General features: G+C 47.5%; 2 protein-coding genes across 3 annotated transcripts; both read right to left on the bottom strand.

The window, feature by feature from the left end:
• Nucleotides 1-3516: 3516 nt before the first annotated feature.
• On the bottom strand, nucleotides 3517-95494 carry CHAT (choline O-acetyltransferase). 2 transcript variants are annotated; one of them, XM_061550718.1, is made up of 15 exons: nucleotides 95357-95494; nucleotides 43985-44088; nucleotides 41832-42023; nucleotides 36939-37057; nucleotides 35416-35469; nucleotides 34313-34493; nucleotides 28772-28949; nucleotides 27097-27266; nucleotides 25863-25963; nucleotides 22949-23080; nucleotides 22332-22454; nucleotides 16525-16696; nucleotides 12464-12526; nucleotides 11444-11581; nucleotides 3517-8561 (listed from the first exon to the last, which is right to left on the bottom strand). In XM_061550718.1, the coding sequence occupies exons 2-15, from the start codon at nucleotides 44033-44035 to the stop codon at nucleotides 8193-8195; spliced, it is 2043 nt and encodes a 680-aa protein (XP_061406702.1). In that variant the 5' UTR covers nucleotides 44036-44088; nucleotides 95357-95494; the 3' UTR covers nucleotides 3517-8192. The 2 variants fall into 2 exon arrangements, with proteins under 2 accessions (XP_061406702.1, XP_061406703.1); XM_061550719.1 differs by lacking the exons at nucleotides 41832-42023; nucleotides 43985-44088; nucleotides 95357-95494 and adding an exon at nucleotides 41000-41003.
• Nucleotides 70024-95492, bottom strand: SLC18A3 (solute carrier family 18 member A3). The gene is made up of 2 exons (XM_061550721.1): nucleotides 95357-95492; nucleotides 70024-72348 (listed from the first exon to the last, which is right to left on the bottom strand). Exon 2 carries the CDS (start codon nucleotides 71785-71787, stop codon nucleotides 70069-70071), a length of 1719 nt encoding a protein of 572 aa, XP_061406705.1. The 5' UTR covers nucleotides 71788-72348; nucleotides 95357-95492; the 3' UTR covers nucleotides 70024-70068.
• Nucleotides 95495-124483: the final 28989 nt, after the last annotated feature.

Here is a 124483-nt window from a genome sequence, read left to right on the forward strand (position 1 = left end):
TGGTTTGGCAGTACTGTGTGAGTTAATGGAGGTTTTATAAATTATTTTTAGAAATGTATGCATACATTACACTGCATGTTATCGATGGTAAAGTATACCCAGTGTGGAATGGTTATGTAGTTAAGTTACAATGTTGAGCATTCCTTTAACTACTAAATTGGAAATGCTGATGTCCTTTAACTTATCGTATGTTTTACTTTACACTTTGAAAACGTACCTTTTGGTTGATGAGTTTTTCAAAGCAGTGACCATGATTTGTAGTTTGATGTACACGCAATGTGTTGAGCTATAGATGTCCAGGAATATTAATGGTTTGAATTAAACAAGCTATAATTACATTACCCGTATGTTGCTCAACATTGTTTAACATTTTACTTACTACCTTTGAGTGACAATTATCAGCTAATCATTTGAAATTATATTCGATGAGTTTTTATTTTGAAGATGTTTTCAAATAAAAGTATGCTTAGGGAGATGCGATTGTTTTTAGCTGAATGTATCCTGCTCTCAGTGTGTTAATATGGAATGTGTTGTTTAGTGCTGCATCCAGTCTTCAGTGATTCTCTAATTACTGGGCTTGAAAATGTATTTTAAATATATGTTCCCATTTTTGAGCTGAACTAATCCATGATTGAATTATACATGATGCTGATGGTAATTAGTATTAGGTTGCTTAATTTAATAATTAAATGTGATTTAAATGACCATTAATAGTGTATTTACGAATATCACGTGCAAGCATTCATGATGCGATGATTTCTTTTTTATAAATAAAATTTATGGGGTGTAGGGAGCTCTGGGTAGAGGTTGTACCTTTGTTTTCTGGTAGCTGCACTCAATTTTTGAGTGGACGGAAACACTGGTCCTCATCCATCTCCTAAATCTCTGACGTCTGGCTCCTAGTGCCACACCCCGGTAAACCGCTTCAGCTGGCGGGCTAAACGACGCGAGGGGGTGATGTCAACACTGCATCACTGGGCGAATGAACTCCCACGACGGAGTCACCGGCCAGGGCGGAAGGGTCTCGTTAGGACCCAACGGCCAAGTGTTCGGGACTAAGGCGCGCCACTTCGTTACTGTGGACTGCGGCTGTGGCCTACCAGCTATGGTTTGAAATAGCAGGGAAGGTGGATCTCTTCAGCCTTGGAAGGCCGTCTACCTAGGAGAAGGAAACTCTGATGTAAAACCTACGGCCCGAGGACCTCGCTGTCACCGTCCCAGCTTGCTAGGCCATGGCAGACGAACCCCGGGTTTAGAGGGTGGGGTCAGTTCTGCGCACACTGCACTCCACTTGAAAGCTCCTTGCGCAGGCAAGAAGGAAATCTTCACGTCTACCCCCCCCCCCCCGGTCTCACTAAGTCCTGTAGCGATGGGAAAGGGGCGAACTCGGCAGGTGTAAGATGACACTGGCAGCCGCAGTCTCAATCCTGCATGCAGGCGGCTCAGACGCAAGTGGTCGTCTGATGATGACCTGGAAACGACATCATCACCCGGCAGCACCCTGAGCGACCAAGCAGCCTTTTCTAGGGACAGCACTGCTTGCTCCACACGGAGAGGGGCCTAGAAAAGGTGGCCTAAACAAAGCTCGTCTCCTCCTCCCTCAGTTGGCTTACCGCGGTCAACGGGCATCTTCATATGCGGTCGAATTACATCAAAGAATCGACGGCGCATCCCACTCGCCTTAAAAGGTGGGAAAGGACTCAAACTCGCATGCTGGAACATCAGAACCATGCTAGACTCAGCTGACAGCACTCGACCTGAGCGATGATCTGCTTTAATTGCACACGAACTCGCTCTGCTGGATGTTGACATCGCCGCCCTCAGCGAAATCCGCTTTTCAGAGGAAGGCAGTCTGAGGGAGCATGGCGCAGGTTACACTCTCTACTGGTCAGGTAAACCAGCGACAGAGAGACGCCGTTCAGGTGTCGGCTTCATGATCAGGGACTCTATCGCTACCAAGCTTGCAAGCCTGCCAACTGGCCACTCTGACCGCATCATCTCAATGCGTCTACCACTTCGTGACCAACAACACGCAACGCTGCTCAGTGTGTACGCTCCAACTCTCCAGGCAGATCCCGCTGATAAAGACAAGTTTTACTCCGACCTACGCAGCCTTCTGCAGGATATCCCAGCTGACGACAAGATTGTCATCCTTGGCGTACTTGGAAGGCACGGCGTGGGCAGCTGCAACGACAATGGACGCTTGTTACTTGAACTCTGTGCGGAACAGCAGCTTTCCATTGCCAACACCATCTTTCAGCAGAAAGACAGTCTGAAAACAACCTGGATGCACCCTCGGTCAAAACATTGGCATCTCATAGACTACATCCTTGTGCGCCAGCGTGACCTAAAAGATGTCTTTCACACCAGGGTAATGCCCAGCGCCGAGTGTCACACAGACCACCGTCTTGTCCGCTGCAAACTCAGCTTTCACTTTAAACCCAGACCAAGAAACGGTGGCGCCCCGAGGAAGAAGCTCAAAGTCTGCAGCCTTCAGTCTGCCGCGATCAAAGCAGCTTTCCGGAAAAGCTTACGATCTAGGCTAGAGGAACCGAGCTGCCTAGGAGACTCGCCTCCGATTCCTGAAGTGCTGTGGGACCGCATCAAAACTGTTGTTCTGCAAACATCTGAAGATACCCTCGGATTCTCCACGAAGAAAAACAGAGATTGGTTCGATGAGAACAACTTAGAAGTCCAGGAGCTGCTGTCAAAGAAGAGATCAGCACACCAGGCCCACCTCGCCCGACCATCCTGCCCGCACAAAAAAGCAGCCTTCCGCCTGGAATGCAGCACCATCCAGCGCAAGCTTCGAGAGATTCAGAACGAGTGGTGGACCAACCTCGCAGTAAAAACTCAGGTTTGCGCTGATACTGGCGACTACAGGGGATTCTACGAAGCCCTAAAAGCGGTATATGGCCCCTCGTACCAAATCCTGAGCCCCCTGCGGAGTGCAGATGGGAAAAAACTGCTCACTGAAAAGGAGGGTGGGCAGGGGCTGGGTGGGAAGGATGGGGAGGGGCTAGGTGGGGAGGGTGGAGAGGGGCTGGGTGGGGAGGGTAGGGCTGGGTGGGGGGGTGGGAGGGGTGGGGTTGGGTGGGGAGGGGCTGGTCACCCCGTGGTGCCCTTATAAAACTCAACGTTTAACCTACTCATGCCGGCTTGTGCCCGCCCTCACAGTCGGCCATATTTGCGGAATACACCACGCCGCCGTTGACCCTGGCCATTGACCGAGCAACCCAACGCTCCTACCAGCTCCCTCCACAGCAGGAATGTGTTTTGGCGCCACTGGCGCCACCATGGGATTGTGGATTGTTCACCACTGGAGGAGGTTAATCAAAGTCGGCTCGTGGTATTTGCATTGCGCCATGCAAACGAGGCCGTGCTTCTTTACAGAACCCAGTGTGCGACGCGCGATGATGAAAATGTCAGTTGAAATCAGAAAAGGCCAGTTAGATTCCTTTATTGTTTTAACCAGGTGACAGAGCGCAACTGCGATCAGCACGGTTGGCTGTGTACGGTGCGATAGAAGTTCAACATACATAGATTGAAACAACACGCCTTTTGAAATGGAATGCTAGGTTAATGTAGGTGAATTTAATCACTTGCCAACAAGACCTGAGGAACAATAGTTTACATAAATATGAGTTTTAGAACAGAAATATACAAGAGTAACATGACATTAATTAGGTACAAAAAACTAGCTTCATATGCAAGATGTAAACACATTTATATTAGTACAAATGATAACAGTTGAAATTAAATAAAACATACTTGAGGTAAATAAATAGAACTCTGCATCATTATAGTAAACTTTAAAGATCTGTATCATCCCTAAAACCACATTTTGGTCCATGGGTCAAAAGGTCGACCACTTCAATTTTTTTGCACTGGCACTTTTGTCATTTGGTGAATATTTATTCGTTTGATAAACAAAAAATCACCTCCATATTCCCTTGAGATGGAATATTTGCATGGGTGCCGAGGGTGCCAAGAGACCCATGGACAGAAATGGACCAAATCGTTTTTCCTGGTAATAAGCAGATCCTGGACCATCTTTTTGGTTCTTCACAATTCACCAAGACATGAAAAAAGAAAATTATTTGTGTATTTACAAATATTAACTTTGTGCAATAAAATAGATCAGCTGATAAGCGTGTACAGTGAATTACACACCAAATATTATCATGCTCATGAGACTTAACCACAGTTTGCAATGATGCGGGTTCCAGATGTGGACCTGTAGACAGAGCAACCTGCCATGGCAAAAATGACAGCAACTCGTTTTGAGAAAAAGAACTGACCTATGTCATTTCCTTTTAAAAACGATAAACATAAAAAAAGTTTTACCAAGTAAGCCCCACTGAATCGTATAATAGCTCTTTCTTCAGAAGCAACCGGGTGACGAATGATAGCTCAACGAAGTGGCTCATCGTGCAGAAATGTATAGCAGCCAAATACTCGGAACGCATGTTTCTAAGTGTGGCAGGAAACACTGGAGGACCATTTTCAATAGCCTACCAGAATAATTACAAACATCAAGGTCATTGTGGAAGGTGGGAATGAGTTTGCTCAACGATAAACTAATGCAGCATGGGAAATTGAATCGCAACTCATGTAAGGTTATTATTGGAGCTGTGCCCTAGTTTATAATGGCATGAATGTTGAATAATTGGTTTTGGAAGTGCAGGTTCATGACATTGGTAGTGAAGTTTTGGAGTGGGAATATTCCCATAAAGAGTTGAGCATGTATATTTCTATGTATATACACATGCATCTGTGATATATTGCACATCTAGTAGGTTAACGTGTTTGTATAATATATGTTTTATTTTTTATGTGTACATATACTTCTATAACATTTGACAATATAGTCATTTATATATATAAGATAGAGGTTTTCATTTACGTCATTTCTTTACCATCGCTATATTTATTTCTTATTCACAGTCTAAACCAGATGAAATATTGCAGTTCGTTAATACTGCCAACACTATTCGTGCATTGGTGGCATAATATTTTCAACACGCACATATAAGAACACACGCATGGAAAGTATAAGTACGTAAGTGCAGAAACAAACGTGACAGATTCACATTGGAATTCCACGCAGTGCTGCATGTTCCATGTGAAAGTTCTGGAAACGCAGTCAATCAACGGACTTTCAGGAAAGCTACTGCCATTGTTTTGTTCACTTTCGCCTTTTTCAGTTCATCCATGTCACTTCATGCCACTATGCATTAAACCCCAAGCAATGCCCAACCAAGAGGTCACCATTCTCTTGGCTCTTTAATGCTAAAAGCAGACACACACAATCTTGCTCTTTGTTACTGCGCACAATAATGTCTCTCAATAGAAGTTGAGTGTAGCCTTGGGCTGACTCAATGCTTTCTGTGTATTTGGAAATGCACAACACAAAGCACTTCATGCAAGCACTTGCATGAAAGCACAGCCAACTCTGCACATGGTGGAGAATCGCGTGGCAAACACCTTTCCAAATACACCTGGCTGAGCGGCAGGGTTGTTAGGCCATCACTGGTAAACCCACCATGCTCTACCCATCCTGCAATCAATGATAAATAATTCACAGTACAGGATTATTTGCTAGAGTCTGCATCATATAGCTCGAATGCGCAAAGCCATTAAGACCCTTTAATGTTCTTATGCAAGCGAGAGCTGAAGTCAATTTAAAATCTCAAATCAGCATGTGATGGTATCCATCTCTATCGGTGCCCCCAAGCTCGTGGTGTTAATTCCACATTACAATGCGAAGTATCAATCTCACCAAAGCACAACCACTGCCGACTTTCTACAAAGTGGTGTTCATGTTTTTGGCCAGGATTTGAACTGGCAACCTTCTGACGCAGCAGCACTTGGACAGATTAGACCTTACCAACTGGAGCAAAACTGTATATTCACTGATGCAGGAGATGACTGCCCTGATATTAAAAGTACAGGGCTGTAAAATGCACTTTGAGATATAAAAGAAACGAAAGCCCCAAAGCCTAATAAAATGCTGGTTTAATGGGACAAAATATCAAGATTGGATTTCCCGATGTATTAATTATGTAACACTGATGAGAATTAAATTATTTAAAGACAGATGCCTCACTCTTCATTCGTGAATATTTTCAATAAAAAAAACAAGATTTTGTTTGATTTTTAGGTGCCAGTGACAGTCCACATTGTAAATTTGACATTTGATAAACAAATCGTTCATGAACAATTTACAACTCCGTGGCATTCATCATGCCAGGTGGTGCTGTAGTGAGAGAAGCTTGACTCATTATTGGAAGGTTGTGAATTTAAGATTTTAAAAAAATGGACTCAATGTGTATCCGGCGGTTGCGAGAGACTACACTCGAAGTGGGGGGGGGGGGGGGTATTCTACAGGCTGTGTCCTTTGGGGCAGCGACTCTTTCTGTAAGGAGTGTACTCGTTTGGGAGTGGGGAGGGGGGGGGGGCATTTATACTCAAGTATGGGACGGGAGTAGAGGGAAGGAAGTAAAAAAGAAACAGGTGAGGGTGGGGGGGTCCAGGAGCGGCTGCCAGATGAGTGGAGGGGGGTGTTAGGGAACTACAGACCGAAGAGCTTTCCTCTCATTTTGAGGCCTTCTATTCGGGGGGTACAGTAGTCAACTACTTCCTTCTGTTTCAGAGCCTTCTAGGGGTTTCTGGGTGGGGGTGGGGGGGACTAGGTTGAGTGGACAGGAAGGTGGGTATGGTTCGGGAGATAGGGATATAATTCCATGTAGGAAGCGAAGTCGAGATATCCTGTAGGTGCGGTGGGGAATTCCTCTGGAAGAGAGTGGGGAGGGGGGGGAGGGATTATTTACACCTAGATATCTGATCTGGGTTGGCCACCATCTGAATGGCGAGAGTGCGTCTGGAGGCTTGGGAGAGACTGGGGAAAGTGGCATTAGTTCCGATGTCATTGAATTCAAATCACAGCCAGAGGTCGTGGGTTCGGATACGGTTGGCAGGATGTCGTCTGCGTCGAGATTGATTTTTTTTCTTTCATCGCCTTGCGTATTCCGAAAATGCCTAGACTGGATCTGAATTCCAGTGCAAAGAGAAAAGAGGTGGGGGGGGGGGATGCCTTGCCTCGTGCCTCGACTCAGTTGGAAGCTGTTGGGTTTGACTGTCGCAGGAGGGTTTGGAGTATAGCTGCTTGCAAGTGTCTATGAACCGAGTGGGGAATCCGAATTTTCCAATGGCCCTTGGCAGCTATGTCAATTGCATTTTATTAGAGTTCTGATGTCAAATCTCTGCTTCGATTAATCATGTTTGAGTTTCGCTGACTAGGCTCAAAAGAAAGGTGTCTCTGGTGTGGAGCAATCAGTTTCAAAGACAATGCATTTCTTATCAGAGTATGTTTTTTGTTTGCATTCTGGCCACAAGTATTGTGGTTAATGCAGACATGATTCCTTGTAAAAAGGTTTCAGTTTATTTTGTTGACAGAAAAAAGGGGAAAACCTATTCTCATTATCACGATAATGGAATTACATCACGGGACAGATGATCACATAATTTAACAATCATAATTTGGGCTTGTATAGTTTCTAAATGTCCTTGCGCAGGGTGTTAGAGGCCATTTCACCTCCGTGTTGAATACATCTGCGCTGTACTTATCGTCACATTGTTGTGGAACCGCCCATATGAATGCCTATACCGATACCTGCCAAGTAACATTCAGAATCAATCTGTAAACGCACGATCGAGTTCGTCATAGATCTGTCGAGACCCAGGTGTCGTCAACCTGCGGCTCCGGAGACGCACGCGACTCTTCAAGGACCGCTGCTTCGTGACGTTATTAAGGGCCACCATCTCGTATTTACCACGTGCATTGAGAGTCTTGAAATTTTTAGTTTTTTTTACCCCTGGTCTAGACCGACATACTGGTCATTCTAGTCCTATCAAAGACCAGTACATAGTAGTCTCTGTACATTCATATATAGTCTGTCCAGTCTGGCACCAACCTCATGCTATGGTGGACTAGTTTGTAAGTGAATGCCCTGTGTAAACACGCATATATCTGTACTGTGTAGCCCTATGGGTGATGAATACATAATCAGCATGTCCCATAATGCAAATGTCTCATTATCCGTATACCTGCCTAGTCCTGTTGATAACAACCTCTACATGACTTCTATCCCTGCTCAATCCTCGCCCCAAGTCGATGCTCTCAAACTTTCTCACTGTTTGGTCTTTGCGCCGGCAATTGCCGAAGATCCATTGCTGGCCACGGCGGAAGCCACGGCCGGAACTGTGCCACGATTTGTGGTGGTGGTGGTGGTGGCGGCCGTGGCGGGGGCAGTAGCGGGGGCCTTGGAAGGCGTCGTGGCAGGCCGCTGTGCGCGCTTGTTCTGCCTCTCGCACAGCGCCTGCATCTCATCGAGGCTGTCGTGCAGCGCGCGGGAGAAGTGCTCCGAGCCCGTGGTGGGGTCAGAGTGGAAGCTGGAGATGCAGAAGATGAAGTGGTTGTCCTTGGGGTTGTAGGAGACCCCGTAGCCATCCGGCACCACGGGGCCATAGCACATGAATGCGTCCATCGTGGTGGGGATCTGGGGTTCAGGGGATAGAGGGATGGCACTGATAAATCACACGCGCATTACTCCTGCATTAAATACATTTTCGTTTATTTTGGGCCTCCCTAAGCTGTGTCAGTCAGGGCTTCTTTCACCATATTTCATCATGCTGGTAAGTGCGGGCTGGTGAAAGGATGGCCTAGGGAGATGTCACTTGCCACCGATGTGAGCTGTGGCTGGGAATCAAATGTTTATCACCCAAGTCTCTAGTGTTCTGCAATAACCAAAGCGTTACCACCCGATCCTATGCAGAAATATACTCCTTTCTTTATACGAGAGTTGGAGGTGGCTGGGTATTGTAATGTGCGACTTCCGCTACACATCGTGTAGAGGGTACTTCTTTATTCACACACGGGCACAACACAGGCCAACCTTATCTTCTCATTCTGAGTACAACACTTAGATGTTAGCGCCTCTACTGGCTACACACACGGTCGATCACACGGCGTGGTTCCACCCGTCCACTCTCGGCTCTGTCGCTGGCTGGCGGCGTGCCGGGAAGGGTGATGGAACCCCGCAGGAGATCTTCCACGTGGCCGGACGATGGAGAGAGATCACGGCGAGTAGCGACGCAGTCCGGACCCAAGACTCCACACACGAACCCCGAGTCCTCCTCCGCCCACACTTATGTCACCGCAGGCGCGGCTAGGCTCTGCCTCTGGCCACGCCCTATCATGGAACCTTCGAGTGGGTTCCCGAAGCATCCCGGCAAGCCCCGCCCTTTACCTTTGGCCCAGATAGCTCTCCCTTTCGGATTGGATGCTGTTTTAGCATTGCCTGTAACCGTGCTTCCCTTTTCTAACCAGCAGGTATCATCATGTCATTACAATATTATGGGGCCACATATTGTGGGGGTCAAATGCGGCCATACACTCATTTCTTCGGTGTAGTGAGTGGATAGTTTCATCCAAGTATGTATGTATGTTGAACTTCTTTCGCACCAAGCGTAGCCAACTGTGCTAATTGGAGGTGCGGGGCAAGGGCAAGTCACCTATGACTGCATAAAAGCATTAAATTCAATTCACTTAATTCGGCATACTTCAGCTCTATTAATTAAATATGTAAATGGTATTGACATGCAATGGACACTGCAGAGTATACAAGAAGGGTTAACCCCGTCGGGGAAAAAGAGCTTATCGAATTGACTTGCGAACGTAGCTCTGTAATGTCAACTTCCACAGCCGTTATCTGAGACAAGCTGGTGAACTGCTCAATTCAATAGCTTCAAATTGAATAGGGATGTAATTGTGTAAGTATATTTTGGTAAATAAGTAAACAATGTGTATCTCTGCTCTTCCAATGTAGTTTAAATGGAGACCACAAAAAATATTAACTCTGAGCACAATACATCTCTTGCTTTCCTTCTGACAGGTGCATGCATTACTTCTATATCAGTCAAGAGAGCTTGACCTTAAGAAAGCAACATTAACCCTCTTGGCTTTGAATATCGATGCGTGCGGGAGGATGGTAAAATGTTAACTACCTCGCCTGGTATACAGGAGGTTGTGGGTTCTATCCCGACCCTGACACCGTACATTTGGAGTGTGCATGTTCTCCCCGTGGTGGCATGGATTTTTCTCCGGGTCCTCTGGTTTTTCCCTCCACATTTAGAAACATGCATTTAGAGTATTTGGCTGCTATAAAGTTCCACGTAACAAGCCAACTTCGTTGAGCTATCCTTTCTGGCCAGGTCGTTTCTGAAAAAGAGATGTACAGCTCAGTAGGCCTTACCTAGCAAAATAACAAAAATAGTTTAGTTATTTTCGTTTTAACAAACGTCACAAGAGTCGCATGACAGCGATGTACAGTAACTGGAAATCTGGGCAATCTTGAGGGTCCGGTGACAAATAATTCCCGGTGATATCACAGGTGGCTCAGCTGATCACAGTGCCGAAATCTGGCGACGCGAATTTAATTGAAAACGCCAAAACTTCGAATGTAAAAAACGTGCACATTTTCCAGTGTGCAATTAACAGCATAATATTGTAACAAAAATATTGTAAAAAAAATCCGATTTGCACACGTGGCAATTATTTTTACCGACTGTAAGGCAGAAATGATTTAAGATGGGCCGAGAATGATTAAGGAGCCAATTAAAATTCAATTAACACAGGTGCAGTGGTGAATGGCATGGGTCCCTCTTGATGCTACTCGGCTCTGGATGACCGCCATCGGCCCCGACTGGGGTTCCCCATGCCGCATAATAGATTATTGATCTCGGCTGTGTCATCGATAACTCGGAGTCGCGCGTATTGCGCCGCTGCCACTCGCTCCACCCACACGCACGCGGGAAGGTGCTCACAGAATGAATCGATTCAATTAGGCCCACATCGATGATCTGAATGTGTTTTCTTCAACCTGAGATTTAACCCCCAACAACAAGCATTTACATTTAAGGCAGGCACTAAGCCCAATAATGTTTGTTTTAAATGGAACTTAACCCAGTATCACATTTTTAGCTCTAAAACCTGGTTTAGATGTGTCCTGTAGCTTGCTCCGTTAATGAAGGAAGGCCTCACCACAGCTCTTCATTCTAATGATATTCTAAACACACGTTTCTAAATGTGGAAGGAAAAACCGGATGACCCGGAGAAACAATTCACGCGACCATGGGGAGAACATGCAAACTCCAAATATACAGGCGTCAGGGTCGGGATATAACCCACGACCTCCTGTATACCAGGTGAGGTAGCTAACATCTCGCCACTTTGGCGCCCATTGAGGTGCACAGACAAGAATTTACTTTGACTTCACGTTATATCTCCGACAGTGTGAAACCAAATCCCGAACCTGCACCCGCGTCTACAAACAAATCAATCAATAACACAAGTGATGCGGTGAGGAGGGGAAGCGCACACCTGGCTGGTGGACATAGCGAAGAGGTTGCTTTGGATGTAGGTGATGTCCTTAAACACCTCGGGCAGATCGTGGTCCAGCTCGCGCGCAATCTCCCGTAGCCCCAACATGTGACAGTCAATGGCCATTCCTGTTATAGCCTGAGACAACATCATCATCATCATCATCCGCGATCAACCTACTGCTGAATGAAGACTTCCCCAAACCGTCGCTATCTCTCGCTGCCCCACGATGTAACGTTGTACCTCTGCACACGAGCCGATTTCATTGCTACATCCGTGTGGTGTGCACCTCCTTGGCTGCAATTCCATCGTTAGTCTCAACCACCGGTCATCATCCCTTCTGGTGACATGTCCTGCTCAAGCCCGCTTGCTATTCGTAACAGCCAATGTCACATATTTCACGTGCGTATGCTCTTTAATCCATCTGTTCCTGCAATTATATGAGCATCTGACGCACCGACACAACCTCTCATTTCCGTGACCATTGTAACCCGTGCTGCCGGCACCGGACCAGCCCGGAGTTTTATGCCAGAGCCGCATGTCCCCACTGGCGAATCCACTTTGTGTGCCTGGCTCCCTAAGTGGGCCTGAGCGCTCCCTTTTCTAACCGTGTTACACGCGCAGAGGGGGTCAACAATGGGTTAACACGGAAACGAGATGCGCGCTGTGACATATCCCACGTGGTATCACCATTGGGGTCATGTCATTGTTACATCTACATGACAGAACGTTTTAAAACATGAAAACAATTGCTGTACTTAAACATAGCCTAATCCAGCAATGGCTTTCGGGGTGAAAATGTCAAGGATTTTGCCGCACCGCCCTCTTCTGCCCACAATGCCTATTGCACATGTCCTTTGCTCATGGTTATCACCCATCCAAACACCATCCAGACTGAATCCTGCCGAGCGTCCGAGATTGTACGTTGATCGGGTGCATTCATTTGTGATTTTGGTTATAGCCAATAAGATATTTGTGTATATATGCACATACACACACATACGGGATATAATCACTCACAAGTATGGTGTAATCCGTCTGTGCCTTTATCGCCTTCCACAGGAGCTCCATTCTCTCAGCATCCTGAACGGAGGAAATTGTGGTCACAAGGGGAGAGGAGAAGTCCCTTTATGAAAAGCTGAACAAAGTGGCAGGGAGGAGGGAGTGTAGGCAGTGGAGGGGTTACACTGGATCAAAAATGAGACTTAAGGCGAGCGGAGAGGAAAAGGCAGATATTGGGGGCAAGCTCGGCTTGGCGTTGAAAAATGATTAAACGCATTTCCTGGACTGTATATTTTTTGTATATATATGAAATGTTCTCCCTGGCGTTTGCTCCAGGGTAAGATCCTATTTCCAGTCGTTGGCCTTATTTGATACGAGTTAAAGAGCCCTGAATTCTTGCACGAGGGAGGGAGAGGCAGAGGGGGCAAGAAGGTTGCATGTATTTGGGAAATTACACAGGGTTTTATGGGTTTTTTTTGTTGGTGCCTTTTCAGAGGTAGTTCGCACGCTTTCGTGCTCATATGACAAAGCACTCTTGACCCACGCAGCTGTTTCCTCAATGTAATCATTTGCAGTGAAGTCGTAGGGGGTATGGAGAAATCATTGGACGGTTGAGTTATTTATTTACACTTTTTTTCCGGAACCCCAAGGAAGCCTCACCCCGGTAAGGGAGACTCCCAGGAGGGTCGTGCTCCGAATATTTGGTTCAGTTCCCCAGGGAGGCGTTTTTGTAATGGGATAAAATTAATATCTGGACGAAACCCACACCTGTGAGGGTATAGAACTTAAATCAATTTTAGTGGTTGAAGTATAATCATCAGCCGTCAAGTATGGGGCAGTGCCCTGATCAAATAATGGTTCTGATCAGTGGCAAAAATTCCACATTTTCATGGCAGGGGCTTGAATATGCATGGGACAAATTTTTACTTTTCACAGAAGTAGTACCTGTTTTTGTCATAGCTACCACTCTATTGGTACCTGTAACTGCTATGCCACGCAGAACTATCATCATTCTAAACGTGCGTTATACCACGTTTCTAATTAACTTTCTTAACTTGAAAAGTTGTAATTTACTTGGACAAGTTATTTTGTAATTCAATGGGGAGGTCGAACATGTAGACGTCCTTTCAATAAAGAAATCATTAAAACAATTTTATGATTACATTTTAGATGCAAAAAATTAGTTGGCATGTGAAATGAGCTACCTGTGATGGATTATGTCCCGTCACAGACAGTTTTAATCAGGAACAAACTCTAACACAAGGCTTAAATCACCATCGCATGACAGCGGTGATCGCAAATACAGAAAAACTGTATGGGTCAACGTATACTATTACATTTCTACTTCAATAAGTGGAATTATTTTTCCTACTTCTTATTGTAATGCCAATGTATGTAGAAATTATTACTGGTAGGAACCATCTGGTTCCACCAGCCCACAGGGGATTATTGTGTCCGTCCGTCCGTCCGTCCGTCGTGCATCCAAAAATAGGAGGGGTGGGGCTGGGTGGAGAGGGGAGGGTGGGGAGGGGCTGGGTGGGGAGGGGAGGGTGGGGAGGGGCTGGGTGGGGAGGGTGGGGCTGGGTGGGGAGGAGCTGGTCACCCCGTGGTGCCCTTATAAAACTCAACGTTTAACCTACTCATGCCGGATTGTGCCTGCCCTCAGTCGGCCATATTTGCGAAATACACCACGCCGCCGTTGACCCTGGCCATTGACCGAGCAACCCAACATTCCTACCAGCTCCTTCCACAGGAATGTGTTTTCCCTTTACACTGGGGTCAGACACACCCTTGAGAGATCTGATTATTCAGACGATGAGTGCCATCTTGCACAAAGTGAAGTCTCTCATCCCCGCCTGATCCACCATACCCCCACTTCCCAAGTCATAGTATTAGGGGCACAGTCAGAAAGGCACCATTATGAGCAGACCGGACGCTTGGCAATTTCATTGCAGCAGGAGGAGTCCGTCACCCCCCCACCCCCACCACGAGCCCTCCGTTTTTTCACTTAACGTCATACGCCGCGTGCTATTAAGAGACTTGCGCGAGACACCGATGTGACCCTCCCCCCCTCCCGGTACAGACGGGGTCATTTTCATCAGAAGGTCACGCTGTGTGTCGCTTTTTGAGTGATTTTCTGTTGTCGCTATATACGTGTGCGTCAGTTTAACACGTAGGCTGTTGCGACCGATATCATCCATAGTAGAGGGGTTTTTGGGGGGGGGGGGGGGTTAGATCGCGTGAATATAAATGTGTCGTTAAACCCGCCACCACCCGACACAGCCAATTAGTAAGGTTTGTCACGTAAACAAAACGTGTCGATTCGTTACTAATTCAGTACACCGGTTGTGTGTTGGAGTGTAAACCCACAACATTTACAATTCGAGTACGACATTTCGCCAGTAATTTCAACCAGCATCACCATGAATCCTCCTGTTTCGGTCTTAAATAGAGGGATACACTTGTGAGCCAATTTGGAGCGAAGGGTTAATGTATTCATGTGAATGACAATGGCTATATATTATTGGTTTGGTTATTCACAGTTATTCATGTGTGTGTGTGAACAATCTTATAACAGAGCCGTGTTATCCAATAGGCACAGTGCCTACGAAAACTAAAGGGTCTACGAAAGAAAACTTTGAGCACGTTTTTTATTCGTATGATAAAAAACATTTAACCAATTATATCTTCTTGAATAAATGTATCTATATAGCAAGGATATGCACAGCGTTTCAAGTGAGATCTGCTTATATGCGGCACACAGCGCGTTCCCATTGAATGAGGGCACAGACTAAATAATGAACATCTATCCAGCGGCTGGACAAAGTCCGCGTGAAACAAGCGAGTGACAGTGGCGGTCGTGGTCACATGGGACAGCAGCGGTACCAACTGTCGCGTTGTTATCACTCAGTCAGTGCCGGATTATCCCAGTAGCAAAAGTAGCTACAGATGATACGGGCCCCGCACTTTAAAGGGCCCCGCGCTAAATGCTTTCAAGCTATCAATTCCGGTTCAGTTATTCTGCACTTGCTCTATTACTATAATTCTATACCGCCTTCAACTTTTATGAACGACTGGGTGTTTAAGGTTAACGATTTTTCGTATTATCTGGCGTTATAGCAAATGAAAAAATATAATTACTTTACTATGCAAGCTAAAAATGTGTGTTTTAATATTTATGTTTTTATTTTATTTTATTTAGGGTCCCTTTATAACAGCTGAATCTGACACTGCACTCAAGGCCTACGAAACAGAAGCGCCTACGAAAGCTCTAATCTGGCCCTGTTTTGTACCGATCCCTTTGTGGCCCGATGCGACACTGCGCGGTTTTCAGCGGCTGACTCGCAACCAGAAAGCATGCGAGTTCAAATCCTAGCCGGGGGGGTGGGGGGAGGAGAGGATTTGACTCGTCAAATAAATAAAAAATCAGACCGCGTGATGCAAATGCAGGTTGATCCACAAATAATGACAATGTTTATTATACCCTTTGTTTCGGATATGAATGCAAATTTAACTCATGAGATTTCATTTTAAAAATTAAGGTAAACTTACCCTGATTGAACTACCCTAACCCTAAGATCTAAACGCCTTAACAAAAAAAAGTTAGCTGCGTTTAAAAATAAAAGTTTTTATGTTTCGATAATATGGACAATTTAGTATGAGTGGTATTGAGTGAGAAGTGAACGCGTTTCGTCACCAGGGGTGTGGGGTTTGGGTGTTTGCATCGGTTGAGTGGTCCGCGGGCCAAAGAAGTTTGAGAAACACTGCACTGGGTCATCATGAGACTCCAGTTCAGAATTAGCTGAGCGTGGCGTCTGGCCAAGCACCTGCCACTGCGATTATAGCGCTCAATTAATCATACGAAGACGGCAGGAGAGATGGTGAGAAGACGTCAAATAATTCGGAGGCCACGACTGAACACGTTTCTACTAAATAAATGAAGTGATTGAATAAAACGAGAGATACGTTTGGCCAGCAGTGAAAATGTACAGGCTCAGAACAACAACAACAGCAACATCGGAAATAAAATGAAGATCTCGACGTTTCGGCAGACTCCCCCTTCTCCACCGTGTACTCACGGACACGCCGGCTGCTGCCTCCCCGGCCTCGCCGAGGCTCGCCGACGACCTGCCCATGGCTCGCACGAAATCCCAGGCCTCCCTCGTGGCAGAGCGAATGTTGTCGACGCGACCCTCCTGGAAGCGGCGCAAGGAGGCGCTCTCGTACGTAGACACCAGCCGCCCGTGGCACCTGCAGAGGAAGGGCGGGGGGTGGGTAGCGGGCAGAGAGGCCTTGAGGAGGTGCGACTGAGAAACACTGTGGCAGGGAAGAGAGCTGATGACCGCGCGAGAGTGCCGTGGTGGCACCGTTTAAATATCGGGCAGCTTCCTCGTGTTAAACGACGTATGTATGTCGAACATATTTGCCCGAGCAGATCACCAGTTGAAACAGTGTCCAGTTATAAACTTTAGACGGACAAAAACATGTCTAGAATAAGTAACTACGATGTCATTTGTGACATCAAAATCCACGGATAGTATTTTTTGCATCGTGTTCAAACTTGACAATTATTTAACGAATTGTTTAGGCTTCGTGGATAGTGGTGTGGCTCACTGCATGTGCTTTCCTTCCATGATGCACAATAATTCGCTCTCGGACCTCAAACTAAATATCTCTGAGAATTTACATGTGAAGAGAAAAAAAAACCGTGATTTCATTGATAAGGAAGACACTTTGACTTTCAATGTGTATTTGAACACTGTGATTGATAGTACAAAAGATATGACGAGCAATACGTTAAATAATTTTCATTTCTCCATGTATGTACGTTGAACTTTTTTCGCACCGTACGTAGCCAACCGTGCTAATCGGAGTTGCGGGGGGAGAATAACAAACTAAACACGAAAATCAGTTCTCAAGAAATGAGTTTCTAATCGAAGCATAGCTCTAGTCGCTTTCTAATATCGGAAGGAAGAGCGTTCCAGACAGTCGCGGAAGCTCATCTAAAAGCGCGCGCTGCGGTGACCGTCTTTGTTCGATGGCCAGCCAAAAGCCGCTGCGAGAATGACCACCGGAGTTTTGCGAGACGTTTTTTGCTCCTTGACGAAGCTCGACACGCATGTCTACATAGATATATACATGCACAAGCCCCACATTTATCGTCCATTCATCCACATGATATGGCAGACATGTCCAGAAAATGAACATATCTACAGATAGGCACGAATTATTATAGCAACATTTGAATAAAGGGGCCAGATGCTGATGTCTGTGTCAGAACACTGAGCCACTAAGGATAAGAGATGGTTTAAATGATAGGGGGCTGCCTAATCTCAAATTGGTCATGTATAAGAGAAGGCAGACTTTAATCGAGGCACATGCTGTTTATAAATACACAGATTGCCAGGAGAATTAAGGTAAGAGACGTAAACTGTATACACAAGAGGTGCACTTGAAGATCAGCCATGTATAACACGAGATTAATGAATGTCGAGGCATAGATACCATCTATTGCGCTTCTATGTGACGGGACAAATATAATAAACTCGTGTAGTAATCACCCCTTTGTCTATGCACTCCTGGACAAAGGCTTTCCACGATAATTCAGTCGAAGGGAGTTGCTTTTATTCTACTTCACTATGTTGTATAGTGGAGGTTTGTGAAGATATTCTTTTGGTGTTTCGGTAAAGTCACGTCGATAGGTTCGAAACGTCGTAGTTTTGCGTGTTGCGATCGAAACGTCGTAGTTTTTTGTTATATTTTGTTATTTTCTTTGAACCTATCTACGTCACTTTACCGAAAGACCCAAAGAATATGAATTCCTGCAGTCGCGAAAGCTTTAAGTCAAGATGTGTTTGTGAAGATGTAAATCAATCACAGTGTTCAGACATAGACAAAGATCCCCCGTATAGCGGTAACAGACTGTTAGGGACAAGTGCTGTTAGAGAGCACACGAGTGGGTGGGTGGCCAAACATCGCGTCCATAGTCTCCCAAGTGGCGATGTTTACACATCACACACACCCTCATTACACACGTACACACACACACACTACTCATGTACACACACACACTACACATGTACACACACACACTACTCATGTACACACACACACCCACTACTCATGCACACACACACCAACTAATGTACACACACACCCACTACTTATGTACACACACACACCCACTACTCATGCACACACACACACTACTCATGTACACACACACACCCACTACTCATGCACACACACACCAACTAATGTACAGACACACCCACTACTTATGTACACACTCGCACATTCCCTTCCATACCCCAAAGATAAAAACAAAACTCAGCTTGCTGTTAGTGAGTACCTATAAAGGCCGGCACGGGACACGAGGGGGTGGGTGACCAGCACCACGCCCAGCCGCCTTAGTCTCCCTGGTGGCGATGTTTGCATACTGCAGCAGCTACTCATTTGAGGCTGAGTCGACCTAGGGGAGGCCCAGGACCGGTTCAAATAATCGTCACTGGTTTTGGCCGTGAACGGGAGTCGAACTCGGGAGGTCAGGTTCATAGGTTCGTAGCTCCAAGACCAAGACCCCCCGTAAAGCCTGAAGATACTGTTTGAGCAAGTGCTGTTAGCGAGTGGCACCTATGAAGGCCGGCACGACACGCGAAGGGGGTGATGTTGCCAGCAACACGTTCGGTCACCTTTGTCTTCCCAGTGCTTAGAACAATGACATCAGCTAGGGCCTCTTGATTGAAGTCTGAGTTGACCTAGGGAAGGCCCAGGACTGGGTCAGATTCTACTCACTACTTATATCGGACGTAGCCAGGATGAATGTCAGTTGTTCCCTGGATCATTCAGAGGATGATCAATCTGACAATAGTTTGACATCTATATAGGTTCTCGACCCATATAGGACTTCTATTGCTAGAAGCATTTCTCTTTGTTTGACTAGGTGCAAGTTCTAGTAAGCTTAATTAAATATTGAATCCAATCATATCCCAAGGACAGCTGTTATTTCACCATAGAAGAGTGCAGATGCTTTCATATTCCAGATTCGTGCTAAGACACTGGCACACAATGGCCTACTATTGCATACGATGATACCATAAAGAGCCCTTCAAGTCCACTTAGCGGCACCTTTTCTTTAGTTTCATAAATTCCGAGAATATCACCATATCAGGTGTCGAACTGTCACATCCATACAAAGTGGACCTATAAACTCTGAACTGTTTTTTAAATGATTATTTTAGCAGGTAAGGCCCATTGAGCTATATCACTCTTTTTCAGAGGCGACCTGGCCACAAATGATAGCTCAACAAAACGGCTTATCAGCGCAGCCACATACTCTAAAGTCTGAACGTGTGACGTTGATTCTAAATGTGAAGGGAAAAATCGGAGGACCCGGGGAAAAATCCACAAGACCACAGGGAGGGAGCGAGACACGCAAACTCCAAATATATAGCAGGCGTCAGGGTCGGGATCGAACCCACGACCTCCTGTATACCTGGCAAGGTAGATAACATCTCCGAGCCACCGCGGTTCATTAGGCTCTGTCAGAACTGGCCAAGCGTGGTGGCTAACGAACCGTCCGGCGCTGTGGTCAAAGCACAAACTCACCGAGGAAGATCACGAATGAAGATCGTTACGAGTTCAAAGGTTAACTCATCCCTCTGGAATAAAAAAAGCATTGGCCTATCCTTCACCCTTCCCCTTCTCTTAAATGGTTCAGTTGCGTTGGGATCATTTCTGTGAACTACGTCGCCTGCGTGAGTGAGCTATGCAACGCGCTGTAACGAGCTCGCATTTTGTAACAATAAAAAAATAATGCACCGTGGGCCACCACCGACACAGGAATGCCGACAGCGATGGGAACCGCCCCACGGGGTCGGTGGAGCAGAGAGACACTTTGACTCAACTATGCCCATTTGATTCCGCTCTAAACGGCGTCATAAAATGCACCAAAACAACACCAAAGTACTATTCGCTAATAAGATTGAACATTTTGGCAGCGCCTTTGACAACAGGGGTGCTATTTTTCAATAGTTTTTTCCATTTTGATTTTCCTTCTTTATTTAAAGCGATTGACTTTACCAAGCACTACACGACAAGAGAAGATCGATTTTGCACGCCAGCCGTTTCCTTCCGCAACTCTGATGTGCGGGCGTGGGCGAGTTTTTTTTGGCGAGGAAATGTTCGGTGGAGCTGCTGAGTGTATGGACATGCGATGTGCATGCATGCACGCATTGTGCATGTGGGTATTTATCCAGCGGAGGAGGCTGGTGAAGGACGCTGCTACTGGGCAGTTGGGGGCAATTGCCCTCCAGCAACAACGGTTGGCAGAGGAGCGACGCTCACAATGCGGAGCGCGGGGTGGATAAAATACAGGAAGCTGGTACCGTAAGGAGCACAGGTGGTCTACCAGTCATGTCAGTCAGTCAATACATAACAACTGGGTCTGTCCTGTGACCTCCTGCCAGCGAGCCTTCAACACTTTGTGAACTCAAAGTGTACCTAGCCTGACACAAGTGATGTGGCGACATCACCGTCACATAGTGGTGAAAGGCAGTTGTTATTATTTGGTGGAACGGTGGTTGCAGTGGTTCTTGCACTGTGCTCCGATCTGGGCTCAATTGCCTGCTCTGGCGAGTGATATCTAATTATGCCCTGGGTAGCCCCTTCACCAACCATCATGGAGCAGCGCAGTGAAGTCGAGTCATGTCGTGAAACTGTTACAATCCTCAAATCCGTTTCCGGTACCATTTTCCACAATTGCGTATCTCGTCATCGTTTGCGGTGAAATTCCGAAACCAGTAAACGTTATCTCACCTGAGTGTTGCGTGACGCGTCTTAGGAGGTGCACAAAACATGCTGTTGAATAATCTGAATATGATGAACCCACGACCGCGGCCTCGCCTCCGCCGTCTCAACGTGGCCCTTTCCCCTCTCCACCAGCCGTGCTCCTCGAAAGCAGCCGCCCTCCCTCCCTCCCCCAGGCCTCATTCGTCTCCCCTCCTCTCGCTCCAGAGCCACCCTCTCTCCCCTCCTCGTTCACGCCTCTCTCCTATATCGCCCCCCCACCCACCGCCGTCTTAATCTCCTGCCTTTGTTCCAGGTCTTTATTTTAGTTCGTCGCCTTTGAAGGGGCTCTAACGGGATATCCAGCAATGGGCTACGAGTTAGATGTGACGGGGCTGTTGAGTAACTGGGTTATTTCACCCCCATATACTGCTCTTGCATCGGTCGCGACAGTCACCAAAGCCCACGACTGATTGACGTGGAGTGGCAGTGGATTGACAAAGGGCAAATATTTGCATTGCATTCACAATTATTATAATGCGTATATTTGTTTAGGGCGGTGATGCAGTGGTGTGAGGCACTGCAGAAGGGGCCACTCAATCTGGTTGAAATTCCCGGCCTGGCACATCAGTGGCACATGGCATCCAATCACTCTTGCTGTGCCTTCTCAGCACGCATAGCTGCTTATTAACAGCAATTAATTTTATACACTGACACGGCATCATATATTTTCCTTTGTAAGCAAATATATGAACGTTCAGAGTAGCAAAAAAAAAAATCCAAAGTGTTTCCCCGCTCAGGGGTTTGAGCAGTGACGCAGTGCCTAACGCACTGGCGGAGTAAACCCCACAGACCTGAGTTCGATGTCCGGCCATGGCCAGCATCAGTGGTGAGTTGCATCTGAACTGGTCCTGGACAACCGCAAACTTCGCCGACCTGCACTGACCAGGGTGGATGAACTATGCTTCAATAATCCCCACGGCTGACAAAACGGTGTGGAGCGGGCCCTTCTTCCACCGTAACACTACGATTGTTATCATCGCCATCGACTAAGAGACACCGACCACAATGCAAGTGCGCGCGTGTGTGTGTCACCCACTTGTAGTGGGCCAGTTGCAGGGCCACCTGTACGTAGGCGTCGGGGCTCATGCGCTGCTGCTTGATGAACTCCTTCCCGTAGCCCGAAAAGCGGTCGATGAGGAGGTCGAGATTTTCCACCACCCTGCGGGCGGCACGCACGGCACTCACTCACTCCCCTCCCTCCGTGTCCTACAGCGGTTGTGCAGCGGTGGCATTACGCACATGCATTGCGATTATTTAGATGATATTGCTGCGATGCATTTTCATGTGATGAGCCACTTGGTTGAGCTATCGTGTGGCCGTGTCGCTTCTGAAACATAAGTCAATATCTCGGTGGGCTTTGTCTGGTAGGATGGGTGATGGTTTAGTGTTATCTGTATGTTTTTGGATGATTTGTTTTCCTATTCCTATACTTTGTACAAATTTCGTGTTTTTTGTATAGTTTGTCGTTTTATCGTCCTCACCCGTCCCTACTGGACATCTGCGAAAGAAGAGCTTCATAGCTCATCGGATTCCTCCGGTCTGAATATTCACATTCTGTGACCTCCTGCCAGCGGGCCTTCGTCACTTCACGTAACGGCCTCAAAGTGCACCTAGCACGGCACAAGCGTCGTTTGTTTGGTGTTGTTGGCTCACGAGTCGAGGTTCCGCGCCGCGAACGCCAAGTGCTCGTGAATCTCGGGGCTGAGCTTCCAGCGCAGGCGCCGCGGGGCCGGCAGCTCGCACACCGAGTCGGCGCGCAGCAGCTTCCTCTGGGACGTGTCCTTGCTGCGCACGCAGTGGCACACAACTTCATCAATCGCCACCGTGATTTACATACAACGGTTAATATTTATATAACATTGCTCACATGCCTCTTATTTGCAGAATCATGTCTGTTGGCAGGCCGGTGCTCTGTTACATCTTGTGCTGCACAGTGATAGCGGCCACTGTGGAGTCTCCTTGGCTGAAGTGCAGCAGAGCATTGGAACGGTTGAGATGAGATGTGAGAACTCGGCATTTAAGCAAGCGCGTTATTAATGTCAATCCTTATCCCTATGTAGCATCGAGGTGCAACCACATCTCAAGGTGGACCTTTCGATGAATGGAACGATGGATGCATCCATTCAGCAATGAAGATTGATTCTTACTTTGACTGTATATGAACCAATTAATTATTTTCACATTTATGTAAGTTATTTGTTGTTGATATGCTAATGTTATGTACTGTATTGCAAATCAATTGAAGAAAACTGCACACATGAGACAGAATAAAAATTACACAAATTTGGTGCAAAAAAAAAGATTATTCTTGAATTGAATCGTGACCCTGGATCGTGACATTTCATCAGAACGCTGAGGAGTAAACCATTCTCCGCGCCTAGAAACAGATTACAAGCATCAACACACTGAGACAGTTAAAATGAGTCCATATGACTGAAAAAGAGACATCTTGTCTCACTGGGCTGTTAGCTGGTTATTTAACAATAGTAATCTATTTATTGGTCTATCTGCGACACCAGAAAATGGGACACTGAGATATGAGACATTAGGCCATGGGAAACAATGCGATAACACTTTAAATTGTAATTGTCAAGTGCTGTATGGGATTTGTGCAATAGTATCACATAGAACAACGAAGGCACGTGGATATTGCTCTATGATCTTTAACATCTACTTCCCTGTTTAAAGGTATCCAGTACTTTTTATCTGCAGGTATTCATCAGTGACTGGCAGAACTGACCTATCAACGCATTGTATACCAGGTACTAACTAATTTTCAGGCGGAGTTAACCTCAGGGGAGGCCCAGGCCAGGTTAACATACCAATTGTCACCGATACAAATGTTGCCACAAATGCGGAGGTTAATTTATAATAGAAAACAACCGTTCCTGCGTGTCTTCCCACTAAATTATAAACTAGTTAAGAGGTGGCCCAATTGGCTCATGGGACTAATCACAGTGTTAGAGCACTGAGCGAGCACCGATGATTCCATCGGTCCCAATCCAGGTTTCAGCCGCCTGTGATTAAATCAAAACAAACATTAGCATTGACGTATAGAATATGAATAACAAATGACATAATTTGTTCTTTGTATTCTCCACAGCAACGCAGATAATTATTTTGAATTGCGTGCCATGTAATTTCGCTTCGAACTGGGATGCTAGATGGTAAGCGGAGGGCCCTGTAAGATCTGCAGGTCACCAGCATTGTCAATTTGAGCAAGCCTGACTCTGCTGATGGGACAATGAATGTCAAAACCGGTCCAGAGTTTGCTTGTTTAGAAACAACGCTGCTGAAATTACGCACTCCCCAGAAGGCCGTGCGGCTGACGAGTTGGTACGAAATTCTTGGTTTTTTGTACGTAGAGTGACGGATTACATGTAAAGGAGGATACGTTGTCTGTTTATTACTGAGTGATTCAATTAGGCTCTCATATGTAATAAGTTAACGGTCTGAGCCCAGTCACCCGGTGATTGTTTATTATGTAAAATAAGCTCCGGATACTTAAAACATCAATTACTCCACTAGCATGCAATGAGCAATCTTTACAGTGCTCGCAAGGGTGCACCACCTAGAGTCAGATAAGAGGTCAATTGAAGTGACTTCAGACGCGGTGAACATGGCATCATCTTCCCGAAGCCATTCACTCGCGCAAAATAATGCACTGGAACGTCATGCAGAGATTTCGTAAATCACAAAGAATGCCACCGTAAGAGTTCAGTGAGCACGCCACAATAAATAAAACATCTGCTCTCGAATCTTGGACGCAGAACAAAAGGCACGTGCGCGCTGAAGAACAAAAACCCCGCCTGCCTCCGCGCGCCCACTCCGAGCTCACAACAAACGCGCTCATCGATCTCCAGCTTTAATGTTTACAACTGCAGCCTCCGAGAGGTTAAAAGGTCAGAGGAGCAGATGGTTTGGCCCAAGGGATGGCTCCAGGTTCCGCTTTGACCAGGCTCTGCCTTGTGTTTTCCCCAGTTTTTAGGTAAATGGCACAGGTGGTCCAACATCTCATGGGATCCTAGGGCTGATTATATGAATGCATATTTTGTTGTAGGAAATGAATGATTATTGACCACCAGCAATCAGATGGATTTCCACGCATCATGGTCTGGTTTATTTCAACAATCAATAATGTTTGTCTTAAATTTCGATTTAAAGCTTTCGTGACTGCAGGGATTCATCTGCTTGGTTCTTTCGGTAAAGTCACGTAGAAGGGAAATATTAAAATTAAAAAAATAAAACATAATAAAATACAATTCTCACGACGTTTCGGCCACAACGCAAGCAAAGATGCATGATGACTTAATTTTGAGTATTATACCTTTAAATCTTACTTTATTAATAATGTCACCGTGAGACTGTCTTCCTCGAAACCCAATACACGGGTGCAACTAAAATAAAATAAATAGTTATAGGCTACGTATTATTGTATGCTGGTTAAAAACATCCGCAGCTATTTCAGTAAAAGCGAGTCTTAGGAGGGAGAGGGGAGGGAGGGCCCACAGTCGCATCCCGCATCGCCCCGGTTTGAAAGATGTCGTTGTGCCCCTGGGCGACTCACATGTAGGAGAGTAGATGCTCCACACATTGCACCACGGCAATGCCCTCCGCCGGTGAGTGTTCGTACACCAATCCGCACGCTCCATCCCGGCCCACGATGAACTGCCCACAAAACACACGCCGGCGATGATGTTCACATGCTGCAAGCAGGTGGAAATTAATTTAAGGCTGAGTCGACCTAGTGGAGGCCCAGAGCAGGCTCAGATGTCACTGTCAGCTGAGGTTGTGCACGATCATGTGTCATGTGTGCATGTATGAGAGAGCGAGCGAGAGAGAAAGCGTGAGAGGGTTGTGTGATTGAGCGGAGAGAGAGGGTGTGTAAGTGATTTTGAATGTGCCTGGAAGAAGGCACAGTCTATACGGGGGGTCTTGCACTGTGGTTCTTCATGCCTGGCAAGGGTTAAGTTTGATGTTTTATTACTTTATTTTAAAATTATATACCAGTCATTTGTAAAAAAAATTCAAACCTGTTCAAGAGTGGAAGGTCTGGGGGCTAAAACGTATCTCAGCTTTGAACATGTGAGTCGGCGGGAAAACGACGATCATATTCTTAGTTCTTTCGGTAAAGTCGGAAAGACAGCGTCTGAATTCAGACGCTGTCTTTCCTGTTCTTCACCTGAGGACGGCTGCTTGCGTTGTGGCCGAAACGTCGTGAGAATTGTATTTTATTATGTTTTACTTATATTATTTTATTATTTCCCTTCTACGTGACTTAATAGAAAGAACCAAGAAGATGAATCCCGGCAGTCACGAAAACTTTAAATCGAAATTCAACCCATCCCGCTGTGATATAAAAACTCGTGGTGTTCCGGCTAGAAAGTCACGCACTTTCATCACAATGAAACGGAGCCCCTACTTAATCGAGGGTAGCAGGAGTTGGAGCATCGTTTGTCGGCAAAAGACAAAGACACCCCGTATAGCCTTGAACAGACTGTTGGGGCAAGTGCCGTTAGCGAGCACCTCTGAATGCCGGCACCGCACACGAGGGGGTGGGTGGCCAGCACCACGCCCCGAGTGGCGATTTTCACACGCAACGCACCAGGTACTCATTTGAGGCTGAGTCGACCTAGAGGAGGCCCGGGACCGGTTCAGATATTCGTCACTGGCGTTGGCCGTGAGCGGGAATCGAACTCGGGCCGCCGGGGTTCGTAGCGCGGCGTAGCGCTAACCACTGTGGGGGGGGGGGGGGGGGGTGGCACCTGCATGGGTTGTCGACCTGCATGGGTTTGTCGAACCTGCATGGGTTTGTCGAACCAGCGGTTGCCGCTGTTGGCGCGCGCACCCCCTCCGTGCAGCATGTTCTCCGCCAGGGCCACGTCCGTGAGCGGGCGATTGATGGCGCCGTCCAGGCACAGGAGGAAGATGCAGCGCTCGATCGCGTCCAGCGAGTCTCGATTGGTCGAATCTGTCGGGTTTAAACAAAAAAACAAGAGCGGGGGGGGGGGGGGGGGGGGGAGATCACTGAACTATAATAGGGAACGGCAGTTGGTGTGGGGGGTTTGCCGGCGTTGTGCGACGAACCCGCTGACCCGAGTTCAATTTTGCGGCCATGGCTAATATCCATGGTGGGTAATATCGGAATTCGGTCTTCGCCTCCTCACGCTGACCAACACGGTGAAGTACGGTCAGAGTTACTGTAAAACGACTGACGCGTGTGTGGGGGAGGCCTTTATCCAGCTGTTGTGGATTGACAAAGAGCCGAACATCATTCGCTTCGACTCTAACAATCAATGTGAACGATGCCATCACACCTGGCAATCGCTGACTTCCTTCCGCCAGCTCCTGCAACTGTTGCGCAGTCAACACGTGGAGCGAGGACTGACCTCACCGTCATCCATCGCCACCCTTTAGGCCTGACCTTTGGCTGCTGACCTTTGGCTGCCACTGTGATGCCTGTCTCGATAACCTGCCCTCCTACATCCAGCGGGCGCGTTGTGCCCATCGCAGCCTCCGATTTAGCAATGCTCCACTCCATTCTGAACTTCTAAGTAGCTTGCCCTTTCCTTCCACGAAATCCCCGTAATCGTCCGCATGCACCGACAGTCAAAGCTCAGAAGGTTTACGCGAACACCTTTACAAATGGTGTTTGCGTCCGATGCCAATCAAGAGGCACGTACATGCCTCTGTGTCTTTGTCTTTCTCCATGTCAGCGTTCTCTATGTGTTCGATACCTGTCAACCAATACGATTTACCCGCATTCTTGTACAGGGAAATTGAGTGTTCAGGTCCATACGGCGTACAGCCGTTTCAATACGGGGCAAAAATATAAATGTGTCTATTTGTTTGTGTTTCTCCCTTGTAATGGGACTTTGTAGGGTGAACGTTGAGATTTATTTGGGCACTGGGTGACCAGTAAGGTCTGAATTGGTCTGTGATAAGGTAGGGCACTGACAATTGCTTGACAGGTTATGGTATTCCCTTGTCTCTGTCGCTTTGTCTCCCTGCATTGCTGCATCTCACCTGGCACAAGCGCCGGGCTGACGTCACCGACAATGAGTGTCGAACGTTGGTTCTGATTGCTGCATCTGTCTTTGTGTGTCTGCGTCTATCTCTGTCTTGCCCTGCGCCTCCGTCTGCATTTGTCTCTCTGTCTACACTCTGCAGCCGCACTCTGTATAGTGCCCCAGTTAGCGGCGAGACAGCTCTGTAGTTATATTGTCAGTGGGAGAGTTTATCATTCGAACCGGGTATATTTTTCAGACCAAAGCAACAGCGATACACTGCAATTGGGCCGTTTGTATATCTGCGTCTGTCTTTGTCTTTCCCTGCGTCTCCACCTGCATCCGTCCAGAATAATGCTGAATCTCTCTAATAACACACACACACACGTACGCAGTACTGAACGTGTACACTCATAAAAACACACACACGCACGCACAGCACAGGCGGTGTGGGCCGTGGCGCACGAACCTCTGACCAGGCATGTGCGCGCGGCAGCCCACGTGCTGCGCCCGTCGGTGGTGAGGAGGCCGATGGGAGGAGTTGGCACCTTGTCCGCCTCGGCCAGCTTCAAGATCTTCCCCAGCTGCGTGAAGAGGTCCGTCTCGCTCAGGCGTCGGAAGTTGATGACGACGTCCAGCACGAAGAACTGCGCGAGACATCGTGCGGGAAAGGGGGGTGATGACCTTCTCTGGCTCCCGGCCTCTTCTTTCTTTCTTTCTTCTCTTTTAGTCTCTGCTCTCTCGCTCCGTGGCTAATTCTCAGTGGCGTAGTGACGACATTGTCAGCTCAGCGGGTGCGGCAATCGGCCAGGTGGAGCCCCAATACTCGATTTGTCTCGCACGGTCGCACCCAGGCGATCATCTATCGCGGCTACTCTTGCCTCATCACGTCGTCGTCACGCTCACGGGCTCGAACACTTCGCGCTGTGGGGGCGCTCCGTCTCCACACAACGCAGCCACTACAGCTCTGCTTGTTTTACCTGGTTACCACTGTGGTGGTGACAACGAAGTAGAAACAAACATGCCAAGCGCAATGTGGAAAAGCCAAACGTTATCGCTCGATTTAATTTAAAGTAAAACGTGGTAACGTACGTGATAGTATTTTAATAAAAAGCACATTTAAATTGCGTTTTAAACAAGTTATTTTACACTGCCTCAACTCGTAGTTTTGGCCGGGGGGGGGGGCAAGGCACCCCCTGCCCCCACGCTCGTTACGCCGCTGCCAGTGTGAGATCTCCACCTCCGCGGAAACTCTCGGCCACGTAGCTCGACAGGGCTCGCGAAATGCCACGAGTCCAGAGCACTGCGATGGCACCGCTGACTTTCTGAGTCTGAATGTGGGTTTCAGCTGCCCATGATTGAATCCGTTTTAAGTGAGCACATAGCATCAGTCCTCTTATCTCTTTATTGGCTACCTGTCAAATTCGGAGTGGATTTTAAGATACTGATATTAACCTATAAGGCTTTAAAAGGGCTCACCACACATTACTTGCAGAAACGAATACATTTATATATTCCATCAAGATCCTTAAGATCTTTTGATCTACAACTGCTCAGCACTGCCAGGTGTAGGTTGCGCTCTTTTGAGGATCGGGCTTTTGTTAATGTGGAACCCAAGCTATGGAACGCCACTTGAAATCAGGCAATCAGTGTCGCCAGACATATTTGTCTGCTTTGAAACCCCATCTTTTTAAAGTGGCCTTCCCTCTTTAGTTTGGTCGGTTGCCTCTGGTTCTGTTTTTGTTTCCTGCTTTTCATGCATTGCGATCCTAGGATGGAATGCGCATGATATATTTGAATTATTATTAAATGCAGCGAGCTTATTGGTCATGGCCCAGTCTGCAATGACTGCACAAAACATCCCTGAATCACAATATGGTTTTTCACTGAAGTCAGCACATTCCAATTCCAACAAGTACACATTTTAGATTTCTCTTTGCGCGATGAACACTTTTTTTCAGCACATAAATGTTAAGCAATTTATAAATTACTTCAAACCTGCTGCCATATTAGAATGTCAGTTTAACACGTAGGCTTTTGCGATCAAAATTATTCATAATAAAGGTTCTTTCTAAATGTGTCGCAACCCTCCACCACCCGACATGGCCAATCAGTAAAAAATGTGTCACGTTGACAAAAGACATTTGTATATAAATTACGCGATCTAACCCAAAAACCAATGTTATGAATCTAAGAATGTATTTTTTCGTGCAATGAAACCATCAGCACATAAAAAAGCATTTCACTTCCCACCTTGACTATAAAAACGGCCACCCCTGGTATTATTAGCTGCTTACATCCAAATCAAGAGTCCATCATGGTAAATACCATCACGCAACTAACTACACCTTGTAATCACATTGCTCCTTCTGTCACATCACTGAGACCATTGGGCAACTGATACCCTGTCCGTCGATGTCTGCTCTTTCAGTCTTCTCTGCGTCACCGCCAGTCTGGCTTGAGGTCACCCCCTGGTTCAATGACATCTGGATGCCACTGCCAGGCCCTGTCCCGGTACTCTGCTGTCCAGCACGCGTGTCCCACCCATAACCTCTTCTTTTTACATTACATCTACAACAACGTCCTGCCACATTTTATTCCAAACCACGTGGTTGCGCTTACCCTGCAAACTATTTGCTATAAATTAACGGCTACGAATGAATCAATTACTTACAAAAAAGCTGAGAGTCACCTGATTTGCAATGTTTCGTTTTGTAAAAAAATACCCGGTATGACATTACAAGCACAATGTATTTTACTTGCAAACATTGTTGAAAATAATCACATTTAAAAATATTCTCTCACGCAACAAGATTGCTTCCACATATATCGTCCCACCAACCAGCACGCTCTCTCGCCAATATCCCTGCTCAAAGAGATGCACCTTGCATCACGGGTCAGTTACGAGGCTAGAGGCCTGGGGAAAAGAAAGAGCTGATAGCAACGAGACATATGCATCATCTTTGCGGGGTCGATGCAAACCCGCAACATTTGTTTCACGGAAATGTAGAAACGTTGGTCTGAATACAAAACATCCCCGCAAATGTTTGTGAATGGAGGCTTGAACGCTAATCTGCATCTGGTGCCTCCGTTAGGGTTTTTTTCTCGTAACACAGACGAGCCAAGCATGCATCCACTGAGTCAATAGACTCGGCCATTAGGTGATTAGTTCGCTTTCATGCGGGGCCCATTACGTTGATGAGCCCCTGGTTAGGGAATGCCCACAAAGGGCTATGGGGACAATGATTCATTCATTCAATTATTTAATTAAGCGGTCGATACGATGATCAATCCATCACGCGGTCTGATAATTATAATCAATCAGAGCAAATGTAACTTGCGTATGTAACACGGTGCGATGACGTCTTGTGGGAGGATTAGGGATGCGGTACTGAAGGGAGGTTGGGAGTGGGTGGATGCGATGGTGCGGGCTACCGAGTTTTGGCAGAACAAGAGGGAGGGGGTTTTTGGCCAGAACGAGACCTCTTTAATCATAAAATAAAAAAATCAGGACATTGTGCATTGTATTGCTGCCACATAGGATGTTTGTCCTGCAGTGCACGTGTTGTATGCGTTCACCCGCAACATGAATTGTATTTAACGATACCAAAGTGAAATTGAAACCAGTCCAGGGTTTTGAAAAACTAAGCAAATGATACTACAATACATTGACGTGGAAGGCAAAACACAAATGAAAAACAACTGGTAACACTGAGACAAGTTTACCTCCAAATGCTAAGCTTCTTCATTGCGAAATTATACATTTATTGGGTAAAAAGTTTGGATGCAGGCCGATGCTATCGTTCCCTGCAGAGACGTCAAATGAAGTTTGACGCTACACGAGAGAGTCCGAGTGGAACGTGGGAAGAGTGCAAAGACAAAGATCCGCCGTATAGCCCCAATAGACAGTTGGGGCAAAAGCTGTTAGCGAACACCTATGAAGACCGGCACTGTACACGAGGGGGTGGGTGACCAGCACCACGCCCGACCGCCTTTGTCTCCACAGTGGCGATGTTTGTACACACCTCACCAGGTACTCATTTGAGGCTGAGTCGACCTAGGGGCTGCCCAGGACCGGTTCAGATAACCGTCACAGGCGCAGCTCCTCACAGGAAGCGTGCTTTTCCCCCTGACACAAGCATGAGCTGAGTCATCTGCTCTTCCCGCAAAGTCAACTACAAGGTGAGGCAACCACGCAACTTCCACAATCATCACCCACAGCCACTGTAACAATGCCGAGTGACTCGATGCGTCGGTGCTTGTGAGCGATCTCCGTTCATAACGATGAGAGCCACGTGAACTTGCTGACATCACGGTGCGTGGGTTGAGCGGGCTCTCCATGTGAGTCTGCGTAGCCCAGCGCATAAGAATGGAATATTAACCCCAACACATTCCTGCGGAGGGAGCTGGTAGGAACGTTGGGTTGCTCGGTTAATGGTCAGGGTCAACGGCGGCGTGGTGTATTCCGCAAATATGCCCGACTGTGAGGGCGGGCACAAGCCGGCGTGAGTAGGTTAAACGTTGAGTTTTATAAGGGCACCACGGGGTGACCAGCCCCTCCCCTCCCCACCCAGCCCCTCCCTCCCTACCCAGCCCCTCCCTGCACGACGGACGGACGGACACAATAATCCCCTGTGGGCTGGTGGAACCAGTGGGTTCCTGCCAGTATAATGATGGCATGACTACACTCGAGCCAGGAGCCAGAGTTTGAGCTGGATGACAATTGTGTTCGATATATATATAAACTGCCAAATTGCAGTTGTTGCTTTGATATGCAAAAACGATACCCATTTTGAATGCTAAACTATCCCACTGACAATGTAAGGACAGAGCTGTCTCAACACCAAACTGGGGCACGATACAGAGTGGGGTGACAGGGAGACCATGGGGTTAGACAGAGAGACCCATACAGATGGAGGCGCAGGGCAAGACAGAGGTTGACGCAGATACACAAAAACAGATGCAGCAATCAGAACCGCCGTTCGCCACTCATTGTCAGTGACGTCCGGGGGCGCTTGTGCCAGGCTAGATGCAGCAATGCAGACAAATATAAGTACACTGAGAAACACTGACAGGGAGATAAACATGGGTAAACACAGAGGCGTGTATGTATGTTGAACTTCTTTCGCACCGTATGTAGCCAACCGTGCTCATCGGAGTTGCGAGGGAAGGACAACAAACTAATCACAATAAAGCACTTCTAAAGAAATACGTTTTCAATGTAGACCTAAAAGTGCATAGCTCAATGGCTTCCTAATATCGAAAGGAAGAGCGTTCCAGACGGCCGCAGAAACGCATCTGGAAACGGGCAATGTGGTGACCGACTTTGTTCGGTGGTCAGTCAAAATCCGCTGCTGCTGCGAGCATGGCCGGGGTTCGCGTGATGGTTTTGCTCTTCGACGAGATCAGCAGCAAGGTATTGTGGTTCATTTGTGGCAAGCACTTTGTGTGTGTGTGTGTAATAGAGCGCATGGACACAGACACAGACATAACAAGAGAGACGCGGAGACCCAGAGAGCGAAACAGATACAATGAGACGTGGACAAGCAGTGCCGGATTATCCTAGTAGCACAAGTAGCTACAGATGCTACGGGCTCCGCATTTTCAAGGGCCCCGCGCTAAATGCTTTCAAGCTATCAATTCCGTTTCAGTGATTCTGCACTTGCTCTATTACTACAGTTCTATACTGCCTTCAACTTTTATGAACGACTGGATATTTAAGGTTAGCGATTTGTCGTATTATCTGGCTGTATAGCAAATGATAACAATACAATTAGTTTACTATGCAAGTAAAATATTGTTTTAATATTTGTGTGTTTTTTGTTATTTAGGGCCCCTTTATAACAGATGCCACAGGCCCTGCGGGCACGAGCTTAACCCGGCTCTGCGGACAAGGATAATGTTGTGCACCCTACACAAGTGCGCGTCCACGTGCGCGTCCACGTGCGCGCTCTGCACACGGAGTTAGCAGTGAGCGCGTGCGTGGCCGCTGGCTGCGTGGGGTCATCACGTGGTTGTTGCAGGCCACGATGATGTGCTCTGGCTCCGGCATGACGGTGCTGCGTGGCGCGACCAGGGTGTCGCGCGGGTGCCCGGCCAAGCGGTACGACGAGAAGAGGCGGTAGTACTGCTCCATGCACAGCGGGTGGCCTGAGAGCTGGCCCCGCGCAAAGTCCTGCGGCAGCGCACGCCTGCGTGTACGTGTGTGTGCGAATAGGAAGCGGTGGTCGTTGTTGTTTTTTCAATGCACAACGCTCTTATTTTAGCAACCCACGTTCGATTTCTGGCCACAGATAGGGTTCGAACGGATCCTGGGTCCCCTATCCAGCTTTTCAACTCTGGTGTTCTTGTGCACGGATATGTGTTCAGGAGCTCAATGCCAGTGTGGAGGTCTGCGATCTTTGAGATAGCTTCAGAGGATATCCCTCTCGTGGCCGGACGACCTCGGCATTAGCCTTCAATGAGTAGCTGGTAAGGTGTGTGAACATAAGAAATGGGCAAACAACGGTGGTTGGGCGTGATTCTGGCCACACCAGCCCCATCGTATGTCGCGCTGGCCTTTATATGTCCTCGCGAACAACACTTGCACCAATGGTATATATGGCTGTTTGAGAGATATTTATATTGGTATGACATTTTAAATATATGTGCTGCATTAGGGTGTGTGTGAGCATATTTATGGGAGTGTGCGGTGTCTAAGGATATTGTAGTTGACTGTGCATGGGAGTATGAATGCGAGTATGGGCAGGACAGTGGATGTATGGGTATGAGAGTATGTTGCTGTGTATATGAGCTGTGGGATTGTGAGTCTGCGTTTGTGTGTATAGCCGATACTCTGATTCGTCTTCATGAGTGGTCTTGAGCCAATTGTCGAAATTCCACATTCCAGATTCAAAAGCCCACAATTCGTAATTTCGACAACCACTTGCCTACACTAAGTGATGGAGTGTTACTGGGTGGTACTTATTGATAAAGATGATGATAACAACGGTGATGATTCAACTCTGGTCAGGATTTTAACTTGATCTCATTACTGGGTGCCCTGCTGCTCCGATGACGAGCAATGTAAACCAAGACCATTGGAATCCAGCTTGGAGGTCGAGAATAACTCACGCATCAATCACCACCTTGTAGTCCAGGATTCCTGAGATGAGCCGAGCAGCAAATCTGGACAACACACACACATGGAGAAGGTACGGGGGCGAGCCACGTCGTCGTCAAGGGAACTCCTCCAATTACTGCATTGTACCTCTGTACCAGTTGGTATGAATGTTTAAATAACGAAGGGACATCTAATAAATCCACATCAGACTCAAGCCTCCCGTAATTCGCGTGACTTCTATGTGACCACTCCCACTCTGAATTCTTTCACTCGCCCTTCCCCCTGTGAAAACAATCGCTGCTTCGCGCAGCTCAGTTCAGCTCGCTACTTTCTTGTCTCTCTCTATCATCACCCCTCACCATCAACCCTCTCATCCCCAAGACGTTTTATTTTCCATCGGCTTTATTGTTGTGTTTGTAGTGTATCGTTGTCATATTTACAATCACATTGTACTGTTACTGTAATCGTGGTGCATGATAGTAATTAATCGTTACGTTAATCATTGACTATTACTTATTAAAGCAACGGTTAACATATACATACTCTTAGGTTTTTTCGGTAAAGTCACGTAGGTAAAAAATACAATTAAAAATTACTAAAAGTAATAATATAAATAAAATATTATTTCTTTTAGAAATTAGTTTAAAAAAATTACCTACGTGACTTTACCGAAAAAACCTAAGAGGATGAATCCTTGCAGTCACGAAAGCTTCAAATCTAGAATTAACATATACATGTTTTAAAATATATAATAACAACATTATTTTAGATGTAAGACATTGATTTAAAACAAAAATTAATACAAGTGTGAACTACTGTTGCTTACGTAAAATTTCACATGAATTAATGTGTTTATTTAATTACTGCAACCTTCCAGATCAATCAGCAGTGTAAATGTCAGTAGTTTCGGAATAGTAATACACATATAGCATCTATATTTCTATCCCCTTGATGCACACATCCCCTATACTGTAGGGATTCCTGCTACGTAGCTGTATTAAGATGGTATATAAACCCAACATGTATTGCTTAAAGTAGGAGTCATGCATGCATCATGGTGTATGAGGTAAGAGTGGAGTTTGCCGCAAAGCCAAAGCCATATCACTGACATCATGCAGAGGGGCTGTCCTTGGTACTGAATTCCTCAATCTGGATACATTATGCATGTATCTGTGTTTTGCATTGAAGTAAAACTCGGTTTGTAGATTTACATAAGTGTGCATGTGTTTGCTCCCAATTACATACAGATGTAAACTCGAACGTTCGTCCTGTTTACAGGCCTTGGTCAATGCACTGCTGAGGATAAAGGTACACCAGTGTGCAAACCACTGTACCACCAGGAAAGGAATAAATAGATAATTATATTCGGCACAAATATAGTTCACTCAATGTTGTTTATATTTCTAAATGTAAGGCCACGTGGAAAATCATTAACTCTGTATGCATTGTTTGTGTGTTTATACTGGGGGTGTGCTTGCCTGTGTATACATGCGTATATCTGTGATTGAAATGCAGTCTGTGTGCAGTTCCACACCGTAGTTGGTCAGCCTGGTCTCGGAAGAGCTGCCTTGGCAGAACCATTCCCGGGTTAGAGTTGACGGGCAATGGTACTCGATTGTCAAGATACATGTCGTTGAGCCACCACTCATACACCTGCACGCGCGCATGAAGACAAATATCCCGTTACAGCCTTAAACAGATTTTTGGGGCAAGTGATGTTAGCGAATACGGTACACGAGGGGGTGGGTGGCCAGCACCACGGCCGACCGCCTTTGTCTCCCCAGTGGTGATACTTACACACGATACCGGATACTCACTGAAGGCTTTAAATAGGTACCCAGATATAAAATTGTCAACAAATATTTTGTAAAAACAGGTGTGGGTGCTGGACCACCCAGCTGGAACACACGCTCGCTACGTGTCTCCACCAACACGTGAACTCAGATTCATATTCTTAGGTTTTTTCGGTAAAGTCACGTAGGTAAAACATTCTCGAGACGCTGGCCTTCCTCAAGAGATGCCGAGATAACAAGGTAATACCCATCGCTTTCACACTCACATCCGCTGCTGTGTCCTCACCGAACTCTAAACAGATCTTATTTCTCCATAATAATTAAGAGTGGGCCATTCCTGCCCCCCCCCCTCAACCATTATATATACGGAGTGGTATCTCCTGCAATCTCTCATTTACTTGATACAGCTGTCGGGCTGTGACGGTTCCACCTGAAGACGGAAGCTTGTGTTGCCTCCGAAACGTCGTGATTTTTATTTTATTTTACTTTTATTAATTTTAATGTTTTACCTACATGACTTTACCGAAAAAACCTAAGAATATGAATCCTTGCAGTCACGAAAGCTTCAAATCTCGAACGTGAACTCAGGATGAATAACAATTCTCTGAGTGTTGATTTTGGGAATTTTTTTTATTACTTTCACTTAATCAATCTGCGCGTGACTGCTGAAGTAGCAATTAATTACTGTGTACACACACACGTGACCTGCTTGCCCTGTTTATGGGGATTGACACGCAATCAATGTGATTAACACCGAGTTAATTGCAATTTAATGGGCATGCTAACAAGCGCAGTTCTGCTGACTAATTATGTTATGAGAGTCAAAGAGAGCGAATTATGGATATGGCAAAACAAAGCTAATGACGCAGGCTGCTTTCGTTAGTTATCATCTGTAGAATCACAATTGAATGGCCTTTTAAAAGAACATGAGGGACAATAAATAAGTGGCTATATTTGCGAAAAATATTCAAATTGTGAGATACTTTGTGTACATTCCTTAGTTTCAATGAGAAACCAAATTGTGTGTAATTGATCAAAGCTCGGTTTTAATCAATAGATAATTAATGAGTTACTAAAATTGTACAATTACTTTTATTTAAATCAACCACACGAGCTGAGAAAAACATCAATGCATTTCATGGAAAAGGGTAAACGAGCGGTACATGAATAAATCACGCACAGCAAGTATTTATCTTGGTAAATATAAATTGTAAATATTAAGCCGGGCGGTGGTGGCGCACGCCTGTAACTCAGCACTGTGGAGGCGACGGTTGGTAGATCACAGAAATGAAAACAATCTCTTTGCGTGGACGTCGAGGAGATGTATAGGACCGCAGAACTTGGAGGGGGGGAGAGGAATTTGGTGCCAACTCACTGCCTCGCTGCTTTCCTGATTGTCAGTGATCCTCACGCCTCTGAGTCGTCTCTCTTTGAGGAGTGAACGATTATTTGCGCGTTACAAGTTGAAATATTGTGACATTCGTTAACCCATGTGACAACTAGAGCCAATCATGGAAGTGTTGCAATTCATGATTTCCCATTTTAAAACTGAATTTGAACTATTTTGGTTATCCAAATGCACCTTATTTCAAGATTGTTCCAGATAACCCATGTTAAACAGAATTTCATACACTTAGTATAACCACTTTGTATAACTTCACACACCTTGCACGTGAGTGAAACTGATATCAACTCTGTTAAATTTGATACCTACCACCCTACAACTCCACACATCCTTTCCAGTATATTTAATATGACACGATACTCTCTGGAAACCTTCATATTTCCAGATGAAGACGAGTTGGTCGATACATTGCGATCTTCCTTTAAATTTCATTTACAGCAATACTCCATGCAATGCTTGCTTGGCATGTCATCCCGTGTATTGACTGAAGCAGTGGCTGCTTGACATTGCATTTACATAATGCCACGAGCAATATTTTCACGAATGTTGCACCGTTGATTTTCAGATGAAGGGCAGTTGTCCAGCTGCCCCACGGTGGCGAGATGTTAACTCATAATAAACGTTTTTGGGTTTAGATCGCGTTATTTATAAATGTGTCGTAACCCTCCACCACCCGACATGGCCAACTAGCAAAAAAGTGTCACGTTGAAAAAAGACAAATAGTTCACTACTTTAGCCCACCGGTGTGTTGAAGAGTGAAACCATAACATTTACAATTTTTGAGTACGACGTTTCGCTGGTAATTGCATCCAGCATCATCGGGCAATTCGCCAGAATGGTGAGGGGCTCTGCTCTTGCTCCCGGAGTGTTAACTACCTCATCTGGTATACAGAAGGTCGTGGGTTCGATCCCGACCCTGACACCTGTATATTCAGAATTTACATGTTCTCCCCGTGGTCGCATTGCTTCTTTCTCCCGGTCCTCTGGTTTCCGGACATTTAGAAACATGCGTTTAGAGTATTTGGTTGCTGTCAATTTCTACATAAACCACTTCGTGGAGCTATCATTTGTGGCCAGGTCGCTTCTGAAAAAGAGCTATACAGCTCAGTGGGCATTACCTGGTCAAATAAAAAAAACAGTAATAGTCGTAATACAATAACCACTGTTAACTTCCCACAAAAGTTGTATTCATTGTATGGACTCCCGAATGACGATAGACCAGGTCAACCCTGAGCCAAGATGTGAACTCGGAACATTCCAACTGTGATCGAATTGTGCTATCCACAGCCACCACCTGGCCAGATTCTTCTAGATTTGAAGTTTTCGTGACTGCAAGGGTCCATACTCTTTGGTTTATCGGTAAAGTCACGTAGGTAAAAAATAAAATAAAAATAAATGAAATCACGACGTTTCGGAGGCAACACAAGCTTCCGTCTTCAGGTGGCACCGTCACAACAAAATGACTGTATCAAGTGGAGAAAACTCTAAGAGACACGAGACTATATACAGGTTAAGGGGGGGTAGGAGCCATGATGGACCGTGGGGGAGGGTTACGTTAAGCCTCCTTTTGTTATGCTGCAGTAGTGCACGTGTGTTTTCAAGATTGCAATGCATGCATGTGAAACCTTGGTGATCGATGTGGCATGATAGCAGAAATCTTTGGAACCGTGGCGCTGGAGAAGATAATTATCACATATCAAGTGGATGGCAAGAAAGAAAAACCGAGAAAGTTGAACTGCGAGAGATTCATACGAATACATGGAAACTAAAGTATATTGGCCACATAGCTTACAGGTGTGATGAAAGAAACTTGGAGAAGCTGCTGGTGTGTCGTAAAGTGGAAGGAAAAAGAAACAGAAGTCGACAGAGACTAAGCTAGACAGATTAATCTTGTAAAATTAACCGGGAGGACAGTTGACAAGTGTTACAGCAAAGCACTAGTGGCGTCGTGGCTACATTATCAGCTCAGGGGGAGGCGTCAATCGGTCAGGTGGGGCCCCGATATTTGATTTGTCTCACACGGTCGCACCGAGGCTAAATATCGCCGCGAAATATAGCCCAATTGAATTAAAATAAAAAGTGGAACGTAAATGAAAGCATGTTCATACAAAAAAATGTAAACCGCGTTTGAAATACTTTTTTTAGTTTTCCACGTTTGTTGAAACATATCTCATGGTGCTTGTCAAGGGGGCCCCCAGCTCGTAGCTTTGACCACAAGGGATGGGGGATGGGGGGGGGCAAGGCACCCCCTGCCCCCCACGCTAGTTACGCTGCTGTAACGCACAACATCGGAGAGATCGGAACAGCTTCGTTATCGAGGTCACAAATACTCAGCGGTGAGAGGCGCACGCGCGCGCGCGTGTGCGTGGGTGCCTGTGTGTACGAGTCGACACCCACCCAGTTCGTGTGCTGCGTGCGTGGGTGCCTGTGTGTACGAGTCGACACCCACCCAGTTCGTGTGCTGCGTGCGTGGGTGCCTGTGTGTACGAGTCGACACCCACCCAGTTCGTGTGCTGCGTGCGTGGGTGCCTGTGTGTACGAGTGGACACCCACCCAGTTCGTGTGCTGCGTGCGTGGGTGCCTGTGTGTACGAGTGGACACCCACCCAGTTCGTGTGCTGCGTGCGTGGGTGCCTGTGTGTACGAGTCGACACCCACCCAGTTCGTGTGCTGCGTGCGTGGGTGCCTGTGTGTACGAGTCGACACCCACCCAGTTCGTGTGCTGCGTGCGTGGGTGCCTGTGTGTACGAGTCGACACCCACCCAGTTCGTGTGCTGCGTGCGTGGGTGCCTGTGTGTACGAGTGGACACCCACCCAGTTCGTGTGCTGCGTGCGTGGGTGCCTGTGTGTACGAGTGGACACCCACCCAGTTCGTGTGCTGCGTGCGTGGGTGCCTGTGTGTACGAGTCGACACCCACCCAGTTCGTGTGCTGCGTGCGTGGGTGCCTGTGTGTACGAGTCGACACCCACCCAGTTCGTGTGCTGCGTGCGTGGGTGCCTGTGTGTACGAGTCGACACCCACCCAGTTCGTGTGCTGCGTGCGTGGGTGCCTGTGTGTACGAGTCGACACCCACCCAGTTCGTGTGCTGCGTGCGTGGGTGCCTGTGTGTACGAGTCGACACCCACCCAGTTCGTGTGCTGCGTGCGTGGGTGCCTGTGTGTACGAGTCGACACCCACCCAGTTCGTGTGCTGCGTGCGTGGGTGCCTGTGTGTACGAGTCGACACCCACCCAGTTCGTGTGCTGCGTGCGTCGCTCCACGAGGGCCCTTTGCAGACGCTCCCCGTGTCCCCCCGGCGCCGCAAAGCGCTCCACCAGCACCTGCGTGCGCCGGAACTGCTCGGGGGCCACAAGGTGCCGCATGCAGTCCAGGTAGCGCCGCAGGGTGTCGGCCAGAGGTGGCACGGGCAGCAGTGGGATGGCCTGGCGTGGGAGGGTGGGTGGGGGGTGGAGAGGCGCGTTAGCAGACCTAACAGCGAATGACTTGACGATGACGTAAGATGTTCGTGCCAGAAAGACGTAGCACTCCTTGAGCGTCTTGGCACAGAGACAGAGGAAAGTGGAAACACACGACGACGTGTGCAGTGGACACCGGTGGGCTATCTGCCCATGGGTCGTGATGATGGTGATGACTATCAAGAGTTCAACGGTGTATCTGTCTCAGAGCCCATGTGCTGGAAGCGCCCACGTGCCAAGTTACGTACAGGAGGCCAAATTGTATATGCTACGACAGGGCCCATAACATCTCCACTATGCCACTGGCCTTATGCATGCCCCTCCCTCCAGCAATCCGTGCTGCCTACCCCGTGCACTTGTTGGGGTCCAGGATCAAGACATAACTCTTCTCTGCATACGACTTTCTCCTACCCATGAGATGTCTTATGTTTCTCAATGCAATTACATTCTATTTACATTTAGTGTGCATGTCCATATTTTGTGCAGTTCCTTTAGGTACAGCTTCATTAAGACACCGATACATTCAAATTGTGTTCATCAGGGGGGTTATGTAGATGGTAGAGGATGGATCGGAGAGCTCGTGGTCTAATTCTTATGGCCCAACATCTTCACCTGGAGTCTAGTGCCTTGAACGATCCTGACCTGTCACGTGGGATTCTTGTGACATGTCATTGTTTAGTCCCCTCCAAATTACCCACCTGCCCCTCCATTGCATATAATTCAATCAATGTCATTGTTATTCTAACACCGTGATTACATTACTCCGAGGCTCCATCTCTCCCGATGAGAATCCCGTGTCCTGCTCTGATGGGTCACAAAAACATAAAAAAATTAAATTATTATGACAATCATTTACTATATTCTTTGGGTCTTTCGGTAAAGTCACGTAGATAGGTTCAAAGAAAATAACAAAATAACAAAAATCTACGACGTTTCGATCGCAACACAAGCGGTCGTAATCAGGAACGTATACTTGTGTTGCGATTGAAACATCGTAGTTTTTTGTCATTTTATTTGAACCTATCTACGTGACTTTACCGAAAGACCCCAAAGAATATGAATTCCTGCAATCACGAAAGCTTTAAGTCAATAATATACTATGTTCATCCAGGATAGGCTCACTTAGTCTTCAGAATATTTTAAGGAGCATACTCACACTGAGATATCTGGCCAATCCCTTTAGGTGTGTTTGAAATGTGGAAGGAACCCTGAAGCCCCACAGACATGCCATTGACACGCTCATAACTATGTACAGATATAACAATTCACAGTGCATGATGAGATCATTTAATTAAATTATACACATCTACATGTACAGCAAAGCGCATTAAGTCCAAGCCAATTGACATTACAAGAAATGTATTTTCTTTAATATTGATTTTTCTTTGCACTGTATTTCCAACGCCTCCTGTAATGCCATAGTTATCGCTCTGATTATCCGTGTTCGTCATTGCTGTAATTTATATTAGTTTATTGTTTTTATAAGTTTGTTGACCAAGGTCACTCTTGCAAGTTAGACTATCTGGTCTGTCGACTTCTCACCTGGATAAAATAAAAATAAACTTCACTCTACTTAATATCATGTCAGTGCACTTAAAGAATATAATCGCAGCTTCCTGGATTCAAGCTTGGAACTTTAAGATTTGTGCCATGATTTCTGTAGGTCAAATGTCTTATATGTTCTTACATAAATCAAAGTACATTTTCAACTTCATCGTGAATTAATAGTGCAGCGGTATACTATACACAAATATTAAAACATTTACAGTATACGGTCCTTGAATATACAAATATTAATTTATACCAAGCTCATGGCAAATCTGAGCACTGATTTAGTTTGCCATGACCATGCTTGTTAGTAAACCTCCTGTGCGTACAGGAAATGCCACCTACTCTCTCCTCTGCTGCCCAACCTCCTCACCCTTTACCTGGCTGTCTCTCCTTCTGGCCTCCTTCGATGGCTTCTCGAGCACGGGCATGGTGTCTCCCACCACTGCAGCACCGCGTTATTGTATTCCGGGTTATTGTATTCCTGCAGCGGGCACATGGACACAAGCAACATCACACATCGATCATTAATACCCTCCGCTGGGAATTAGTTTGTTGTCCTTTACACGCGCCTCCGCTTAGCATGGTTGGCTACGTACGGTGCTAAAGAAGTACATGCATACAAACACGGGGGTCAATTATAGGTGGCCAACGTGCCCAACACTGAGCAGGCGTGCAATGAGAATCCATCCCACACTCGGGATAGCCAGCCACCTACTCATACCATAAAGTATTGCATTATATAATTGGTTCCTGCCATATAAAATAGGACATTTTTACCACTGGCCGCAGGCCATCAGTGGTGCTGATCACGACCCAACTTATTTCTCGCCTCGGGAGATGATTTGACCTCGTGATATACACAGTAAGTACAACATCTGTGGATAAAGACCCCCCCATTTAACCTATAAACTGCTAAAGAAAGTGATGTTAGTGAACTCCTACTAAGGCAGACATTGCCCATGATAGGGTGGTGAAGCTAGCACGAGGTCTGTGCCCACCTTTGTCTCCTCTAACATTTTCATATCAGGAAACGATTTTAGGCTGAGTCTACGTAGAAGAGGCGCAGTTCACGTTCATAAACCAAATTACCAGTATTGGCGTGGCACGGTCAGAAACAAACCCACGTGTCTGACATCAGAGGGAAATTTAAATAACGCTGACAATCGCACGCGCCCACGTATATTCATTGTCTAGGTGTACAGAATTGCAACACTCGTGTCGCGAACGGAACATACCCTCCCTCATTGCGTTGTTCTAATCCCTTGAGATGAAACACCAGTAATGATGCTATTAAGATAGTCCTTACTGAGCCAAGAGGCTTACAGCACATGTAGAATTTCCGTACTTGCTGGTGCGTTATATATATAACTTGATGCTACTGAATGCGCATTCATATACAGGTATATTCCTCGCACGTTTTGATAGCATGTAGAAACAGGCAGAAATATATTCGTGTTTGTGTTATGGTGTTACCTGCGTGTTATGTTCGTCCACGTGATGGCTCGTAATAGTGTGTGTGCGCTGGAGCCTGCGTGTAGTGGTGATTGCATCTTTGGGATATTTCCATGATATTGTGAAATCTAATCTTGTGAATAACAACAGGGGGATGGATTAGGAAAAAAACGAAGAGGCAGGACAGGCAATACGCTGAGCCTATCACATATAAAGTGTTAAAACCACAATTGTTAATATAAACTGCAAAATTTCGATTTAAAGCTTTCGTGACTGCAGGGATTCACCTTCTTGGTTCTTTTGGTAAAGTCACGTAGAAGGGAAATAATAAAATAATAAAAATAAAACATAATAAAATACAATTCTCATGACGTTTCGGCTGCAACGCAAGCAGCCGTCCTCAGGTGAAGAACAGGGCTGTCGGATAGACAGCGTCATTCACGTAGAAGGGAAATAATAAAATAATAAAAATAAAACAATAAAATACAATTCTCACGACGTTTCGGCCACAACGCAAGCAGCCGTCATCAGGTGAAGAACAGGGCTGTCGGATAGACAACGTTATTCACGTAGAAGGGAAATAATAAAATAATAAAAATAAAACATAATAAAATACAATTCTCACGACGTTTCGGCCACAATGCAAGCAGCCGTCCTCAGGTGAAGAACAAGGCTATTTTATTATGTTTTATTTGGTTTTTTTTTCCCCTTCTACGTGACTTTACCGAAAGAACCAAGAAGATAAACTGCTAAATAATACATTTCGGGAGATGGCACCATCCACTCTGGACTCCCTTGCCAATGACATACTGTATACATCTCGAGGGGTGATCCATATTAAATATTTTAATTTACGAAAGCCAAAGTCAAAACGGTCTACATGCTCATCTATGTGAGTAGCACTCTACCGGTGGTGGAAATTCGACATTCCTATGGTGGGAATAAGTCTCTCCATTGCGCCCACCACCGTGGATTTCCCACATCGTTGTTCTCATGCATTGACCTCTGCATGGATGAATGACTAAATTGACGTTCATCTACTGTCAAATGTATGATGGACCAACGTTTTATTTTATTGCAGTGAAACAGAAACAGATTCTTTCCAGTGTAATCATATTTTACCCAGAACCCACTACCATGGAACCAAATAAACGAGGTGATTCATGTATCGATACCCCCCACGAAAATAACTGGGATAAATGATAGAGAAAACAACATTTAATTCAAAGCCTCTACACGTGCACATGTATGTGTGTGTGAACGTGAGCTGAGTGGACTTGCCGATGATTGGTACCAGCGGTGTCAAGATCAGCCTCTATGAAGGTGGGTTGTGAAGGACGCTACTGGGCAGTCGCCCTCCAACAACAATGGAGGGACAGAGGAGCGATGCTCACAACAACGAACGGAGCGCCGGGCGGATAAAATACAGCAAGTTGGCACAGTAGGGGGCACAGCTGGTGGTTCTGCCAGTCATCTCCGTCAGTCAACCTATGGCACCTGGGTTTGTTCCATGACCTCCTGAGCCTTCGACACTTCACGTGGCTTCAGACTGCACATGGCTTGGCACAAGCGCCGTGGTGACGTGTGGTGCCACAGCGACGGGGCCGCTCTGCCGAGCCAGGGAGCCGCCCGGCTTCCCCCACCGCACTGCCCCCAATCACCCGCCCCACATAAGCACACACCCGCACGCATCCCCCCCCCCCCCATAGAGCTGGAAGGGAAGGTTACCTGATCGACCGGTTTTTATCCGAGAGACCCTTATCGGGATTAATTCTCACGGTTTCCGGCGATCAGGGAATTGGATGACCTCCCCCGTGCTACGTGGTACCGCGGCGCTGCTGCCGGCCTTAATATGGTGTGGTCGCGGCGTGGGGCATTCGGCCACCGCGGTTGAGGCGCATTTCCCCCCACACACACCCCCACGAGTCGACGGGGCAAGCAGGGGAGGCACGGGACAGCATGAATAGCGGGGTCACAGGGGCTGTTGCGCATAGTCATGGAGGGTTGGGATAATTGCGCTTGAGCGCGCAAGCCCCATTGGTAGGAAGGGTAAGGGAGTAATTAGGATTTACGCCTTGCACGCAGCACACTGATTAGCATATCAACAGCGCCTGGGGACTGCCGTGCGCGGGCTTGGGGTGCACGAGCCCATTGTTCAGCGCAGCATCCCCTTTGGGAGGTAGGGAGGATAAATAGAGGAGCGCAGAGGGGAAATCGCTCTCTTACTCCAGCGCCAGGCGACCAGACGCAGCTCGAGCCAGCGACCCGGACGTCCGTGCGACGCACCGAGGCACGCGGTTAACAGAAGGATCAGCGGACCGCCGTGGACACTTAACAGTGAGTAAGAAGGGGAATTAGAATCATAGCCGATAAATAGGGAATAGGTACAGGTTTAGTGGAATAGGCCAGCCTCGTCGACTCACTGATTCAACATCAATTCGCATGTGGCATATAATAAATCATTAATAGCGAAGCGTGGTCTCGCGTGATCTTGTCGTGCAGTGTGAGCGTGTGGGTGCGCTGTGTGCACAGTGGTTCGCCACGTGAGTGAGCGCTGCGCGGAGCTGAGCGCGCGGGTTGCGTGTGGGAACGCGTGTGGTACTGTGTGTGCGTAAGCTCGCGGCGTGCGTAATCGGCGTACCCCAGGTGCGCGATTGTAACGTGAGCGGCCAGCGCGGCGCAGAGAAGCGCAAGAGTGAGTGCCGTACAGAGCTGTGTGTGTGGGTGTGCGCGTACGTAATTAACCATGCCTGCTACGCGGACCCGCGGTGGAGTGGAACCCTCGGGCGACGGCTCCCACACCATGGGTGAGGAACTTAGCAGCGGTTCGCTTAGCAGCGGGGGGGCGATTGATGATGCTAGCCCGGCCGTTAGCATTATCGAGGGAGGGATTTCGGGGGCTAGCGACCCCCACAAATTGGTGTCAGAAGCGGTACGGACCCCCGCGTTACCTCACGCTAAAATAAGACTAATATTTACCGGCCGGGGGGCCCCTTCGTGGAAGGCATTCGCCCGCAATCTCTTAGGGGCCAAGGAAATTAATGGATGGACGGACGCGCAGGCAGTACGTCAACTTAATATGAATCTTGATGGGCGGGCAGCCGATTTTGTAGAAGCGTTACCCGCGAGCGCACAGACACAGCTAGAGGAGCTGATGCGCCGACTCGATCAGCGTTTTGGCACGCGTGACGAGGAGGAAGCAAAATCGGCCTTAGAGGCGCGCCGGCGCCAACCTGGCGAAGATCTACGTGATTATGCCGAGGATGTGCGTGAGTTAACAAAGATCGCACGCCCGGGGTACGCAACTGATGTTATTGAGGAACTGGCCGCCGAGAAAATCCAGCGGTACCTGTCTCGCACGGCGTGGTGGCAGCCAGACATGAGCTGCCCACGTCTTCCGTTTAACACCCTTGTCGAGCGCGCACGTAAGTGTGAAAGAATTCACAGCGAACGCGCGCAGCTCCGGGGGCTGGGACGAGAGCGCGCCATTGCGAGCCTGCTCTCGGAAGACGAGGAGGAGGGACAGGAGCTCGCGAGGACGGTAAGGGGCCGGGAAAGAGAGCCACAGAGACCCAACGAGACGACCCCGGGGTGGGTAGCCGGGTTACAGGCCGGCATGGGAGATATGATAACCCAAGTAGGTGAAAGGGTAACCCAGGTACGCGAGGAAGCAAATAAAAATATGACCAAACTGCAATCCTCCGTTGAGACCATCCGATCCGAAATGGGGGACCTACGCGCCACGGTGGGAGGGTTATCTGGGAGGGTAGCCCGACTAGAGGCGGAGGGTGGACAGCGGCGTAATGGGGGGGGAGGGAGCGGACAGGGGACCCGCTACGGAACCGCCCCCCCTCCCCGGGCATGTTATATGTGCGATCGCCGAGGGCATCTAGTGAGGGACTGTCCTGAAATCACCCGAGCGAGACAGACGCGGGGGGTTAAACTCCAACGCCCCCTAGAGAGCGGACCAACTAGGGGTGCAATCGACGCGGTCCCGATACAAATGGACGATAATGAGAATAATGGCGAGCGAGTGATCTCCACACAGGTTCCAGCAACAACGCCCACAGAAACGGTGACTCCTGGCGACTGGCTGCGGGAGCTGGTGGCGGGGATCACGGGGGCCACGTCGCTGGTGGAAGGGGAGGTAAACGGAGTGCGTACCCGAATCCTGCTGGACACGGGGGCGGTGGCCTCGCTCGTGAGCGCAGCGCACTGCAGCGCGATCGGGGTCGACGTGCGTCACCTGCAGGCACCGGACCGCGCGCTGCACACGGCGAGCGGAGCCGGAATGGGGCTGCTGGGGAGAGCCACCCTAGAGGTCCGCATAGGCAGTCAGGTGTGCACCCAGGAGTTCTACGTGTCGAGTGCGTTGTGTCACGAGTGTATCGCAGGTACCGACCTCTTAGAACGGCTGGGACTCAACGTGCAACCCCGCCAGCGATGCGCCACCATGGAGAGCAACGGCGAGCGGATACCGTTCCTGGGACGAGAACCGACGCGCCGCCGCTTTGCACCTGTGGCCGCTATCCTGACGACGGCAGTCACCATCGGCCCGCTCACCGAGATGCTGGTGCCGGTGGCAACATCCCCCACCGACCCCGCGCTCCGACCATCAGGGGAGGTAATGCTAACTCCTCACCCGGAGTTGGCAAAACGGTATGGGGTTGTGGGATCCGCCACGTTGGTAAACGCAGATGGGGACCGATTGTTTATGCGGATGTTTAACCCCCACAATACCCCCGCGATACTGCGACGGCGCACCCCAATAGCCACAGTACACCCCCTGCACGCACGCCACTCTAACGACTCGGTGTTCGCACTCTGGGCTGAGGACCCCGGTCGTCCTGCGGGTGAGCAGGACCTGGCCTGGCGAGTCGGCCCGACTCCCCGAGCCGAGGTCGTTCCCCTGCTCGACGCGTTACATGTACCATGGGCGGACTTACCTAAGGGAGAGGCCGATCGGCTGCGCGAGTTACTGCGGGAGTATGCCGACGTGTTCAGCGAACACGACTCGGACGTGGGTCGGACCGACCTTGTTAAGCATCAAATTGACACCGGTGCAGCCCGACCCATCAAACTCCCTGCGTACCGAGTGGGCGCACCCGAACGCGCCCAAATCAAAGAGGCAGTTGGGGACATGCTTCGCGATAACATAATTCAGCCCTCGGCGAGCCCCTGGTCAGCCCCGGTGGTACTAGTAACGAAAAAGGATGGGTCAACCCGATTCTGCGTCGATTACCGTAAACTAAACGCAGTCACGCTCGGCGATGCCTTCCCCATACCTCGCATCGACGACACCTTCGACAGTCTCGCAGGAGCGCGGTATTTTTCCACCCTCGATCTGGCGTCCGGTTACTGGCAGGTGGAGATGACGGAGGAGGATCGGCCAAAAACAGCATTCACCACCCCGATGGGCCTGTTTGAGTTTTGAGTGTTGCCGTTCGGACTCACTAACGCGCCCGCGACGTTCCAGCGGTTGATGGAGTTGGTGATGCGGGGCTTGCAGTGGGAACAGTGCCTGATTTACTTGGACGATGTGATAGTGTTCAGTAGATCTTTGTCTGAGCATTGGTCCAGGCTTCGAGAGGTGTTCCAGCGGCTGCGAGCGGCTCATCTCAAGCTCAAGCCACGTAAGTGTTACATCGCACAACGCGAGGTGGGGTACCTCGGGCATCGCGTCAGCGAGGCAGGCGTGCGCACCGATCCGGAGAAGGTACGCGCCGTAGTGGAGTGGCCACGGCCAAGGAATCTGACGGAGATCAGATCATTTTTGGGGCTCGCCACCTATTATCGTCGATTTGTAAAGGGATTCAGCGAGATTGCACGCCCCCTCACCCAACTCACCTCCCCTAAGCACCCCTACCAGTGGACGGGGGCCTGCCAGACGGCCTTCACCACTCTCAAAGACCACCTCACCCACGCCCCCACCCTCGCTTTCCCCGATTTTACCACCGATTTTATTTTGGACACCGACGCCTGCAGCAGCGGGCTGGGCGCGGTGTTGTCACAGGTACAGGATGGGGCGGAACGAGTCATCGCGTACGCCAGCCGGACCTTGAGTGGGGCCGAGCTGAACTATTGCGTGACCCGCCAAGAGTTGTACGCCGTGATTTTCGCATGCAAACAGTTCCGACCGTATTTGTACGGCAGGAGATGTCGCGTACGCACTGACCATTATGCTCTGCAGTTTCTTCTTACATTCAAGGAGCCACGGGGGCAGATGGCCCGGTGGTTGGCGCAGTTGCAGGAGTACAACCTGCAAATCGAGTATCGGGCTGGCCGGACGCATGCAAACGCGGACGCCTTATCGAGGCGACCCACGGTGTACGCCGAGACGAGGGCGGAGGAGGCCTGCCCGTGTTTCACGGGGGGACGCTGCCGGCAGGCAACGGACCCCCGAGAGGCCGCGGCCACTGACCCCCCCCCAGCGAGGGAGAGTGCAGTGTGCGCCACAGAAACCCTCACAGGTGGCACTGAGGATCCCGTCGACCGCCCGGCAAGCGCGGGACCCGCGGCTCGGGACCCGATCGGACGGATCCAGGAGGACGTCGGCTGCGCCTTCCCGGGCCTAAACGACGAGCAGCTGAGACAGACCCAGCAGCGAGATCCGGATCTGGCGGCAGTGGAGGCGGCACTGCGGGAGGAAAAGAGCGCCCTACCAGGACCCTGGAGCGGTTTGTATGCCCGGTTGTGTGTGCGGAACGGAGTGGTACGGGAGTTAACCGAGGCCGGCCAGCCGGGGGGCATCTGTGTTCCTGCCCAGGTGCGACCCCAGCTGCTACGGCTGGTGCATGACCACCCACTCGGGGGCCATGATGGGGAACGGCGCACCCGGGAGACCCTGCGTCGCCAGTATCTCTGGCCCAAATTGGCACAAGATGTGGCCGCCTGGGTGCAGGGCTGCCGGGCCTGTCAGCAGTGTGGGCAAAAGCCGGCGAGGTACCAGGTACCCGTGAGGCCGTTCCGAGTCAGTCGGACGAATCAGTTGGTCGGAATCGACCTGCAGGGGCCCTTTCCACGATCCCACCGGGGCAACCGATATATTCTCGTAGCGGTGGAATACTTCACCCGCTACCCCGTGGCGGTGGCTATCCCAGATAAAACAGCCCTTGTAGTGGCCCGGGCCTTCGTGGAAAACTATGTACTTAAGTGCGGGATCCCCGAACGAGTCATTACCGACCAGGGTAGTGAATTCGAGGCCGAATTATTTCAGGCGCTGTGCCGAGAGTTCGGGATCCAGAAGGACCGAACCACGGCGTATCACCCCCAGGCGAACGGGATGGTAGAGAGGATGAACCAGACTCTGGCCGGGAAGCTTAAACGCATGGCGGCCGCGAATCAACAGGACTGGGACGAACACCTTCCCTATGCCCTGTTCGCCTACACCACCGCCGTTCACACCTCTACAGGACAGACCCCGTTCCTAATGATGTTTGGTCGCGAGTCTCGCCTGCCCGCAGATCTGCTGTTCGGTGTTCCTCCGCCGCAACGGGAGGAAGGGAGCCACCCCGTGGAGCACTTGCTGGAGACCCTGCGAGGGGCCAGGGGCCGAGCCTGCCCGCACGGAGAGGCCGCGCACCAGCGGCAAGAGCAGGGCGCCCGACCCCGTATGGAGCCCCCCTTCTACACTGCGGGCTCCGAGGTGTGGCTGTACACTCCCCGCGTCGGTGCCGGACAGGTGGGGAAGCTGACCACCTACTGGCGAGGACCCTGGATTGTGAGACGGCAGATCTCACCATGGACGGTGCTGATTCAGGGAGGAGAGAGGGGCCGGGAGATGGTGGTCAACATCCGCCGACTGAAGCCGTGGCGACCAGCCCCCGAGGGGGGGAGCCCCGCCGTCCAAGTACCCCGAAACCCCGGGGTCCCCCCACCCCCCGTGCCCGGGGGCCTCGCGCAGTACATGGGCCCCACGGAGCCCCGGGCTCCGAGGGGCCCCGGGCGGGGCCGGGGGCGACGAGGACGGCGACCCTTAAACCCCACCGCCTCTGAGTTTGTTCCCCAGCCCGCAGGTGCCAGAGGCCGAGGGGAGCCGTTGGAATGGAGGAGGAGACCCCCGCCGGAGCCCCAGGAGACGGAGCCGCCACCCCCGAGGCCAACCACAAGGGCCGGGCGAATCCCGCGGACCCCGCGGCGATACCTCGTGGGGGCAACCCAGGCGAGGTGCTCAAGTCAACCCGGGACGGGGACTGGCACCCCGGGGGGCTATGTGGTGCCACAGCGACGGGGCCGCTCTGCCGAGCCAGGGAGCCGCCCGGCTTCCCCCACCGCACTGCCCCCAATCACCCGCCCCACATAAGCACACACCCGCACGCATCCCCCCCCCCCCATAGAGCTGGAAGGGAAGGTTACCTGATCGACCGGTTTTTATCCGAGAGACCCTTATCGGGATTAATTCTCACGGTTTCCGGCGATCAGGGAATTGGATGACCTCCCCCGTGCTACGTGGTACCGCGGCGCTGCTGCCGGCCTTAATATGGTGTGGTCGCGGCGTGGGGCATTCGGCCACCGCGGTTGAGGCGCATTTCCCCCCACACACACCCCCACGAGTCGACGGGGCAAGCAGGGGAGGCACGGGACAGCATGAATAGCGGGGTCACAGGGGCTGTTGCGCATAGTCATGGAGGGTTGGGATAATTGCGCTTGAGCGCGCAAGCCCCATTGGTAGGAAGGGTAAGGGAGTAATTAGGATTTACGCCTTGCACGCAGCACACTGATTAGCATATCAACAGCGCCTGGGGACTGCCGTGCGCGGGCTTGGGGTGCACGAGCCCATTGTTCAGCGCAGCATCCCCTTTGGGAGGTAGGGAGGATAAATAGAGGAGCGCAGAGGGGAAATCGCTCTCTTACTCCAGCGCCAGGCGACCAGACGCAGCTCGAGCCAGCGACCCGGACGTCCGTGCGACGCACCGAGGCACGCGGTTAACAGAAGGATCAGCGGACCGCCGTGGACACTTAACAGTGAGTAAGAAGGGGAATTAGAATCATAGCCGATAAATAGGGAATAGGTACAGGTTTAGTGGAATAGGCCAGCCTCGTCGACTCACTGATTCAACATCAATTCGCATGTGGCATATAATAAATCATTAATAGCGAAGCGTGGTCTCGCGTGATCTTGTCGTGCAGTGTGAGCGTGTGGGTGCGCTGTGTGCACAGTGGTTCGCCACGTGAGTGAGCGCTGCGCGGAGCTGAGCGCGCGGGTTGCGTGTGGGAACGCGTGTGGTACTGTGTGTGCGTAAGCTCGCGGCGTGCGTAATCGGCGTACCCCAGGTGCGCGATTGTAACGTGAGCGGCCAGCGCGGCGCAGAGAAGCGCAAGAGTGAGTGCCGTACAGAGCTGTGTGTGTGGGTGTGCGCGTACGTAATTAACCATGCCTGCTACGCGGACCCGCGGTGGAGTGGAACCCTCGGGCGACGGCTCCCACACCATGGGTGAGGAACTTAGCAGCGGTTCGCTTAGCAGCGGGGGGGCGATTGATGATGCTAGCCCGGCCGTTAGCATTATCGAGGGAGGGATTTCGGGGGCTAGCGACCCCCACAGACGTCACCGCGAGTGGCGACTGTTGTTGTTGAAGCGGTAGTGTCGTGGTTAGCGCTCTGTGCTGCAAACCCCGGCGACCGAGTTCGATTCCCGCTCACAGCCAACACCAGTGACGATTATTTTAACCGATCCTGGGCCTCCCCTAGGTTGACTCAGCCTAAAATTACATCGCCGCTTGGGAGACAAAGGCGGCCGGGGGTGGTACTGGCCATCCACCCCTCGTGTGCCGTTCCGCTGCTCACTAACAGCACTTGTCCCAACATTCTGTTAAGGCCATAAGGTGCGGGTCGTTTGTGTGTTTTTTCTATGTATGTGAATTTATGTTAAGTTTTAATCACGATGCAATATGTTTTACAGTGTTACATGCAAATGTACAATATTTATTTGTATTCATACGTTTAACAATGCTTCGCTTTTTTGTTGAACCTGAAACACATTTCATAACACTGACCGTATGGGTATTGAAATACAATGTATTCTTGTTTTACAACTAACGAACCGTTGGACTGACGAACGCGTCTCAGGAACGGAACCCGTTCGTAAGTCGAGGACTGCCAGAACGCTTGAAAACTGCACGACTGCAGTGTTTCAGGTCCTGCCAGTAGTAGGCAGCTGGAGGCACCCTGGCAGTGAAACATCGCTGCATGCAGGCGATGTGCAGGCTGAGCTCCTGAGCAGTAAAGCAGGACATAACGGAGTTAATCTTTTATTGATACTCTTTGGTTCATTCGGTAAAGTCACGTAGGTATCAAATAAAATAAATCACGACGTTTCGGGCGCAACACAAGCACCTGATGACGGACGCTTGTGTTGCGCCCGAAACCTCGTGATTTATTTGATATTTTATACCTACGTGACTTTACCGAAACGACCAAAGAGTATAGATTCCTGCAGTCACGAAAGCTTCAAATCAATATCTTGTATTGGTATAGGTAAGATAGTCACCCTAGCTAGTCATATATAACGTTCAACCGCCAGGGACATTTGTAAGCGTTATGATGGGTTCATGTAAAGGATAACTTATCTGTGGTGACGTGGGGGATCAATGTCGCCGATCATATTATGCACGGGCTTATCCACGAGGTTAAAGATTTGCGGATAATTGGATGGATTTGCCACGCGACTTGGAGCAAGAACAAGGATCCATAGCGAAACAAGTTGTGCCACATTTTCACAAGTGCCTTCCTTCATCGCTCGCGTTGCACGAATTGTTTAGAACGTTGAGAGGATGGACGCGACCTCGTCACAAGAATGCCACAGATGCAGGCGAACATCGCCCACATGTTGAGACTTGTCGAATAACATTTACCTTTGCATAGCCTGGAAGAGATCAGCACGGAGCAAAACATCAACCGATTGGAGTGTGTGGGAGTAACGGTTAATAATCCCCCTTGATCCCTCCTCCTCGTCTGCCGAGAACGGGGCCACTGCACGCCCATTAGTCCACGCGTGTCGTTTGTGCATGATGTAATTAGGAGCAACGGGGCCTTAATCCTGTAATTGAATCTGACCCATTCAATGCATTGTACGGTCTAGGTGCACATCGAGTTCTGAACTATATGACGAAACCATCAGAAACGTAAATTTAAAAAAATATTGTGACCGAATATTTAGCCAAACAAATGCGCGAACTGTTTGCCAGTTGACATGACCACCAGTATGAATGTATCCACAGTCCCGCCATGCCAACAATTGAACTCATTCCCGCACTTAGGCTGGCATTGCCACATCTCCACGGTGGTAATGTGCTCTCGGGAACAGTCTGTATCGTGGCTCGCCGTTCCCTCTCCGATTAGCACGGTTGGCTACGTACGCTGCGAAATATGTTCAACATATATGCAGTACATACATCAAGGCCGTAGACATGAAGTCAACATTGGGGGGGGGGGGGGACCAAATCTTCCAGGGTGTCTGGGGGTCCCAACCTAAATTTTAAAACTAATTTCCTGCCTAAAATATTAAAAAATTCACTAACACATGGGATAGACTTTTTCTTTATTTTTTACAATAATATCTAATAGTGTATTGTATTGCTCTGTTTTTACTTTGTTTTTTTACATTTCTTGTTTCATTGTATGTAATGGCAGAGATTAGGGATTAATAAAGAACAACCATAACTACAATCATATAAACAGAAATCTATGCATTGATGTATATGAAGACAAGTCTAGATATTGTGGCCAAGCTTTATCAAATAGTTTTTTTTATTTACATAGCATAGCAATTATATTGAGCTTATTTGAATATTGGGGGGGCAATGTCCCACTCAATATATACTATAATTACGGCCTTGACATACATACTCTCCTTGGGCTGCTATTCTGTCACCAGTCGCATTCGTTGCCCGCCATTCCTTCTAGCGGTGTGTCCTGTTTAAGCCTTCGTTGACTTCGTTAAACACGTCGTTTTCGCGACCAGTATTATTCGCAACTAGACTTTTGCCCGTCCAAGGACGGGTGTATTGCAGTAAATCTGAAACTTTCAAGCGAAAAGCAGACCACGATGTGATCGTCATTGCATCCATTCGTGTGCAATTAGTAAGGGCGCGGTGACACAGACTTATTTCATTTAAAGGTGATAATCCCTTGTTCATCATGACGTCCTTTTTACTTCCATGTCTCAACAGCGTGACGGAGATCGCGTGACGTGAGGGTTCTGCCTTCGTAGTGAGGGTTGTAAGTGGAGTGACGTCACCTGCTCATGAATATTAATTAAGGGGGCTGGTCGATGTGGAGTGACGTCACGAGCGTGAAGGACATTCCTGGGTGATTATAATAGGTATGACAAAGGTGTGTTTGGTTATATCGCGTTATTATAAATGTGTCCCAACCGGAAGATGCTGGATGTAATTACCAGCGGAACGCCGTATTCAAATTCTAAATGTTGTGGATTCACTCTTCAAAGGGGCCGTCCATAAATGACGTCACGCGATTTTGAACGATTTTTTACCCCCCCCCCCCCTCGTCACACGGCGTCACAAAATGTCAGACCCCCCTCAAATATGACGTCACAAAGCTCTGCCCCCCCCCCCCAAATTAAAACATGCTTCACATCGCTTTAAACTATGGTCATTGTAGTGCGTATTTAATGTGGCGCTGCCCTCTGATGTTGTAGGAGAATTATTATTTTTATAAAAAAGTCTATTTAATTAAGTAGAACGTGTTGTCTATATTTATTTAAAGTTGCGCATTTTGATGTGACGTCACATTTCTCAACCCCCTACGTGACGTAATTTATGGACGGCCCCAAACACACCGGTGGGCTAAAGAAGTAACTAATTTGCGTTTTGTTGACGTGACACATTTTTTTACTGATTGGCAGTTTCGGGTGGTGGAGGGTTGCGACACATTTATGATAACGCGATCTAACCCAACCAACAACCTTTATTATGAGTGCTGACTTAACAACTTTGACACGTGGATCAGAAGCATGGACACAACGCTGAAAAGAAGCACAAAATTGAGTGCAGGGCTGCACGCTTGGGATGACGATGGCAGACAGAGGAGCACGTGGATCAAGGAACGAACGCAACTCAACGTTGGGCCCCTTTTAGGAAATGTGTTGAAATGAAACTCATCGCGCTGCCGTGCCCCTGAGCATATTTACACTGCCCAGAGCTTAGTAGAGCGTGCACATTTAGATACGTATTGTGCGTATTAAACTGCATGGTGTTATGCATAATAGATATATTTAGATTGTTCCATTAGCGTGCATAATTATATTATTGCGTGCTCATTTCTAGAACGTGGTGTGGGTTTGTTTTGTCATGGAAATAAAACATACTGTAGTAATGATAACGTATGCCTAATTAGGAGCATTCGCAAGAAATGTTCATGTAATCGTATAATAAATACAATTATAATTGAACAAAAATGCGTAATTTATCCAGGAAAGCCCCGATCGAGCACGAACATATTTTCAGGAGGGTCTTATATGGCGATTTTAGCCAATTCCTTGGAAGGAAATCACCGTCCTCGAGAGAAAAAACAAATGCGAGCACGTGAAGAACCACGGACGCAAGACTCAACAGGTTTACAAAAAATCACGTAACTCATTACTAATACAGGGGAATAAATGCAGCTAAAAGTGCAGGTGCGTGTGTGTGTGTTACCAGGTGTGTGTGTTAGCAGGTGTCTGTGTGTGTGGGAGCGATAGTGTAGCGGTTACGACGCTGCGCTACTGAGCCTGGCGACACGGGTTCTATTCCCGTTTACTGCCAATACCGGTGACGATAATCTGAACCGGTCCTGGGCCTCCCCTAGGTCGACTCAGCCTCAACTGAGTACTTGGTGCAGTGGTGTGTAAACATCGCCACTGGGGAGACAAAGGTGGTCGAGCGTGGTGCTGGCCCACCCACCCCTTCGTGTGCCATGTCGGTCTTCATAGGCGCTCGCTAACAGCACTTGCCCCAACAGTCTGTGCAGTCTATAGGGGGGTCTTTGTGATGTTTCATCCCTCTTCGATAAATTATATCACGATGGGAGGGATGGGAGGGATGGGAGGGATGGGAGGGATGGGGGGGGGGGGTCGCGATTCGTTTCGAGAATTCATTTTTTCTTTTAATGATAGTGGTGTACACGAACAAATTGCACACAAAATTTACACGGGTGCCAAAACTCCATAACATCTGTAATCACGATTTAAAGTCACAGAGAAGTGAAATAATAAAATAATAAAAATTAAACAATAAAACCACAGCAAGAACATTTTCTTGCTGTGGTTTTCACACCTGATGATGATTGCTTGTGTTGCAATCGAAACGTCGTGAGAATTTTATTGTTTTATTTTTTATCGTATTATTTCCCTTTTCCGTGACTTTACCGAAATAACCAAGAATGTGAATATCTGTAAGCACATCGCAAGCATCTATTTTAACCGGTGGATAGATTCATTGGCTACACCACGAACACTAACAAATGTCGGGTTTTCTGTACTTATCCATATTCGGCGGTCCTCAGCTTTATACATTTTCGGAGCCCGTCACAATCATCCAACCCCTAAGGCCACGTCCGATGTCATCCGTGGCTGGGAATTAATCGTGGGTCCATTGTCAATAGTGCAGTGATCGGACCACTGCGTCGCTATTCCCTGTGCACATCGCTTTTAAACATTTAACCGAAAAAAAACACATTTATCCATGCGCGCACAACTGCACACACGCGCGCGCAAATATACGCACGCTATTTTTACGTAAATATGTTTTTGCATTGTGTACCCTTTATGCTAATAGGGTTGCCTTGTACAGCTTCATGAGGTTGTATTGTTGTTGGGACAGTTGATAAAAAAAGCATGGATTGTAATTATAAAGCTCGTGCACTCATGTGTACACAGAAAAGCACACACGTACACAGACATGAACGCACATTAATGCGCTCACAAAAAACGTGTACACACATTACAAAAAGCCCTGCAATAGCCGTTTAGACTGTTGTTAGTAAGCATCTTTTAAGGCCGGAACTGTGCAGGAAGGGGGTGGTATGGCCCCCACTACGCTTGGCTGTCTTTGTCTCCCCTTTGGTTATATTTGCACACCACATCAGGGGGCTCTTTTAAGGCTTAGTCGATCTAGTGGAGGCCCAGTGCTGGTTCACGTAATTGGCAGTGCTGTCAGCAGTGGTCGGGACTCAAACATAGGTCGTCGGCTTAGTAGCGCAGTGCACAACAGAGACAAAGTTCCCCCGTATAGCCTTAACAGACTGTTGGGACAAGTGCTGTTCGCGAGCACCTATGAAGGACGGAACGGCACACGAGGGGGTGGGTGGCCAGCACAACGCCCGGCCGCCTTTGTCTCCCCAGTGGCAATGCTTACACTTATGGGTACACACGCACACACATACACAAGTGCGTGCAAGAGATGCATGGCCATCAGTAGTATTACTCTATCCATCACTCGCCTTCCCGCCCTCCCGTGTGTGCTGGCCTTGATGGCTGTCTGCGTCGATTTTTAATTAGAAATCGCCTGCACTGAGCCATTAGGAGATTAAACACGCGGCGAAGCCATGATACGATCCATCACGGCCTCCTGAGCACACCCGGGAGCCTCTTCCCACACCGATGCATCATTGTCCCCACAATGATCATACCGTTACCTCTAAACCGTCATAAGTAATTCGTCTCTGATTACTGATTACTCCCTGGTTTGAGATGTGATTTTATTTAATCCCATTTTATGTCTCTCTCTCTCAAAATAATGTCATCTAATTGCCTTGAAGGAAATGTGTCCACCGTAAGAATGTGGCATTTCAATCACTTGGACCAACGCTGGCACGTGTTTGGAACTGTTGGACCAACGTTGGCCCAATGCTGGCCTCACGTTCCATGTTCGCTGGGTTGGCACTCACTCTTTGGAATGGGAAATGCTTTCACTGTGATTGTATGGCATGCGTAGCGTTGTGTGTAAAGTAAGTCACTCACGATTAGAAGGTCATCAATTGATGACCTTCTGATGTTTTGGGTGAACTTTGCTTTTCATTCCTCAAGTGGCACTCATGTTAATCGTCCTCAAGGGTCAATCGTGGAAAGTCAAGAATGTTTTTTGTCATTTGGAGAGAAAATAGGACCTGTCGGAAGAATTGGGAATTTAAGCCGTTGAGTTAAGGCCTCTGGTGGAGATGAGTGCTGCCCCATTATTCATTTGAGTCGAGAGATGCTTTGACTTTTTTGGACCGGAATTATTGAAAAATAAATAACAACCTAACAAGCATTGAGATGATTTATGAGAATATCTTAAAATTGTATTATTTAATTATAATTAACTTGCCTTTTGCCTGTCCAAGGACAGGTGTATTGCAGTAAATCTGAAACTTGGAAGCGAAAAGCATCCCGCGACGTGATATTCATTGCATCAATTCGTGTGCAATTTGTAAGGGCGCGGTGACACAGACCTATTTGATTTAAAGGTTATAATCCCTTGTTCATCATGACGTCCTTTTTACTTCCGTGTCTCAACAGCGTTACGGAGATCGCGTGACGTGAGGGTTCTGCCTTTGTAGTGAGGGTTGGAAGTTGACGCTGTGGAGGGGGGAGGAGGCGCCCCCCCCGCATGTGGAGTGACGTCACCCGCTAATTATTATTAATGGGGGGGGGGTGTCCATTTGGAAGACGTCACCTCTTCATGACTATTAATGTGGGGGGCTGTTCGATGTTGAGTGACGTCACCCGCTCATTAATATTAATGAGGGGGGGTCCATGTAGAGGAAGTCACCTGTTCATGATTATTAATGAGGGGGGCTGGCCGACGTAGAGTGACGTCACGCACGGGGCACACAGACATTCTTGGCTCATTATCGTAGTAAATGGCATTTTTTGTTGGCTCAGTTTGAAAAACTAAATGACACATTTAATAATAAAAAGTTGAATGGAAATGTATACCAAGAACGGATAACTTGTATAAAGTTAACTGATAACATTTCAGGATGCATTCTAACATATATATATATGGTTGTACAATAACACATTTTCAATTTCAGGGTAGAATCACATGCGTATTTTTTTATCTTTACCCCCAGTGGTTTTATTTGTCCAGGAGGGTCCCACTGAGATATTGACCAACTTGTCAGTGCGTTTTTTAACTGTAAACAATATTTGTAAAGTGATTGTCCTCTGATTACCGATTTCCTGAAAATAACAGCACTCTGCTATGATGTTTGGCTTTGTGTCACAATCCACTGCATATGAATATGCTGCCGCTATTATCCATTAGCCAAATATTCCATCTTCATAATTTCCCCATTTGTAATACATGTTTTCATTATCTATAATTTCCTTCAACTCCACGTACAATAATAATTATTAATCATAAGCCAGAACCTGGTAATGGTTATGAGATTGTAACCTAAAATTGAGTAATACAACAGCATCACCAATACATACCTTAGTTAATCTGATGAAAAGAAAATGTTACATTGAGTCCCTTAGACTCTAATTTACTAATTGCCATGACCATGCAATTCCGCGTATGATTTATTTGTGTTGGCCTATAGCTACCTCTAAAGCCATTTCATAACCCTGTATTAGATTGTTCCACCTAATCTGCTAATGGACTTCAGATTTGATTCGAGAGGTCAACATCCTTGAATCTGTTTCGGAAACCAATTAAAAAATTCAGGATTTTTTTTTTTTAGCAAATCCCACCCATTATATGTATGACCAGGAATCAACCCCACGTGACCGTTTGGAACGCTATTCCTTCCCATATTCGGAAGCCACTGAAGCTATGCACTCTCAAATCAATATTGAAAATTAATTTCTTGAAAACAGTTTTTTGTGTTTAGTTTGTTGTCCTTCCCCCGCACTTCCGATTAGCACGGTTAGCTACATACGGTGCGACGTAAGTTCAACATACATGGCCTGGTTCATAGCGCAGCACATTTGTTAAACCGTCACCACTGCATTATTCTCCACCACGGATGAAGCACTTCAATGGAAGTGCCAGCTGTTACAGCTCAACGCGACAAAGCTCACACCAACGCAGCGGGTAATTGCTCTTTGAAATGAATTTATTAGGTTCTGGATATGATATTGTATATATATACACACAATCATAGTATGTTACATGAACTTGCACAACATTTCCTTTATATACAATCGAAGACCCCCCCCCACCCCATTTAGCCTTATAGACTGTGGGGGCGAGTGCTGACAGCGAGCACATATTCAGGTCAACACGGCACGTGAAGGGGGGCAGTAAGACCAGCACCACACCTGGCCTCCTTTGTCTCCCTAGTGCTCTGATGTTGACCTCGCTGTACTAAGTACTCATTTTAGGCTGAGTTAACCACGAGGAGGCCTGGGTCAGGTTCAGATTCTAATTGCCACTGGCGTTATACCATGACAGGGAATCAAACCCTCGATGCCGGATCCATAACCACGACGCAGCGTCGCCAACATCCACGCTGCTTCTCCCAATACCATGATACAACATGTACACGCCCTCGTCATACACATGTACACTTATCGTGAAATGTAACAGGTGCTGCTTCAGCAATTATATAATAGATTTTGCATAAGGCAAAGTAACAAAAAAGGTATTTTTTTCTGTAGCTGAGAAGAAACGGAAACTTGAACATTTAAGATAGCTGTGTAATCTAGATTTGAAGTTTAGGGAAATAGTATTTTAAGTATAACATGTGTAGGCAAAGTTAAAATATATAAATAACGAACAATTCTGGGTTATAACTGCTAGGGGTGAACAGTTGGAGTCCAGCCTCTTCTCAACACAACAACAACCACCGCCACTGTTAATTGCTCAATCATGTAGTGGCGCTAATCATTTTACACCCCCCAAAAAAATACACGATGATGATCGTGACAATGCTGAATGAAACACACGACAGCATATAACGCTGCCTAAAAGATTGCCAAACTACTGGACATATATTAACAACAAAAAACAACTCTTGACACTTAGAAGAATATGTTTTAACTTGTGAATAAAACTGGTCATACATCAATGTTTTCTATTCGTCTCAGCAATAGAAACTATATATATATCAGTTTTATGTTAACTGAATAAAATTGCTCTATGCATACATATGATACTCCCATATGTCATGGGTAGACATAGGATAAGTAGTGTCAGTGGGCTGCTATTGAGGTCAATAACACAGCTGTCACATTTGACACGTAGGCTTTCGCAACCAACATTACGGTTCTTAATGGATTCTTGGGTCAGATCGCATAAGTAAAATGCGTGTCGTGCACCCTCCTCCACCAGACACAGCCAATTAATGTGAAGTCACGTGAACAAAACGTGCCAGGTAATTACTGCTTCAGCACATCGGTGTGTTGTAGAGCAATCCACAAGCATGTTTTTACAAATTGGGGGCAGACGTTCCACTGGTAGTTAGAACCAGCATCATCAGGCAGTTGACAGAATTATGAAAATATCCTCCAGTCTTGGGCCTTAAATAGGACAGAACATGTACAATTTGGTAGTTTGTAACTACCAGATTTCTCTCCATCAGAAGCACTAATGGATAGCCATGTTTGCTCACGTGACGTCTTTATTTTATCGGCTGTCTTGGGTGGACGAGGCTACATGATGCGTATTTTACTTTTCGTGATCTGACCAAAAAATACATTTCGAAGCGATCGGGTGTCGTCTCAGTACCGCTCTGGACACAGGTACGTGTTTGTGAGTCGACTGAGGATTGATTCATTGTCTTTCCTGGGTTCAAATGCAAAAAGCAGAGTCTGGGCCTGGTTCAGATGCTAATTGGCAATGATGTGCATGGCCACAAGTTGCAATGCTCCAAACACATTTTGAGAATGACACGTAATAAGTTCATACAGGCCCAATGTTATGTATCGTTAAACATTGTCTTCCCTCACTTATCTTCGTGAATTATTAATGCCTGTTCCAAGAGAATGTTGCCTAGCCTCAGGCAATGGTTGTTGAGAATCTGTGGCCCAAGTGTCACGTGTAGATTTACAGTGTCACAACAACGAAGTTCTCGGAGAGATCCCACAAGTTGCAAAACGGAAGAACCCTGAAATGCTGCAGACGTAGTGCAGACTTACTGGCTGTACTGTCTGCTACTGGCATCGTGTTACCTTGCATGTAGGTCTCTGATGCAATGGCTCAATCTCTTAATAATCCGCCAAGCACATTTTCCGATCGACTGAAATTACAGGCTTGTGCCACTCCATAACGTTAATTGAAAATTAGCGAACTGAAACTGGACTAACATTTGTTTGGACATATTAGGTATCTCATTATCAAAACGTTGTGACTGCCCCTTCACACTACGTGGATTTTTTTAAATATAAGCAGTCTTTCGAAAAAAAATTGTAATTAAATATAATTTGTATATTTTAGAGGGGTAAACGATGATAGTAATTGCATCAATCAGATATTAAGAGGTCAGTGTAATATGCCCAATTGAATTGACCTTAGTTTTAAGCAATACCCTTTAACATCTGCACACAATTAGCCTCGTTTTCCAGGCTAAACTCATACCAATTTGCATACTTAAATTATATAACTCTTTATGTGATCATAGCGAGAGCCCATGGGGACAATTGACGATCTTCGTGGAAGTAAAGCCGACCGATTAAAAACGTAACCTCCCTCGTATCACTGATAATAATGGCAACAGCATGTCGCTTAGCGGAATGTTTCGTGGCAAATTACGAACATTTACAAACCACATCTCCTCTTTGGATATGTTTACATTTTATGGCATAATATATACTGTATACTATACACAGACATGAAGTGTTTTTTTTAGCTGCTTCAGCAAATTAAAAGTTTGAAAACGAATGTAGAATGGGGAAAAAAATAACACATTTCATCTACTGGCCTGTAGGTTTTCCATTTCAGTGAATCCAAGTAGGATGAATATTTCCCGCACCTCCGATTAGCGCAGTGCCAGAGTTTAACATACATACAAACCATAACGGAGGTGGTTCATCTCCACTGAATCTCTTCACCAGGCTTTTTGCCAAATTCATGATCTACACTTTGCTTTTCAACATCTGTTTTTATCTTCCAGCGATTAATGAAAATATTTGATACTTTTAAGTTGTGGTTGTGTGCATATCACACCCTCTCTCCTTGATATTTTATATTTATACATCACATTTTACAACAGTTTTTAAAGCACTTACAAATGCCTGCAGCAGACGTATACCATCTTTACACAAGCTTTGGAAGAGCCATGCCTTGCCGAAGATAGAGTATTATATATGTATAATAGCCCAAAGAGATATTATGATAAAAGCCAAAACGTTATTACAGTACAGCTCCTCTTACTCGTGGTGAAACGGGGACCAGGGTCGCAGATCCACTGGGTTATCTGTGAATTTACGCCTTTTATCCATGATAAAAAAATATGTGCAGAAGATAACAGGAATAGGGCATTGGGTATAATAGCAGTTTTCCCCGGGACCCGACACATTCTGTGGATAATAGGAACCACAAGTAACAGACTCATGGACAAGAAGAAGTCCTACGGTGTCCTGAAACCTTTAGCTTTGGACACTGGAAATGTCACCGACTTCCTGGTCTGTGTTCACCAACAGTTTGAATTGCGAAGCAGCCAATAAAGTGGAACAAGACCCAAGATGGAATGCAACAGCGGCTTTTGGCTGGCCATCCGACAAAGACGGCCACTGCATCGCGCGCATTCGGATGTGCTTCTGCGGCCGTCTGGAACGCTCTTCCTTCCGATATTAGGAAGCCACCAGAGCTATGCGTTTTTAAATCAAGATTGAAAACTAAATTTTTTAAGACTGCTTTTCGTGTTTAGTTTGTTGTCCTTCCCCCGCACCTCCGATGAGCACGGTCGGCAACGTACGGTGCGAGAAAAGTTCAACATACATAAAGGTTAGGGTTGCAAGCAAAACGCTTAATGAAAAAAATAAAAAAGAATACAAAGTTATTGTTACACAGAACTTGATACCATTTGTCTATACATACAATATAGATGCAACGGAACGATGTTTGGAGTCACTCCAAAAGGCCCTATCTAACCCAACATGAGATGGTGTTCCTCCGTGCTCTGTAAAGAGTGCTTCTCCACGTGTCAATCATGCTGCTATTTGCGTCGATAAAACTTACCTCTCAGCTCGGGCCAAGCCGAGTACCACAACTAAAAACACACCAAACGTGATGGATGATTTTGCTTATTAGCAGGCACAACATTTAAATTGTGCCCAATTTTTATCAGATAGCCCTAATTAATTGACATATTTGTCCAGGTGATGATTTAATTGGCTACGTTAGGAGGTGGAGAGTTAAAGTTAAACATTTGTAATTAAACCTACACCGTCGCACCCAAAATTAACTCATTTTGAATCATATATGTAGTGAAAGCCTACGTATAAAATTAAGATAACCATCGCTTAATAGAAAAATAATCAAACTTGATTTGAAGGTTTCGTGACTAAATTATTATTTAATTTATTTTCTTTCTACGTGCCTTTACCGAAAGAACCAAAGAGAAAAAGAATCCTAGATAATTTTACAATGCAGTTTACATCAAATAAAGAGATCATATTAATGACGATGGGTTTGAATGTGTAAGTTGCATATTTCTCAAGATTAACGTTTTCTACTCAGTGCATCAACACCCAAAGCTCATGTTCCCTTGTATCTGCAAGAAAATATGACTCGTCAATGTGCAATCCTCGTAATGTGAATGAGTATTTGTGTTGTCTTGCAATGACTTGTTTTATTTTTTAGCATTAGCTCAGTGGGCTTTCTCCTGAAGGGTGATATAATAAAGGGTGAGAACCCCTTGATTGTATAACCTGTATCAAATGAACTAAACTAAGTGTAACAGCAAACACTAAATGGGGAAGTAATGCTGTGCTTTTCGGAACATGATCGGGCAACTCATGTAATTGACCCAGCTCCAAAACCTGCAATCATGTGCCATCGCATAATAGACTCTAGATTAATTGCATTAATTAACAGGGAATGGCCACGTTGTTCTGGGCAACTGGGTGCATGCACCATTGTCAATATCACAAATCCTGACTCATGAATTGGCTGCGAAGAACGGGGGGGTGTGAGAGCTGGAGGGGTGGGGGAACTGGAGTGGTCAGTGCCATCGCGTGGCTGGCATCTGGCCCTGATGCAAGGAATGAAATGGGCCCCCTGTTCAATTTCCCTGTTTGTTGCCCGGTTCCTGGACCCCGATGCAGTTGCACCATCTGCACACTGGAAAGTTACACAAACCCCACTGTTTTTGGGGAGATGGATGCATTTCCATGACTAAACGAAACGATATCTTTATTTTATTTTACAAGGCCCACTGAGCTACATTGCTATTTTTCAGAAGCGACCTGACTATGAGAGATGAAAACTGAACAAAGTGGCTTATCATGTGGACATTTATAGCAGCCAAATACTCTCAATGTGAAGGGAAAAACCGGAGGACCCGGAAAAAAATCCACGCGACCACGGGGAGAACATGCATACTCCAAATTTACAGGCGTCAGTCGGGATCGAACCCACGACCTTCTGTATTACCAGGTGAGCTAGTTAGCATCTCCTAGCCACCATGGCGACTAAGATGTCATGGGGTCAGATCTGTGCCAGGCTGAAGCAGCACTAGTGCCCACTTATTTTCACAAGTTGGTAAGCAATGCCCATGACATCTTGACAGGCCGGCCCCAGGCAACAGGACTGTTCTAAGAAACGGTTACAATGGAACGAGTCAATCAGACCTGTCACGCACGGCGGAAGCACAGATTATGTTGTATTTTCACGCAATTTGAGGATGGCTACTTTTTGACATTCAAGAATCATTTCTTGTTGGTCTATCCCCCCCCCCCCATCTCATTCGTATGCTAACTAATTTACAAATAATTCGCTTCAATAAGTTATACATTGGATGTTGTCCATTTTGGTTGATGCATCATGACGTACATCGTACGTAGTCATTCCCTTCCCCTTCTCTTCACCTCTCCTCATCCCTGTCTATAATCTCACGCCACCACTTGCCAATCTCACACCAACCATTAGTCACTCACGTTTGCGATCTGCAAATTGTGATTTTTGTGTCAACCATGTTGGTTTATCGACAGGACAAATAAAACTAAAATGTACTTTTAAAAAAACTATCACAAACCCTCTTATATTAAAATGTGTAAAAAAAAATTGCATCACGTTTACATACTTTGCAAATTATCACCTTCTCCCACCGTAGCCTGGATTTCTACCGAGTGTAGATGCATCCCCCCTGGCTCAAACTCTTGTGGGTCATCAGGGGTAAGTGGGCGAGGGTGCAGATATATCAGGACGGGCGAGACAAAACTGAAGTAAAGAAACAAGCCTCAGCCTCACCTTGATTCAACTTTACCACGATCGTGACTGGTGGTGGCAACGTGGAGTCAAGGGATGGCCATGTAAGACGGGCCTGTAGCCATGGGTTAGACCCCAGGCGACGTTAAATAGAGTATAGTGCCCCAACTAAATATCCAGATTGAAGAGGGTCACAGTGCTGGTCAGTATATGTTGGCGTCCTGCGTAAGTAAAGCAGTCACCTGCACCCTCTTAGCCAGCTACGGGGATGGTGCAAGGAGTGGGGGTAAAGGAAGCGTGTGTATAGACACGGGTATAGCGTGGGGCATAGGCTTGGGTGGGTTTCGGCATGCGTTCCAGTATATCAGTCCACCGCACATCTACATTTTAAAACCGCTTTAAAGAAATAAGTATGAACGATTTTGAAATTATGTGGTCAATTTCCCAAGAGGGCCTGTTTAACAAAGGGCACAGTTACTCGTCCCATGTTGGCACGCCCGTGGGACTTAGCCAAATAAACACGTCCTACGGTTGATATCGCGTGTGACTGAACGAAGCGCCGTGAAACCAAGAGTCCATCGCAATGCGACGTTTTGACTTTTATCACAACTGCCTCTGCTGCCTGTTAGTATTATTCTTATTCTCGTTTTTCATCTTCCACCACCCCCCCCCCCCCCCCAAGGGCCTCGTCTCGGTGTTGAACTTCGCCGCTCGCTAAGGGCTCCTCTTGGTGGCCACACCGAAACCAAAAGAGTCGTCGCTTTCGGGCCACGCCTGGTACGGGGAGGGCAGCGTGCGCGTCTGCGCTTGTCCGGTCAGGTGGACCTCGGTGTCCACCAGGCGCCGGGGTGGGGACAGCCCCTCGCCTCCTTCCGGCTGTCTCGCCTGCTGCTGCTGCTCCTCCATGGCAAAGCTGTCGTAAGCCTCCTTGCACGAGTCCTCGGGCAGCAGCGCCCGGCGCTCGGTGAAGGAGGCGGACGGGCGCAGCGCGCACACGTGGCGCAGCAGCAGGAGCATCGGCGCGTAGAGGACATTGGTGAGACCCATGCCCAGGCTGAGCTGCACGAAGCCCATGGTGTGCACGATCTGCCCGGCCACGATGGGGCCCATGGCGTAGGCGAGCGAGTAGGAGATGTCCGCGATGGCGTACACGCTGCCGTACACGGACGCGTAGCGCACGTCGACGAGGAAGGCGAGGAGGGGCAGCAGCGCGGTGTCGACGAGCGCGATGCCGAAGCAGATGCCGCACAGCGGGGCGATGAGCTCCTCGAAGGTCCGGCACGCGGGCACCAGGCACGAGCTGGAGCCGATGATCACGAGCCCCAGGCCGCCGTAAAACCACTGCAGCTGCGGGTACTTGGCGGCCAGCTTCACCGTGATGTAGACGCCGAGCACGTGCGGGAAGAAGGCGGGCAGCCACGTCATGCCGCGCTGCCACTCGTTGGCGCCCATGGTCTTCTTCATCCACGACGCGATGGTGGGCTCCAGGAACGCCAGCGGGATGTTGGCCATGGTGAGCGCGCCCGCCACCACCACGATGTAGGGGTCCATCATGAGGCGGTAGATCGGCGTGCCTTGCGGCAGGTTCTCGCGCGAGCGGCTCGAGAAGGGCTTCGCCACCACCATGAGCAGGAGGCCGTCGAAGAGCGACACGCAGGCGAGCACGATGAAGGGCACCCGCTTGCCCACGAACTCGTACAGGGTGCCGCCGAAGGGAGGTGCCACGAGACTGCCGAACGAGATGAAGGCGAGCGCGATGCCCAGCGCGCGGCTGCGCTCCGCCTCCTCCGTGAAGCGGTCCGCGATCATGGCGATGCCCGCCGTGTCGGCGAACGCGGACCCCAGGCCCTGCAGGGAGCGCGCCGCGAACAGCGTCGCGTAGCTTTCGCCGAAGGCGAACACGGCCGTGGAGAGGAAGATGATGGAGAGGCCGATGAGCAGCGGGAGGTCGTAGCCGACGCGGTCGATGAACGTGCCCGTCAGGGGGTTCACCAGCAGCTGCACGATGGCCTTGGAGGCGAAGAGGACGCCGATGCGGATGTCCTCGTCGGCGTCGTCGTCGGGGACGTGCGCGGTGGCGGCCACGGTGGCGGCCAAGGCGGCCGCGGTGGTTGCCGTGCCGCCGGTGAAGTTGTAGACACCCCCCTCGCCCTCCTCCTCGGAGTAGGCGGCGACGGCGGTCGTGACCTCGTGGCGGTGCTGGCTCCGATGGGCCCTCTGCTCCTGCGCAAGCGCCGCCCTCTCCGTGTCCCGGTGGATGGCCTCGACGTAGTCGGGGATGATGGGCACGATCACCATGTACAGCATATTGTCGAGCAGCAGGGCCACGCACACGATGAAGAGCACGAGGCCGCGCTGGCGCCGAGGGTCCTGCATCCCACCCAAGCCCCGGTTCGCCGTGTCCCGGACCCACGTGGCCACTCGCCACGCCATGCCCTTGTCGCCTTAGAGCCCCTTTGGCAAGCTGCCTCGCTCGGTCGACGGCGCCTTCGCTCAAGAGTTACGATAGGAAGCGATGCCACGTCTTTGTACTTCTGTCGAAGTTATGGCGACTCAGTCCCGGTTTGGTGGAAATGTTGCGACCGCTTAAGGGACATCCGATTGCGACGTTTCGGTGTATAGCCTCCAGAACTGCTAATTGCACTTGCAGTCCCTAAAATGTATATTCTGTTTTAAAAGTTACTCTTTTAGAGGCTATTGAAATAAATCACCTGGCAAAAGTGTATTCGCTTTTTCTTTTGTTCAAAGAAACATTGTCGAGAATGAAATAAGACTGTGCACGAGTTGATTTTGACGTAAGGCGGACATGAAGTATGCGGAAATACTTTGCGCGCGCGCGTGTCTGTGTGCGGGTTTTTTTTGTTTCCAGCCAGCCGACTTTATTTCGCCTTTGGTCTCTCTGTCTCTCGTCTCTCGTCTCGTCCACCCCGCAACGTGGAAGGGTGGGTGAGGGTGAGTGGGTGTCCCGCGAGGGCGGTGGGTATAGTCTCGCGACTGAAAAGGGGGAAGAGAGAAGAGAGGGGAGAGGAGGAGGAGAAAGAAGAGACAAGAGAGACCTTATTTGTTTGTCTACATTTTGCTCTCCCGCACAATCATAAACACACCATTACAATATTTAGCATTGACTTTACTGGGGATTTTTTGTTCGTAAAAAAAAAATCACCAATGATAATCAAATTCGGATAACTTGGCCATGAACGAAATTTCCATTCAGAACTCTCACAGTGAGCGTTAGAGTTATCACATTATGTCAGGGGACGGCCCCAGAAAATGAAATTACAGAACTACTTCTGAAGCCACTTCAGTGGGCCTCCAATTCAAATCTGGACGGTGTTCCTTTTATGCGTTGTAAAGGGCGACATTTCACCAAAAATTTGGATCCTCAGAAGAAGCCACATTTTGTAATTAAAACAAATGTAGGATGGTGGAATATTTATGCAGTCATTGGTGACCAGGCTGAAATAATTAATTCATTATATATGATCACGCAATTTAATCACAGATGTGCCGAAACAAGCATTCTAATTTGATCATATCAGCCGTGTTGGCTCGCTCTGATGTGGGCATCAGCCTCAACTCATCTAGCCGCCTATACAGTGTTTAATTCGAATGTTAAGTCGGCTGGAAGAAAACTAACTTTCCTATCAACGTTATGTGCTATTTTATTGACGTGTCGATACAAAATAATGCTTCCTAAAAGCAGCTATTATCGTATTATATGAAGGTATTCATCGAAAAACTTGTAATTTCTGACAACGTTATACAAACATCAGGTGAACATGATATAAGGGAACTTACCTGCCATTGAGTCCGCATAATTACTTTTGAGTCTTCATTCTATTTTACTTTTTCACCACAAGCACGAGAAGATAATCCTGATGCGTGGTGCAGATGAATGATCATAAACATCTATCGTTTGTAACATATGCGGTACTACATAATTCACGAGTGAAAGTATCTCCCCGAATAATGAGATGCTGCTCATCTCTGTTGGTGGCGGATGCAAACACGATAATAAATTCAGGCTTGCTGACCCACCCATGATGGATATTGTGAAAAGAGCTCATCGGATTCCTCCAGCAGTCTATATAAAGATTCATATTTTGTATTTTAAATTCGAGATGCCAGAACCAAAATTAAATGGAGACCATAATGAGTAAGGTGCCGAGGAAGAACAAGACAACACGTTGGCGAAGCACGGCAAATATCCAGCGGTTATCGCAGTGTAAGTACATTTGCGCCACTGAAAGTCAACACATTTGGGAGCAATTGGAAAAGGTATAATTGGTAAACACTTATCCAAAGTCTAAAGCGAGTCTCAATTTAAAGTAAGAAGTCCAGTTCTCGAATACTGGTTCCATTGTCACAACCTTTGGCACATTGTCGCAAATCATATACGTACACTAGACATTTACATCAGAGGCCAGAAAGAAAAAAATAACATTCACTTATTGTAGATTTGACATCCTTAGATGCAAATTTTAAATTATTTTTTAAATCAGATTTACATTTTACGCAACTTAAAAAATGACAGATATATTCCAACAAACATCATGGAGGGTGATTATCATACTGTGAAATAGATCACTTAATGTTGCTCCATGAAGCTTGGGTCAAAACCAATGAACCCAGATACCTGGCCAAGTGTTCTCTCAGATTAATTCTGTGTCATTACCACTTTCTGCAAATTTCACAAAGTTTCAAGTCCATAAGAGCTCATTGTAAACTGCACCTACAACCAACGGTCTGTCCAATTGAGTGCACACTGTCATTTATAATCCCCTTGGACCCATGCAATTAAATCTCAACATCAATTCCTGGCTGTGGAACACTGAAATACAACGTTAAAACAAGACAACAATAGGAATGGCTGAGAAAGGTTTTCACTTTTTTTCTGGCAACAAAACAGGTGTTGAGATGTTTAAACATCAAACTGAAACCTTTTACAAGGAATCATGTCTGCATTAACTACAATACTTGTGGTCAGAATGCAAACAAAAAAACGTACTCTGATAATATATGCATTGTCTTTGAAACTGATTGGTCCACACCAGAGACAGCTTTCTTTTGAGCCTAGTCCCAAACGGTGTTAGACCAGAGGACGCCAAAAGGCGAACAGCACAAAGACAATGCCACTATCAGAGTAATGAGAGCTCGGGGTGAGCAACTACATCATGGGACCTCCTTTGCCAGTACCAAAATATGATAGTAGGTTTCCCCTTTTTTCAGTTTGGTGTTTTAACATCTCAACACCTATATTCTTGGTTCTTTCGGTAATACAAATAAACAATTAAATTATCACGACGTTTCGAAACGTCGTGAGAATTTAATTGTTTTACTATTGTATTATTTTATTATTTCCCTTCTACGTGACTTTACCGAAAGAACCAAGAATATGAATCCCTGCAGTCACGAAAGCTTTCAATCGAAATCTCAACACCTGTTTTGTTGCTAAAAAAAGGGGAAAACCTAATCTCATATTTTGGTACTGGCAAATGAGGCCCCATGATGAATGAGAATGACTTTTAAAAAATAGTTGTACCGACATATCTATTTCACAATTCCCCCCCCCCATATCCAAATAAGCATTGGGTGGCGATAATCTATATTGACAGAAACGAGACAATGATGAGAATATGTATTGCCATCGCGCCTTGATATTTACCGCATGGGAGGCGTAGGATTAATAGTAAATCATTCATGATGATCCTACTGTAGGACTGGTAACCAGATTGAACAACCATCATTCGTTTTGACCGTAACTAAGTTAAGATCTGAGTTGTCCCCTGTATCGGGTTCAAGCTTGCATCTCGAATTTTCACCACTGACTCAAGGCTGTCTATACTCTTACGTTTTTTTCGGTAAAGTCACGTAGGTAAAAAATAAAATCAAAAGTTACTAATAAAATAATTAATCATTTTATTTTATTTCTATTATTACTTTTAGTAATTTTTTATTTTATTTTTTACCTACGCGACTTTACCGAAAAAAACGTAAGGGTATGAATCCTTGCAGTCACGAAAGCTTCAAATCTAGACTCAAGGCTGTCTATCGGAGATGAGCACTATGCATGCTTATTTAGGAAAAGCTTTGACTTCAAAAAGTTATTTGGGGCGAGGCTGAGACAATCAAACGTATTACAACATACGAAAAGCTGACTTAACCTTGGGTAACAGCCTAGATTCCCAACCCAGGATCTCAATGGCTTAGCACAGTTCTAAGTTACACAATTGATTTTGAGCAATTCTTCACGTACATATGTATGGTGATGCATTGACGATGCTGATGATGATGATGACGATGATGACGACAGTTACGCAGTGGGCCTGTTACATGATATCTTGCATCTCTGCCAGCATCAGTGACAGCCCCCCCCCCCACTCAGCATCTGCGGGATTAATGCTGCTTTCCACCTACACTCAAAAAAATGTGCGTGTTTGCAATGCTTAGCGAAGCAAGCGTTGCGACAGATAGCCGATGCACAGACGTTCAAATGTGATGGTGTTGCACATTGCACAGTTGCTGTTGCAACCTCAATCATGTACGTATGTTGAAATGTGCGTTGAACTTCTTTCGCACCGTACGTAGCCAACCGTGCTCATCGGAGGTGCGGGGAACGATAGTGACGGAATGTAAACCAAGGAATGGAACGCGTCTGAAAGGACATACTCAGGAGATGGAACGATGACGTAAGCGCATGTGTGGGTGCTGGTGGCTTGTACAATCACGGAACCATACAACATCCATTGTGACGGCTTGAGGAAGCCTTCATCCAGCAGTGGATTTACCACGGCTGATGGTGATAATGAAGCAAGTTTAGAAATGTTTTTCTTTTCTCAAAAGACGTTCATCTAAAATCAATGCGGTGATATTTATATCATTTCATCGGGCTAAACAATTTACCCCTCTTTGTAGAGCGGCTTCACGCTGGGCCCCCATTACTCTGCTAGATGGCCCCCGGCCGTGACGCCAGGACCCTGCCAGTGACACCTGTATGACATTTAAATATAAATAGACGGACCTATGCTACAAGGAAATTCGCTTTTTTTTTACAGACGCAACGCAGCATTGTGATAAATCGTAAGTTAAACTCTAATTGTCTCTGCCCAAACGGGCGTGGAGCGATGCTCATCTCTACTGGCAGCTCTGAGCAAGTGCAGGGAATCCCACGTGTATGCGGCTGGCAAGATGAGACTAAGATGTGGTAAAATCCCTCGAAAGCCAGACGAATTGGAGAGCAGAGGATTGCCGATGATGGGCTATGTATAATGTAAATTATTAACCAGTAACCACATTTACATCTCACACCTGGAATTGAATTAAGACCTAATAATACGTAACTAATTATTTACAATTTAATATTTACAATGTAATTATGGTTCAAAAGCTACTACTATCCACTGTAATTCAAATCACTTCTCATTACCATGATATCTAGGTTGATTCTGACGCCAAAAACAATGGGGCTTGAAAAATGTATCAAAATAATTTTTTTCGTGGATGAACGTGGCATCCAGGTGCATTGGTTCACCATATTCTGTACAACATATACGTGTACACGTGTTGTCTTTAGAATTGCTCGTACACGTACACAAGCCATCACTTTATACGCGAAGTGACAATTAGCAAGTGAACAGTGTGTTTTAGTGTTGTTAAATACTTACGTATTTATTTTGGTAGCCTTTCTGGCTTACCCAGAATTCCCGCTTAATTAAGTCCAGCTTGGAGAGGTGAGACCGTGTTTATGAGGCCATGGGGTTATATATTTTTCTGGGTCCCCTGCCTAGTGACTGTGGCGCCCCACGTGAGAGTCGGGATAGGGTCCCTGACTCGCAGGGCTCTCCCAAGCAGGGGCCATCTGCTGCAGCCACTTGTCCAAAAGGTGGAAATTCCACATTAAAAATTGCAACGGCGAGTATCTCTAAAATAAGACACGGGCCATTGATGTCCCAGAGAGGGCGCGTACTCATCGTATCAACCGCCGAAGGAATACTAAGCGAATTAAACTCCCACGCGGGATTTTAACCGAATCAAGAGCTCCGATTAAAGTACCAACGCAGATGGATTTAAATACAGGCCAATTTGAATAGAGCCAACAATAATCTAATACCTTCTCCTTAAGAATTGAAAAATGCAACTTCCCAGATGTAATTCAGCTATTTCGTTCTACGCCAGGGAATAGCTCTTGCATTAATGAATGGACTAAACAAGAGCAGATGTTCGTTTAGACTTTTCTCTCCAAAACAATATAGTTTGGCATTCATTTGGGAAAGTTAACGCGTATCAGCGAGATTTTAAAGGTTGTGAAAGTAAAATATTGTCCTTATATGGATTTGTGTTTACAAGGCACTTATTATTTTGTGATTGTGTTGCAAAAATGCGATCGAGTCTATTGAAATGAATATTCCAAAGGTAGCTGAGTCGCCTGGTCTATGTGCTCAACACCGAGCAAAATTTTAAAATATCATTATGTTCCAGCATAACAATTTTAGTAATGTTTAAATAAATCAAATTGTATCCATTCTCAAACGAGCGATGGGGGCGCTGCTCCGTTGTTGGCCAGAGCCAAAGGTGCAAATTCCACATTCCAGTGACGGGGACCTTGGGCTGATGCGAGCCCTGGCAGGGAGTACAATTCGCATTTTTTCCGATTGTGAGTTGAGGGCCTTTAATATAAACATGCGTTCAGATTATCTAGAGAATTATGCCGATATACATTTCCACATGGTATGCCACTTCGTTAAACTCTCAATTGTGGTTAGGTCGCTTCTGAAAAAGAAGCTAATAGCTTAAATTTCGATTTAAAGCTTTCGTGACTGCAGGGATTCATCTTCTTGGTTCTTTCGGTAAAGTCACGTAGAAGGGAAATAATGAAATAAAAAAATAAAACATAATAAAATACAATTCTCACGACGTTTCGGCCACAACGCAAACAGCTTGCGCAAGCTGCTTGCGTTGTGGCCGAAACGTCGTTGTGGCCGAAACGTCGTGATAATTGTATTTAATTTTTATTATTTTATTATTTCCCTTCTACGTGACTTTACCGAAAGAACCAAGAAGAAGCTAATAGCTCATTGGGCTGTATCTGGTAAGATAGAAAATATATAGTTTCGTTTTATAATTATATGTTTGTTTAACTATTTTTAAAAGCGATTTGCTTACCTTTCCTATACTTCGCACTCCTATCGCGTTTTTGTATTGTTTGTTGTAACGTTCTGAAAAAGAGCTTCACAGCTCATCGGATATCTATAAAAAAAAATCTGATTCTGAATAACAGAGCGCATTGAGACTCACGTGCTACCCAGCAGTGAAACACAAGAGCACGTCTTCCCGTGTAACTACACCCACCCAAGTCTCCTTCGCAATAGATAATGAATACTAATGGACTCTCACATGGTTAACTTAAACAGATACTGGGGCGGTTGAATGGTGCAATAATGACGGCACTAAGTTTAATAGTGGTCCTACTTTATATAGAAGACAATTGTGGAAGACAATTTTTTCACGGACCGGGGTGGGGGGGGGGGTCATCATTGGGTCTTTCCCCATTTTCAAAGAAGCTCTCTAGCGACGTTTGTTTTTGACTCATTGTGGCTACTAGGGGTTAGAGCTTGTGGACTTACCAACACTGTGACTGAGACAAGTGCGCGGTGCGGGAAAGAGGCACGGACAGAAGTGGTCAATAATAAAACAATGGGGGGGGGGGGGGCACGCGCGGACTCACCGCTCTCACCTCCTGCTGCTGTGCAGCCCGGTTCCTAACAGGTCACGGACCGGTAGCGGTCCGCGGCCTGGGGGTTGGGGTCCCCTGCACTAACGGATGTGCCACCACTCCATCCTGATAGCATCGTTTTTTAAAATATAATTTTACAGCCCTTTGTGAATTCACTTTCGGTCACGGGAGATGTTTGGCTATACCTACCATGCTGACCAGTGTGGTCTGGTGACGTGGGAGGTGAAACAAAATACTCGTCCAGATATTGTCTTGCCACTGGAGGCCAAGTGTCAAAACGCCTCCCCAGTAACATTCAATAACAACCCATACAAACCTGACACTTCACATTTTTGTAAATTTCGTCTGCGTGATGCAGCATACTGACTTTCGGCGACTGCAACTTGCTGTCTTGTATAATATTCTGTAATCACACATGTGAGTTATCGTTACCAACTGTTACAAGCTATTCCCCTATCCTTAGCCGCACACCACAAGTCAGTAATCAGTTTGTGGCAATCAGAACTCTGCAGGTGGTAGATGGAACAGGATACACAGCTGCAAGGGTAATTGCAGGAACCGGAGGAAAACTCTTGGTCAGTGTGGCTGCATGTGATGCCTCATGTCCCGCAAGCCACACGGTCCAGCCAACCTGTCTCCTTTCCTGTACATTTAATTAAATGCTTCTCTGCGGCATATTCCCATTAAATAAACATCGCCAGTGTCCAAGGTTACGTAGAATATCGCAACTTTACGTCGCTTCCATTGTTTTGGCACGGCCCACAGCTATTACATCATCGACACCTGACTGTCAAAGTCTGGCCACACAGCATCGTATCGTCTGGATTTGGGTCTTCACGTTGGTTGCTGACTCCTGGGTGGTCTCGATAGCCTGTATCGGTAACCTGTTCTACCAATTACAACCATCTCCCAGCTGCGTCTCCACAGCATCCTCTTCATGTTCTATTATGAACCTCCAACATACGTATCCTCACCCACCATGACATTGCTGGCATCCTCAAAGGCTAGAGGTTTCTTTCTTTTCCTGATTTGTCCAAGTCCAGCTCTCCGACTGTTGCTTCTAATCCCACACTTCAAAGACCCACCCCTTAACGCTACAGTTGACATTTACCTGTTGAAATTGTTTATGCAGTCAACCAACAACCCACTCTGCTTATGCAATGTCCCTTAACCTCCTCCTCGCACCTCCGATTGGCGCGGTTGGTTATGTACGGTGCGAAAGAAGTTCAACGTACATCCTTCCTCAATTAAGCAAGTAGGTACTCCCTCTGCTGTCGTCTGTGTTGAGGGCGCAGAGCCTCACAATCGTAGCGACTGGTGTGAGCTGTGTTTTTTGTTAAGCTCATCTGGGCACCACTTCAGTTGAGGCTTCCAGCTGTACAACAGAGGCAATTGTGAACGCACGGAGCACTTTGCAGCGCTTACGGGAGCACAACGAGCGAAAGGCAACGCATTTTCTACGCGCGGGAAATAGCATCTCCCCCTTCGCCTCATTGAGTCGTCAGAGGGCGATTTACACTGTTTTATTTAAAACCACAACACCCTCAAAGTAATTGTCATGAAACTAACCGCACTGCTCACCGCTCGTCGTCTGTTTACATGCGAGTTACAATCGCCACCCTATATCTGTTTAATTTCCCTGCACATGAATTGTAATTCCATTCTGATTCGTCAAAACATGATCTGCCCGAGACGACTTGTTTTGCAGGGATTTTTTTTGGGATCAAATAACGTCCATTTGTGTATTGTGCAATATTGAACATTTCTCGTCGTATAATGTTAATCACTCTGGACTTGCAATCTAGATGTCACCGGTTAAAAATCCCAGGATGGAAGTTGAAACAACGTGAACGTTTTTCTAAATCCGTCCCACCTCTGTCCACCCAGCAGCTACAAGTGGACTGCACCACAGTTGATTGCTACGTCGTGTGTGGTGGAGTAAGACATCTGACCAGCATAGAAGGCAAACATGTCTTCTCTAGAGCTTCCTCTCTCGTGGAGTGGGGGGACATTTCACCACCGGTTGCCAACAAAGGTCTCCTATCTGCCATAATGTTGTGGGTGTGGGAGTGTGGCTGTGAGGTTCAGGCCGGCATTGGTTGTCATAGGCTTACCTGTCTAGTAGAACAATTCTCTGTGCTCTCGGAATCTTAACATGAGACTATTAAATTCCCGTTTTCAACTGTGTTAGGGATTCGTGTATCACCTCGTGTCAGAGAACAACTACCTGAAGATGACATCACAACAATTTTTTGCGGTCTCATTATCCCCACTGAGGGATAGACCTGCATATGACATTCAACGAGTAATTGCGAAACGGTAAACTGCTTTACTTTTTTTCTAGTTTTCATTCTGTGTTTAAAGCCACATTAAGTTAAAAACGAAACCTTAAATTACGTGGGACATTTTTTTAAGTGCGCATTGTCGACCACGATGAGTCCATGGGCGCCAAGCAATCGAGAACTTGGATGAATCATGGGTGATTGCCCAGGATTTCAACCCATGTCAGTGGTCCTGGGCTCAGTGCTCTGACATCGACGGAGCATTTGTCCCCCTCAAGCAGCTGTCCACTTCACAGGAGAGGCATTCATTAAAGGACACATCGTTCCACATCCACGCCTTCCGCGCGTGTTCTCGCTTGCGACTGGGAACTGATCGCCGCCACTCACTCGTGGCTCACGGAGCAGCGACGCACGAAAGCCGTGGGGCCGGGAGTCTCGTGATTAGAAGCAACATGGGGCAATCGATTCACGTCACCCTAAATGTCGTGCAGGCAATGTGAGACGCGTGCGGCGTAGCATTGAGCTTTGGGCACATGCGCGTGCCCGAACGAGCACGGTGCGAATGGCACAACGATTGCATTTACAGACGTGCACTCAATGTGGGTGTATGGCACAAGTGCATGCACATTTATTAATATTGACAGAGGTGTGTGTGTGTGTGTGACATTACCAAATACATTTCAAGTGAACTCAAGCTGCCTTGTTCCGTATACATCCTGTTACATACTATTTAAATATACGCCCCTGCCATGCATAGTCCCATGGGATGTTGGCTATCAACAACAAGGCAACTCCTATGACTAATTGGGAATGGGACGCAAGCGTAGGATTGATCACCCTGTCGCTGGCCGCCTTTGGGGAGGGTGTATAGTATGAAAGGCCGAAACACCCTAGGACCCAAAGGTTCACTACTGACGATGCGCTCCCCAAATTTCACCAGGCTCACTGTTCATGAACTCTTGGAAGTGCTTGCACAAAGGATAGTAACATCTCATCCTGTGTTCTTTGGAATCTGACATAAAACTGTAACTGTTATATACTATATAACTGTTATATTACTATTATATTATTGGTTCTTTCGGTAAAGTCACGTAGAAGGGAAGTAATAAAATAATAAAAATATAAAACAATAAAATTATTTCAGACCGCATTCCATTCTCTTCTCCCCCCTCCTCTTTTACGAACATAGATGGACTCGTCCATCTGACCAACTGCCAAATCGCTGTCCGTGGTGCTGACGTTAAGAAAAAACCGCCACTTTTTTCAAAAATTCTTGCTGTGAATTTCACACCTGATGATGATTGCTTGTGTTGCAGTCGAAACGTCGTGATAATTTTTTGTTTAATATTTATTATTATTTAATTATTTCCCTTCTACGTGACTTTACCGAAATAACCAAGAATATGAATCCCTGCAGTCACGAAAGCTTTAAATCTAAATGTTATATTTCTGTTCAACCCAAGCGATTAATGCTTTTATATTTCCATTACCTTTGTACCGTGTTGCCTTTTGGCGTTTTTTGGCTTAAGACTGGTGAGACAAGGCCTTAATCAGAATATCAGAATACTTGTTTTTACTGGAGGAATCCGATGCTCTTTAAAGCTATCTTTTAACAGATGTCTCTGGTGTAGGCTAATCAGTTTCAAAGACAATGCATGCATTATCAGAGCATATTCTTTGGGTCTTTCGGTAAAGTCACGTAGATGGTAGCTCTCAGCCAGTGTTCAAAATGCCACATTTTTATTACTTGGCCATTCCCACTATAGTACAGTCAATGTTGATTGCCCACTAACTGTTTACACTTTTACGATTTTAATTCTCAGCTCTGCGATTGTTGAGTGCTCTGTCACAGCCATACCTGCTCAGATTCCAGTGTAATAATGGGCGCTAAGCAGGTTTATTTACAGCAATTCAAATTGGGCAGGAACAGTAACTAATTAAAATAAAAACATAAAACAACAAATTTAGGAAAATACTATTTATAAAGAAATCACTATACTAAATATTTGAACGACATGTAATCTAATGTTGTCGATTAATTTGTACTAAAAAACTAAACTATGAACAATTTTTATTTCACCAAGTAAGACCCACTGAGCTATATAGCTCTTCTTCAGAAGCGACATGGCCACAAATGAAAGTTCAGCGAAGTGGCTTATCACGTGGAAATTTATAGCAGCCAAATAGTCTACGCTCACGACACACACTTTGGCTAGACAGCATAATCCAACAATAACAAAACCCTCCAGGCACCGTGGCTCCCATTCTCCATCATAATTTGACTTTTTCAAATAATGTTAGACCAAATTATCCGTGCTTAAATTATTCACATGGCTGGACACAAGCGATGACCCATTGCTGATTGGCATTCCTGGTATGCATCATTGCTTGGGCGCCACGGTGGTGAGATGTTAACTATCTTGCATGGTATACGGGAGGTCCGTGGGTTCGATCACGACCCTGATGCCTGCTGTATATTTGAAGTTTGCATGCCTCTCTCCCCGTAGTCGTGTGTATTTTTCTCCGGGTCCTCCGGTTTTTCCATCCACATTTAGAATCAACGTGCATTTCAAGTATTTGTCTGCTCTAAAATTCCACATGGTCATAAGTCACTCAGTTGGGCTATCACTTGTGGCTAGGTCGCTTCTGAAAAAGAGCAATATAGCTCAGTGGCCTTACCTGGTAAATAAAAAAATGTTTTTTTTGGTTTGTGCAAAAATAGAACGAGCATCTAGTTTTGGTGACCCAGGTCACTCTTGGAAATTTCGACTCATCCTCGATATCTCTAATTCTCACCTGGTTAAAAAAAAGAAACTTGAATTTAGTAGCGTTTGAACAGTTTTGGTTGTACGAATGATCTAGCTGGGTGGCGCTCTGGTTAGATGGCACGACTCACGGTGGGAAAAGTCGTGAGTTAATTTCCCAGGTCTGGAGTCGCCAGTCCATCATTCCTCTAGAGTCGATTAAAGTCGTCTGAATTTGTGAGAGGTGGTACTCACTGACTCCTGCCATGGAAATGTGGATTTTTTTCCCAACTGGCTGCCAATGGAGATGAGCGTCGCTCCAGGGGTTCCCTTGGAGCATGGAGCACGTTCAGCTTTTTTAATAAAGCAAAACGAAACAATCGAGTTTGCGAGTTGTGAAAACCACTAAATAGTGCAGCTATCGTTTTGCCCTTGGGAGTTGAGCAATGAACGCTCTGTACAGGGCCGATGGAGCGATGAAATCAGCTCATGTGCACAAATGCCAGACGGTTTGTTCTATTGCAAGACCACGAGAGATGATGACAACGGCCTGGGGAGGCTTCCATCCAGGAGTGGATTGATCACAGCTGATGGTTATGTATGTATGTTTAACTTCTTTCGCACAGTATGTAGCCAACCGCGCTAATCGGAGGTGCGGGGGAAAGACAACAAACTAAATACAAAAAGCGGTTTCAAAGAAACGAGTTTTCAATTTAGATTTAAAAGTGCATAGCGCCAGTGGCTATCTATGACCAATAACTTACATTTTAAGCAAATTCTGCCCTGAACAATGGTTGTGTATGTACCATTGTGTCTTATGATGAAGGGAGGCCAGGAATAATAATAACACGGGAGAATGTCTTCCTATTCAAATGAGCATTGGGGCGGTTCTCGTATTTATCGATGGACATGAGCCAGTGGTAGAAAGGCCACATCACTTTGTCGAGGGCCAGTGTCTCGATCGGGTGACTACCGTGAACAGGTGATTATCAACCAATTCTCAGTTGCCATTGAATGCGTGGCTGGCCACTTTGCATGGTCCGAGCCCAGCTATAGATGCCTGGTTATTTCTGTGTAGATTTAAGCGTGCTGTCTGATGTGGAGTGGACATTGTCAAGACACTGATATGCACAAGGGCAAAACCATTGTCTACGTGTGCATGTATGTATGTAGAACCTCGTTCGCATCGTATGTAGCCAACGTTGCTAATCGGCATTGGACAACTCCACAGGGAAAGGTCAAGTGAGAGTGTTTCTCTGCCAATATGAGTGGTAGAGTGGTGGAAATTCCACTCTTTTTCATAACAAAACGCGAGCTCGGCTTTGGCACAGCGCAAAACACAGCTCACTCAACCGGGTGTTACAATTCACAGAGGACAAAGGTGGTGAGAGGAGCTCTGCTGCCCCAGCCAAGTGAAGACATCACGTCAGGGAGAGGATACACATTTAAATGGGTGGGGGGGGGAGATGACATGCGTCGAATGGGCATTTATACTATCCCTCCACCAATCCGTGGTCCGCTCCCGCTTCATCAGAGAGGAGTTCCACCCCTCTCTTTTTCAGTCCCTGTCTGCCGGCCCTCCTATCCGGCCAACTCACTTCAGGGTCTGACGACAGAGGACCATCTCGCCTGAAACTCTTTCTTGAGCTTATGACTTATATGCTCCATGCCTGCATGTGCTAGGAGTGTACTATACTAGTTTCCATGAAGAGGGCTCATGATCCAGCTCACCAAAATAATATTTTTGGCTATAATGTTGAAGGTCTGGTGCCAGAGCATGTTGATGTCTCGTTTCCGTACCAGGTCTCAAATCCCACAGGGTCACGTCTACCGATGGGGAGAGGTTTGTGCCTTCACAAATAATCGAAAACAAACGTTTTCAATGATTTGTGGTAAAGTTTCGCTAGATCTGGGCAAGGCCAGAAGGCATGAGGATATGTTTTTTACCATGCCCGGAGGTCATCTTGGCCAGTCTGGTGAGGCCTCCATAAATTTCTCTAGTTTCTCATTCGTTAAGTATACTCCGTGTATGACTTTAAACTGGATGAGTCAAAGTGGGAGAGCTCTGGGGCCGACTCTTGAGGCTCGCCAGTTCTGTGGCCAAGTCTGCGGTATTATCTCATGGGGCATAAACGTGTCCCACAGTTTCCTGGTCGCTGGTCTTAGGCCTTGGACAGCCTCTAATTAACCATTGGTGTCTCCAACCAATTAGGTGGATCAATATGTCCAAATTTTTGTCAGGGGATTTCGTTATGGCATCTATGATCTGGAAATATGAAAAAAAATTGAGAGGAAGTATATAAGCGGCTCGCATCCCATAAAAGGGCAGCAACCTCCTATCTGCAAATAAAAGATCATCAACCCTTTTCAGGCCAGACTGTCTCCAACTATTCCATCTTATGACCTTTAGTCACAAGTTGCCCCATAGCGTAGACCCTCTTTGAACATTAACATTTTTAATGGAGTCCTTATTTTTGACTAGCTCCGTCTGGGCTTTGCCTATGATCGTCAGAAGAGTCTGCTCTAGTCTTCCCGCCAGGATTTTAGCCAGAATTTTCTAATCCAAGTTTAAGAGGGAGATTAACCTATAACTACCCAAGGCATCTTCCGGGGAACTTGGCTTATGAAGGACCAATATTTTTGTGTCATTTGTGGACTATGCACTGCGTCCAGGGTGACATTTAACTGCAGCAAGATGGGGTCTCCCATCTTAATGTAGAGCTCGATTGTTAGTTCATCAGGGCTGGCTGCCTTCCCTGTTGGGGACATGCCCATGGCCTCCTGGGGTTCCTTAGGAGTGATGGACCAACACGGTTCCACACTTAGCTCTGGGCTTAATTTAGGGAGGGATATTTTGTCTAAAAAAAGATGCCTCTAGTTCTGGTTAATGGTGGAAGTCCTTTTCTTTGCAAATGGATGCAATATAAGAACAGCGCCCTCATGGCTTTGACCATTCTTGCCAATATTCTGGCAGTGGCTCGGGGAGGGGGTCGTGGAAGGGTAGCCTGGCTCTCCTGTACAGTCGGCTTGCTTCGTTTGTTTATCAGTTCATTAAGTTCTAATTGTATCCCGCCTATTTATTTGAGGGTCTCTGAGGAGTGTGAAGACTTGAACCTTTCCTGCAGCTTGGTCGGGGTCTCCTCCCAGTTGTTGCTGCATTTCCTGGATTTTCGTCAAATCTCCGGGCCCCCTTCTCCTACAGTGAACCCCCTAATGCACGCTTTAAGGGCGTCCCACATTAGCTGGAGGGGGGAGAGGAGGGGTTTCGATGAGGAGTTAATTCTAATGAATGCCATAGTTTAGTTTTTAAGCTCAATGATTAATTAGTTGGTCCTCGTCTAGGAGCCGCCAGTCTAGGGACCATAAGTTATTCATTACCTTGTGGGGGGTCCAGGACAAGTTGCGTTGGTCAACAAGCTGCATGTCTAGAATGTTCGCCTTGGTGAGGTTGTGAGAGTTAAGGTCTGGAAATTATAAAGTCGTCGATTCTGGTGAGTGCCTTTGTGCGCTTCGAAATTTTCTAAATGTGCGTGAAGTCTTGCAGCGGGGTATAGGGTCCTGCAGGGGTCTGTCAGCTGGTGTTGGGAGATAATTTCAGCCAGCAGGAGTGTTTGGGCAGCGTTTTGATCTGACATGGTCGTACGCGAGTTGTCTAGCGTGGGATCCTGACGAGATGCGAGTCGCCTCCCACAATGAGTTAATCGAGGGGGGGGGGGGGTTGTTCACATTAAGTAGGGTAATTTATTTGCCATAAAGCTTTCCTACATACCTCTTCTGGGAGTCTGGTGTCAATGTCTGTGGAGTACCTTAAATATCCTTTATTCATCCATTAAGATAGCCACACCTTTACTGACCGCAGTGTAGGCGGCGTGAAATACCTGGCCCCGATGAGATTTTAAGCCTCCAGCTGGGAGAAACGTGTCTCCGGCAGCAGTGCAATAATATCCGCCCCGATGTTTATTCAAAAAGAAGAGCGGTGCGCGCTGCCTCTTAATAGGGCGATTCAAAATCCGGTTTACGTCGAGGAAAATTAAGTTAAACTTTAACCTCCGAGGAAAAGGGGATTGAAATTCCGCAACTCGTGGTGGGGGGCCACTTTGTCCACAAGACAACCGCCGTGTGGCCGATAACTTAAATTGTGAAATTACAAAACGTTACCGCTTGTTCTCCCAGGTCTCCATTGCAAACAATGGTGATGAATCAAAAATGGGCGTTCACCTGGTTAAACACGTGACATCGATGCATGCGCAAATCGATAACGGCAAGATAATAATGTGTGCCTGAAGTGTGAGACACTCTACGTTATTTCTATTTATAAATTATATAGGCTGATGCAGAGCGTAACGGTCTAGACATAGTCATATTAAAGTACTACCTTAAAACGGTGCGCTTTGTCGGTCCAGTCGTCTTTGTCGGTGTGCAAGAATAACGACGAAATGGGAGCCAAGCGATTGCTCGCATCAGAGAGGACGGTCACCGGGGAGATGGAGCCATGAGTCTTACTCGTGTACAGGTGCAAGGTGGATTATTACATCGCAGGAGCATGAGAGATGGTGGTGGCTTGGTGAGCCTTTCATCGAGCAGTGGACAGATGATGACGATCATGAAAATGCTATAATGGTAATGGCAAGTCATTGTTGCTAGGTTATGTGTCTGTTTCGTTACTTTTTAGAGAAATGAGTCAAAACCCTAAAGTGTGAAAACTGCTAACTAAACGAAACTTCTTTTTTACCAGGTAAGGCCCGCTGAGCTATGAAGCTCTTTTTCATAAGCGATCTGGCCACAAATGACAGCTAAACAAAGTGGTTTATCATGTGGAAAGCTATAGCAACCAAATACTCTAAACTCATGATTCTAAATGTGTGTGGGGGGGAGCGGACAGGGTCGGGATCGAACCCACCACCTCCTTCATACCAGGCGAGGTCGTTAACATCTTGCTAACGTGGCGTCCCTGCTCAATGGGTGTTGGATCTGTACTCATCTTTAATGGTGGCCACGAGCCAGTGGTGGAAGTTCCACATTACTCTGGCAGTGATATTTTTCTACAGGACAACCACTGTCAATACACACATATGCCTCATAATGATCCACTTTTCTGTTGGGGCTATTGCGAATATTGCTGCTAGTGAGCAATTTAGTTGCTCACTGGCAACAATAGCCCCAACAGTTACGAAGGCAGTCACGTCACGTAATTTGGTGGTATGACGAGCAGCTTTCCCGACTGCCCTTTGTGTTCCCTTCCCCGACACGCCACACTACATACTCGTGTTTTGGCTGAGTCGACCTAGGTTAGATAACATTCGGCACTTGAGTGCTACAACGACAGGAATCAAACGCGTGTTCCTGTGTTCGTAGCCAACACCGAACCAACATCCGCACGCGTGATGTATATATATATGTATACTGCATGCCCTGTTGTGTTAGGCCGTTTGCTGCGTATTACATTAGCCAGGCGCCCGAACACGAATGCTGAATCGAGACTAGTATATGATTAGCTATGCCATAACATGTCATTTGCCAGTGCCATTTGTAATTTCTTTGTAATTTCGCCAGACACACTGCCAATGTCACGCTTCACCGAGACGCACGCACATGATTGAAGCACGATTGTAGTTCATTAGTTCTTGTGTTTTCGCATTTGACCATTTTTACACTAAATAGACCGTGTACCCATCTCGGTTACAGGTTCCCGAGTCGGCGGTGACGAATCCACATTTCTGTGACAGGGCCCAGGAAACCAACCAGCCGTACCAGCTCCCGTGCGGTTTATTGATCCCAAAGGCAGGATGGTGATCTTGGTGATGGATTCGTGAATATCATATTTATCAGGCCAACAGCGATTCAGTTGATCCAGACAATGAATCATAATAATGATACGAATGTTAATCCAGTACTTCATATGAGTTATGTATCGGCGGACGTCATTCTCTCTTCCGTCAAAATCACGTTTTATCTGTTGTCACACTTAAATAATAATAATGCCAAATATTTCCCCAGGAAGACGTACTGATTGTTAAGACTATTTTTCAGGAGATTTCTGCACTGGGACAGGCTTGGCCAATGCCACTGATCTCTTACGTGACGTAGCTCCAATGCTGTACGTAGTTTGAATCTGTGGGCAATGTAGTTAACATATTTAATCCAGCATTCAGACGTTCCAACCGGGCATTGTTTTTGATAATTAAAAATCATAGAAGCAATAATCGATGCACCCACATTTATTTAAACTTGAAAATATATTTGAAATGCAATAAACTCCTCTGTTAAGCTTAATTAGCGGCACGCGCCCAAAGCAGTCAATCGTGTCCCCTTGTTGGCGTGGCGGTAGCTTGGGTCGGGGTGCGCGTTCCATCACGCAAGTCGGAACACATGGGAGCAGAGGACCTCTTCGCGCATGCACATTGTGGCGAATCGTTAAGGCAGGCATGGGTGCCAGCACTTGGTTTATAACTGTATACAATCATAACGGTGCTCTAATGACTGTGCATGGTACATGTAAATTTCCGTACACTGATATTGTTGTGTATAATACATCTTAAATTTCGATTTAAAGCTTCCGTGACTGCAGGGATTCATCTTCTTGGTTCTTTCGGTAAAGTCACGTAGAAGGGAAATAATAAAATAAAATAAATAAAACATAATAAAATAAAATTCTCACGACGTTCCGGCCACAACGCAAGCAGCCGTCCTCAGGTGAAGAACAGGGCTGTCGGAAAGACAGCGTCCGAATGAACACCACCAAGCTTGGCAGCGTATATTTAAGCTGGGTTAGAGGAGGAGAGGGCCTTGACAAAAATGTTATGTCATGTATAGTTAATTTAAAATGGTATGCCGTGACGTTATGTAGTGTGTACATTTTAAATGTAGTATATGCAGGACAACTCCTTTTATCTGCCGCAGTGGTATGGGGGAACCGACATCACGGATCCTAATGTCTGCGGCGTTGTCAGCGGTTTTTCTCCTCTGATCCACGGGGTTAAAAAATAAACCACGGATAACTTGCGAATAGCATGCATTTTTCTGCGCAACTTCTCCCATCCGCGAAGAAATCGCAGATAATAGCAATAATGACATCATAATGTCCGCAGCCCGTGAAGAACCCCGCAGGTAAGAAGGATGGACTTGCTGCAAACTTCCCTTGTCTGCACAATCGGAGTTTTTTAAATCGCACCCGAGGGGGGTAGCGGAAGCACAACGTGCTCGCTCTAGTGCATCAAGACACGTGTTTGTCTCTACTATTTACATTACATATCTGTGTGAGCAAGAGTCAATGATACAGAAACACACACACACACACAGATACAAAGGTAAAGATACTCCGAATAGCCTCAACAGACTGTTGGAGCAAGTGCTGTTAGCGAGCACCAACGAAGTCGGGCACGGTACACGAAGGGGTGGGTGGCCAGCACCACGCCCGACCGCCTTTGTATCTCTTGTGGAGATATTTAGACACCGCATCAGGAAGTAATTTAAGGCTGAGTCGACTTAGGGGGGGGGGCTCACGACCGGTTCAGATAATCGTCACTGGCACGGGGAAACGCACACGGATAGACACGAAGACAGAACCACAACACACGTGGATACACACAAAGGTGTAGCAGGTGTACACACAAAGGAATAATTTGACGCGAGTATTAGAAAGCCACTGCTTCACTGTGCATTATGGGTAAACTCGCGGATAGCCACGAATAACAGGAAGAAATAGAAGCGCGGATAACGTCACTTTTCGGGGACCCTACAGCTGCCATGCTGTGTAATTGTCGTGCATTTGTTTTACTCAATTCAGTGATATATAGTGTATAATACATTTTATTTGGGATACAGTTTTTAAATTGTATACACATTATTTAAAAGTGTAGCAGCTTCCTTTTTTAGGAGTATCTTATTGCTTGAGCTTGCTACTTTTTCAAATAAGCTTTGCCACCACTGCGCAAGCGTGTGCATGCGCGCAGAAGGCTAGCGAGTGAAGTCATCTCACTCATATTTAGCCTGAGTAGTTGGAAGTGTACATAAGCATATTCATACGTACGCACATATTTCTTGAAACGTATTACAAATATATTTATAGATATAAAGGCAAAATGTTAAGGCCTGCTTGCGGATAATTTTCTTAAAAATTAAAACGAACATTTTTATTTTTTACAAAATCCACGTAAAGATAACGTTATGGGACCGTAGTAACATAACTTTAGAAACAAAATAAGAAAGAGAATTATTTGCAAAAAAAACTACGGTACGGTAATGTTATGCGCCCAACACACATGTCGAGCCTGATTTATTTACTCACTCATTTATCAACATATAATCTTTCCGAATTTGCGGCTAATCTGTTTTGAGATGGGAATTCTCCATTCCCATGGAATGAACTGGTCAACCATACAAAGCTATACGCCTACAGAGCAGTACTCATATTATCGCCCAGGCCAGGATTTGAACTCCCAACCTTGCAAACGCGAGGGTGTACGACGCTCTAACCATCGGAGTAATGATATCGATTCCTACATAGCATAAACACGCTCACACATAAACACGCGCAGACACAGGAACTCTGTAAGCGTGAATAAACTATCATGTAGCGGGCGTTGTCTGCGGTCTGTCGGCTTTAGCGTCGCACCCCACAGAAGGTGAATTAGAAGGTTCGCTGATGTTGGAAGCCAAATAGACATATCAGTGATTCACATATTGAGATGTAAAAGAATAAGGAACCTAAGGCTGACACAATAAACTTGTGGGTTAGTCATTTTTTGACGTCCCAATTTACAAAAAAAACATGTTTGATTGATTGTTCTAGTTGCAGGCATAGACTTGACTATAACGGTGCCAATTGCGATCTGCCTAGCACTTGCGGAATACCGTGTGTACAAGAAACACCAGTTACAGTCGTCTCTATTACATGAGGTATGCAGGGTAATATATGAGCCATTTACAGTACAACTACTCTAGGAGGTAAATTGAAACATACAGTCCTGTATATATATGCACTCATATTCACAAGAACATCTTGAAGGAAACAAGAACAATTACAGCTCACTTGAGCCAATAGCGAATCGTCATCTGTTATCCCGTTTGTATCTGTAATGCGTTTAGGTGTGTGAAGGTATCCCGCACCTTGTGTGTGCAGTCTCTTCGTGTCTCACCAATCTGTACAAGCACGCAAGTGCTGTGTGTGTCTGTGCGTCTTTGCGTCCGTTCACCTGTGTATGTGTTAACATTGTGGGGAGCGGTAGTGTAGCGGTTAGCGCGCTGCGCTACGAACCTGGTGACACGGGTTCGATTCCCGCTCACGGCAAACACCAGTGACGATCATCTGAACCGGTCCTGGGCCTCTCCTAGGTCGGCTCAGCCTCAAATGAGTGCCACTAGGGAGACAAAGGCGGCCGGGCGTGGTGTTGGCCACCCACCCCCTCGTGTGCCGTGCCGTCCTTTATAGGTGCTCACTAACAGCACTTACCCCCTATAGTATGTTAAGGCTATACGGGGGATCGTTGTCTTTGTTAACATCCAAGCGCTGGCTGACAAGGCATACCACCGGACAATAATTATGCGAATCGAGTCGTGCATTTTTTTTCATCCAGGAAAGTTTCGGTGAGTCGGAAGACTTGTTCAGAGAGGTCCTACTCGTGGATGGTGTTTGCTTGTGGGAGGAGTACACGGTCACAGCCCCGCCGTCCATGCAAGAGGGGGAACGCTCACGGCCATGCAAAGTGGGTTTACGCGTTTCAACTAATCTCTGCATGATTCACTCCACATTGCCTCCGGAGCAGGGGATCTCAGGCGGTCATGACCACACCCAGCAGCAATTGGTATCTGAACCAATCTTGGGCTTTCCCCTCGCTTGACTCAAGCTCGAACGAGCGTGGTCTTCCCGGTGCCGTGGTGGCGGAGTTAAGACGGCCACCACATGGCCACACGATTGATCTTAACGGAGTGCTAAAGAATAAGATCTTTGTCTCGGCGCACAACGCGTGCGTGCGTGCGTTTGTGTACACGTGTCTGTGCCCGACTCTCAATTAGAAGTTAAATCGCGGTCAGGTGATGCAGTGTATCATCGCTGATAACGTTCGTGAAGCTTTGTGACAGGTTAACTGTGTTCTTGCCCATGGAGAGAACGGCCCTACCACGGAAATGTGTACATTTTACAACTGACTCGGTGATGGAAAATATCCGCGAAGACAGCTACAACGCAATTTTGAGCGGTTTATTTCGTTTCAGTTTGTTATCGGTAATATCTGAACTCGATCTGGGGCTGCTTTATGTCCACTCAGTCCATTGTGAGCAACAGCGCTGGTGAGACAAAGGCGGGAGGGCAGTGTGTTGGCCACACACCCACTCCTGTGCCGTGCCCAACCTCGATGAGTGCTGTCTAACCACACTGGCCCCTACGATCTACAAGGCTGGACGAGGAATATTTGCCTTTGTGTAATGCATGAAATTCTTGTAAAAAAATACATCATTGTGATACAAACTCTGGATGAGAGGAAAACCCCTACGTATTTGGGTGCTCTGATAAGAATTTCCTGCTTTACTAAAACTGTTCACACAATGGACAGATAGGGAATTGCCTTGATTTCTCACAATAATCAATAAGTGCATTCGACTCGTATGTGGCCTTTATGAAGGAAAAATTGCCCGACGTGAATATTTGTCTATGGTTAGTTTTATAGCATTAACTGTAAATGAAGATATTCATATGCACTGTGTAGACAAGCACACATGCATATATACATGAACCAACTTAATATTTGTCCATGCCTGTCTTGAAAAAATATACTTCTGGTCCCAATGGGCTCTGTCCTGGGTACAAATGCCACCTATCACGTCTCGTTCTGAAGCCAACACCATGACCAATTAAATACTTTGGTTTAGTGAGGATCTAACAGTATTGTAAAATAGACACAATTCGGGCTGATACTTTTAATATAAACGTCGTGTATAGTAGCTTGTGCATGTATGGCTTTCCATGTGCGTATAGCACTTTCATGGAGAATGGACACATTGTCATCCACTAACAAAATGTGTAAAGTGTGAGCACATATATACACGCATATGCATGTATATATAAATACAACACACAAATGTATCCTTTGTCATATCTCGAAATTAAACACCACACATACTAAATACATTCATTTCTACCTGATGGAATGCGTGTGCAATATTAGGTGTGTGTGTTAGTGATCTATGTGCTAGCAATCCCACAAATATCACAAGGTGTGTGGTCAATGAATTGCACAGGTACTCACGAATATTCTCCTCTTTTCGCCTTGGTCCACTAGAGTTCGAATCCCAGCTGGGTGGGGAGTTGAGCGAGCTGCGGCTGAACCGAAGCGAGAACGTCGCGGCAGCAGCAGTGGTGGCTGCTGTTGGTTGGTGGTGGTGGTGGTGGTGGTCGTGGCGACGAGCTGAGAAGCGCAGCTCCCTCTTGGACGGCTGTGGTGCCTGAAGACACCGCGAGTCTGTTGCGCTCCCTCTGAGCCACGCGTGTGCGTGCAGGGGAAGGGTGGAGGGCGTCATGATTGGGTGTGCGGGGCGGTAGGGGGGGGGGTAGGGAACGGGGGGTCGCGTCTGGGGGGAGATGGAGGTACATGGATGGGCGTTTGGGGATGAGATGCGCGTATTATGTGCGCGCATTTGCACGTGCGCTGGTGGTTTAGCGCACTGCGCTATGATCCCAGTGACCCAGGTTGGAATCCTGGTCGCCTTCCATTCACAGCAGTGGTCAAATGAAATGTGAAACTGGACTTGGTTTTCCCTAAGGTTGACTCAGCCTGAATGAGTAATTGTACGGTGAGATCAGACTCAGCTTTCACGGTAAACCTCGCGATCTAAAAACTTGGAGAAGGTGTGGACCCACCTCTCCGTCGTTTGCCATTCGTGGTGACCTTAACAGGTTCTCGGCAAACAACACGAGTCCCAGTGGTAGGTCGGAATAAAGGGGAGAGATCTCTGTCTTGTGGATGTGCGTCCGTGCAGGCATGGCATGTGGTGCTCCCACTGCTTCTGTGCATTCCCAGCAACACGGTGATCGATTCTTGGCCCTGAACTATCAGGAGGGCAATAAAGCAGCCCGTGTAACCAGTTCAGTTTATGTTGAAGTGCCCTGTGAGCTGTGAAGGTCTTGATTCGGGTTTCATCAACACAAAGCATCGGTTCCCTGGCAAACATGACGTACAGGACAGGTGGCAAGAACAATAGGAATAAAAATAAATACAGAGTGAAGAAAAATGGCAACAAATCACACCATGTAGAGTATATTAGCGAGTTATATTTTGATCATTTAACTAAAGTAAGCATTATGATCAAATGACATTGTGATTAACGAACCAGCCTTGCCCACTGAGCCTAAAACAGTATCTGGTGCTTCGATTTAACTGTATTAAGGAGTCATCGATACTGGCCCAATCTCCTCTTCACGTACCGCTTCAGTAATATTGATACATGCTCGCCCACAGTGTGTGTCCAGCTAAGCAGGCTGCAATGGATAGTGATGCATTTGGAGTTTAATTATATTTATGATATATGTGTGCATGTAACCAGGTCTCTGTGGTGCAGTGTGTAATAAGCTAGTAGCTTCAACAATGCACGTGTGTTTTCACACACATGTCCCAAACAAATTGGTACGATCACATTTACGAACCATCTTCCATGAGATTTTTTTTTTACATCAACTTGCGAACGTGAACTCGCACTTACGAACTGAAGAATGGAACAATTTTGTTTAGCGGAGCTATCCGCCACGAGATGTAATGAGTCAGCCTCCCACTTGGACTGTGTGTGTGTGAGAGTGTGTGTGAACGTAAGTGTGCTTATGTGTGAAAGTGAGTGCGCATGTGTATGTGTGACGCATGTATGTACGTGCACACGCGTGCCCCCCCCCCACCCCCGTGTGTGTGTGGGGGGAAGGTAATTCAATGGTTCGCGCGCTACGCTACCAACCTCGCCACCCAATTCCCACTCGGGTGACGATTATCTGAATGAGTTTTGGGCATCGCCGAGGTCGACACAGCCTCAAATGAGTACCTGGTGCGGTGTGTAAACATCGCCACTGGGGAGACAAAGGCGGCCGGGCGTGGTGCTGGTCACCCACCCCCTCGTGTGCCGTGGCGGACTTCATAGGTGCTCGCTAACAGCACTTGCCCCAACAGTTCTTTAAGGCTATACGGGGGATTTTTTGTCTTTGTATGTGCGTGTGTGTGTACCCCCGTGTGTGTGTGTACCTCGTGTGTGTGTGTACCCCCCCCCCCCCGTGTGTGTGTGTGTACCCCCCCGTGTGTGTGTGTGTGACTACCCCCGTGTTTGTGTGCAATTGTAGGGACTCATTACGCTCCTTCCAAGCCAGCATCAGGACTCAAAGTGAAAATAAAAGTTGTTTTCTATGATGTTAATTTATTTACACTTTTACGTACTATACAGTATTTATTACATTACATGCAAATGTGCAATATTTCTTATGAGTTCAACAATGCTTTTTGTTGAACCGTAAAACATTTTACATCGTGCATTTAAATACAGGACATTATTGTATTCCGACCTACAGCACCCATTCTACTTACGAACGGGTCTCAGGAACGGAACCTGTTCGTTTGTCGATGACTGCCCATACATGTAGTGTAGGTGGTCATGTGACATGCACGCAAAGCGTGATGGGAGTAGTGTTTGCCTGATGTTAGTGAGCAGCAGCAGCACACCTTTGTGGTGTTAACTCAGTATAGAGCCTACACGATGCATTTTCCTTTTGTGATTAGTTTTCTCATCATTTACATCAAGTTTTGGATTTGATGTTTAACAAATCATCTCACAATCTCATCTACCTGGGTTAGATTCCTAGACACGGTGCACAAGAGGGCAGAAATTTGTATCTGAACCTGGCCCAGGAACTCTCTTAAGTCAACTAAGTCTAAAATGACCGCATTAGGTGGTAATGTGTGCCGACATTAGCAATTTGGAGATACAGTAAAAGTCAGCCGGACATTGTGCGCATCACACCACCACCCACCAAAACTGTCCATTGTAGGTGCTTGCTCGCCACATACCGAGAGGTATGTTCAAATAGAGGAGATTTGTGGTACAATTCTGAGTGCCCATGAATAAGCCGATCTCAACACCAATACGTGCTTTTTTATACTACAATGCATTGATTTTGCACACAAAAATTAAAATTACACGAGCCTCAGTCAGACCAGTTTCCCTAACGCATGAATAAGACATTACTAGATTTTCAGTGTCAAGTTAATGATTAGGTATTGGTAAGCCATCTTTAGCCATGATTTATAATAATATACGCACAGACATACGCACACTCACTTTTACACATCCGCAACAACAACAGCTATTCGCCAATAAATAGTGGTGACGTCACAACAGCGCCTGCTGTGCCAGGCCAGGTGCACTCTGAGGCCACGAGAAGTGTCCAAGGCTCGCTGACAGGTCACGGGACAGAACCAGGTGCCATCTGTTGACTGAGATGACTGGCAGAATTACCAGCTGTATCCCCGACTGTGCTAACTTGCTGCATTTTATCCGCCAAGCGCTCCGTTGTTGCGAACGTCCCTCCTCTGGAGTAATGTCCTTCACGAACCTCCTCCATAGAGGCTAATCTTGACACCGCTGGTACCAGTCTTCGGCAAGTCCACTCAGCTCTACGTCCTCCTGTACCGCATCAGTCCATCTCTTTTCCAGCCCGTGTTGCGCTCGTTTAGGGCTCTATCCATCAGAGGCTGCTTGGGCATGCGGTGGCTGGGCATGCAGGCTACATCACCCGTTCAACGCAGTTTTGCCCGGACAAAGGCATACATAGACAACATATTATTTATTTTAACTTACCTGATACTGGCTTGCTTGTCGGAAGGGGCGTAATAAGTTCCCACAATTGCACACACACACACGGGGGCACACACGCACACAGACACACGCACACACACGGGGGCACACACGCACAAAGACACACGCACACACACACAGGGGGGCACACGCACACACACGGGGGCACACACGCACACAGACACACGCACACACACGGGGGCACACACGCACACAGACACACGCACACACACACAGGGGGGCACACGCACACAGACACACGCACACACACGGGGGCACACACGCACACAGACACACGCACACACACGGGGGCACACACGCACACAGACACACGCACACACACAGGGGCACACACGCACACAGACACACGCACACACACACAGGGGGGCACACGCACACAGACACACGCACACACACGGGGGCACACACGCACACAGACACACGCACACACACGGGGGCACACACGCACACAGACACACGCACACACACACGGGGGCACACACGCACAAATACACACACACGCAATGACGATTCCCCGTATAACCTCAACAGACTGTTGGGACAAGTGCTGTTAGCGAACACCTATGAATGCAAGCACAGAACACGAGGGGACCTAGTCGCATTTGTCTCCAAAGTGGCGATGTTTACACACTGCACTAGGTACTCATTTGAGGTTGAGTCAACCTAGGGGAGGCCCGGGACCCGTTCAGATAATTGTTTCTAAGACAAAGATTCCCCATATAGCTTGAACAGACTATTGGAGCAAGTGCTGTTAGCGAGCACCTATGAAGGCCAGAACAGCACACGAGGGGGTGAGTGGCCAGCACCACACCGCCTTTGTCTCCCCAGTGGCGATGGTTACGTAGACCTAGGGGAGGCCTCAGGACCAGTTCAAATAATCGTCACTGGTGTTGGCCGTGAGCGGGAATCAAACTCGGGTCACCGGGTTGTTAACACAGCGCGCGAACTGCTCGCCACACACATTGGGGCACGCGCATGCACACTCACACACGCATGCACACACACACACGCATGCACACACACGCACGCATGCACACACACACGCATGCACACACACACACGCATGCACACACACGCACGCACACACACACACGCACGCATACTCACTTTTACACATATGAAGTACCGGTGAAGACACTTGACGCCGAGGTGGAGGCACACGGATATTTATTCAACACAACTCGTATGTGACATACAGTACTGGAGGGGGTATCGGCCCCCTCACCCGACTAGCTCAAGGATACACTTCCTGGCTAAGTCCTAGCCTACCTCACAGTCCTCCACTACTGGGCTAGGGGAGGCTACTTGGCCCGACACTGGTAAGTCGGGCCGGTACCCGGAGTCCCAGACCAGCTCTTAGAAGAGCACCGGCTCTGGCTTTCGGGACCACGCCGCTGGCTCGATCCTGTTCGGCCCTGACAAGGACATCGAACGAGGGAGTCCAGGGCTCTATCTAAGACGTCTTCCGTCTTCTTAGTTAACTATAACATAACTAACTCCCGAGCCCATATAACGTCCCCTTTTATACCCAACCCTCCCTGAGGGGTGGGGCCCCGGGGGATCATAACGCCAAACCAGCCCCCCCCAGGGTGTCTGGCTCAGACGTCGCAGAGGGCACCTCCCTGTGCACACACGTAGCCCCGCCCACTGTGTTTCTTTCCCATAGACTGCCATACATAACGGCCCTCTCTCTAACATCCCTACATCACTCCCCCCTACATAGCTCGCAGCCGTCCCGGCTGCCAACATACAGAATGACAATAAAAATGAATTTTTACCGTAACCGCGCGTGTGCCTCACTAATTACCAACAATAACAAGAACGGTAACAAGAACACAAAAAAAAATGCAACAGCAAGAAGGAAAAAAAAACAACCCGACGCACCCCCCCTTGAATAAATACGAATTCCGTAAGAACAAGCTATATACAATTTGCAGCGAAGCCACCATACATACAACAGCAGGTGAGCACAACGTATGTAAATTCAATGGGCAGGGAACACACCCCCCCACACAACACACAATGAACACAACATATATACACATCTTGCGGTTTCACAACAGTCTGCGCATTTTTGCGCGTGTCCTTGCGGCGGGCCCCTCACACGGGGAAACCCCGGGTGGCGGACCGTCAGGTGGTAATCGTCCGTCCCGGAGTGAGACCTCCTCTGATGCCGCGTGACTGTTGGTATCCCCAGAAGGGGTGGTCGGGCGTGAGCCCGTCAGTCTCGATGCACCTGGAGGTGGCACGGCCGGCAAGGCATTAGGTGAGCGCGGTGGAGACGGACCTAGTGAGTCGGTCGACCCCCCACACGTCTGGCCACGCATGCGTGAAGTGGGTTTGTGTACCGCGACGAAGGGTTTCAACCGAGAGGGGTGCACGAACCATCGCCGCTTGCCCCATCGAATGCGCACGCACTGTGGTCGCAAGACCTCGACCACTTCCACAGGGCCCCGCCACGGCCGCGCCAGCTTAGGGGAAGTAGCCAGGGGCACTTGGGGACAGTGCAACCATGCCCTGTCCCCCGGTTTCCACTGTATTACATGCGCCCGACCCAGCCTGAGGCGCTCGTTCGCCTTTTGACGGCGGTCCGAGTTCAACCTCGCAGCATCCCGCGCCTCAGTTAATTTAGCCAGATTAAATTTGACGTGGTCAGCCAATTTAGTTTTTCCTTGCGGGTCGGGGATCTGCAGCTGGGCGCGAACAGGCGGGTCGGGTTCGCGACCGTACATAAGGTAAAAGGGGGAAAATCCCGTAGCTGCATGGGGTGCCATCCGGTATGCCGCCAAGACCCCCTGAATATGCAGGTCCCAATCAGTCTGTGAATCTGAGACCTGCTGTGCCATCATTGACGAAATGGTGCGATGCAGGCGCTCGACCATTCCGTCAGTCTGTGGGTGATACGGGGAGGTCCGAATTTTCTTTGTGCCTAAGAGGTCACAGACTTGTTTAAGTAATTTGCTGGAAAAATTTTTACCCTGGTCGGTCAGCAGCCGTTCCGGAGCACCTTTGTCCAGGACGTATCCCTGAACAAAGGCGTCCACGATGGCTGCTGCCGACTGGTTGGCAAGGGGCCAGGCCATGGGCCAGCGCGTAAAATACTCGACTCCTGTCAGCAAATACCTATTGCCCCTGGGGGTGGCGGGAAATGGGCCCAAGATGTCCAGCGCGACAAGCTCATTTATTCTGGACACCTTGATTGATTGCAAAGGCGGGTTAGACTCCCGTGCCGGCGGTTTCCGTTGCGCACACCGCGGGCATGAACTCAAAAGATCCCCAACATCCTTTGTCATACCAGGCCAAAAAAAATCTAGTTGTATCAGTGCAAGGGTCTTTAGAGTCCCCAGATGTAACAGGCGCTCATGCGCGGCCCACACCACTTTGCCTCGCAACTCAGAAGGGACGACCAGCCGATGTCGCTGTGATTTGCCGTCCCAATGCATGAGCAGACCCTGTACCATTTCCCATGCACCCGAATCACCTTTCACCCGCCCAGCACCCACGACGCGACGACGCCACCCGAGGAGGGAGGTATCCTCCATTTGGAGGCGCCCCCACTCAGTGACGGGCAACCCCAACAGGGAATCCCTTCCCTGTTGTTCGATCGAATTATCAGGCAGTGGTTCGTCGTCGTCGGTGGCTGCCAGGATCGGAACCGATGCGTCCCCTGAAGGTCTGCAACGTCCCGACCCCAGGAGGCATGCACATTCCGAGGTGGTTGGCACGCGTGACAGAGCGTCCGCGTTGGTATGGCGAACGCCCTTACGGTAAGTGGTCTCAAAATCAAAATCCTGGAGAACCTCCAACCATCGAGACAACTGTCCCGATGGTTATTGAACTCGCAGGGCATACTGTAGTGCCGCATGATCTGTGCGGACGGTGAAATGCCGACCGTACAGATATGGGCGATACTGTTGGATGAAAAAAACAATTGCCAACAGTTCTCTACGGGTGACACAATATCTCTGCTCCGCAGGAGACAACACCCGACTACCGTACGCGACCACCCGTTCAACGCCATCAACCACCTGGGAAAGCACACCCCCAATACCCGTGTTGCTCGCATCGGTGTCGAGCAAAAAGGGCTTCGAAAAATCAGGGTAAATCAAGGGAGGGGCTTTCACCAGGGCGTCCCGAAGGGAGCGGAACGCAGCCTCCTCCTCTTGACCCCAGTGGAACCGAACCCCTTTAGATGTTAAAGCGTGCAGGGGTTTAGCAATTGTTGCAAAATCAGCAACAAACCGTCGATAATACGACGCGAACCCAATGAAACTCCTGACCTCTCCCACCGAGGTGGGAGTCGGCCAGGAGCTGACACACTGCGTTTTGGCGGGATCGGTAGCAATACCTGAGCGTCCCACGATGTGCCCCAAATAACGCACCGATTCACGCAACAAATGGCATTTTTGGGGCTTGAATTTCAAATTAGCAGCCCGCATCTTTAGGAAAACCGCCCGCAACCTCTGGAGATGTTCATCAAAAGTTTTACCAAAGACGATAACGTCATCCAAATAAATGAGGCACGACTCCCATTGCAGTCCAGCCAAAACCAATTCCATTAAACGCTGGAAAGTTGCCGGCGCTGAGTGTAAGCCCATCGGCAACCGGTTGAATTGAAACAAGCCGTGCGGTGTACGAAAAGCAGTTTTAGGCTTTGACTCATCATCCAGAGGAAGCTGCCAGAATCCCGAAAGTAAATCGAGTGTGGAAAAGAATCGCGCTCCCGCCAAGGCGTCAAGCAATTCATCCATCCGAGGGAGCGGGTATGCGTCGGCAACCGAAATTTTATTAAGACGCCGGAAGTCAACGCAAAACCGCAACGAACCGTCCTGCTTTTTAACCAGGACGATCGGCGCTCCCCAAGGGCTGGTGGAAGGAGAAATAATGTCTGCGGCCAACATGTCATCAACAGCCGATTTGACATGGTCCTTTTCGGCGGGACTCAACCGAAACGGATTTTGGCGAATTGGCGCGCTGTCACCCGTGTCAATATGGTGACGCAGCAAGTGAGTGCAACCCAAATCATATTTATTTCGACTAAAAACGTCGGAAAATTCTCGCAGTAGTGTTTTAAGTTGTTGACGCTCTGAATCGGACAGGTCCGTCGATCCCGCACAAAGCGCCTCGAGCCACCCTTCATCGCTGTCCGAATGCGGTTGCGACGCAGGGACAGTGTTGACGCTATTTACGGCGGGTTCCTCACACGGCACCGGCGTAGCGTGAGCAAGCACGGTCCCCTGTGGGACCACCACCGTCCGCGAGCCCACATTTAGGACCGCGATGAAGGGTTCACCATTCCCTCTCACTATGGTCTGGGCCGGAAGTAAGTCAGGTCCACTAACCCCGGCCCTAGACGGTCCCAACAGTACCCCTTGTGCCCCAGCACCCGTAACGAGGGGCCGCCGAAGTTTAAGGGTACCAACATTTGCGTCCCCGGAGGGACGCGTACCGTTCTCTCCACGAACGCCGGCACCGTCGCGAACGCCGTCCGCGTCGCAACCGGTGATGGCAGAAACGCCATGCGTCTGCCCGACGGAAGCTCTATGCAACCCTGGTCGATCAAAATTACAGTCGGCATTTTGGCCAGGAAGTCTGTCCCCAGCAGGCACGGAACCGCCAGCGAGGAAGAAACAAAAATCGGCCCAGATAATTTTATTTCCCCGATACAAATTTGGGCACGAATTTGTCCGATGATGCCAAGTGAGCCCCCGTTAGCCGCATAGAATGGTATGTTAACTGGCATCAAGGGACGACTCCGGACAGGGAGAATATTATAAATTAATTCCGAAATAATAGTCGCCGATGCTCCCGTATCGACCAGGATGCGCACTTCAACCCCGTCGATATACCCCACAACGGCCGACGACCCCGACGATGCGGCAACCACACGATCGGCCAGCACGGACCACTGGCCGGGTTCGATATGGGTACCCGGAGTGGTGCGTGATGGTGCGATGGTGCGTGATACCGGCCCCCCTCTCGTCGCGGTGTTTGAGTGCGTGACGGGTGTGTGTGTGGGCCAAACGTGTGGGGTGCCGCGACTCGCCGGTTTTTGATGATGGAGCTTGGGATGAGGCCCGTCGTCCCGGTGAGGTGTCGTCCCGCGCTGACGAGGAGAGCGGCACCCCGAGGCGACGTGGCCCCGGACGCCGCAGTTAAAACACCGTGGGAGCGGCGTCGGAGGTGACGAATGGTCGGAACGGCCCGACCCGTCCTGGCCCGGCCGTGCACTCGTCGCCTGTTGCCGTCGGTGGTCGACGGCGTAGAGTTCCTCCGTCGGAAGGGTGGCTGCAGCCACCGCACGCCCCGCCGATGCCCTGCTGGCTTTCCGCCGGAGCGACAGGAGGTTTGCGTGGAGGAGCCGCGCCGCCTGGAGCGATGTCATTTCCGCGTCCTCCTGTGCGACGACAGCGATGTCAAGGTCGTCAGCCAGGAGGAGTATTTTCTCCGTCACCATAGCGTCGATGCCGTCGTCATCCATACGGGGGAAGGCCGACTTGGCCATCGCCAGGAGGCTCGTTCGGTACGCCAGGGGCGACTCCTTTTCACCCCGCTTGCGGTCGTAGAACTCCTGTCTGCATTCCGCCGATGGTCCGTAGACCCCTCCCAGCAGCTGCAGCGCCATCGGTAACGTCGCCCGCCTCTCTTTAGGTGCCGATGTGAGGGCTGCGAGCGCGTCGCTGTCGAGGAGCGCCGGCAGCGCGCAGAGAGCCTCCTCGTCTGTCCACTTCGCCATCTCTTGATGGGCGAGGAATCGCCTGCGGAACCCGGCCCAGTCCCCCTCCGCGCCGACGAACTCTTTCAGCGGGGGCAGCCTCTGATGGAGTGCAGCGGTCGTTGTTGATTCCCGCGGGCGGATGTCACCTCCACTTGGCTGTGCGTTGGTACGAGCGGCCGATGGAATCGCCTGTCGCGGTGGTGATGACGTCGTGGCTTCAGCGACGGCGATGCCGGAGTGGATGTTTAGGCTGGCCACGCCCCGAACAGCTGCAGCGTCGATGGCGGGAGATTCAAACTCGGGCTGCTCCGAAATGGCGGGAAGGCGCCCTGGTCGTTGGGCCGTCTCGCCCCGTGCTGAATCACCGGCCCCCAGCCGCGTGATGGACTCCAGCGTGGCGGCAGCGGCGTATAACAGCTCCGCCAGCCTCCCGTGAGCCAGCCGCAACGCGTCTGACTGTGATCCTCCTTCACTCGGATGCCCCGGTGAGGAGACATCAGGCTCCGGCTGCACTGTGGCTTGTGTAGCCGTCCCGGGCGTTTCGATCTCGGCCGTATCTTCTTCTTGCGGTACTATGGCCCGCGTTGTCTTCCGCGTGTCCATGTTCGAGTTTTACTTCTGACACCAGTTGAAGTACCGGTGAAGACACTTGACGCCGAGGTGGAGGCACACGGATATTTATTCAACACAACTCGTATGTGACATACAGTACTGGAGGGGGTATCGGCCCCCTCACCCGACTAGCTCAAGGATACACTTCCTGGCTAAGTCCTAGCCTACCTCACAGTCCTCCACTACTGGGCTAGGGGAGGCTACTTGGCCCGACACTGGTAAGTTGGGCCGGTACCCGGAGTCCCAGACCAGCTCTTAGAAGAGCACCGGCTCTGGCTTTCGGGACCACGCCGCTGGCTCGATCCTGTTCGGCCCTGACAAGGACATCGAACGAGGGAGTCCAGGGCTCTATCTAAGACGTCTTCCGTCTTCTTAGTTAACTATAACATAACTAACTCCCGAGCCCATATAACGTCCCCTTTTATACCCAACCCTCCCTGAGGGGTGGGGCCCCGGGGGATCATAACGCCAAACCAGCCCCCCCCAGGGTGTCTGGCTCGGACGTCGCAGAGGGCACCTCCCTGTGCACACACGTAGCCCCGCCCACTGTGTTTCTTTCCCATAGACTGCCATACATAACGGCCCTCTCTCTAACATCCCTACACATATAAGCTCACTTTCACACACACACCGTTGCAGTCTGCGTATCGGAAGCTCCACTGCACTGAGACGGCTCTACTAAAGATCACTGATGATCTCTATAAGCAGGAGCGGCCTGTCCATATAGGTGAACTAGGAAGTCGCATAGGGCGAAAAAGTTAAGTGGGAGGTGCCAAATTCGAGGAAAAAAATACAATTGAAGTAACGAAGATGTCAATATTTCAATTGCCGTGCACGTACAGAGGGAATATGAATTATAATCATTTGTTTCTGAGAATTTGTTAATGTAAAATATGTTACTTAATGCAAATGTAGTGGTGATACGCGCTGGCAGAAGGGATCGTGAGGCAGCGCGTGGTGATTGGTTACATCAAGTGGGTGCTCACATCGCGGTCCGCATAGGCTCCGCCCCCTCCGGAGCGGAGGGCTATGTAAGGCGATGCGCGCGGGCACTCGGGGAGTTGGTAACCGGTGAAGACAGAAGACGGAGGAAGAGATAGGCCCTGCGACCCCTAGCCCCGCTGCCCTTGTAAGGGCCGGGGTTCTTTGAGGCTCAGAGGCGAGGCCTTGGGATTCACGGTCCGATGCCCTTGTAAGGGCTCGGGTTGTGTAGCCCAGTGGTCGAGACCCGTGGCCTGACAAGAGGGGTCTGATAGCTCCCCGTGGGGAGAGCATAGCCGGAGAGCCTGAGTCGAGGCAGAGTTAGGCACGCGTACCCTACGGGAGAGACGGAGTGCGGCCCGAGCCGAGTGCGCGTAGGGGCCTGATAGCTCCCCGTGGGGAGAGCGTAGCCAGAGAGCCTGAGTCGAGGCAGAGTTAGGTGCGCATACCCCACGGGGGAGACGGAGTGCGTGGCCGAGTCAGGCACGTGTGACATAGGTGTTATCTCGGTTGGGACTGTTACGTGTGCAACCGCTGTGAATAAACAGTGCTGCCCCGTCAACTCGTCTCCCGCCATTATTGAAGATACTACACAAACATAAATACCGGCATGATAGTATTGGCAGTTAAAAGCAGGATAGCGTAATGGCCGATTTTGGATTTGTAATAATACAAATTATAATAAAAAAAATTGCATGGATTTTTATTTGAAATATGACTGAAATATCGTCTAGCTGTCGTGTACAAATCTATTCTGAAAATTCGTCTTTCTATTTTATCTGATATAAGAAACATTGGTTGGACAGACGGATGGACAAACCGAATAATGATTCCTCTGTTAAAAAAGATACGCTTAAAAAACATTAAACGGAAAATAGGGGCACAATGTTTCCCAATTTACCAAAAGCCTCAGCCTAGATCTGCCCTTGTGGTTTGGCGGTGGCGGCGCCGATTTCATGGTTCTAGGGCCGCCCTTGTAGACAAGATCATGGATGACCGGTGCGCCAGTGTTGTTTGGCCTCCATCTCTCAGCCGCCTTCGACACCATTGACCATGGCATATTCATCGGAGAGTTAAGGTCAAGGTTCCGTGTATCGGGAACGACACTGGGGTGGATTGAGTCATACCTACATGGTCGATCAAGCTGGGTGATGAACAGTAATCGTCTATGCGATGCCTGGTTGGCGTACCGAAGGGGTCCGTCCTTGGGCCCTTCCTAGTTTCAACAAACATCTCTCCGATCGTCAATGTCATCTCATCGCATGACATCAAGTTCCATCGATATGCTGATGATACATAATTGCACACTGATATGGACAGCCTCGGTAACCCCGAAGATTTGAAGCTAGTGGCGCACGTGTGGTTTGCGTGAAACGAAATGCTGCTTAATCCATAAAAATCTGAGGTTTTTCTGGTGGGTATTCAGGCTCAGGCAAAACAAATCGTGAGAGGATCAGGCATGGCAGTCGCACACTCGAGGATTTGGTGTTCGATTCATCTAAAGAGCCTAGGCACCATACTGGACCAGAATATGGCGTTTGATCACCCACATGCAAAATAGAGTCAGGTCCAGCAAGGCCCGGCGGCATTGCAGGAGGACCGCGCAATGTGCCCCCGGAGGAGTTGCTCCCGGAGACTCGCGATGATGGAACATGAGGGCCTGGCAGAGGTGGGAGCTACCTCGGGCCGGCACCCGCCATGCTGGCAAGGCCTTAGGCTTTGCCGGCTCTCCAATTCCCCCACCCTGCTCACGTAGACTTCGTGTCGCGTACCAGGTGGTGATGTTTACAGGTTGTTATAGTGTTATTGCAGTTGGTAGTGTGATTGTGGTGATGGTTGTTTTTGTGTCATTGTGATGATGATAGTGTGGGCTAGACTAACCAGAGCCTAGTCACACAGGCTGCACTGGCTACATACGTTACATCAAAGTTAATACAATAGTTTTAAGTAAATAACGAAAAAAAAACCCTAATATAATTGGCAAAACTTAAATAAAATATATCTGATATAAACTATTAAAATATGAATTAATTAATCTGCAAATGTGCACGCCCACCCACCCCCGCACTGTGTTGGAGTGTATACTAGCCACTCTTGATCGTATTTTCATAATCAACTTTCGTTGAAGATCAATATGACAAGAAGAGACGTATTTTTCGAATTCGGTAAAACAGTAAAAATTTCAAGATCCGCAATGCATTTGAATACGAGACGGCCCTTTCTCGATAATATCATGAAGCAGTCCTTAAAGAATCCCATGCGGCTCCAGAACCACAGTTTGCCGATCCCTAAATTAGACCACTTGAACAATATCTAATTTGTTTTAAAAATTTCTGAAATGGTACATTCCCATGTTGACTCTCTGAGAGGACCTTTCGGTGTCCAAAATGAAATGTCATCTTAAGTCAAGACACCCCAGAGACCAAGATCATTGGGCTCTATGTATCTACTTTCTTCAGATGGGATTCGAGCGTTCACGTTCACATCTGTATAATCTATCCCAGTAGAGATGTGGATGACTGTGGTTGCTGGCTGTGGTCCCTCTGTTCCAGTGAAACAACCGTCAACTTTCAGTCATTGTTTTAGCTGCTCTTCAATCACCTGCTTCTTACTTCTTCTTTTTCTTCTTATTCTTTTCTGACATCCATTTCTAAAATTCCTCCTCATTTTTTTAAAAGCAACTCTGAAAATATTAAATAAATACACGTGAGACAAATTATTTGAACTCATTCCTATGTGTTTACAAGTAAAGTAAAAATACAAATTGCAATATAGAGAAATCAAAAGATATGAAATATTAGTTTACGAGAACAATTGACAGGAAGATTGTGTCTGGCTTCAGTATTTTCAAACCGATTCTTTTGACACTTAAATACAATTTATAGTTACTTCTGCACAGATTTATAAACTCAATTTGACCAATAATTGTATATCCACACAAGTATAGGCATTCCTCAATTTATGAATAGGATGCATTTCTAAAGAATGGTGCGTAAACCCAATAATCCATTCCCATTATTTAAAAGGTAAAATTAAGGATACATTCTTGATTTGAAGCTTTCGTGACTGCAGGAATCCATACTCTTTGGTTCTTTCGGTAAAGTCACGTAGGTAGAAATACAATAAAATAAATCACGACGTTTCGAACGCAACACAAGCGCCCGTCTTCAGGTGAAAATCGCGACAGCTGCGATGCCTGCTGCAAGCAGCACGCTGGAGCAGACATCCTTCTACAATAATGAAAGCGCTGGAGCAGACATCGTGCTGCTCGCAGCAGACATCGTGCTGCTCGCAGCAGACATCGTGCTGCTCGCAGCAGACATCACAGCTGACGCGATTTTCCCCTGAAGACGGACGCTTGTGTTGCGTTCTAAACGTCGTGATTTATTTTATTTTATATCTACCTACGTGACTTTACCGAAAGAACCAAAGAGTAAGGATACATTCTCTTAACGTGCGATAATACGTACGTTATATTTTCCTTTTACAATAATGAAAACATAATCATTAATGACAATAATACTACTTTGTATTATTATAATACTTACTTAAATGCCTATGGGGAGCTTAGCGTGTTGAGATGAGTGATTGGGGAGGATGAGAAGTGGCATGCTGCTGGCTAACTTCGACTGGGGCCTGGCGAGGATTCTTGGCCGGGTGATGGAGTTTGTGGCACAGATGAAGATGATGGATGACGTTCGGAGGCACGGTTTTCAGGAGTCACAGGCGTACGAGGCCTGGAGAAAGATCCAAAAGTTGATGCAGCTAAGGGAATGCACAATGTCTACCAAGCGTTCTTCTTTATCATGCCTTTTCATGATGTTCAGCTTTGTTGCCGGGCTTATAGCTTGCCTAGCTTTCGTTGCTGGAGTGTGTATGTTGACCTTATTTTGCACCGTACGTAACCAACCGTGCTAATCGGAGGTGCGGCGAAGGACAACAAACTAACACGAAAAGCAGTTCTAAAGAAATTAGTTTTCAATTTAGATTTAAAAGTGCATTGCTCCATTGGCTACCTAATATCGGAAAGAAGACAGTTACATTTACTTCAAGGGTGCTTGAATAAAATGGCATAAACACAATATATTCGGGCACATGTAGCACACGGTAGCTGTTAAACGAACTGGGAAGAAGATAACGGGTCATGCTGACACGTGTGGTCAATAATTCGCAGTAGTTTAGAATATTCAGTATTTTTGAACCGATTATGTAAAACTTGAAGTTTTATAGTTTTTTGCATTTAGAGGCCCCTCATAATGTGAGGCGTTAAGCTGCAGCTTACTTAACTTATGCCTAAATCCGACACTGCCCTGAACTCTGCAAAAACGTTGGGAAGACATCACTGCAGACTTGGACTTGACTCAATCCAGCCGTAAAGACTGGAAGCTACTCCAAAACGTCGGTGCCGCAAAAAAAACAAAGCACAGACCGCCGAAATCGCAGCTAATGCTGTAGTTTCCCACACACTGCTCCCCTGTTCCAAAGCACCAATCGACAATCTTACCAAACAAGCTGTTCGGAAACAACTCCCCATTACCTTGAGTCAACTACCCTGAGCAACAGATCTAACAGGACCATTCATTGGCATTTCACGTGCCTGGATATGATGGCGTGCGTCCCGAGTTCCTAAAGAACCTGGGACCATATGGATAGCAATGGAAAGGTAAAATCCCAAAAGAATGGAAGCAAGCCATTGTCATTGTAAAATCCAGAGTGTCGCAAGACTTGCCCTCCGACTACTGGCCAATATTCCTCTTGTCCTCCACCTCCAAGCTGATGGAACGTGCCATGCTTGGCAGACTTGGCCACATCATCAACCCCCAATTGCCTCCCGAACAAGGCAGATTTCCAACTGGCCATAGCGCTGTCGACCAGATCATTGTTTTCATATACTCATAGAAGTTCGTGTCCAACATCAACATGAAACCAGTAAAGCAATGATTGACCTTTCTGCTGCCAATGGCACTGTTTGGCATCATGACCTGCTGCTGAAGATGGCCGAAATCGTCAGATGCCGTTCTACTTTTCACCTAATCAACGCATTGCTCAGCAACCATACTTTCAGGGTATACCTCGCTGATAAACATAGCCATATGAGAATAATGAACAGTGGCCTTCATCCAGGTTTGGTTTTAGCACCGTCAATGTTTAACATGTGACCTTCCATAAACATCGTTTTACCAGTTCATATATGAAGATGACATAGCCCTTGCTGCAAAGGGAACAAACCTCACCAACATTGTCAATACCCTAACAACTAATCTGTTATTGGAGGAATATTCCCATCACCGGAGACTCCTATAAAATCCTTCCACAACCGCCACAAGTCCTTTCCACCTGAACAATCATATGGCAGATGCCGCATTTTACGTATCATTCCGTGGTAGCCCAGTGTGCTGTGGCCCCACACCGAGATACCAAGGTGTAATCATGGCAGTCTTCACCGTGTCAGCATGCCGGGCACGGAAGGAAGCTTCGCGTCCGTGGCAAGCGAGCCGGACCGAGGCTGCGCGCTCTTCCTCATCGCGGGCCCAGCCGGGACTCCGCTCCGGCACTGCACGGACGTTGCGGACGTCGTCGGTGGTGCGGGGGACTCGATCGCGGTGGCCGCCTTCTTCCTCCTGGCTCCAGCCCCTCGCCGCCCCCCTTCGTTTTCCCAATGCAATGTTGTCTCATTACTTTTCAGCCCCCCCTCCCCAGCTTTCTGTCACTCCCCCCCCCAACTACGACCAGGCCTATCCCAACCCCTCCTTATCAATCCCTCTTGTTTTACTGCATCAAAAATACACCACTTACAATAACCCCGTTCTTTATTTCAAATTATTAGCATGCTATGTACAATAGTTTAATTGTTGTAAAGCGCCTTCGTAAAGGCGCTATATACATCTCATTCTGGTAAGAAAAGAAGCCTAACCTTCAAGCCTCACATAAAACATATCTGTGAAAAGCCCAAATCAAGAATCGCCCTGCTTCAGAAACTTTCGAAATTATTTAGGGTGCCTCAACTGATGTCCTGTGAACTGCCACCCTCTCGCTGATCTAGTTAGTACCAGGGTACTTGGTCTGGAAGCTCATACACAAAACTGTAAGATGTACAATTAAATAACGCAACGGACATCAAAACCAGAAGACTGAAACCGACACCAATCGCCTGGCTCCACTGTTCTGGTGAACAGTCTGCCACCAAATATCCGCAGAGACATGCAATCAAACTCAGGCTGCCAGGATCATAGTGCAATGTGTTGATCACTTGTGCCTCGGCTCCAACCTGGTCAAAGCATTTACAGTCCGTTGTCGCTCCACTGCTGGATGAAAGTCCATTCTGTCAGTATTGGGGATTGTTTGACTATACCTCACCACGCTTTCCATAGGGAGTTGGTGAAGTGGGAGGGGTCTATGACTGGTTCAGAAATCCCTTGCCGTGGCCAGGAATTGAACTGAGATTCATAATGCAGCATGCTAACCACGGTGCCACTACTCCTACTCCACGCATGGTAATAGTTACTCTGTATTCAGAAAGCTTTCCTGTGTCTGAAAACTATTCCTCACTGTTGGTCCTGCATTGGGGTGCTGGGTCAATTCCATGTTTTGCATTTGGAGTACTAACTACACATAATAGGGGCTAAAAGTCTAAAATATTCGGATGGGTCCTTGCACCCCCAGCGATTTCGGAGTCTCGCAGCACACGGTGATCTCGGCATGTTCCACCAATCCCGCGCTGAGTTACAGGCGAGCGCCAGCACCCTAAGCCACCTGCTCCCGAGTTGACATTAACGACACCGTTACATCAAGCGCGCACCACTGTGTGCCAATGTCATAGCCCAAAGCCCAATGTTTATAATTACCAGGCCCGGCTGCAGTTCCGGTGCGACGGGGGGGGAGTCTGCCGAGCCGTTGTGTGGGCCACCGTGACTGTGATATACCGCTAATGAGCGTGAACGTGGGTGGGCCAATGCAACATTTGGTGGCACTGGGCCCACCCAGCAATCCCATATTGCTGGCCCTGATGATAACCCATAGCCAACGACGGTTTGCCGTGGATATGGCGACACTGCGAAATATACTGGGTGCTTCAAAAAAATGTTAACACTTCTGAGAATTTGCAACAATACCACGAGAAATGTGCCTCCGGGCTCTGGAGACCACCTGGAGAAGATTCCAGGCATGTGTTGACAATGATGGCGAACAAGTGGAGACTCTTTGACTTGTTGAAGCTGCACGGTTCTGCAGGACTGCGTGTGTGGTATAAGCGTTGTTGATTGTAAAGTTACAGTGATAAGCAGAATCATGGCATATATACGTACAAACAAAACAATGCAAATGTGAAATACATAGTTAAGGTAGCCTGATATCACGTAACTATCCTGTCATTACAATTAATGTTGAAATGTGATATTTCTGCAACACTTAACATAGTCTGTAGACAATTCTAGTGCATCAAAGCCTGCCTTGCAAATATGATAATGAAACTGAAAAGACTCTCCCCCATTAAATGGGAAATTAATTGACTATACTTATTGCGTTAGTACTGCGGCATGGAATGATATTGCATCTGCCCTTCGCTCACAATCTCTAGCAACGTCATCACATTTCCGGTCATATTAATTTACGATTGCCATAAATACCTACAACTAAACCAGTCTGAATGTGCCCCAATCTCAACAGACGTTAGAAAATAAGTACAGGTGAGCCCGAGTAGATGTATATGGGACTCGGTTTGTGCTGGGCTTTGGCCGTGAGATTTCAGTGGAACACTTTATTTTCGACTCTAATATAAGAGTTCTAGGGCTTTGGGGTATTATCTGTGATGCAAGATGAATGATGGTATTCTAGAGCGGTTGAATAAGTGCGTAAAATATGAAGGGAGTAAATTATCAGAATGTAAAGTAGGTGTGTCATGTCCAAATAAGGTCACCCTGGGCATGTGCTTGCCCATATGTCGAGATTCTCTATCACTACCAATGATACTCACCTGACGTGGTGGACACCGCGTGAAACGGATAATTAGGAAGTAAACACAAAGCCCTCTGATTGGTACTTAACGGGCCTGAAAGGGGATTGGTTAGGGGCAGGGAAATCTAAGGAATTGGAGGGAGAAATAAAAATGGAAAGAGCGGGAAACGGAAGATGATTGACAGGAAGGACGGTTGGAACCCGTTAGGAGAAGTGGAAGGTGATTGGCTGGAGGGAAAGCAGGTGAAGGAACCTTCGGGAAAGGGGCTTGAACGGATATATAAATGGGACGCGAGAAAGCTCGGGACGCTTGGAGTAAAGGGAATCTTGGAAGACCCTTGCCTCATGCTGGAAACAATACTCGTATTGTTATTGAAGAATGCTGTGTCGGGTGTCACTACACATATGAGAAGTTATGAAACAGGATTCCATACTCAACCCCATGCTAGATAACATGCTCCAACTCACAGTGCTGCTAAGGCTGCTTGTCTGAATGCTTGCTTAGTACCATCTGCTCCAATTTTTGCCGACGCTCGACGTCTCCTTTAACTTTTCAACTTTTCTTCCTTGCTCCTTGCCAGCTTATTCTCTCTTCATCTTACTCATTTTACTTTTATTGATGAATTCTCGTCTTCCTTTCTGCTGCCCTTTGCTCTTCTTTAGGTGACCCGGGCCCGCTCGCGGCGGCATGAGCAACGGCTACCCGGCTTAGCCCATCTCCTCGCCAGCATCGCTCGTGGCCTCTCACTTCCGAGCCTCTGTGCATGTATGTTGAACTTATTTTGCACCGTATGTAGCCAACCGTGGTAATCGGAGGTGCAGGGGAAGGAGAACAAACTAGACACAAAAGCAGGTGGAAACGAGTTTTCAATCTAAATGATTTAAAAGTGCATGGCTCCAGTGGCTTCCTAATATCAGAAGGAAGAGCATTCCAGACGGCCGCAGAAGAGCATCTAAAAGCGCGCGATGCAGTGGCCGTTATGTGGCCAGCCACGCCCAAATAAGGAGCTTTTACTGCACCTCCTGCACTGTTCCCAGCCAAGGTTGCCTGTGCGGGACTTGCTTCACAGCTCCTGCTAAGGAGTGCCTGCGCCCGACACCTGCCGAACATCTCCAGCTAAGGGTGCCTGGGCTGCACCTGCTGAAAATGAGTCCAGCTCTGCTACTAGTCATGCAGTTTACAGGCTCACGGGGAGATTCTACCCATTGCAGCCGGTGTACCGGAAGTTCCACAGCACTGAGCCGGCTCTACTCAAGATCACTGCTGACCTCTACAAGATCATGGATGACCGGTGTGCTGCAGCGTTCGGTGGACTCAATCTCCCAGCCACCTTCAACACCATCGACCAAGATGTACTCATCGGGCGGTTAAGGTCAAGGTTCCATCTATCTGATACGGCACTGGGGTGGATTCAGTCATACCTACATGGTCGATCACAGTGTGTCAAGTTGGGTCACGGAGAGTCATCGCCTATGCCGTACCTAGTTGGCGTATCACAGGGTCCATCCTCGGGCCCTTCCTATTTTCAACATATGTCTTTCCGATCGCCGATGTCATCTCATCACATGACATCAAGTTCCACCAATATGCTGATAATACACAAAACTAAAAGTTATATATGGAGAGCCTCGATAACATCGAAGATTGCATGTGAGCAGATCTCGTGTGGTTTGCATGAAACAAAACGCTGCTTAATCCAGGAAAATCGGAGGCTTCCACTCGCTTGCACTCGGACTCAGTCGAAAACAAATGTGGGATGATTAGATGTGGCAGTCGCAGACTCCATGATTAATGTTTCTACTCATCTAGAGAGCCTCGGGACCATACTCGACCAGAATGTCGGTTGATCGCCACGTGCAAAATATAGTCAGGTCCTGAAATTTCCATATCAGGGTTCTACGACACATTCGTCCATTGTTGAGTCATGACAGCCAACACAGTGGCGTGTAGCATAGTATCAACAACGCTCTCTTTTTGCCACTGGAAAAAAAAACATTAGCAAACTGCAACATGTACAAAATTATTTTGCACGTGTAGTGACGGGTACTCCAATATTCGACCAAATCCATCTGGTGCTTGCTGAGCTACATGGGCTTTTGGTTGCTGAACGAATACATTATAAGGTCACGCTCATTACATAAAAAATGCTTGCCACACATTAACCACAATACCTTGCTGATCTCGTCAAGAAGCATAAACCATCACGTAAATTCCGGACATCCTCTCAGCGGATTTTGCATAACCATCGAACAAAGATGGCAACTGCATCGCGAGCTTTCAGATGCGTTTCTGTGGCCGTCTGGAACGCTCTTCATTCCGATATTAGGAAGCTACTGGAGCTACGCACTTTAAAATCTAAATAAAAAAATCATTAAGAACTGCTTTTTCAGTTTTGTTTGTTGTCCTTCCCCCGCACCTCCGATTAGCACGGTTGGCTACGTACGGCGCGAAATAAGTTCAACATACATACAGGGTTCATACTCTTAGTTCTTTCGGTAAAGTCACGTAGGTAAAAAACATAAAATTAAAATAAAACAATAAAAATCACGACGTTTCGGAGGCAACACTAGTCTCCGTCATCAGGTGGGACCGTCACAGCCAGATTAGCTGCATCAAGTGAGGGAGGGATTCAAGGTGTAAGCTCTTAAGTACCAGTTAAGCGAGGAGGGGGGAGGGGCTTATCAGAATGTGGTAGCCAATGAATGGAAAGTATCGGGAGGGGGGGGTGCTAACAGAGGGACGGGGTAATCGTGGTCGAGGTCAAGGACGTGTTTGTGCGCAAGTCACTGTGGATGTACATAATAGGAAAGGAAAGAAAATGCCCATGTTTATACCAATGTTGGCTGACAATGAAGAGAGTACTGTTAAACGTTAGGGATGTTAACACTCGGTAAAGTAAAATAGTGCCTGTCAGATAAGATGGTCCAACAATGTGTAATTAAATCTTTTTTGCATGGTTGATAACATATTTCCAATGATTACTAAGTTTGTACCCATCATCACGGTTGAAATTATGCCTGTGTTTGTATATCTGAATGGCTTCGTGTACAAACCTTTGATGGTAGCCAGAAGGCTTGCAGAGCACCTTAGTCTCGGAGAAACAATCTCATGAGAGCCCACCGCGTTGTAGCAATGATCGGCAACGGCGGAAGACTCAATTTTGCCGTGTTTCAAATCTGACTTGTGCTCGCGGACACGATCAGAGACATGACGTTTCGTTTCCCCAATGTAACAGTCACCACAGCTGCAACTCAGTTTATAGACTCCAGGGTATTGCAAGTCAGGGATGACATCCTTCACAGATGGAATTAGATCACGGATGCTATGTACTGTACTTCAAATCTAGAATACATACAGGGCTGCCAATTAAGATTAACGGTGGCTCGTTCTGTTTAGACCATCATTTCTGCATTTCTCCCTGGTTCTTTTTACCAACGTAAAAAAATAAATCAGTGCATATTGTGAGCTACGTCATATGGACGTGACACATGAACGCAGACAAAGACAATGAAACTCAAGCTGACAAGTATGCACACTACAAGGAGAGATGGATGTTTGAAGATACACTTAGGAGACAGAAAGAAGAGCACATAGATTAGAGAACAAATGCAAATCATAGGCAGCATATGTACTGCTCAGAAAAATAAGTGGGTTTGTGCAGGGGAAATCTCTAGAAGGGATGATAGCCAATGGACAAGGCTAGTGATAGAACGGCATTCAAAGGAGAGAATGTGTCCATGAGGACACCCGCTTCAGAGACATTGCAATAACATCAGTTTCTGTGCAAGGGTGAGGATGGGTTGTGGCATCACGGGACACTGAGGATGATGGAAATAACATACAGATGTGACCATGGCTGATGTTTTTTTTAAATCTTCAGATCCCCCTTGAAAGTGATACTTGTGGTCTAAGTGAGCTCTTGCCATGCAAAGCTTGATAGACAGCCTGACACACGGCCAGCAATTATTTATGTCTCAATATAAACACAATTCCTGTTATTGTGGGTTAATTTATTGTACTGTTTTGCTATGTTATATGCTTATTTTTTGTATTTGTCTCATCTAATTATAACCACTATAGTGATTCTCAACTTATCGTACGTTTAGTCAGGCGAGAAATTCAGGAGAAAACACAGCTGCTGCTGAAAGCGTTGCGGATGATATCTGCTTGCGGGGGGCCTGCTGTGCTGCTCTGCAAGAGATCCAATTCATTCGACGTCTCATGAAATTATACTGATGAGACATTCAGGATAAAATTGGGGGGGGGGGGGTGGGGGAATTAAAAAAAATATAAAAATAAAAGTGTCTTGGAGTTTCAACGATAACAAAGCTGCACAACAGCGATCTCATTATTCTAAGCAGCGCATTTGCGTCCTAGTTTGGCTCACGGCGCCACAGCTGTTTCCGCTGAACGCGAGAAAAGTCTAGTTTAGTTACGTCAAGTGGTGACGCTCTCAAGTGTGATCCGGTCTCTGCGAGATCCCTTGATGCCGAGTGCGTGGACGTCAGTCACAGGATTTTAATCGATATCCCTTCGCTTAAAGCGTTTCCCCGGACTCGCCTCTAATTGTTATCAGTCAATACAGGTTTATATCATTAAATAAACAATCAATATGTTGCGTGTGTGCATGTGTAGGCAAGTAGCTGCGTGCGCTTTTTATGACACTGAATTTTCTTACATTGATTTTTTTTATCAAATTGGAAATTTAAAAATTCCTCAGGACGTAGAGATTTAAGTTGACGTTTGTCATCATAAATTGACATCTTGTCCGCATAATAATGTAAAATATGACATTTTCCGTTGTCTATTTTGTAATCCCACATATATAGAATTAATAAAAAATAATTATCTAAATGCGAAACCAAAATAGAATACTATTTTAATTCATAACGCGTCTAAATGCAATAGCATCTTAAGTGGAAAACACAAGCTATGGAACGGTGAATGGGAAGGATGAGCAAAGTCGTTCGTAACAAAGATGAGAGGTGAGATTTGTGTAAAATTGCAAGGAATACGTTGGGTGGGAAGTCAATCATAGGCAGAGGAAAAGAGGAGGGTCTTGAGCATGGGTTTCATCAGGGAGACAATCGGCAATGTGGACTGTTAAGTGAAAGGGAATTTTAGCCACGGGCTCAGCAGAGAACAATGGATGGCCACCCATTGAGAATGTCATTATTTTACCAAGAAAAGTCTAATTAAGTCTCAAGACACTTTCATAGGAGAGTTCTGCATTGGGACGTTTGGCAATTTTATTTGTATTGAGGTTGCAAGTGGGAAGAAACCACAGCATAGTAGCGGGAGGAAACACATGGGTATGGGGGCGTAGTTCACAAAACTTAGGAGGGCATAATGGCCGATGGTCAAGATTGAGAATGGAGAGGTGATCAAAGCAGAGGACATGCCAGAATGGACGTACATCGCGTAGATGGAGCGATGAGGTCGGGAGCAAGATGGACTGTGGCATCGTGAAGCTGAAAGGGATGGCGACAGTGTGATGAGGCATTCATTTAGCTGTAGATAGACCGCGCCCGACGATGATGAATGTTCACAGCGAAAACATCTTCTTCACTATGAGCATCACCACAACCTATCCAAGCACAGAATCCTCATCCCATCATGGGTGCCTTTATTTAGTTCAAAGCCAAAGTGACTCTCTGAACAAACAAGCATGGGGCAGCGCTCATCTGCTTCTGCGGCAATACGCTAGTGGTGGCAATTTCACATTCCCATTCCAGAGACCAGTCTCTCCGTAGAAAAAAGACAAACACTTTATTTAGCACAAAGTGGGGTTCTCTTATTATAGACCTTTAGAGAAATGATAAATGTGTGAACATATGAACACCGCACTGGGACGTTTGGCCAGATTTACGACAAGAGTTAATGTCGAAACATTTCCTGTTGAAACGACTGTGGGTCGACGTTCAGTTATGTTGGTAGTGAAATGTTCACATTCCCTATGGTGTGGACAATCTCTCCATAGGATGATCACCGTTGAATTCCCACAAAATGATATATATATTTAATCGACTGCTGTTTGATGATGAGCTGAACCATTGGGAATAAATTACAGAATACAAAATATATGTCAAGGCCTTCTTTACAGAACCTCATGGCTTTCAAGGTTATCTGTAGCATTGATTCAGTACCAGCCAACTCCGGACCGGTTTCGACACACATCGTCTCATCATCAGATCAGGCTTTCTTGAATCAATGATGAAGTCCCAAGACATTAAAGGCAAGGACCCATGTAACACATAACTCAAAACAATTCGCGTCGTTTTTAGACAATATCTGGAGCTGAGGAGTTTACATGCTCACCACTACTTGTCCTCCTAACCTTTGGATTTTGAGCTGAGCTCTGGAACCATTGCACCTCGCGACTGGGCCGCAAATCAGCGAGCTGCCTCTGCAGGCCTCGGGGCTGCAAGGCTGCAGCTGCCACCACGTGTTAGCAAATGGTTGCTTTCAGTGCAGCAGGGAAAGACATATTTTCGATCCCAGCGTTGGTGATGTTCACAGGGCCACTTACTGTGGAAATTTGACTACTCGACAGGATGCCATGGATTTCCAAACAAGAGTTTGTCTAGCCAATAAACAAAACATTATAGTGTCCCTGAGTCCGATGGGCCTTCTGGACCAATGATTTCCAGCAGCGTTTGTTTAAGCAGCCAAACTGACCGCTGACTCGTCAGCAGTCAAACCTGTGAAACAAATGTTGTTTAGTCGCCGAATGTTACCGCGAGAGAGCTCCGAGGGTCATCACTCGTTTGGCACCTTTAGCACGCAACTGTAACAATTCTGCGACATTCCAAATGGTGGGTGAATGGTGACACCCTGTGGTAGCACTTGGGCTATGCAGCTGCTGGGTGGTTTGGTGTTCGCCCACTTCTGTGGCGTCTGGGAGCCAAGGAGACCCTTGACGAATGAGGTAACAACAGCTCCATCAATCAATCAATTAGCAGCAGACGCCCCGCTGACATAGCCAAGACCCCAGCTGATGCGCGGTTTCAAACGGAGGCAGTTCGTGCGTCAGGATTTCATGCACAAGGAGCTGTCCAGCTGAGTGGTGCTGGGGAGTAACCCTCGACCAGCAATCGTGCGATGTACATTCAAATCCCATTTGGAGAAAAACTCAGATAATTATTATTCGTCCCAGGCAGAAAAAAAACATCACTTTGTGGTCAGTCAACAGTCGTGATCTTTGTAGGGTGGGTGGTTCCTGCCATGGGAACGCATAATATCCACCACGGGCTTAAAACCATTAACAGGGATGCGATCTGCCCCACTGCTCGTTGAAGCATGGAGACACATTCGCTATCTGATACATGTGCACATGCAGCCGTAACGGGAATTCAGCCGTATACAAACATTTCCTCAAGTACTGTGAGTGCACTGACCACGAGAATACCCAGCTACCTCCTGGCGAGGCAGACTGACGACGCCCTTCAGAAGGACAACACTCTTTTAAAAAATGTGCGTCATGAATAATTTGAGTCACCACACAAAAATAAATGCATGTAATCAGTGGCCTATTTTAATACAGGATGGAATTACGATGACGTGTTTGATTTGTTGTCATTAATACTGCCTTCTCATCCATCACGCAAGGATCAATATCATGCACAGTGACCATAACTTCCCCCGATACCTACACCAATTATTTCTCACGGGCGATAGCCATTAATTATATCCAGTGATATTTTTATTTTACTTTGAGGGTATTTACTGCTGCCTTATTTACTTTAGGAAGCAAATAATTTATTTTTTTGGGACAAGGGAGATGTTTTTGATGTCACACTTAAAGTAACCGCTGCCTTTTGCAGTGTGAACAAGGAAGATAATCAGGAGTACGCGTGGTTTTCTTTTCTTCTCTCTAACGCTTTCCAACATGCGTACGCGTATATGGGGCCGTCCATAAATGACGTCATGCATCTAAGGGGGGGGGAGTCAGACATTTGTGACGATGTGTGACAAGGGGGGGGGGGGGGTGAGATATGTGACGTCACATCAAAATGCGCCACTTTAAATAAATATAGACAACACGTTCTACTTAATTAAATACACTTTTTATTAAATGTTTTCTCCTACAACATCAGAGTGCAGCGCCACATTAAATACGCACTACAATGACAATAGTTTAAAGCGATTTGAAGCGTGTTTTATTTTGTTTTGGGGGGGGGGGCAGAGCTTTGTGACGTCATATCTGAGGGGGGGGGTCTGACTTTTTGTGACGCCGTGTGACGATGGGGGGGGGGGGGGTCAAACATCGTCCCAAATCGTGTGACGTCATTTATGGACGGCCCCTATGTCCTTGCAAGTACTCCATTAGCAACGGTGCGTCCCGACATGCCATCCGTCACCCATCTCGCTCATCGGGCCGTCATCCCTTCTGGCGGCGACGCGTCCTCCACAGAGGCCCACTTACCTTGATTAACAGTCAATACGCTGTCTCTATTCTGCGCTTGTTCGCTAATCAATACAGGAGACCCTTGGAACGTCGCGCGGGTTTATCGTTCGCGGTTTCGACCTCTCGTGGTCAACCTGTTTGAATACCAATTTAGCTATCGCGGGGGGTAGTTTTGGCCTTTCGCGGATAAACTATCCCAGGCAGTCGTGTACCATGAGCTGATGTCCCGGGGTGCGGGGCGAGACGGGCGAGACACGCGACCTAGTGGCACCTCAACCTTCGCCGTGCAAAGACAAAGAATCAACGTGTAGCCCATGAACAGAGTGTTGCGGCAAGTGATGTTAGTGAGCACCTATGAAGGTCGGCACGGCACACGAGGGGATGATGGGTAGCCAGCACCACGCCGCCTCTGTCTCCCCAGTGGCGGTGTTTACACATCGCACGGGGTACCTATAGGGGAGGCCCAGGACCGACTCAGAGAAATGTCACTGGTGTTGGCCGTGAGCTGGAATCGAACTCGGGTGGCCGGGTTTGAAGCGCAGCGTGCGAACCGTGGCACTCCCGCTCCCTACTCGTGCACACACACACACCCGCTCCCTACTCGTGCACACACACACACACCCGCTCCCTACTCGTGCACACACACACACACCCGCTCCCTACTCGTGCACACACACACACACACCCGCTCCCTACTCGTGCACACACACACACCCGCTCCCTACTCGTGCACACACACACACACCCGCTCCCTACTCGTGCACACACACACACACACCCTACTCGTGCACACACACACACACCCGCTCCCTACTCGTGCACACACACACACACGCTCCCTACTCGTGCACACATAC

The sequence above is a fragment of the Lethenteron reissneri genome, chromosome 12, assembly GCF_015708825.2.
Source record: "Lethenteron reissneri isolate LAM-NWPU_2019-01 chromosome 12, ASM1570882v1, whole genome shotgun sequence".
NCBI classification, from domain to species: domain Eukaryota; kingdom Metazoa; phylum Chordata; class Hyperoartia; order Petromyzontiformes; family Petromyzontidae; genus Lethenteron; species Lethenteron reissneri.

Bases quoted from the DNA above. Each gene is read 5' to 3' on its own strand.
- CHAT (XM_061550718.1), bottom strand. From the start codon at position 44,035: ATGCCCGTGCTCGAGAAGCCATCGAAGGAGGCCAGAAGGAGAGACAGC. The intron at 25,964-27,096 runs GTTCGACAAACC...TTTTGTGGGCAG, and splicing joins GGTTCGACAAACCCATGCAG to TTCATCGTGGGCCGGGATGG. The intron at 22,455-22,948 runs GTGAGCCAACAA...TGCCGCCCGCAG, and splicing joins GCGGCGCGGAACCTCGACTC to GGTGGTGGAAAATCTCGACC.
- SLC18A3 (XM_061550721.1), bottom strand. From the start codon at position 71,787: ATGGCGTGGCGAGTGGCCACGTGGGTCCGGGACACGGCGAACCGGGGC.